Source organism: Nicotiana tabacum, chromosome 21, assembly GCF_000715075.1.
Source record: "Nicotiana tabacum cultivar K326 chromosome 21, ASM71507v2, whole genome shotgun sequence".
Taxonomy (NCBI): Eukaryota; Viridiplantae; Streptophyta; class Magnoliopsida; order Solanales; family Solanaceae; genus Nicotiana; species Nicotiana tabacum.
In genome coordinates, this window is record NC_134100.1 from 55847123 (window position 1) to 55962225 (window position 115103).

The following is a 115103-nucleotide window of genomic DNA, read 5'->3' on the forward strand; positions in this document are numbered from 1 at the left end:
TAATGCACTAAGGGTGGTGTCGTGCCATATTGTGAGTGTAATGCACGAAGGGTGATGCCGTGCCATATTGTGAGCGTTAATGCACGAAGGGTGATGCCGTGCAATTTTTTTTATTGTGCTTAATTGTTTCCACTGGTTAAAGGCATATTGACTGTTCTTGTTATCATTTCTGCTATATTTCTCGTATCTTGTATCCCCTTCAGCATGTCCCCCTCCCAATAGTACATGTTTAGATATTATTGTTGTTTTCTTGTACTTATATTGTTATCTGCAAAGGTTTATTATGTGGGTGTCTTGTCATAACCTCTTCACTACTTCATCGAGGTTAGGCTCGACACTTACGAGTATATGGGGTCGGTTGTACTCATACTACACTCTGCACTTCTTGTACAGATTTTTATACCGGTCCTAGCTGATCGTGAGGCTTAGTTAGACTTACTTATTGGAGACTCAAGGTAGATCTGTTGGCGTCCGCAAACCTTGGAGTCCCCTTCTATATCCCCTATTTTACTATTTCTTTTCAATCAGAACGGTTGTACTTCTTTCAGACTCTGTTTGGGAAAATCTTAGAAGCTCGTGAGTTGTGACTCCAGATCCGAATTTGTATTAGATATTATGGGCTTTATGTTATTCTGCATTTCAGTTTTAGCTTCTGTTTAGTTTAATTGATTTTGTTATTGAAATTGACTAAAATTGGTTTAAAGAATCCTCTAACACTGGCTTGCCTAACAAGTGAAATGTTAGGCGCCATCACTATCCCGAAGATGGGAGTTCCGGGTCATGACAAGTTGGTATCAGAGCACTAGGTTGCCCAGGTCTCACAAGTCACGAGCAAGCTTAGTAGAGTCTGGTGTATCGGTACGGAGACGTCTGTACTTATCTTCCAGAGGCTATGAAGTTTAGGAACAAATTTCACTTCAATTCTTCTCTGTCGTGCAATTTTGTTCTCTCATTGTTAATTGAACATTTCTGCTCTTATTCTCTCACAGCTGGCAAGAACACGTATCGCATCTTCAGCTGAGCGGCAGCCAGAGCCCCAGTGGCAGCTCCTACGAGGGGTAGAGATTGAGGTCAAGGCCGTACCAGAGGCCGAGGTAGAGGCAGAGATCAGCCCAGAGCTCGAGCAGCAGCACCAGCAGTGGAGCCTCAGGTAGAGTTTGACGAGTAGGTTTTAGGCTAGACTGTTCCTGTCAGACCAGCTCAGGTCCCGGAGGGGTTCATCGCCACCTAGTTCTTCAGGGTGCTTTGGTCCGTTTGGTGGGCCTTATGGAGAGTGTGGCCCAGACTGGCACATTTCCCATGGCACCAGCCGTCGCTCAGGCTGGGGGAGGAGCACAAATTCCTACTACTTCCGCTCCGGAGCAGATGGCTCCCCAGTATCAGACTCCAGCAGCTCAGCCAGTCAGAGTAGTCCAGCCGGTTGTTGCGGCACAGGCTGGTGATGGACCAACTATGTCTTCTGAGGGCTTATTGAGATTGGACAAGTTCACCAAGCTCTTTCCAATTCACTTCAGTGGTGCACCTTTGAGGACCCACAGGATTATCTTGATCACTGCCATGAGGTTCTACGGAACATAGGGATAGTTGAGACCAATGGGGTCGATTTTGCTGTGTTTCCGATGATGGGTTCTGCCAAGAGATGGTGGAAGGATTTTGTATTGACCAGACCAGCGGGGTCGCCTGCTCTTACTTGGGACCAGATCTCTCAGATATTTCTTGAGAAGTTCCTTCCTATCATACTGAGAGGATTTTTGCAGGCAGTTCGAGCGTCTCCAGTAGGCAATATGTCCGTCACTGGGTATGAGACCCATTTTGTATATCTGGCCCCTCATGCTATTCTTCTACTTCCTACCAATAGAGAGAGAGAGAGAGAGAGGAGGAGGAGGTTTATTGAGGGACTCACTCACCCTATCAGGCTACATATGGCCAACGAGACCGGAAGTGAGATTTCCTTTCAGGCGGCTACTAATATTGCGAGGAGGATCGAGATGGTTGTTGCATAGGGAGAAGGTCAGGGGTCTGACAAGAGGTCTCGTCATTCTGGTGGGTTCAATGGTTCCTTGTCTGGAGGCAGGGGTAATTTTGGTAGAGGCCATCCTCCTAGGCCGTTTCATTCAGCACTCCAGGCATCCCACGGTGCTTCAGGTGGTCGTGTCCCTTATATGCCTTATTCCGACCAGCTAGCCTATAGTGCGCCACCAACTCCTATTAGTGCACCTCCGCTCCAGAGTTTTCAGGGTGGTTACTCAGGTCGACAGGGTAAGTTTTAGGGTCAGCAGTCACAGTAGCCGAGGTCCTGTTATACTTGTGGTGATCCGAGGCACATTGCTAGATTTTGCCCTCGTGCATCGAGAAGTTCACAGCACCAGGGTTCTGGTGCCATGGTCCCGGCACCGGGTGCTTCACCACCTGCTCAGCCAGCCAGAGGTAGGGGTCAGGCAGCTAGAGGTGGAGGTCAGGCCGCTAGAGGTGGAGGCCAGCCAGTTAGGGCCAGTCCTAGAGATGTAGTTTAGAGATGTGGGGCCCAGCCCTGATGCTATGCTTTTCCAGCCAGGCATGAGGCTGAGTAATCTGACGCTGTTATCACAGGTACTATTTCAGTTTGCAGTAGAGATGCTTCAGTTCTATTTGATCCGAGTTCTACTTATTCCTACGTGTCATCCTATTTTTCTTCATATTTGGTAGTGCCTCGTGATTCTTTGACTGCTCCTGTGTATGTGTCCACACCTGTGGGAGATGCTATTGTTGTAGACCATATTTATCGTTCGTGTGTGGTCACTATTGGGAATCTTGAGACTAGTGTAGATCTTCTACTTCTCGATATTGTAGATTTCGATGTTATCTTGGGTATGGATTGGCTGTCACTTGTGAGGAATTAGAAAAATAAGAAAATTTGTTTGAAAAAATAAATGTAAAAAAAACAAAACTTTGAAGAGAGAGAAAAAAAAGAGATTGTTTATGTATTAGAAAGGAAAAAATTGATTTCTTGCTAGTGGTAGTTCTCATCGTGTTTGTGCTTAAAGAAATTGGGAGCTTGATGCTATTATGTGTGAAGGTTGGGGTTTGCTTCCACACAAGTGTGGGGTGAAATTGTTAATGTATGTGTATTAAAGTTCTTAGGGAGGTGTAGTCACTATATCCAAATGTATCCTACCCGACCCGCAACCTACATTACAACCAAAATAAAGTCTTACTTGATCTTTGACTGAATGAGCTCAATTAGTAGAGTATTACACTACGGGCAAGCATATGGTGCGTCTTCGGTGGCACATGAATTATGATTCCGAGAGTGAGTGAATTCTTTATGTCTTGAGTTCCTATTTTTCTTGAAATTTATTGTGTGTGAAATTACTCTCTATCTTTGGTGTGAGGACACATGACTTGCAAAGGAAAGGCAATGACTTTGACCTCTATGTTAGAGTAAATAAGCAGGTTGTGAAAAATGCGTGGTGCTTTTGAGTCGAGTTTTGAGGGTAGGATGTTATGATATGGTGCTTAGTCTTCTTTAAATATTCTTGGCATGATGCGTTAAGGAAGTTGTTCGATGAGAAGGTCATCTCTATGTGAAGTGTAGTTTGATTGCTCGAGGACAATCAATGGTTTAAGTGTGGGGTGTTGATGGTACGCCATAAACTCACGTTTTAGCCATATTTTGCACTCTAATTACTACACTTTACTGGTGTTTGAGCTTAAATGATAGTGATTTGCACTTATTACGTGTTTTATGCCTTGCAAAAAATGATTCCGGATTAAGAAGATAATTTGGAGCTTTGAAGTCTGAGTAGAAGTCCAAGGAATTAAACCGGGATCGCATTCGAGGATCGAGATCATATACACATGTAAAAGATAGAGGAAAAATGCTCAAGGCCATTTAAATGACCTATCATGGCATAATGGCCAAAATGGGGGACAAGGTGACAACAATATGTCACCAGATTCTATTTAGAAAACATTCCCAAGCGTGGTCTAATATGACAGTTGGCCCACGTGTCCAACAAAGGGATTTGCCTATTGAAGTTTGTTTAGGCAGAAACGCATGTCCTCTACTTTTGTCCATTGGCGCGGCGCATGGGATGTCGCTGGGCATGCTACGCCTGTGCAATTTTGTCAGAGTATTTTCCCACTTCGGCTCAGAGAGGCTAGTTTCATCCCGGCTTGTTCCTACTTGGTATAAATATACTAAGAACACGTTTTTGAAGGAAAATTCGACCTGGGAGAGTTTTCTAGAGCTACTATGGCGTGAAGACACAAGATTTCATCAATTCTCTTGCCAACAATCAGTGCAAAACGAGAGTTTGTATTGTAAAGTTGTCTTTGATATTTTCTATGTTCTTAAACTTATTTGTGATGTCTTTCTCCATATGTATGGAGTAGTTCTTCCCTAGGGTTTTGACGAATATGGTGTTTTCAGTGTTTTTTGTAGATTTAACTCTAGTTTAATTGCATGAATTTGTTAATGGTGCTTTGAATTGATTGCGATTTTTTTCACAAGTTTATTTAATAGAAAGAGGAATATTTTGGTGATTAATTTTGCATTATTTGGTTTGGTTTAATTTAGTGATTTTTCTAAGTAATCGATAGAGCTTTTTGAATTGTTGATTAAACCAAGTTAGGAGAATATTCGAAATATATTTTCCTAAAGACTAGCCCATTAACGTGTTCTTGCATATCTTCACAGTGCTTCATATTAGTTTATTTTGTTGAGTTCAGATTTAATCGAGAGAGTAATCTTGACCTTACGTTTAAGCTAATTATTGAGTGAATTTGTGAGAATCATCAAAACATTAGAAATTAATTTAAACAGAGTTAAATCCCGAATAATTATCTTACACCTCTCATTTAATGGCCCTTATTTCTCATATTATTTACAAACCGTTTTAGTTAATCTCTCATTCTCTGTGATTGGGTCTAATTAATAGTAGTCTTAATTTTGTAATTAATTGTAGTAGTAATCACTACAACTCAAGTGTTGATCCTCCTGAATAGCAATTAAGCTATAAATTACTCGAAAATTATTTAAATCCAATCCTTGTGAAAACGATATTTTTCTATACTATCTTTGATTAGCAACCATCAATTTTGTGTTGTGCTTTGCGCTCGTCAGCCACAGTTGATTACTTTGTGGGTGTTAGCAACATGATTCGAAGTCACAGTGAGAGAATAAGGCATTGGGTCTCCCTAAAAGCTATCATGGCTGAACGGCAGGGAAATTCTAAGGATTCCCTAGAAGTATTTCATCCAGCTGATAGGACTCGAGGGTATCCAACCATATGCACCATTACAAATTTTCAGGCAGCTTGGGTTGATTCAAGATGTACCTCTCTGGACGAGGACAACACTATATGAAGATGGGTACACTAGGCAGATCTCGATACCAAGGAAAAGGAGGCTTCAGAAGGAGTGGAACGATCTAATCACGATGCCAATGGTTCAGAATTTGTGGTGCACTCCAGAATACTATGTCTGGATTAATGAACAAGATGAACTAGCTCGACCAAGCAGGGAGAGAATAGCCTGGCTGGAAGATGCAGTGGAGGCCTTGCAAATCTATCATGTGATTTTTCGGCACTACCTCGTGACTACCTCCATGCACCGCCAAGTGGTCCCGAGGTCAATTGATCATATGCTGCCACCTCCCCAAGATGTCGATCGAGTAGTTGAGTGTATACAAATTGAGTCTAAGACAGAAGTAGAGGAAGACCAAGCGGAAGAGCCCGAGTTCAATGATGATGAAGAAGAATTTGAAGAAGACCCGGAAGAAGAAAAAGAGATGGGAAATGATTCTGGGGATGGTTGTTAGAAGCTGGTTGATTTCACCCCTTTTCCATCTTGTATATTTTATCTCAAACCCTTCCACTTCCCTAAAGGCAAGTTTTTTGAGCCCATGTAATCTTATGAATATTGAAAACAATGATGTAACCTTTGCTCCCACCTGTTACAATCCAAATATTATTTATGAAAACAAAGATTTTCTTCGGATTTGAATGTGTCGTATCTATTTGTTTGTCAAATATTCACGATTTAGGCCTACCTCCTACAAAGAGAGGTCCCTCGAATTTCAGGAAATGCGCTAGCTTGAATACGTGAACTAACTACTTTGTGCGCCTGTATTTGTGCAAACACTGAAACTCTCTGTCACGCCCCGAACCTAGGAGCGAGACAAGCACCCCGTGCCTCACCTAACCTGGCGTACCAAATTGCGACTAAGGGACTCTGAACACATAATGTCATACTTTGGCCATGGGGCCACCTTGCAAGACAATTTGCGAAGCAAAATATAAAACTGAATGGAAACTAGCACTAACTAAATATCAATATAAAGCTAGGCCGACAAGGCCGTCATAGCTACTACAGCTGACAAACCACCAATTTATACAAACCCAACATACAGCACTAACCAACAGGATATGCCTACAAGCCTCTACTGATAGATGTACTGTGATCGGAACAGGGCCCCGACCTACCCATAACATATATACAGATATACATAAGATGTACACAAAACTCTAGTCCTGGCAACTCCGAAAGACGTGGAGCTTACCGATCAGGCGGAACTCGGAAAACACCTACTGAGGAGGTCTACCCGTCTGTCTGTCTGAACCTGCACGCATGAAATGCAGCGCCCCCAAAAAGGGACGTCAGTACGAAATAATGTACCGAGTATGTAAGGCAATAAAATAACTGAAATCTGAAACTGAACTGATAATATGATAACTGAAATTAACTGGGAGTCAAAGATGATCTGGAGATATACTTACCTGCTGATACTGACTCAACTCCTTCAATATAGTAAGTAAAATAATTGTACGGCCTTATAAGGCTCGGTATATATAACTGCTCTGCCATAGTAGGCTCGCTTATAGGCGCTCGGCCATACTAGGCTATGTATCTCGACCATGCTGGGCTCGCTCATAGGCGCTCGGCCACAGTAGGCTCGGTATATAACTTTCCATCTGATCAGAGGTTGCCCAATAGGGGCCTGCCCATCGATTATAGCTCGATGGTAATGAAAATACTGTAATACTGTATATATAGGCTTGCTGCTCTCTTGACTGAAAGAAGACAATACTAAAATTGAATATAGAGTCTCGATAAGGAATAATATTGTAACTTATGAGACTAGAATAGTGTGAATAAATTCATGAATATGAACTTCTCTTTTGTCTCATTACTAACACATGTAGCTACGAGATCATGCCAAAATGAAGGAAGGCTTAGCCTTAACATACCTTATTACAATCTTTTCAATCACCAAGTTGAACTCACCTCTTCGCACCTTAATCTACAAGAATGATAATAATACTATCGTTAAGTTACGAAAGGTACAACTATCGCACAACGAACGACAAACCTATTTTGTATTAAAACGGGCAGCATCTCCCCTATAATATGCCCTTCCTCCAACTTCAAGATAACACCAACAATACAATGACAGAACAATAACAACATATATACATCATTTTCCAGCCCTATATACACCATCAAATACTACAAAACAGCCCAACACACCCCAATCTCTTCGTACACAAAACGACCACCGTAGTAGTGTCAAACGACCCGAAAATGTTATGACGAACGACCAGCCAACCACCCTACATTTATATGGTGTTTATAAACCCCCTTCCTCCTCCAAAACTCCACAAAATAGTAATAAAACACGCAGCCCAACAGCAACACAAAACAGTCCACAAAATAGTCCGCTACAAGTGAATAACTCGAACTCACGGCTTCCGATCACCATCCCGTGAGTTCTTACAAGTATAGAACGACTTACCATGAATTTACAGCAGAAAAAATGGATGAAAGAGAGCAGTAAACTCACCTTATTTGTTGGATAACTCAGCTCCTATCTTGGTTCTTCAAATTCTAAGTTTTACCTCCAATTGGAACTTGAAAGGGAGAGAAAATCAATTAGGGTTTGTGGGAAATTTTTGGGAGGATTCTTTGCAGAGCTTATGTCTGGTTATTATGCTCTATTTTAAGTCTAATATATGAAGAAAATAGGCCCTTAAAAGGCCTCTTTGGACGACCCGAAATGGCCCATTTTTGGGCTTTCATTTAAGCAAGTAGGTGACACACCTACTTGTCACCTAGCAGCTTGCGCAGTATCGCAAAAATGCACATATCTCTCTACTCCGATGTCGTATTGACAAATGGTTTAATGCGTTGGAAAATAGACTCATAGATCTTTAATTTGATGGGTGGAACACACCATAACTCTAAGTATATTGGGAGAAAATTGCAGTTACATTTGACCCAAAGTTTCAGTAAAACTTATGAATGTAACTTGTGATGACTTTCATCGACTTTTGTTCCACAACTCGCTTGACTTAAAAACATAACACACGGATGTAATACGACTAATATAAATCATAACATAATCTCTTTATCATGTTAATCACCCTAGTCTCACCCCAAAGGTACATGTTATAACATTCCCAACTTGTCGACTTTCGATGAAACATTGTTTTATTTAATTGCTTTAGCTTCTGAACTGTCCAACCCTCTTTGTACTTGTTGTTCATGATCTTCAATATTTGTAACCTCAGAGGTAACATGATTAACTTACTTTATATACTTTTAAATATTATCTCATTTTTTTTTGTCCTACATTAGTTTGCTTACGACGCATTTTTACATACGAAAATATAGGGTGTAACACTCTCTTATGTTCTTTTTATTTTATTTTCTTTTATTACTTTATTATTATTCCCCAAAAGAAGAAGTTGGTTTGTGTTGACCCAAAACTGGCGGAATTACCGTACAACTTGAGATCGAAGGGGAAGATGACTGCGACAGATAACCCGACCGAAGACGCTCTGATAATAGCTGATAGCCCGGGGCGATTGGGAGAGAAGGATGACACTCGGAATGACGAACATGTTGCTAGGATGGCCCAAGAGATGGAATCATTGAGGGAAGAAGTACAACACATTTAGGAATTGGCACATCTGGCCGTGATAACGCTCCCACAACCACCCCGTTTTCCTTCTCTAGATTTAATCCTGGACCACTTTGCTTCAACTACTCGCCAAGCAAACCCACTAAATCCTCCCACACACACCACTTATATACCAAATTACGTTCAAATACCTCAAAATCCAGCAGTTGCTACCAACAAACTTCATACCCTCCTCGTGATGGCGTCACCTTCACCACTAATCAAAACCAACACATACCCGTGGCACATACCGCTGCACACGAGCAATATATTCCTCCTATCTATGGCATTTCTGAACCCACCTTCACAGTGCCCGTCACGATCAAGCTGCCTTATGAAGTTGATCAATATTCCGAAATGGAAAGGAAAGCTAAGTATAAGGAGCAAGAGTCGCTATCCGAACAGTTGTGGGCATTGAGGAAACAAATGAAGAACCTTCAAGTCGCTCGAGGGGGCGAAAGTCTCGATTATGAGGATCTGTGTATACACAATGATGCGGACATGTCGACATGGCACAAGCCTCCGAAGTTTGATATCTTTGATGGGACATGTGATCCCCATGCACACTTAAGAGCCTACTGCGATAAGCTAGTTGGAGTAGGAAGAAACGAGAAGTTAAGAATGAAGTTATTCATAAGGAGTTTGACATGGGAGACACTTACTTGGTATACTCACCAAGATCCCACAAACTGGAGGGAATGGCAGGATATGACAGAAGATTTCATGAATCATTTTCGGTTAAACACATAAATTTCCCATGAATCATTATGCACCACACATAATGTATACGGGTCAGGCAGGAGATAGGAGCAACTCATGCTTATTGACGAGAAGAGAATGGACGCAGTATGCCATAGTCAGCTGTATCAAAATAGGATGGCCATTGCATTCAACAAAAGGGTAAAACCTTGCCAATTTATATCGGGGAAGTTGGTTTTGAAGAAAATATCCACTCATGAAGATGAAGCCAAAGGAAAGTTTGTACTCCATAACAAAAAAAAAATTATTTTTTTTTGTTGAAAAAGAAAGTACTATTTCTACAACATGAAAATAAATTACTCATTTTGTTGAAATGAAAGAAAATACTTTTTCTACATCATGAAAAGGAAATACTCATTTTGTTGAAATAAAAGAAAATACTTTTTCTATATCATGAAAAGAAAATATTATTTTTGTTGAAATAAAAGAAAATACTTTTTACTTCATTTTGTTTAAATAAAAAAAATACTTTTTACTACATCATTTTGTTGAAATGAAAGAAAAAATATTTTTTACATCATGAAAAGAAAGTATTTTTTTTGGTAAAATGAAAATAAACCTTTTTTATATAGTGAAAAGAAAATACTCATTTGTTGAAATGAAAAACAAACTCTATCTATAACATGAAAAGAAAGTATTGTTAATAATATTTCAATTTAGGGTGGGGGTGGGGTGGATTGATGTGGGGTGGGGTGTAGGGGTGGGTTAGTGGGGATGGGAAAAGGTTGGAAAACAGTGTTTGAAAATATTTTCCGTTCTCTTGATAGGGAAAATATTTTCCTCCAATTGGAGGAAAAAGAATTCATGAGGAAAATATTTTTCAAAACATTTAAGCCAACCAAACATGGAAAAATTGGAAAATATTTTTCGGAAAATGTTTTCCTTCATACCAATCACACCCTAAATCACTAACAATTTAATTCGTTGATTATTTTCTTTAGACTTTCGCTTAACTTATTTCATGTGACAGATATAAAATCCAGCCGCATGGTTTACACATGAAAACTTATAAGTTTTAACAAAGGTGTATCATCAATCTCCAGACCGAAATATGAATTCCATCAACTAACTATTATTTTGCCAGTATTTATTATTATTATTATTATTATTATCCAATGTATCACGCATATTGACCCATAGAATAGTCTTGCCTTTTAATAAATTCAAATAATAAAAAATACACATATTTAATAATAATTATATTAAAATTAAGAGTATAAGTATTTCAAATGAACTAGAAAATTTATTTTATTAAGTCAATATAAAATACTTACTTCTACTTGGTCCGTTCGATACATACAATAAGTACTTGCATAAGAAGTCGAAATTATATCATTCCCATAATCATGATAAACTATATTCAATCTTGTGTTATAATCATTTCGATAGCTTATCCAATTCCATCATTAGATTGTGAACATAATCTTTATAAGTTATAAGAATCGATAATTTAATCTTTCTTGTATAAGACAAACTCTATACATTAAATCATCTACTAAAGTAAAGGACACACATGAATACATCATCTATTTTAATATTTATAAAAATTAAATAAATCATTATTTTATAATAAATGCTATATCTAAACACATGGTTCATAGTTGTATATCCCAATAATCTCCCACTTAGACTTCTAACAATGTCAATTATTAGAATATATTATATCTAAATGCATAATTAATAGTATATACATGTCAACCCCAAATCCTACCAAAGCCATGACAGTGCTTAACACTACTTGCTAGGCAAGCTAACACTAAAATAATAGCAATAAACTCAAATAACATGATTAGATAGTCTCAATAGCTGAATAAACATAAATGGCAGAAGTCAATAACATTCATACAACTAAACCATTCGACGATCTGGTGTCACTGAGTAAATGAGCGCTACAAAATTTATAAATACATAGTCTGAAATACATAACTGTCTAAAAGATATAACAGTAATAGCATAAACAAAGGGGGGGAGGGACATCAAAGCATACGAACAGAATCAGCAACTACATCGAAATCTCCAAGAAAACTGGTACTGGTGCAACCCACTAACAACACATCAAATAAGGATATCAAGTACCAATAAACAAGAGACAAGGGATACATCCCGGTACCTGATAACACGTATGTATGCTAGAATCAACAATATCGCAGATAAATCAATAAGAATGTCATATCCGAACACATGTGTAGTGCTTGGCACAATTGTCCCCGGACCCTCACACTTAACAACAACAACACTCAGCACTGTATAGGTATCTGACACAAGTCCCTCACCCAAGCACCTATGTGACCCAGTTCCTGCGCCCATGGTTATTACCTAACTCCGGAAATGCAGGTCCTTGCCCAAGTGTTGATCGGATCTAAGTTTGTCACAACCCAAAACCCAACCAGTCGTGATAGAGCATAACATACTTGATAGGCAAGCCATACATAACAATAAAGAACCAAAATAGCGGAATTTACAGAAATAACACAAGTCTGGAACCTCACTATAACATAATAGTGCTAATACATGATAAATCCCCCAGAACTGGTAAATACAAAGTCACGAGCTCTAATACAGAAATACATATCCTAAATGACCAAATACAACACTGTATATAATAAAGACAACAGTATGTAAGAAAAAAGACGTCAAGACTGCGGTCGAGAGTGCAGTTCTACCTTGTCCCTCAATGATCAGCTCAACTACAAGCCTCAGCTACTGATGACTGGGTCCGACACCTGGATCTGCAGAATTAAGTGCAGAGTGTAGCATAAGTACAACCTACCCAATATACTCCACAAGTATCATAACTAACCTCGACGAGGTAAAATAAGTAGGAACTATAAATGATACGTGCTATAACTTGTACAGTTTCATAAACCGAACAAGTACGAAACAATAATGTGATCAAGCCATATAGAACATAAATCAACCATCTATGTGTGAAAAATTTCTCAAGTCCTCTGCTTAGTCAATGTTACAACATATAAAGATGGTATGCAATTAATTCAGGTAATTAACCACGGAAATTGCAAGTAAAGATGAAATGCAAAAACCAAACCAAACACTGGCCAGATTCCCCTCAATATTTCTATATCCGTATCAAACCACTGATAAGTTTTCTCAAATCCGCGTGTACACCATCAAGAGAGAAACATGAGAGGGTGACCCTAGGGGGGTGGATCCATATCCACACACATGCACGGCCAATTCAACGTGCTACCAGCCCGACATAGTCACATGCTCAAAATCAAAATTCGCCCGGCGTAGTCACAAACATTACTGTACAATCCACCTGGCATGGTCACAATCACAACAATACAATCCGCCCGGCGTGGTCACATGCATAACAACACAGTTCGCCCCGCGTGGTCACATGCATAACAGCACAATTCGCCCGGCGTATTCACAGGCATCCAGTCCAAACCATATCAAACGTAAGCAAATATACAAGAATACATGTATGTGATAAATGAATAACAAATTTCATGCTCCTGGACTGGTATCAATGACATGCTAAAGTGTAGGCATGTGTACAGTGTGCTATCATAGCTCAAATCAGAAATTTCAACACAGAAATAACAGTTATCAAGTTCATTCAGGGATTTAGCCTCTATGTAACCTCAAACATGGATCAAATAGTTCACAACAAGCTTATAATATGAGAAAACTTATAGCTTAAAGCTTGACAGTGAATTCTAGGCATATTATAGCCTAAGCTACCCCGAGCATGGATAAGTACCCTAATGCTCGCACATGGGTTCAAACCCCACATATGTGCGCACCCGTATCACCAATAACTCAGGCAACTAGTGACTCAATCAAGTTTAGGTAAGATACTTACCTCAAGCAAGCCAAATCACTCCTCTAAGATGCTTACCTCCGGACGATCCGAATCTAGTCAAAATAACATAATACCGTCAATAAAAGCCATATGAAGTGATTACAAATGATAAAGCTATGATCTTTAACTCAAGTCAAAAAAGTCAACCCAAAACGTCAACCACGAGTCCAACCATACTAATTTCGTCCATTTCCATCCACAAATCGACCCACAAATCACCAAATCTCACTCTCCAACCACCTGGTCTAAAATCGCCAAATTTCACTTCAAATTCACATTAACTAGGTTTTAAAATCAATAGGTAATTAATATCTAACATCAAAAGTGATTGAACTTCACTTACCTATTCAATTGTAGCAAAAACCCTCTCAACAATCGCCCTTAGCCGAGTTCCAAATCTCTCAAAATGAGAAAACACTCAAACCTTTCGAATATAAGAACCTGCCAGTGAACTCGCACCTGCGCTCCAAATTTTCACTTCTGCGGGACCGCTTCTACGGTCTAAATCACGCATCTGTACACTCATGGCAATGACAATCTTCCTTCACATCAGGAATACTGGAAGGACGAATGAAAGAAGGGTACTTACTAACAGCCCATGTACGAGGGTTAGCAGTAGGGAATTTCTCTTCAAGGTCCTTTGTGGTACTGAGTTTTCTTGGGATGATGGAACCCACAGTTGGAGGAACAGAGTCCTCGATTTTGTTCTTGTTCTCTGTAGAACCATCACGCTTAGAGGAAGAAGCCATTGAAAAAGAAGAAGGAAAATGTTTTGTGTTTGAAGAGAACTAGAGAAAGAATGGAAAACAAAGATGCAAATCAGGAGCTCGAGAAATTATGAAACACAAAGGAAAAGAATGTGGCGTATAAGTAAAATTTTGGCGGCTAAATTCATGGCCATGATTACCTCGATAATCGACAAAAGTTGTGCTAAATCATGGGATGATGCGTGTTCGGGGCATTAAATGCAGAGAGACGTGCGTCTAATCAACCGTTAGGAACTTTCAGAGGGAGTTATAGTAATTCCCGCCAAAAAAGTATTTCTACCAACTTCTCGATACCACAAAGTTATGTCACCAGAAAGCAGGGAGGCTATCTGTATAGGGTGAAATATGATATGACACTTGGTCGTCTAAAGGGGGGACACGTGGAACCCAAGATAGGGATGGCTGAAGACCGAACGCAGCCATTCCGCTTGTCACCGGAAAGGATAACGTTCATAAAGGTGCGTTAAATGCTCTATGTCCGGTAGCATTTAATAGGGAATATTCTGCAGCATTAAGACCAACGGTCCATTACAGAGAATTCGATATTTATGTTCACCGTTACGTCTTCATCAATGACTCTCATAATTGACATTAAAGGAGGGCACGATCCTAGGACCTCCTTTCCTAGACATAGCTATAAATAGTGAGCTTAGTTATCATTGTAAATGACACAAATTTTCTGGCAAAACTTATACTATATTCTATACGAAGCTTAATATAATCTTACTTTCTTACTTTTTGATCTCATCATTGCTGTGCCCGGAAACCTTATTCCCGGAACCGTCATCTTTGCTGTTTTGTCTATATTTCAAGGCTAAGTATTGTATATTTCTTCCATTATTGCATTATTTCAGGATCAAGTTAGTTCACTTGTCTAGAAACCACGCATAAATTCAACTGTACCTTTTTACAGGTAAATAATACCCTATTATGTAAATTTGAAAAATACTTTTTGATGAATTAGTAAAAGAATTGAATTGGATTATTTTGCTAATTAGTTAATTCAAAGGCTTAATTATTTCACACAAGAAAATACTTTATTCTCTTGTTGATTCGAATTGTTAATGGTAGCTCATGCCAAATTTCAAATATTCAGTAATTATTATTTTTTCCAATCATATTCTATTTTTAAATGGTAAATCAACGATCACTATTTCATTTTAGTGATTTTTGTGTTTAAAGAATCGTTAGTGTTATTAACTTTTCTCAACCACTATTCTCTCTCTCTAACTATTTTCTTACTTATTTGTTCGAATTATTAGCGTAGTTTCCAAATACTATAATGCAAAAATCGATAAAGAAAACAATATTGATTGAGTAGAAAAATAGTTCAATTATATTATGAAATTAATTATAGTTCATATATATAATGATATTAATTGTAGTTTTTGTTGGCTCGAAAATTGACTCGTGAATGATGAAATAGGCAAACTAATAATCATTAGATTAGAGTCAAATCACAAAATTTGAAAGCATATACGGTTACATATTGCAATTCTTTAAAAAGAAATCTTGTTTCTCTTCCTAAGAGTTAGCCCCTTTCTCATGTTCTTTCTCTTATTACTATCTTTTTAGTGATCATCAAGTTATAATAAATCTTAATTTATATTTAAATTCAATAGCTAAATTATTTCTTTAAAAAATAATTCTATGTTGGATATATTATATTTTCCTACAAGATAAAATTTAAATCACCGTTAATTTATTAAACTTTAGTTTAGTCATTTAAGATTCTATGTTGAAACATTTAAGATTTTAAAGTCTATTTTACAATATTTCACTTTTAACTTTTTTAGAAATTGACCTTTCGTTCAAAAACGATAAGACTCCATTTTCTTTTAGAAAAAAGTCACGTTGGAGTTAAGAAATGCCCAGGCAATCTAATTTTTCGAAAGGTAAAGGTCCTTATTTTTATTATGAAATATTAAAAGTTAATCCAAGAGAATTGTAAGTAATCGAGTAGAAATGTTAAAATGAGTTTATATAATGAAAATATTTAATTAAAAACTTCTTATATAGTTAAATAAGGAAAGAATTTATAACTAAAATTTTTGTTATTCTAAAGTCCTAAAAATATTAGGAATTTAATTCAAATGACAATTTTATTCAATATAAAATTTATTTTTAAAGGATAAAAAGATAAATAATATTTTTTTAATGGTATTCGTACTTTTAAAGTATAAATTATATTTAAGAGACTATTTAACCAATTCCCAAAGTTAAGGGATGATTGTTGTTATTTTCTCGGTGAAAAATGTGAAAGCACGGGTAGATTGCCCTGCGGATCTCAACTCTTTCTTTTCAAGGAATAGATTTGCTATACCACCGTGTGTTTGTGGTAAAGATTTTAAGACGGGAGGAGGGTTTAAGCCAAAAAGAGTTGGAAATGGAGTCGTCGTCTCCAACATTAGGGAAACGGAAACTAGAGGAAGAGCACGAAGCAGCAGCAGCGTCACAAGAATCTGCTTCGAAAAGGCGAAATTTGGCCGCGGCCAGAACCTGCGTGCACGAGGTAGCAGTTCCCAGTCATTACATTTCAACCAATGACGAATCACTTCACGGTACCCTCTCAAACCCCATCTATAACGGTCAAATGGCCAAAAATTACCCATTTAAGCTGGACCCATTTCAAGAAATCTCCGTAGCATGTTTAGAACGAAAGGAATCAGTCCTCGTATCAGCGCACACTTCCGCTGGTAAAACTGCAGTTGCAGAGTACGCAATCGCTATGTCTTTTAGGGATAAGCAGAGAGTAATTTACACTTCACCTTTAAAAGCTTTGAGCAATCAGAAATACAGAGAGCTGAGTCACGAGTTTTCTGACGTGGGTTTAATGACCGGTGACGTCACCCTCTCGCCGAATGCGAGTTGTTTGGTAATGACGACGGAGATTTTAAGGGGTATGCTTTATAGGGGTTCTGAGGTGTTGAAAGAAGTTGCTTGGGTTATATTTGATGAAATACATTACATGAAAGATCGCGAGAGAGGGGTAGTTTGGGAAGAGAGTATTATATTCTTGCCACCAGAAATTAAGATGGTGTTCCTTTCGGCTACCATGTCGAATGCCACAGAGTTTGCTGAATGGATTTGTAATATTCATAAGCAGCCTTGTCATGTGGTGTATACCGATTTTCGGCCTACACCTCTGCAGCATTATGTGTTCCCTATGGGTGGTTCTGGATTGTATCTTGTGGTTGATGATAATGAGCAGTTTAGGGAAGACAATTTCTTGAAATTACAAGATACTTTTACGAAGCAGAAACTGCGGGGGAGCGCCAATGGAAAGGCTAGTGGAAGAATTGGAAAAGGTGGCTCTGTTTCTGGTAGTGTGTCCGACATCTACAAAATTGTTAAGGTGTGCTGTGTATTCTCGTAAGATTAGCTAAAATAATACTCTCTCCGCTTCAATTTATGCATAATAGTTTGACTCAGTACATAAAGAGGGGCTTTTGAAACTTATAATCTTAAGCACGCTTTAACATTTGTGTGACTATAAAAACTTCTCATTGAGGGTAAAATCAATAGTTTATAGATAGATGCTTCCAAATATAGAAAATGTGTCCTTTTCGGCTAAGTTGCTCGGACTCTTCAGTTTTGGTGCCGCACCTGTGTCGACACGACGTGGGTGTGGGTGTGAGATCCGTACTAGATTTGGTCAATTGATTTTGGGTACTTTGACAGAAATTGACGGAGTAATTCGAGACAAATACAATGGTTTCTTAAATAAAAAAAGAATCTATGGTGGAATTATAATTAGGCATATTTTTATAAATCTATTTTTAGATATTTGAATTACTTTTAGCAGAATCACCGCACCCATATCCGTACCTGGATCCTACCCCTGAATCCTAAAATTTAGATCATGAAAGATCCGACCTCTAGATCCGCACCCGTATCGGATACCCGCACCCGAGTCCGAGCAACTTAGCTTTTCGGGACGGACTAATAAGCAAATAGTATCACATAAACTAAAAGGTTAATTTCTCAATGTTTCAGATGATCATGGAACGGAAGTTTCAGCCAGTCATTATATTCAGTTTTAGTAGAAGAGAATGTGAACAACATGCAATGTCTATGACCAAACTTGATTTTAATACTGAAGAAGAAAAGGAAGCTGTGGAGCAGGTATTCCGTAGTGCAGTGGCGTGCTTGAGTGAGGAAGACAGAAACTTGCCAGCAATTGAATTAATGTTGCCACTGCTTCAGCGTGGGATTGCTGTTCACCACTCTGGTTTGCTTCCTGTTATCAAGGAACTTGTCGAGCTTCTCTTCCAAGAAGGACTTATAAAGGCTCTTTTTGCCACAGAGACGGTAACCCCATTCCTTGCATATCTTATTAGCTTGTGTTAAATTTATCATTACAGGATGCTGATTATACTATTTCCCCATTGTTTTCCCTCCTAATAAATTTTTTAACAGTTTGCCATGGGACTAAACATGCCTGCAAAAACAGTAGTTTTTACCAGTGTAAAAAAATTTGATGGTGATAGCCATCGTTACATTGGATCTGGCGAATATATACAGGTGAGCACGAATTCCATATACACAACATTAGCAATAGTTTGTTTTCAGCTTTTGATTGTTATAATGTATCTCTCTTTCATGCAGATGAGTGGAAGAGCAGGACGTCGTGGCAAAGATGAACGTGGTATTTGCATTATCATGATTGATGAGCAGGTGAGTTAATAATAATCTTATCCTCTGAGCAAGCATCTTTTAAGTACCTGCTACTGTCTTCTTGAAATTTATGTCTATTTTCTTCCTACTTTTTTTGATAAATCAAAAGTATTTTCTTTGATTTCATACTAAGTTGGTGGCGGAATTGCATCTCACTCCTACAAATTACAACAAAGAATATTCTTTTTTTGATAAGTACAACAAATGACCCTTGATAGGAAGGTATGGATGTCGAGGATTAGGGTAGTAGAGTAGGTAGTCTAGAGTGTTCATAACAGTAGTATTGGCACGCAGTCTCGCTTTCTGTTGGTAGTAGGTTTTTATGTCTAACCGTTGTTTTCTTTCATTGTTGATCACCTTACTGGCTTGTTGTTTTTATTCTGCTTTTATATGGCTTTTTGGTACTGTCCCTTCTTGTCTATATTTTCATTAATGTGGTGCTTATGCTTTCCTGAGCCGAGGGTCTATTGGAAACAGCCTCTCTATCCTCACAAGGTAGGGGTAAGGTCTGCGTACACACTACCCTCCCCAGACCCCACGGTGTTTGATAACACTGGGTATGTTGTTGTTGTTGTTGTACAACAAAAATATCCTTTTTACACCAAAATACAGAAGGAAGAAAAGGGAGTTTTTGAATCTACCTTCACAATGGAGTTTCAACTGCTCAAACATTCTACTACTCCTTTCTCTCCAAATAAACTAGAAAGAGTGAGAAGCAGTCTTCCACGTTACTTTCCTTCTGGGATCCATCTTTCTCATTCTCCAGCTTGCATAACTTCTATCCTGAGTTCTAGATAGAATCCAGAGTATGTTAAACATGGAAATACTATAGTGGAGCTTCAGTCGATGACTCATCCCGCCAAGGTTGCTGCCTCGTTTAAGACTTTGTAATGATAGCAATGTTCATGAAATTTCCCGTGGGATCTGAAGTCCAATGTACAGAGAACTTGATCTCACTACATGTTTCCATATAATTATAGTGGTTCTATCTTGTGCATGTGTTGGACTTCTGCAGCCTAACATTCAGTCCTATAACGTTGCTGGTCTTATAACTGTGTGCCACTGGCCCTCAGGGATTTCTCGATTATCAGGGGAAAAAGAAGAAGTCTTCCAAATCATTTTCCATTGCTAAGATTTTTCAGGTACAGCGTGATGAAAAAGATTTGTCAAATAAAATTGCTTCAGTAAGGAATCTGTAAGCTGATTTTACTAAAAACACTCCATCCTTTTCCCCTATCCAGTATAGAGTATTTTCTACTAAGTTCTGAAGCTAGAAAGTATGTAACTCCTGCAGCAATTGAGTCATCCTTTCAGGCTCCCACTCCTAGTCGTTAAAGTTCTTCTGAAAGTCAAAACGTACCCTTGTTTTGGTCTATACTGTGGTATTATAGCTTGCTTGCTGCTAGTAAAGCAAAACAGATCTGGATATCTAAGGCAGGAGCCAATTCCTCTTTCCTCTTTTCACTTCCTACAGCTATAGTTAATTTGTGTTGCTTATTGCTGGGTACACCTATGCATGAGGCATACTTAACTATGTCTAGGACAGTCTTATGTGATGGTGTTAGCTCTATAGTGATAACTTACATATCGTGTGATGGTTTCAGATGGAGATGGATAACCTCAAGGACATGGTTTTGGGTAAACCAGCTCCGTTGGTCAGCACTTTTAGGCTGAGTTACTACACAATTTTGAATCTAATGAGCCGGAGTGAAGGTCAATTTACCGCTGAGCATGTTATCAAAAACTCATTTCACCAGTTTCAGTATGAAAAGGTTCGTTTTTAGAAAAACAGCATATTCTATGTCACTACTTTATATTCTATGATTGACAGTGACACTGTCTCTTTGTTAGGCTTTACCTGACATCGGGAAGAAGGTTTCCAAGTTGGAAGAAGAAGCTGCAACGCTTGATGCCTCAGGGGAGGTATAATGTTTGTTTTTCCTTTTACTCGAGAACATATAATTTTTTCTGCTCTAGATCCTAAAATAGCTTCTGTTCAACTTGTAGGCTGAGGTTGCAGGGTATCATAAACTAAAGCTTGAGATTGCCCAATTTGAGAAAAAGTTGATGGCTGAAATAACAAGGCCTGAAAGGGTTCTGTATTTTCTTCTTCCTGGTAGGCTGGTAAGTGGTTGTAGGCATCTCTACTATTCTGCTGACTTCCTACTTGACCTGGACATATGTCACTTGGCCCTTCTCTGACCCAATCTATGAGTGGTTGTCTTCCCTTTTCTTTTCTGGATAATTCATGCATTGGGTTGAACTTTGTTTAGTCTCTGGAAATATTTTTTTTGACATTGCTAATGCCTCCCCTTTGTTAGTGTACATGGACTTTCATCTACTGCCATATCCTATAAACTTTGAAATGAAATATGTAACAATGCTACTTACTATTGGTAGCCGGAACCGTTTGCATGGACGTATGCTTCCCCAATGGGAAATGAGCTGCAAGCCCCTTGTATTGCCTTTTTGCAACTGCAATGTAGACACATCTTAGAATTCTTTCTTCTTAAACTTTACTCGTGAATGTTAGATTCACATTTCTGGATTAATTGAACTTGAATAAGGAAATTATTAAAAATGAAGAAAGATTACTTGAGCTTATTTGAGATTTTCTTCCCCCTCCTTTCTTTCTTCTAGCTTTTCCTTTTAAATGTTGGAGTATTAACCTTTTTCAGCAACCTAGCTTGATTCTTTTCCAGTAGGTTCCAGTACATAAGAGTTCCAGTAACTTGGTTGTGCATTACTTAGTGAATGGTGTTTAGCACCACACATGAAATACATGAGTTGATTAATGATATTAGATTGAGAACACTAATTCTTCTGCCAGAAAAAGCAGAAACAAAAGGGATGGCCTAACAGTGGCAGAAATGACCAAGCCTCTTCCATCTCTTCTTCTTCCTAAATTTCCACCACACCACTCAAGAGCCAAGCCCCCCGCGACCAAACCCCAGTAACTTTCTCCGTCAACCGATACCTCACGCGCTCCCACGCGCCTCCCACGCGCCTGACTTTCCGGCGAGTCTCAGCCACGCGCCGGCGCGTGTGGCCTTTTCCGGCGACTTTTCAAAAAAACTTTCTTCAGACAACCTCTTCTCGAGGCATTTCCGAGCCATCCCGTACAAGTTTCACCAAATTCCGATGACTTTTTCTTTTTCCGGCCTTTAAACCCTAGTTCTTTTTCTCTTTCAGACAGTAGTGCGAGGAAACATTCCTCCCTTCTGTCTCCACCCACTGTGATTACTGTTATTCTAACAATTGAGGTTTTTCCGGCCAGTTTTTCTGTGGCAGCCGCACTTAGAATATGATGGATTATACAGAGAGAAACTCTTTTTTCTCTCTAGAATCCAGAAAAATGAAAAACATGTCGTTTATGAAAGCTGTCTCTTGGCCATCCCTAGAACTTGGGGGAAGATGCCATCGAAAGCACGACGTAGGACAGGAGCCGCACTTCACGCTGTCCGAGGAGCACACTCTCAGACGCAAGGGTTTCTTGGAATCTAGTCTCATTGGTTCTTTCTCCAAATGGGTTGGTTCTCCGGAGGCTGTTAGAAACTGGGCAGCAGAGGCATGGAACGTCAAGGACAGGCTGAAAATTTCGCAATTGGGGGACACTCAATATCTCTTTCGTTTTGTTGACAAGTCTCAAGCTTCGGAAATTCTTGTCAGAAGAAATAGGTGGTTCGATGGGAACTTTTTAAATCTAGACAGATGGGTGGAGCATGATGGGTGTCTTGACCCTCGCTTCACTGGCGAAACATTGGTGGTCAACATGGTGGGTCTCCCGGTGCATCTTTGGTGTCTTGACCTATTCAAGAAGATAGGGGAAATCTGTGGGGGTTTTATTGATGTCACTTGCAGTTTACACGATCTCTCGCGAGTGAGAATTGTGGTGAGGAAAGGGGGCAGAATCCCTGTCTCCACTGTGGTGGAAGATGGCTACTTGAGTTATAGGGTTTGGCTGAGCCCTGAATTTCTCCCTATCTTTATGCCTGTGATAGCGATAGAAGAAAAGGGAAGGTCAAACAGAAGAGAAGGGAGGGGAAATCAGTCTCTGAGGGGAGGGGAGGGTTCACCGGATCACTGGATTAAGCCGAAATCAGACGTAAGATCGAGAAGAGACGGGAGGTTTGAAATTGGGGGAGGAAGACAAAATCATAACAGGAGAAGACGTGAATAGGTCAGTGATGCGGGCGGGAAAGGCAAAATGGGACAGTCCGCTTCTACTTATCATAGGGCCGGGCATGCTTTCAGCAAGAATAGGCCTGGGCCTCCTCACATGGGCCCAGCAACTTTCCCCAATTCCATTAGAATTGATCCTAAGGGGCCCAGTTTATTTCAAGCTGCGCATGATAAGGCTTCTAAGCATATGGGAACATTGGTTCCTCCTTCCTCTGGCCATGGTGCTTCACACAGTGACATGTGCCCCTCTACGATGGCCGCCACTGCAGGGGCAAAACTGGCAGAGGATGGTGCTGTTAATCCACGACCCCCCACCTCTGTGGGTCCCGGTTCCATCAACCACTCAACTGCTCCTGGGCTTAGTTGTCCTGAGGACACACTCAAAGCTTCTTCTTTTTCTGGGGAGATTGGTGAGCATGTCCCAATTGATGTTAGTGTCAGACCAGTATCTTCAGTTAATATGCCACCAAGGGTTCCATGCTCTCTTCCGCCATGCTACCCTACTGATGGTTCTGGACATTCCTATAGCAGCGGGGTGTTATTTTCAGAGGTTGTTGACCCCCAAGGAAATGGTGAGACCATTTCGAAGGTTAAAACTCCTAGTGCTAGCAATGCTATGGTCTTGTATTCCTCTGGTAGTAGCAAGGAAAGGGCACATACAGAAGAAGCCTGCCCAATTTCGTCAAGGACCGGAGGAGGGGATATGTCTTTTTGGATGGAGGACAAACTCTTAAACTTTGGGAAGTTTCTAGGTGTATCTGTTACAGGGAAGGAAGATAGGGTGTTAGAACTGTTGAGGGAGATTGAGCAACAATCTCTTTACGATGGTGCAGGGAGGGAGTTGGGTAAAGGTGTTAAGCAAAATAACTTAGGGGATGTAGTGGTGTATCAGAGAAGGGGGCGAGGGTGTGACAAAGAGAAAGGGACCTCGGCTAGGGGAGGTGGGAAAATGGGGGATATTGTCGCTTATGGAAGTTAAGATCCTTTCATGGAATGTGAGGGGATGAATGACCCAAACAAAAGGGCCATCATCAAAGTGGGAGTTAGGGAGTAGGGTGCCAACCTAGTTTGTTTTCAGGAGACCAAAATGGAAGTTTTGTCGGATGCGATCGTGAGAAGTGTCTGGGGAGGTAGTTGGGTGAAATATGACTGGGTCCCAGCAGCGGGAAGTGCGGGGGGCATCCTACTTATGTGGAATGATAGAAGCTTGGAGGTAAAGGAGATTAGGAAGGGAGTTTTCTCTTTGGCAGCTCTCGTCAAAGATAGAGTAAGTGGGGGTGGAGTGGGGATTTGGGGGAGTGTATGGGCCGGTAGGGGAAGGGTCCAAGGTGTCTTTCTGGGAGGAACTGGCCAATATTATGGGGGAATGGGACATTCCATGGGTTCTAGGGGAAGACTTTAACACTATTAAATTCCCGGAGGAGAGATTAGGGTGTAGTGTGCTTTCGAGGGCCATGGAGGAGTTTTCTGACTTCATCAATGATCACCATCTCATTGACCTTCCTCTGTCAGGGGAAAGGTTTACTTGGGCCAGGGCGGAGGATTCCAACTCAAGGTCTAGAATTGATAGATTCCTGACATCTCCCTCCTGGGATGAGCTGGTGCCGAATGCGCTGCAGATTCCTTTACCTAGGTTGACTTCAGATCATTTGTCTATTTTGCTAGATGGATGCAGAGGGAGGGGGGTGCATGCTCCCTTCCGATTCGAAAACATGTGGTTGAAGGTGCCAGGATTCGGTGACAAGGTGAAAGAATGGTGGACAAGCTATGGGGTATCAGGGACACCTTCATACCGGCTTTCGAAGAAACTCAAATTGCTTAAGGGAGATATTATTAGGTGGAATAAGGAGGTTTTTGGGAGGGTAGAGGTTAAAATGAGGGAGCTTATGCATGAATTGAGGGATTTAGAAAGAGGGGAAGGGGCGAGGGAGTTAGACGAATCTGAGAAAGAGAGATTGGGGGAGGTTAAGAGTGAAATAGTCGAGTTAGCAATAGCTCAGGAGACTAGTTGGCGGCAAAAATCGAGGGCGCTCTGGCTAAAGGAGGGGGATTCTAATATCAAGTTTTTTCATAGGGTGGCGGTCGCAAATCGAAGGAGAAACTTCATAGAGTCCTTAGTTGTGGATGGGGTGAGGATTGAGGGAGAGGAGGAAGTAAAAGGGGTGATAGTGGGGTTTTATGAAAACTTATATAAAGAAGAAGTTAGTTGGAGGCCGACTTTGGGGGGAATAGAGTTCAACCATATAGGTGAGGGAGACAACGAGTGGCTAGAAAGGGTTTTCGAGGAGAAGGAGGTGCACGAGGCTGTGTCGTCTTGTGCTGGTGATAAGGCCCCCGGGCCTGATGGTTTCTCCTTGGCTTTCTTTCAGATCTTTTGGGACACCATCAAGGGAGAGTTGATGGAAGCCATTGAATACTTCCATGCGAATGGTGTTTTCGAGAGAAGTATCAATGCTTCCTTTATTACTATTGTGCCTAAGAAAGAAGGTGCATCTTGTATCAGAGATTACAGGCCTATTAGTCTCGTGGGAAGCATTTACAAGATTATTTCTAAAGTGCTTTCCAACAGACTTAAGAAGGTTCTTGACATGACTGTTTCGTCCTCCCAGAATGCGTTTGTGGAAGGTAGGCAGATCCTGGATGCTGCCTTGGTGGCAAATGAACTTGTAGACTCCAGAAGGAAGAATAGAGAACCCGGCTTACTATGCAAGTTAGATCTTGAGAAGGCTTTCGACCATGTCAATTGGGAGTTCCTGGACTTTATTATGATGCAGATGGGTTTTGGGGAAGGATGGAGGGGATGGATAAAGTTCTGCATTTCCTCAGTCAGATTCTCTGTCCTGGTTAATGGTAGCCCGTGTGGTTTCTTTGGCAGCTCCAGGGGTCTCAGGCAAGGTGGACCCCCTATCCCCCATGTTATTCATTCTAGTGATGGATGCTCTGAGCAAAATGATAGATCGTGCGGCGGGCGGATGCTTCTTGAGAGGATTCTCAGCTCCGATTGGGGTGCTCAGTGCCCGAAGAGTCTCACATTTGCTTTTTGCGGATGACACACTGGTTTTCTGTGATGCCGATATGGATCAGCTGACCTACCTGAAGCAGGTCCTGCAGTGGTTTCAGTTAGTATCAGGACTCAAAATCAACATCGGCAAGTGTGAGATTTTTCTGGTAGGTGAGGTTACTAATTTTGATGCCTTGTCTGGTGTTCTCAGATGCAAGGTGGGCTCCCTTCCCACTACTTACCTGGGCCTCCCTTTGGGCGCTTCATATAAGGATACTACGGTTTGGAATCCAGCGATCGAGCGGGTTGAAAAAAGATTAGCAGGGTGGCAGAAACGGTATTTGTCAAAAGGAGGTAAGGAAGTGCTTGTCAAAAGCACTTTATCGAGTATGCCAACCTATTACTTATCCCTGCTGCAAGCACCGGTGATTATCACAGAAAAACTGGAGAGACTTCAAAGGAACTTTCTATGGGATGCGGCGGATGGAACTAGAAAGTTTCATCTAGTGAATTGGCAAACAGTCACTTCCCCAAAGAAGTGGGGTGGACTTGGAGTGAAAGACCTTAGGGTATTTAACAGAGCTTTAATGGGAAAGTGGCTGTGGAGATTCAGGGTAGAAGAGCATGCTCTATGGAGGGAGGTCATAGTAGAAAAGTATGATTCAACGGGAGGGGGGTGGAGGACCAAGGTGATCACAACACCTTTCGGGTGTGGCATGTGGAGGAGTATCATGAAGAATTGGGAAGTATTCAGTGGCAACATCACTTACAGGGTGGGAGATGGAAGGAGAATCAGCTTTTGGAATCATAGGTGGTGTGGAGAGGACTCTTTGAGGGTCTCCTTCCCCCACGTCTTCAGAGTTTCAAACCAGAAGGAACTGATGGTCCAACAGATTCGCAAGGAGCATGAAGGGAGGGTAGTATGGGACCTCTCATTCAGGAGGAACATGCAAGATTGGGAGATTGCGGAGCTTCAAGTTTTGTTGGCACTGCTATACGGGCAAGACATGCTCCAGCCATCCTGCGACTCTTGGAGATGGGGCTTGCGTGGCGATGTTTTGTTCACCGTAAAGTCCTTTTACCAGAGTATGTTGGTGAGAGAGGAGACCACTTTTCCATACTCCTCGATCTGGATTCCTAGGGCGCCCACGAAGGTGTGCTTTTTTGCATGGCTAGCGGCAAGGGGAGTGATCTTGACTGCTGAAAATCTCCGAAAAGAGGGGAATTACACTTGTTAGTTGGTGCTACATGTGTAAAAGCTCAGGAGAAGAAGTTGATCACCTTATGTTGCATTGCCCTGTGTCCTCAGCTTTGTGGAGGGCAATCCTGAATCTCTTTGGTGTTCAATGGGTGATGCCAAGCACTGTAAAGGAAATGTTATATAGCTGGGGCGGTTTTCGTAGAAGAAAGCAAAAGGCATGGAAATTCGCTCCGTTAGCTCTCATGTGGGTAGTATGGGGGGAGAGAAATAGGAGAGCTTTTGAGGAGATTGAGTCTCCTTTTTCACATCTTAAGAATAGTCTTTTATCTTTGATCGCTTTTTGGTGCACTCACTTAGCCCCTACTTGTATAGAAGATTGGGCGTCCTTTGTAGAGAATCATGTTCTGATGTAAATTCTCTACGTCTTTGGTATACTTTGTGTACACGAGAGTTCTCTCCCTTTTGATTAATACAATTTACCTTATCAAAAAAAAGAATAAGGAAATTATTATAGAATGTTATATGTGATACATTAGGATATACTGTATTTAATTTTAGAACTACTTTATAACCCTTCTTGCATGCTGGTAATTAATCAAGTAGTAGGAAGTTCTCTTGATTCTTTTTTTCACATTTTCCTTTTCTTGGTCTAATTATAGCTCTCTTTCACCTGTCAAAACATGATTTGGGACATTAGGAGGGTAAAGTAGAAGTTCAGAACATGTTATGGGAGTTGGGACATTGAGTAGGTAAGGTTAAAAGTTTATAGCTTTAAATGGTGGGTCAATGTTGAATTGCAAGATGCTCTATATTTGATTATATCCGAGTCATACTGGGAAAGTGAAGTGCATAAGTAGACAGAGGAGTCCATTTCTCCTGATGAAATGTCATTGCTGCTAGTCTGTGTGCATTTCAAACATAGTAAAGATGGTGAATCACACGAAGGGGAACCGTCCATGCTAAAGTTGCTTCTATCGGGGAGTGGTTTCAATTGAATCCCCTTTGTTGGAATTTTTTTTACAAAAGGGCAAAAGCTAGTTTCTTTTTTGTTATATTTAAACTGTTGAATCCCCTTGACATAAGGGAAAGTTCTTGTAAAGCGGAAGAGGGGTTAAAGATATGCTTTAGGTCACAGGTTCATATCCCAGGTGTGACATTTTTGAATCCCTTTGTTTAAATTCTCACTCCGCCACTGACTTCTATGGTATTTTGTTCGTATTGCTGTTTGTATTGACTGGAAATTCATTCACCTAATACATTTTTTGGTAACTCCATTAGAGAGTTCATGTTTATCTTTTGCACGGACACTGAGCATTGCATTGTTAATGGCAGGTTAGGGTACGGGAAGGTGGAAAAGATTGGGGTTGGGGTGTTGTAGTCAATGTGGTGAAGAAGCCTCCAGCAGCATTGGGTTCTTTGCCTGCTGCCCTCTCTGCTTCACGTGGCACTGGCTATATTGTGGATACCTTACTTCATTGCTCGCTGGGTTCCAGTGAAAATGGTTCTCGACCCAAACCATGTCCCCCTCGTCCCGGGGAAAAGGGAGAAATGCATGTGGTGAGTACATAATACTGCTGTGTTGTAGTTTTCTAAAAGTCATATATTGCACACAAGTGAATTAGATCATGAGCAATAGTTGTATTCTTAAGTGTGTTTCTGGGACATGACACAACATTCCAATTTGTAGGTTCCTGTTCAGTTACCCTTAATTTCTTCTCTCAGCAAGCTTAGAATATCTGTTCCTTCTGATCTTCGACCTTTGGAAGCGAGGCAAAGTATTTTGCTTGCAGTACAGGAGCTTGAAAAACGTTTCCCCGAAGGCCTCCCAAAGCTTAACCCTGTAAAGGTATGAATTTTCAGTTGCTGGTTTCATTCTTGATTTGGAATTTTTCATTTTAAAAAGGATCAGGTCATTGATGAGTATACTCTCTTTTCTCGTTCCGGGATGTTTATCTGACTATAATAGCTATGGGTCAGAAACATTGCTAGTGATGTATTTGCAAAAACCGCAGGTCAAAAACCTGAAATACGTGTCGCTCATAGGGATATTTTTCTGACTGAAAGCTGTGTGTCAGGAACATTGCTAGTGATTTTTAAGCAAAACCTGCAGTCAAAAGCTGGAGATGAGCATCACTTATAGGAACTGTAGCTGACTGTAATGCAGTAGTAATTATGGCACGGGGTGTCTTAAGAAACAAGGAAGGCTCTATACGCTTTGTGTTGGTTTGTAGGGTTTGGTAATATCATATAGGTGCCTTTAGCAGTTAGTCAAAGTGAAAAGATGTCCTATGTTGGTGACTGATGCGCCCTGTGATTGTTGTTCAAGCTACCTACTTGTAAGGCATTTGTCAATTAATTCTCTCAGTTGATGCTTTTACGACTAGGCTGGATAGACACTAAAATAAAATCCTATAAATAATATTTCAGTGCAAAATGGGAGATATATACCACATAGATATATTAATTGATTTCTTCAAGTCCTTAAATGAGAGATAGGCCTGTATTCTTCTGCATCTTAACTACATACACCTTTGGTGCGTTTCTTTTTGTTTCTTTAGTAAGATACTAAAATTCATATCTTACTTATCCAAAAGGAAAAAGTCTCACAGCTGATGCCTCCTTAAAGCACAAAAAAGAAAACAAAATATGAAAATAAAAGATCACAGTTAAAAGAAAGAAAAGTGGTGGAAATTGTTTCTGTGGAATACTGGGTTGGTAATTGAGGATTTTTTTGATAGGTCCTTTTTGATACTTTCCTACCATTTCCAACTCTGAAGTTTGACTTGTTAATGAGCTTAGGCCAGCTGCATGACAGAAGAACTGCATGACAGAAGAAGACCTGGTAGAATGAGTGAAACAATTCCCACTCACCTGAAAGTTGAAGATTCCCTCAAATCTGATGCTAGGATACGGATCTGATGCTATCGCGACCATAACCCAGCTAGAACCTCCGGCGTACGACCACCCACGCGCCCTCACGCGCGGCCCAGTTCCGGCGACTTCTCAGCCACGCGCCGGCGCGTGAGGCAGATCCCGGCCAGATCTCACTTTTTCCCCTTCAGACAGCCTCATCGCGAGGCTGTTCCGAGCCTTCCAGTCCAAAAATATCCAAATTCCGACGACTTTTACTATTTTCCGCGAGGGGTGAGGCTTTCTCCGACCAGACCTCACTGCTTCTCCAGACAGCCTCTTCGCGAGGCTTTTCCGAGCCTTCCCATCCCAGTTCCTCCTAAATCAGAAGATTTTTTCTATTTTCCGGCGAAAAACTTCAGATTCAGGCGGCATTATATGAATTTTACGGCATCATGCAGCACCAGAGCTACGGATAGCATTTTGGGACAGTCGAATTTAGATATGATGGACTCTAGAGAGAGAAGCTCCTACTTCTCTCTAGAATCTAGAAAGCTGAAAAACATGTCTTTCATCAAAGCTGCCTCTTGGCCAGCCCTAAAACTTGGTGGAAGATGCCATCGAAAGCTCGATGTAGGGCAGGAGCCGCACTTCTCGCTGTCTTAGGAGCACACCCTCAGGCGCAAGGGTTTCTTGGAATCTTGTCTGATTGGGTCCTTCTCCAAATGGGTTGGTTCTCCAGAGGCTGTTAGGAACTGGGCAACAGAGGTATGGAACGTCAAGGACGGACTGAAAATATCGTAACTGGGGGACACACAATATCTCTTTCGATTTGTCGACGAGTCTCAAGCTTCAGAAATTCTTGTGAGAGGAAACAAGTGGTTTGATGGGAACTTCTTAAAGCTAGACAGATGTGTGGAGCACGATGGGTGTCTCGACCCTCGTTTCCCCGGCGAAACTTTGGTGGTCAACATGGTGGATCTCCCGGTGCATCTTTGGTGTCTTGACCTATTCAAGAAGATTGGGAAAATCTGTGGGGTTTTTATTGATGTCACTTGCAGCCTACACGATCTCTCGCGAGTGAGGATTGTGGTGAGGAAAGGGGGCAGAATCCCTGTCTCCACTGTGGTGGAAGATGGCTACTTGAGTTACGGAGTTTGGTTGAGCCCTGAATTTCGCCCTATATTTATGCCTGTGGTAGTGGCGGGAGAAAATGGAAGGTCAAATAGAAGGGAGGGGAGGACTCACCGGATCAGTGGACTAAGCCGGAATCAGACGATAGATCAAGAAGAGACGGGGGGTTTGAATTTGGGAGAAGAAGACAAAATTTTATTGGGAGGAAAAGACGTGAATGCCCTTGGGTTAGTGATGCGGGGTGGAAAGGCAGAATGGGCCGGTCCTCTTTTAACTATCATAGGGCCGGGCAAGATTTCAGCAAGTATAGGCCTAGGCCTCCACACATGGGCCCAACAACTTTTTCCAATTCTATTAGAATTGATCCCAAGTGGCCCAGATTATATCAAGTTGCGTTTGATAAGGCTCCTAAGCATATGAGAGCAATCGCTTCTTCTTCTTCTGCCAATGGTGCCTCACACAACGGTATTTCTTCACCAAGCACTAGTGACTTGCGCCCCTCTTCGGCCGCTGCTCCAGGGGCAGCACCGGCTAAAGCTGGTGGTGTTATTCCACGGCCTCCCGCCTCTGATGGACCTAGCTCCATCGCCCCCTCATCTCCCCCTGTGCTTAGCTGTGCCGAGGTTACAATACAAGCTCCTTCCTCTTCTGGGGAGATTGCTGCGCCTGCCCCAATTGATGTCAGTGGCGGGTCAGTAATACCAGTTAATATGCCGCCAAGGGCTCCATCACGACTCCCTGCCAGAGGCATTAATTTCAGAGGTTGGTGCCTCTCAAGGAAACGACGAGATCCTCCCGGCACCTAAAGTTCCTATTGCTAGCAATGCTATGGTCTTGTACTCCTCCGGTAGGGGCAAGGAAAGGGTACATACAGAAGACGCCTGTCCAATTTCGTCACGGATTGGAGAAGGGGATATGTCCTTCTGGATGGAGGATAAACTATTAAACTTTGGGAAGTTCTTAGGTGTTTCTTTTGAAGGGAAGGAAGATAGGGTGCTAGAACTGTTGAGGGAGATTGAGCAACAGTCTTTTTATGAAGGTGCAGGGAGGGAGTTGGGTAAAGGTGTTAAGCAAAATAATTTAGGGGATGTAGTGTGTACCAGAGAAGGGGCCGGGTGTGTGACAGGGAGAAAGGGACCTAGGCTGGGGGGTGGGGAAAAGGGGGCTATTGTTACTTATGCAAGTTAAGATTCTTTCATGGAATGTGAGGGGATGAATGACCCAAACAAAAGGGCCATCATCAAAGTGGGAGTTAGGGAGTGGGGTGCCAACCTAGTTTGTTTTCAGGAGACCAAAATGGAAGTTTTGTCGGATCAGATCGTGAGAAGTGTCTGAGGAGGTAGTTGGGTGAAATATGACTGGGTCCCAGCAGCGGGAAGTACCGGGGGCATTCTACTTATGTGGAATGATAAAGGAGATTAGGAAGGGAGTTTTCTCTTTGGCAGCTCTCGTCAAAGATAGAGTGAGTGGGGTGGAGTGGGGATTTGGGGGAGTGTATGGGCCGGTAGGGGAAGGGTCCAAGGTGTCTTTCTGGGAGGAACTGGCCAATATTATGGGGGAATGGGACATTCCATGGGTTCTAGGGGGAGACTTTAACACTATTAGATTCCCGGAGGAGAGATTAGGGTGTAGTGTGTTTTCGAGGGCCATGGAGGAGTTTTCTGACTTCATCAATGATCACCTTCTCATTGACCTTCCTCTGTCAGGGGAAAGGTTTACTTGGGCCAGGGCGGAGGAGTCCAACTCAAGGTCTAGAATTGATAGATTTCTGATATCGCCCTCCTGGGATGAGTTGCTGCTGAATGTGCTGCAGATTCCTTTACCTAGGCTGACTTCGGATCATTTGCCTATCTTGCTAGATGGATGCAAAGGGAGGGGGGTGCGTGCTCCTTTCCGATTCGAAAACATGTGGTTGAAAGTGCCAGGATTTGGTGACAAAGTGAAAGAATGGTGGACAAGCTACGGGGTATCAGGGTCACCTTCATTCCGTCTGTCGAAGAAACTCAAATTGCTTAAGGGAGATATTATTAGGTGGAATAAGGAGGTCTTCGGGAGGGTAGAGGTCAAAATGAGGGAACTTATGCATGAATTGGGGGAATTAGAGAGAGGGGAAGGGGTGAGGGAGCTAGATGAATATGAGAAAGCGAGATTGGGGGAGGTTAAGAGAGAAATAATCGAGTTAGCAATAGATCAAGAGACTAGTTGGCGGCAAAAATCGAGGGCGCTCTGGTTAAAGGAGGGGGATTCGAATACCAAATTTTTCCACAGGGTTGCAGTCGCAAATCGAAGGAGAAACTTCATAGAGTCCTTAACTGTGGACGGGGTGCGGATTGAGGAAGAGTAGGAGGTAAAATGGGCGATAGTGGGATTTTATGAGAACTTATACAAAGAGGAAGTTAGTTGGAGGCTTACTTTGGGGGGAATAGAGTTCAACCACATAGGGGAGGGAGACAGTGAGTGGCTAGAAAGGGCTTTCGAGAAGGAGGAGGTGCACGAGGCTGTGTCGAGTTGTGCTGGTGATAAGGCCCTCGGGCCTGATGATTTCTCCTTGGCCTTCTTCCAGCTCTGTTGGGACACCATTAAGGGGGAGTTGATGGAAGTCATTGAATACTTCCACGTGAATGGTATTTTCGAGAGAAGTATCAATGCTTCTTTTATTACTATTGTGCCTAAGAAAGAAGGCGCATCTTGTATCAGAGACTACAGGCCTATCAGTTTCGTGGGGAGCATTTACAAGATTATTTCTAAAGTGCTCTCCAACAGACTCAAGAAGGTTTTTGACATGTCTGTTTCGTCCTACAAGAATGCGTTTGTGGAAGGTAGGCAGATCCTGGATGCTGCTTTGGTGGCAAATGAACTTGTAGACTCCAGAAGGAAAAATAAAGAACCCGGCTTACTGTGCAAGTTGGACCTTGAGAAGGCTTTCGACCATGTCAATTGGGAGTTCCTGGATTTCATTATGATGCGGATGGGGTTTGGGGAAAGATGGAGGGGATGGATCAAATTCTGCATTTCCTCAGTCTGATTCTTTGTCCTGGTTAATGGTAGCCCGTGTGGTTTCTTTGGCAGCTCCAGGAGTCTCAGGCAAGATGACCCCCTATCCCCCATGCTATTCATTCTAGTGATGGATGCTCTGAGTAAAATGATGGATCATGCGGCGGGTGGAGGCTTCTTGAGAGGATTCTCAGCTCCGATCGAGGTGCTCAGTGCCCGAAGAGTCTCTCATTTGCTTTTTGCGGATGACACCCTGGTTTTCTGTGATGCCGATATGGATCAGTTGACCTGCCTGAAGCAGGTACTACAGTGGTTTCAGATAGTATCAGGACTCAAAATCTACCTCGACAAGTGTGAGATTTTCTCGGTGGGTGAGGTTGCTAACATTGATGCTTTGTCTCATGTTCTCAGATGCAAGTTGGGCTCTCTTCCCACTACTTACCTGGGTCTACCATTGGGCGCTTTGCATAAGGATACTACGGTTTGGAATCCAGTAATTGAAAGGGTTGAAAAAAGATTAACAGGCTGGCAGAAATGGTACTTGTCAAAAGGCGGTAAGGAAGTGCTTATCAAAAGCACTTTGTCGAGTATCCCTACCTATTACTTGTCCCCGTTGCAAGCTCCTGTGAGCATCACAGAAAAACTGGAGCGGCTTCAAAGGAATTTTCTTTGGGATGCGGCGGATGGAACTAGAAAGTTTCATCTAGTGAATTGGCAGACAATCACTTCCCCAAAGAAGTGAGGTGGACTTGGAGTAAAAGATCTTAGGGTATTCAACAGAGCTTTGCTGGGGAAGTGGCTGTGGAGATTCGGGGTAGAAGAACATGCTCTATGGAGGGAGGTCATAGTAGAAAAGTACGATTCCACGGGAGGGGGTTGGAGGACCAAGGCAATCACAACACCGTTCGGGTGTGGCATGTAGAGGAGCATCATGAAGAACTGGGAAGCTTTCTATGGCAACATCACTTACTGGGTGGGAGATGGAAGGAGAATCAACTTTTGGAATCACAGGTAGTATGGAGAGGATACTCTGAGGGTCTCTTTCCCCAACATCTTCAGAGTTTCAAACCAGAAGGAATTGATGGTCCAACAGATTCGCAAGGAGCATGAATTGGGGTAGTATGGGACCTCTCTTTTAGAAGGAATATGCAAGATTGGGAGATTGCGGAGCTCCAAAATTTGTTGGCACTGCTATACGGGCAAGACATGCCCCATCCATCTTGCGATTCTTGGAGATGGGGGTTGCGTGACGATGGTTTGTTCACCGTAAAGTCCTTTTACCAGAGTATGTTGGTGAGAGAGGAGACTACTTTTCCATACTCATCGATCTGGATTCCTAAGGCGCCCACGAAGGTGTGCTTTTTTGCATGGCTAGCAGCGAGGGGAGTGATCTTGACAGCTGAAAATCTGCGAAAGAGAGGAATTACACTTGTTAGTTGGTGCTACATGTGTAAAGGCTCAGGAGAAGAAGTTGATCATCTTCTGCTGCATTGCCCCGTGTCCTGGGGTTTGTGGAGGGCAATCCTGAATCTCTTTGGTGTTCAATGGGTGATGCCAAACACTGTAAAGGAAATGCTATATAGCTGGGTCGGTTTCCGTAGAAGAAGCAAGCAAAAAGTGTGGAAGTTCGCCCCGTTAGCTCTCATGTGGATAGTTTGGGGAGAGAGAAATAGGAGAGTTTTTGAGGGGATTGAGTCTCCTTTTTCACATCTTAAGAATAGTCTTTTATCTTTGATCGCTTTTTGGTCCACACATATAGAAGATTGGGCGTCTTTTGTAGAGAATCATGTTCTGATGTAAATTTTCTACTTTTTGGTATACTTCTTGTATGCGGGATTTTTTTCTCCCTTTTGATTAATACAATTTACCTTATCAAACAAAAAAAAAGAAAGAAAAATTACAGAAAAGAGTAAAGTGGGGAAGTAATATCTTAATAAGCTAAACGGACCATTGTTATCATTTTGTCTGATCTTGCTGCCGAGTTCATTGCCAATTTCCATATTACAGAGCTTCCGTAATATGTAGCTGAGAGAAAAATTACAGAAAAGAGTAAAGTGGGGAAAGTAATATCTTAATAAGCTAAACGGACCATTGTTATCATTTTGTCTGATCTTGTTGCTGAGTTCATTGCCAATTTCCATATAACAGAGCTTCCGTAATATGTAGCTGAGTAACAGTTCTTCTGTGATATGGGTAAAAATTTCTATATTTGTATATTACTTTGGTTGTCACGTAAGTTTAGCTTCACAAGAAGTAATAGTTTGTATTTGGTGGACAATTGGGAGAGAAAGAAACTCAAGATGCTTTGAAGATTTGGCCAACTCTGAACAAAGGATCAAGCTGAACTGTATATTTTTATTCTACTTTTGGTGTAAAGAAACCGTTGTACAAGATGTAGAGATCTCTAGTAGATCTCATTGGTTCCTTGTAGCTGTTACAAGATTGTTTTTGCAACTTTTTGGGTCTTGTAACACTGTTTTTACTCCTTAGCAGTCTTTGTGCTAAGGACTATCTTTTAATATAATGAAATCTGTTACCTTCTCCAAAAAAAAAAAAAAAATGAAGTAATAGTTTGTTCTCTTTTTGATATCTGTATGTATGGCCTTAGCACAGCCTTTGTGCTACAATTATATAATATGTTGCCATTCTCAGAGAAAAACAAGAAGTGATGGTTTGTTTCTTGTGTTAATCATTACTATGATGGAGTTTGCTGGTTATGAAATGATCCTTGCAAAACATTTTAGTATATCTTTTACTATATGTTTATTCTTCAACTTTGAGGCACTGATTAAAACAAGGGTTTGGTGCTTTCCTAATTCTTAAATTTGTAGGACATGGGCATTGAAGATCCTGAAGTTGTTGATATGGTAAACCAGATTGAAGAACTCGAGAAAAAGCTGTTTTCTCATCCACTTCATAAGGTATGACAAGAAATTTGGTATTGAATGATCTGTTAATTCAGTGATGAGACATTAAATCTATAAATCATGGTTTACTTACTGTCACTGCTTTTGCCATTTTCTGTTGCATACATGTGAGACAGTCACAAAATGAACACCAGCTTAAGTGTTTCCAGAGGAAGGCTGAAGTGAACCATGAAATTCAACAGCTCAAGTCAAAAATGCGTGATTCACAGGTAAATCTCCTATGTTGCTTGCTTGTCGACATTAAAGTAATTTTTTTCCTTTCTTTATTCTTTTATTTTTTTTCTCAATTTGGCTGGATCAAGTCTGATCCATTAGCCGGGTTTAAGTTCTTATCATTTAAAATTCTAACATTATCTATCTCATGGCACATAATTATTAGCTTTCATTCTTCTCTTGTTACAGTATTTAATTATTATTGCTTCTCTATTTTGCTTATCCATCTTTTATTAATATTTAGTTTTGAGATTTTTCCTATGTCTTCAACTTTTCTAGTAAGTGATCCTTAGGCCTCATTTGTTTGCACTTAATGGTGGTCTGAATCTTAATCATTCAGATCTCAGACATCAAGTGCGTTTGTTTTTAAAGTCTGAATTTTAATTATGCAGATCTTAATCATTAAGCATGTTTGTTTTTTTACTTCACAACCACTTAATGGGTCTGAATAGGTCTGTATGATTAAGATCCATAACAGAGACTCAATTTCATTAAGATACTATCATCCATATTCATTATTAATTGTCGCCACCGCCTACCATTATCAACTACCACCATGCTACCACCACCACCACCACCATACTCAACCACCATCACCACCATCATCCTCAATCATAGCCGCCACCATAATCGACTACCACTACCCGCCATCCGCACCACTTCCACAACCATCATTCTCAACCACAAACACGCATCCACCTCAACTACCACAACTAACCACCCCTTCACCATCAACAATCATAACTGGCACTACCCATCATTATAAACTACCACCACCCACCACCACCTTCCTCAATCACAACTACCACCGCCACCCGCCATTATTAACTATCACCACTTACCACCACCATCATCGATCATAATCGCCACCACTACTAATCACCACTAGCTACTACCCTGAACCACCACCATCAACCAAACCTACCACCAACCACCGCCTCTAGTCGACATTCACAAGTACCACCGTTAGCCATCACTACCAGCAACTACTATATTTTAAAAATATTATATATATTTTATTGATAGAATATTAGATTAATTAGTATTTCATTTGAATTTTATGTTTATTAATTTTCAAATAAAGATAAATTTTATACATTCAGATATTAAAAATCAAACAGTCTTAATCATTTAGTATTCAGATCTTAATACGCATCTTAATATTCAGATGTGTATTCAGATTTAGATGTCTTAATCTTAATACACATCTTGATATTCAGATGTGTATTCAGATTCAGACGTCTTAATCTTAGAAAAAATAAATGAGGCCTTAGAGTACTTAACAATTATAACTCTTTTTACTGAATTTTTGCTATTTTATTTACTTATAAGTTATAACAAAATATGGCAAAATTTTCAGCTTAAAAAATTTCGGGATGAACTTAGGAACCGCTCCCAAGTCCTAAAAAAGCTGGGTCACATTGATGCTGATGGTGTTGTGCAATTGAAGGGGCGGGCAGCCTGCTTGATAGACACTGGAGACGAACTTCTTGTGACTGAATTGATGTTTAATGGTAATATAATTGTTGTTCGGAAGCTTTGTGCAATTACTAGCTTCTTTGTTTAGGTGGAAACAAATAGCTTTCATTTTGAAAAATGAGAGCAGATGAAGGCTATGTTGTTTTGAACTTTGAATCTTAAAATGGAAACTGTATCAAATTAACCTGAGTGATTTGCATTTTTTATGGTTTATTGCATGGGCCTTAAACTTGATAGAACTGCTGAAGCTAAATAAAATATTTTACTCTCGTTTCTTGGATCATGTTGAAGATTTGTGTACAACTACGATGGGTTGTTCTGGAACTTAAACTTACAGATCTGCTGAAGTAAAAAAAAAAAGGTTTTATTCTTCTCGTATATTTCCTTGTAGCCCTATAGTATAGCCCAAAAACTACATACTTTTGCTAACTGGATTTTGAATACTCTGGTCACTGTAGCTTCACCTTAGGTAATCAGGCCCTTTTAATGTGGTTTAATTTCCAGTGAGACATGGGGCCAGGCGTTGGAATATCTTGTGGCATTCCTTTGGTGGTTAATCGCTGATATCTGGTGTTGTGAATGATTTTGTGGGCAGGTACATTCAATGATCTTAATCATCATCAAGTTGCGGCTCTTGCAAGTTGCTTTATCCCAGGCGACAGATCAACTGAACAAATACTTTTAAGAGATGAACTTGCAAAACCATTACGACAGCTACAAGATAGTGCAAGAAAAATAGCAGAGGTGAGTTGAAAGAGGAATATGACACCTTCTATATTTCCATGTCAGAAGCATGGATAACACCAAAACTTTGCAGATACAAAACGAATGCAAGTTGGAAATAAATGTCGATGAATATGTGGACGCAGCAGTTCGACCATTCTTAATGGATGTTATTTACTGTTGGTCAAAGGTGAGCAAAAAAGATATATGTTTCATGTTTATTTCCCAAAATGATTCATGCCCTTTTCCCAGCACGAGTATCAGATTTATCTTGTTGAATGCTGATACCATCATCTTGCTAGTCAAACTCTCAAGGCAGTTGGAGATTAAAGCCTGTTTGGCATTCTCTTCCATTCAAAGAATTTTGTCATTAATAGGACATCATCTTGCTGCACCATTGCCTTACAAGGTCCCTCGCACCCCTCCTTCCTTTATTGTTTGCTTGTCCTGATTGATAGGTACACCCTCGGTCTTATTTATGTGACGGTGTTTGATTGGGCACAGTGTTTAAGAAATTTAAGAAGACTTTTAACATGTAAACCAGATATATGAAGTACCAAAAGTTCTCCTTTTTATTTAAATGAGTGATGATGGGGGTTCCAATGTCACATCATTAAGGGTAAATGAGGATATACTAAAATTAAATAGTTTCCAAAAAGAGAAGGGTGTCAATCATTTTGGGACAGACAAAAAAGGAAACCATGTCACTTAAATTAGGACGAGGAAGTAATGCCAGTAAACTACCCAAAGACCCAGAAAGTTGGTTGTGGTTATGCTGTAAACATGGGATACTGTTGGTTGTGGTTATGCTGTTACTTCTTGTAGTATTCTTGATTTGTTCATCTTTTTGCTCAAGGTCCAAGATCATGATTTACATGGATCGAATCCCCTTCAGTCTTAGTACGTGATGGATACATCAGCTGTTCAATCTTCAAAGGGATCATTTTTTTTGCATCCGAGGTCCTTTGCTAAAAAAATGAAGGAGGTTGCTAATTACCTGAAATACCTTTAATAGAAACAAGAAGGCTTACTTTGAATCTTCCAAAGTTGACCTAGGTTCTTTCCCTGCCCCAATGAAAACCTAAAAGAAAAGAAAACACTGGAGATTTCATCTTGCTCTAACTTTTGTTAATGTGCATATACTTTCTCTTAGGGTGCATCTTTCGCGGAGGTTATACAAATGACGGACATCTTTGAAGGTAGTATCATACGGCTGGCTAGAAGGCTTGATGAATTTTTAAACCAGGTAACTGATTAGATCATCAGTTGTGTTTATGAATAATACGAGATATTAAGTATCATTGTTCATGGCCATCTACTTAGCGCATCAGGAGAGGACTCCCATTAATGAATTTTCTTTTGATTATACTTATTTGTTCAATAAGCTACAGTAAACAAGCATGTCAATGGTACCTGTAGATCTGCAATAGTAATATGAGTTTCCTGTCCCTTATACCTAACAGCTACTCCGCCTTATTAAATTATAAAGTCAAATTCTGAGACTTGTTTTCTTGGGACTTACAGTTGAAAGCTGCTGCACATGCCGTGGGAGAAACAGATTTAGAGAATAAATTTGGTGCAGCAAGTGACAGTCTTCGGCGAGGGATAATGTTTGCAAATTCTCTCTATCTATAAGAGTGGAGTATATTTTAGAAGTAGATCAGAGCTGGAAGTTCTCATTAGCTGTATATCAATGCTGTGTAGTTTCTCTCCCTCCCTGTTATGGGACTAGCTGACAGATTGTTCTTTTATTATTTTCCTATTTTTCAAAGAAATAGTTTCTTATTTCTAGTGATACCTTGTCTAGTTGAATGTTGCAAATCTATAAGCTTGCTGTCTCATTAAGATTGTAAGTGATACACTTTAGTGCCAGAAGGTACTTTTGGCTGGAGCTTCATTCTTTTTTTCGGAGATGTTGAAGATTAATATTGTTAATGGTGCCAAAATACAAGAGGAGTGGCAAAATATGTGAATTTCGACTTGAAGGATTATGGATCATCCAAATATGTTTTGATATTTTTGTGCCCTTTATCAAATAAATAATGCCTTTTGTGATTTTGGATTTTACTCCTCAGGTAACTGTAATATGTCCCAAAATTTTGAAAGAAAAATGCCTCGTAGGTTCTTGAGGAAACTACAGGAATAGCCACAAACAGATTAACAGTTAGCCATTAAGTCATTTTACCAAAAATAGCCACGAAAAGTTACAAATGATCTATAATATTAAAAAAAACTTAGGAAAAAAAAGGTTTTCTTAATGGATATGGTTGGTATTCGTTGAAAACATACAAACAAGGAATTTGAGATTGGAGGTGATTTGGACCGGGTTGAAGTCAAAATTTGTTATTAATGATGTACAACATTTAAAAAATTAGTCAATTTTATTTTTCAATGGGCATGGTCGGAATCCGTTGAAAACACTTAGATGAGGTAATATATAAAATTTGAGGAAGATTGGAGGTGATTTGAACTGGTTTGGAGTCAAATTCATAGTTAAAATTGAGTTTGAAAATTTCTCTACGACATATGTATCTCATACATAGGTATACATGGATACATAAGGAATATATATCGATACACATTTGATACATATCTAATACACAAACGATACATTGGAGATACACAGTGAGATATACATATTATCTTCTTCCATGTTCATCTTCTACCTCAAAGTTGACTCAAATTTCAGTTCAAACCACCTCAAATCTTTACCAAGTCGTCCTTAAATTGAGATTCAAACTCCTTGAGATGTACCCAATCTATTCCAACTCCTTGAGATGTACCCAATCTATTTCAACGCTCGCTCAAAATAAATTCCAATTTTAAAAACCCAAATTTTCAAATTGAAGCTTATGTGAGCTTCAACTAATTTCAACGGAGTCCAAAGCCCAACTAAGAACGGTTGTGATGATGAGGATCAAATGGTAGATAAATGAGACATATAGAGGCCCTTTTCTTTGTAAACACTAAACACCATTAAGTTAGACTATATCCTAACGCAATGCATACAATTCCACTCTTGATTTAGATAATTAATAATGGTAGTAACCTTTAAATCATTTTTAATCTAATATTCATATAATTATAACGTACATTGTAAAGAACAACAATAATTCTCACACGGTCCAAAGACCAGCTTTGTTATGAATGATTTGTAATCCCTTTTCTTTCTTTTTTTCTTTCTTTCTAAGAAGCGTACAAATAGCTAATTCGGTTATTATTGGTAGAATTTTATAGTAATTGACTAATATTAGTAATATTTTATGAATCAGCTAATATTAATAGCATTTATGCTCTTAAAGGCCCCTAGATTCTTTTCAAGGGAAATTGATCTTAGCTTGGATCACACACTATTTCTTAGGTTGGTGTATAAAAATAGTATTATTCAACTTATCTCGAAATACTTTTGGCATTTCTATGTAGTTCATTTTAGTAATTAATTTTATAAGAAACTTCAAACCAACCAACTTTGGATATATTAGTCATGTATGTACCTACAGTAAGTAGAGGCGGACTCAGGATTTTAACGTGAGACTTTAATGTTCAGGATACCAAGTTACTTATCATAATCATTTTCAAAGTTTTTCAAAGTATAGATACATACATATACTAGATTTCTATCGAAACTTACACATCCGGTGACCCCTCATTGTTACAAGTAGATCCGTCTGTAAGTAATGACTCGAAAAGAAAACACAAAGAAACTCCCGGCAAATAGGACTCTCCTCTCGCTCAGCGATTTCATTGGTAATGCAGCTGGTGTGGTGTTCTCGTCTTGCCTCCAACATGATCTTTTTCCATTCTCAAAAAAAAAAAAAAAAAAAAAAGGAAGGGAAGAAGAAGAAGAAGAATCTCACCAACTGAACATTCGTATGCCTCTAATTCTTTAACAAAATCTGTCCACTTGTAACACATTCTTATTACGTATATCCATGATGAAGCAGTATTGCAATGGGAAACTTTTGGAGTTTGATACCTTGGCAAACATGAAATGCTTTTGATTGGAATGTTTTCACATAAATCACATCTTTATATCCAGCTTGATATGGTAGTGTCAATTGCCAAATGAAGATTTAATTGTGTTTCACTGCATTCAACTTCTTGTTCGATTAAGCATGATGTTAAAGTGTTATCATATTTGAATCTTTAAATGGATTAAGAATAAGATACGAGGATATCTTTTCCTAAATAATCTACCGGTGCACTTTTGCTCGGAAGCCATTGTTCTCTCTATTTGCTTCAACAGAAGGGATCAGTGGACAAAATGAATGACCTAGTTGTTGCAGTTATGAAGTATGAATATTTACAAGGACTTCAGATTTGGAGAATTAAAACACTGATATTAGGATCATGTTATGCAGAAGCGAAAGACAAGTGAAACGGAACATATCATCAGGACTTGCAAGGAAAGAAAGAATAATGATTAATTTTTATAGATGAACTTGTCTATGGGTTTAAGAAAAATAAGAAGTCCTCTTCCTCTCAATAGGGGCAGGCTGAACAACATTCCATTCAGAGAGATTGCCTGCTCAAAACTGAACATAACCCATCTACTTATGACCAAATCTTATTGGGTTAGCTTTCCAAAAGCTGTATAAACAGTTTCCTTATTTATTAGTTTGAGTTGCGTACCATACAAGACTTACGCCACAGCAACACCAGTGGAAAACTGCATTGGACCAGAACAAGAGGAGGCAGAGTACTCGGGCGATTTCATGGCTCCAGAACCACACTTGTCTTTCTGCTCATCGATTGAGATTTGCTTGTAACGGCACTCTGAGCTACAAAATGCCTTCTCTCCTCTGCATGAGCATTACATAAGAAAAGAGGTGATCTCACCAAAGCTTCACAAGACAGGGACAACATAAGAAAAAAGATAAAATATATTTCTTTCCTTACAGCTTGTTTGGATCGTTGTTACTCATTGTATTATATTGTATTGTTATTGTTATCCCAAAACAATGTTTGTTTTGATTGTTTAGTTAAAATTAAAATTGGTTGTATTGTATTGTTAAATCCATTGTCCCGGAACAATGAAAAGTCCTTTTTTTTAAACAACTGATTTGATGTGGTGGGATTGTTTCCTATTTTTCTTTCCAATTATGCCCTAACTTATTACTCCACAATTCTATTTTACCCTTTACCTTTTTTTTATTTTAACTCCAAATCTCTAACCTAGAACCCACGTTCTCTTAGTCTCTTTTTTTCTGCCAACTCCAACATCAAAGGTAAAAAGAATAGATTTTGCCTTCTTCTTTTTTCTCTTAATTTGATTTTAACTCCAATTCTAATTATTTTAATCTCCAATTAGCTGCTACTATTGGTTGTTTTCAAGTGTGGCTGTTGTCAAGTGTACAAGTGTTATCTTCCCAACTCCCTGTTTCTTTATCATTGTTTTTTTTAAATGATAGTTAAACTTATTTTTCAGGTTTTTACTCTTGTTTTCACCTGGCAATTGAGTTAGAGTAATATTTTTTATGGTATAATTGCTAAGGATTTTATGGAATATGAATATTTCATTATGGATTATACGTCACGTTGTTAGAAAACTATTATGTTATGCACTTTAAGTTATTGATTATATGTCATATTGGGAAATATTACTTATGATCTAAATTCTGAATAGAGTGTACTAAACATTTTATTTTTTATTTATTATTATTATGATCTACTTATGAATGGAGTGTACTTATAATTCTTTTTAATATTATTAACTTGTTCCACTAATTTTGTTAGAATTTGCATGAATTTAATTGCTTAATCTATTTATAAGACATAATTGGTGATAGATTAGTAGAAATAGATTTTCTTAAATTATTTTTATGCGTAATTCTTGATAAACTTAATATTTAAAACAATTGAGGGTATTTTAGTAAACTTATCAGTTACAGTACAATCCGATACAATCAAACTAAATAACAAAATGTTATTTAACAACATCAAACAATACAATCTATCCAAATATCGTATTCATAAAACGATACGATATAATACAATACAATACATTATAAAACGATGGGTAACAATGATCCAAACAAAAGTGTTACTCTATATGTAATATTCATCAAATAGAAAATACACACCACCATGCGTAAACAAACAAGATATATTGCAGTACCCAGAGGAAACAACCGAAATCTAATGAACAAGTGAAAACCATGTGGTGCTTTCCTACCAAAAGCCCCCTTAAGCTTCAATATTACATCGGACAAATAAAGCTACCTGAATTATTTCCAGCTACGACAACTCAATAGCGCAGCAAGAAGATAAAAAGAGTCTAAGAATGTTCGGAATTAAACAGCACATAACTAGGAAATATTAATTGACAATGCAAAAAGCAAAAAAGAAATTAAAAATATCACCATTCTCGTAACAAACGCAATATCAACATCTGCCACAAGCCACACAAAGGCTAAATTTAGCTAAGTTGCTCGGGTACGGGTGTCCAATAAGGGTGCTGATCTAGAGGTCGGATCCAATTCAGGGGTATAAATATTCGGCTAAAATTAATTCAAATATCTAAAAATCGAGTTATAAAAATATGTCTACATTATGAGACATTATGTGAAATACTTACAAGGTATTCTGAGAAGGAGAAAATATTAATCAAGAGAATAATCCAAGAAGGAGATAAAAGGAAAAGGACTGACATAAAAGGTTTCCATTTTCTTCAACTTCACCCTAGTGTTTTTTTTATTTTTTATAATAACCGTGGTGTCTGGGGCACCTTGCGCGCACCTCGACTAATTCCACGGATACCTGCTATCTCCCACCAGCACCAGGTACCATGTAACTCTGTCCATTGGACAGATGGAAAGAAATCACCAGTGTTTTTCGTCTCCGCTGGGATTTGAACCTGAAATCTCATCTTCTCAACCCACTTCATTGACCACTAGGCCACACCCTTGGGTGCCTAGCTTTTGTTTTGATTTAAAAAATTATTATATTTGTCCCGAATTTCTCCGTCGATTTTGATCAAAGTACCCAAAATCGGTTGACTAGATTCAGTACGGGTCCCACACCCACGGCGTACCGAAAGTGAAGAGTCCGAGCAACTTAAAAATTTAGTGATGAGTTCTAAAATAAAGGAATACAACCTTCATGGGTCTCAAAACACATGATTAAGATTTACCTCAGAGAATTAGGTAATAACTCTGCAAATGTTTCCAAGAAAGCAAATTAAATATAAAATCATGTTTATATTAAAAGCTCCGAAGCACTTGCTTAGTTTGAGCTGTGAATATAACAAAGTGATACAAGCACAACATCAACAATTTACTTGAGTAGATTCTGAGTGAGAGAGAAATAAATGTGTAAATTAAGCACATTTTTTAATCTTAATCTTGTCAAAGAATTTATTCCCCTTCTTCAGGATATACACCGTACACGTATAAACTAGTAAAATATGAGAAGTATATGTCCAGAATTATTTTCAACTTGGAAGAAGATACCAATGGCCCAAGACTGATGATAATTATATAAAACAAGAATATAAAATAATGTAAGAACCAGAATGCAAAGGAGGAAAAACTATTATTTAAGGCTCCTAGATGACTGCACCCTATATGGTGAAGATTATGAATCAAATTAACATAGACAGAACGGCGCAAAAGAAGCTATGAGTAGAAGCTCAGAAATCTCTATTAACCTTAACTGTCACAAGATGTACAAATATAGGTAAACAGGTAGGCACCAAGTATACCCCCGTAATAGAAAGATATCTTCATTTGCATCCAACATGCACGCTAATGATATTTGGATCACCGTAAAGTTGCAATTGGCAATAAAACATTTTTAAAGATAATCCTACAATATAGAGTCGTGCCTACAAAGGTTCTATAGTGCATCCATTTAACTTCCAAGTTCTCCAAAATCACCTCAAGTTTTGATATCGTTTTCCTGCCTATGATCTTCAGTTGAAATGTTTATATCATGCATATGATCTTTCCCTGCCATCTTCTATGTAAAGAAAATGGAATATGGGACAACTCAAGCCAAAAAGGTTTGGTCACTAGGTGAGGATTGCCAAATACCATATAAGAAGACAACATCTCATTCCCTCAACTGGTGCGGAATACTTAAACCACCAGCACATAAAGGACTGGACATCTGGAACTTGGACAACATAAAGTGTGAACCCAACATTAGTAAACCAAGAATTCAGGTAGTCAAGATAAGTTTAAATTAAGTGTGAGAGGACTTATGAATGGTTCGGTCGGGCTGGCTTAGAACCTCCGAGTGCCTATCATATTCCTACTAGGGGAGGGGGTTGTGACATATACTCAACTCTAGAGTAACAAAGTGATTTTGTAAGAACATCTGCTAACTGATGTCACAATGCACCTCAATTCAGTCTTTAGTTGAATAAAATGACAATCTATTTCTATATGTTGTATTCTTTCGTGAAGCATTGATTCAAAGCAGTGTGTATTGTAGCTTGATTGTAACATATCAATTTCATTATGCATCTCCCCACACCTCAACTCTACCTTTGATATACCTTAGAATGTGAGTCACTACATTCAAATGAGTATTACGCCGAGTTTGGAGAAACTGGCTACCCAAATTGACAGTAAGCAAAATGTCAAATCGTGTTTAACTTGCCAAGCATTCTCTGACAACAACCTGAGCCCTTCAAAGGCTCCCCTTGTATAGGAACAATCTTAATGTTCAAGCCTATAAAAGTATCAATGGGTTTGCAACAAAATAAAGATAGAGCATTTACTACCTGACAAAGTTAGGAGTCATTTGGTTTAAAAGTAAGTTATGCAGGGATTAGTAATGCAACAATTGTGTATGTGGTGATTAATAATGAGCAATTTTTATGCGGTGATTGATAGCAAAGTTATTGTTACGCTGTGATTACTAATGATGAGATTGTTATATATGAATTAATGATTCTAAAAAGGCATTTTTGTCTTTAAATAGTTAATTTCTGCATTGCTAATACACATATTTTAATTCCACATTTTATCCCATATTAAATAAGAAATAGATTCCCACATATTTTAACAGAGATATTATTTAGTACGCCAACAAAACACCATGTTATATTACTGAAATTAATTATTCCTACACCGCAACCAAATAATGTACTATCTTATGCGAGTTTTTATGCTAGGATTAGTTATTCCCGTACTCAAACCAGACGAACTCTTATAGCATCTCTGTTTCAAACTCTCTAAACCCAAAGGGGCATAACAATTTCATCAACCAATACCGAGAAGATGGAAAACTTGGACATCCACAAATATCCGATCAGATTCACGTGGATACTCGATCGCAGCTTAAAGAACAGATGGATTGCATTAACATGTTCCCCTTTGCAGTATATGCTTCATGATAATTAGATTGAAAAAAAAAAAGTAAATGGCATAGGATATTCATGATTCTAACCCAGAACTTAGCCAACGAATATAAAAATAGAGAGGCCACATTCGAAGAAACAGTTATGTTTTAAGCTTCAGCAATATGAATTGAATGATCAGTCTCAGATCATAATTCTCGACCACCAATACACCAATACACCAATACAAGATCATTCAGATATTATTTTAACTGCAATTTGACACCAAAGGATAAAAGAATATGAATTGCATTTTGAAAGCAAATGAAAATACTATCCACATAAGGTAAAAAGCCAAATAAGACCAACATCATTACTGATAGGACTTGAGGATACTCCGATTGGGTTAAGCAAACTACTTCCCCGTGGTCTAGCTATTATATTGATAAATGGCCAAAAGTGCATGATTTTGAGCGTATTTTCATCTCATTTGTCGTGTGAGTTGCGAGAGATTATATGATATTTGAAGTGAACTATACTCATTACGTATTTCTTATTTGTAGGAGTGAGCTTGAATGATAATGGAGCAAAAGATATCAAATTATTGCAAAAAGGAGAAAAATGGAAGGATTGGGAGCTCATCTATTCTCGTGCGTGGCACGAAAACGGACGCGAAATGGAAGAATTTCAAAAGCTGAATCCGCGTCCATGGGCGCGCGACACGCGAAGGCGGACGTGGATTCCAGCTTCTCCCATCCGAAGTTGGATTGAAAAGTTCCGCCCCTCATCAACCCTAAGTGATATAAATACATCAAAGAACGAATTTATAAGGGTTACACAACATCTTTGAAGGCAAGAACAAGCAAGGAGCAAGACGGAAGATTCGGAAACGAGTTTTTATCTTTCTTCTTCCCTTTTTCTATTATTGGTGATGAATTCTTATATTGTAGTTGTGAAAACAATTATAAGTAGCTAAACTCTTTATTCTAGGGTTTGATGGAACCTCTTGGAGGATGAATTTTTGTTGCGTATAATAAGAGTTTGCCATTGGATTTTCTCTACTTGTTCAACTACGCGATTATTGTGGTTTATTGAAGGGCTCTCAATCGGCTATGCCTATTTAGTGTGTATTACTTGGAAAAGGATACATATTTAGGTAGTTGTTGAACAACATCACTCCTAACGTATATGGGGGATCAATACAGAGGGATTAAACTTTAAAGGTGGGATTAGGAATAATGAAACCTTGGTGTGAACTTAGTGAGCTGTAAACTAAAGCTAGCTAGCGTAGTTCGGAAGAATATGTCTAGTATATTATTGTAGTTGCTAGGAAGAGAGTTACGACACCTAAAGTGCACACGATCGGTAGAGAATATCTAAGCAAAGTTATAGGAGACATGGCGGGGAGGATTCCGACGAGAGGGGAAATCATAACCCTAGACCTTTCCAATCTTGTCTACAACATTTGCTTTATTAGTAATAAAATTACAGCTTTTTAATTACCTTGCTTTTAGTTAGTAAACACTCAACTCATTATTCAATATTTCTGAAAGTTGATTACTTGAATTCTTGCGAAACTAGCAGTTGTGATTAGTAGCTTAATTCCCTGTGGGATTCGACTCCGGACTTGTAAACCGGATTATATTTGCAACGACCACTTAGTCCTTTTTATAAGGCATAGTTGGGCGTGATCACATATTCATCGATAAAAAAATTATCAAATGAATTTCCATTACAATAGATACGATCGAAAAGGAAATAAAAGTTGTTATATGCTCTAAGGTTGACTTGAATATAGAGCTTTTTAACACAATTTTCAATTTAATCCGCAGTTAAAGCCTTTAAATCATAGATTCAAGAAAAGCAGCACAAATTGTATGACCAAACTCAATACAAGCTCAAACGCAAAATGAAGAGTTGGAAAGTGAACCTGTAAATGAAAATGTCCAACCCCTGAAGCTGCTTCTGACAAAAAGAGCAAGTATTGAGAAAATCCGCCGTCCTAAAAGCTTCATGCGGAGCAGAGGAGGCAGCAGCAGGTGCTTTTTTCTGATAGCCATTCCTTATGAATTGGTCATCAAAGTATTCCCTTTTCTTAACCAAATTGTTACCCTTATGAGAAATCACACAAGTGTACTCTTCACACATCTCCATTTCCTCCTTATTATTCGTAGGATTACAATTATTAACCAAAATCGGGATGGGGTTTGAGGTTAATCTAGGGGAAATAGCCAGAATTGCAGTTTTATTATTATTACTATTGTGATTATTATTGGACATGGCTGCAACAATTCCAAGCCCAACACCATTACCATTTGGGTCTTCAAACTTGTTAGGAGAGGATTTGGGCGAGTTAGTGTTGTTATCAGTGAGGGCAAAAACGGAAAGATTGATCGATATTTTTTTCTTCTTGTGACCCCTCACTTCAGCCATTTTCGGAACAAAGAGAGACTCCTTATAGGATCTCCCTCTGTTCCTTAATTTCAATTGAGGTTTTACAGATTGGAAAGAGAGAAGGCTTCTTGGGTTTAGAAAGAGAGAGAGATGGGTATGGATGAAAAGCACCAGTTTTCTTCCCTTTTGACACCTCTGGTTTTCATACATATGCCTTTATTAAGGGAAAATTACCCAAACTGTCACTTTACAAACTTTTCCAATCAAAAATAGCCCAAAATAAAATATCTACTAAAAAAGGCCCAAATGTTATTTTTGTCCAAATAGTTTCAATTAATGTCAGTTTTTGTATCCGTTATTTTTGTATACAGACACCGAATTTTCACTCTCTCTCTCTCCCTGTGCAATTTTTTGCTAAATTGAACCAAAATTGCTGAAATTGACGACAACACAAGATACATTTGAAGTTATTTTTGTCTGATTTCGGGTAATTTGGAGTAGAAAATCTCTTGTTTAGTATATTTTTTCGGATTGCATGTGTTTTTGGAGAAGCGATATTGCTTTTTTTAGGCTTTTGCGACTGAATTGTTTAGTTAGAGTTCATTGTAGGTATATGTTATAGATGATTTTGTTAGTTTTGTATCAATTTCTTCACAAATTTCTGTAACCGTTTGTTCGTATAAATATTTTTTTAAAATTTTTCTCATTCAACCTAATTTTAATTGTGAAACAGAGCAATATGACAAGACAAACTCGTTCGATGAATTTATCTCCTTATTCAAAGCCGGTTTCAATTGAGAAATCGAGCAACATGAGAAGAAAAACTAGGTTGATGAGTTTATCCCCTCATTCAACACCGATTTTAGTTGAGAAATCGATTGATGAACGAAATATGGGAAGACAAAATCGTTCTGACAGTGTTAAAGTGTTAGAATCTCGAAAGGATGTTGTTGAACAATCTGAGAAAAAGAAAAGCAAAAGGGTTAGAGTGGATGGTGTTGAAGGTAAGAGAAAACGTGTCGTGGAGGACGAAGTAAATTTGGGTGTCAAACCAAAAAAAAAAGTAAGGTTCAGAAGGTAAAAAAAATTAAAATTCATGACAAAGTTTGTAAGGTACATACAATTTCAGTTATATTTTTTTCTATTGTTGAATCTTCTTTTAAAATTGAATTTAGTTTGTATTTGTTTGTTGTTAATTTGTGTCATTTATTTGTAGCCTTGGAAGCTTTATATTCCAGTTGGTGAGCTTTTTCCTGTTACTCATTGGACATCATACACTAATGTAGACATCGTACCAACTTTACAATCAAAGTTGACTGCTGTCCACCTTCGGATGTTTTGGGAAAGTTGTTTTGGCTATTTCCTTGATTTTCCTCGAGTTGCTATCCAGGCACAACTGATTCTTTCTTTAATGTTTAGGGAGTTGATTCAAGATAAGCATGATTAATTTTATGTGAAATTGAATGACGAGTGTGTTTTACGTTTTGGTCTTCGGGAATTGGTGTTGTAAGTGGTTTAAACTGTTGTGGCAATGAACATATTGAGGGCAACTTCAATGGACCCACTAGGTTGGTGGATACTTATTTTTCTGGTTTTGAAGCGGTATCAAAGAAGTCGCTTATTGATTGTTTTGAGAAGAAGAAATGGCAGTCTGATGAAGACGCGACTAAGATTATAATTATTTATTTCATATACACATTTCTAATGTCCACTCAGGCTCAAAAGACATTTATAAGTAAATGTGATTTCCATCTTGTCGAGAGTGGTGAGTATGCGTCTTTTTTCTGGGGTAAGATTGCATTTCGAGCTTTAATGAAGTCGGCGAGGGACAAGTTGAGGGGAAAGTCTGAGTTTTATAGGATTTGTGGATTTCCTCTTGCACTACAGGTGTGGTTCTATGAATGTTGCACTGTAGTTGATAAAAAGTTTGATGTTCGCGTTGGAGCATACACCACACATATTGAATTGGGAAATGATAGACATGCCAACGCGTGAGGACTTCTCTACTGGTTTCTTCAACATCACAGGGAATAAGGTACCAGCTTTTATGTATTGATGGGTTATACATATATGATACACTATAATTCATTGTTATACATCAAATATGCAGTTTTTATACATCTTTGATACATCTAAGACTGAATCACTTTTTGTTAAATTTGCAATTTAAAAATATTTCTCCTACAACTGAAGAGCTAAGGAGATTTACTTTGCCTGTTGAAGTTAATGATGCGTATCAGAAATATTTGACATCACGTAACAGGGAAAAACTTCCTATTGATGATAGCGATGATTTTGTCACACCACCCCCGAAATAGATTAAAGAGCCTGTCTCACCAAAAAAGGCGCCGGGTATCCAACCTGTTGATTATGATCGTGAGTTGCAGAAGTTGAAAGCTGATGTTAAACAAGTTTGTATTGGTCTTTTATATTTGTTTTGAAAGTTTTATTAAAAATGTATATTCAACGTCTATTATTTTTCTTATTTGTTTCCTTTTGTCGCTCCATAAGCAGTTAAAGTCCTTCATGGAATATGTTTCTGATAAATTCAAGGAAGTCTTTGAGTTGATAAATTCCAAGGTATGTGTTTCTTTTCCATTGTGCATTTTCTTTTATTTTTTAGTTAATTTACTGTATCTTTTTTTTAAAAAAGAGCTTGGTGCAATCAAAGACAAATATGGTGCACATCCAGAGGAAGACACCAGTGGTCGTCAAGACAATAAGATTTTTTGAGGAATATGGAGTTTGGTGGCAATGAAGATGTTGACATGGATGGTTGTAAGATGTGTTTAGTTGTGCATTCTGCCATTTTCTCTTTTATTTTCTTTGTTGTTTTTGATAATTCGATTCTTTTTTTAAAAAAAAATAGGTCGGTGGAAGTGAAGGCAAAGATATTCCACATTCTCAAGGAGATACCATTGCGCATCATCATAAAAACTTTGTGCTCGATGAAGCAGATCAGTTAGGTGTCAATATCATGGAAGAACTTTCTAGTGGTGTCCCTATCATGTTCATTGCTAAAGTAACTTTCATACCAGATGTAGCGCATGCTGGCGCTATTGGTGAGACATCAGATGAGGCGGCAGTGGAGATGGAGGCAAAATCTGAGAAAGAAAAGGTTCTCGAATCTTAGACTAGCGTTGTTTGTGTGACTGCAAGTGTTGATAAGGCAGTAAGGGAGATAAAGGAACAATCTGAGAAAGAGGTTCCTGAATCTCAGATTGTTCTGTACTAGCCTGAATTACTTCCTGAAGTTTCGCCGCAAATAGAAAAAAGAAAGAGATGTCCTGCAAAAGCTATGCAGTCTCCGTTCATTACTGTATTTGATTCAGGATCCAGTAGTGATGTTGTTGCAGCGAAAGAAAAAAAGCAAATTTATGTTGTTAAGCATCCTTTTCAAAGAAAAATTGGAATTGACATTAACAACTCGTTGTTGAATGTATTTGCTGTATGGGTCAAAGAAGGGAAGTCGAGAAAGAAGTATGTTTTCAACTTCTGACTTTTGTTCAGTTTTATATTTTAATATATTGTCATTTGTAGCATTATTTTATATCAAATCACTGTATCTCTTTTGTGTATATCTGTTACCAGGAATGAAATTTACCCGAATCATATTAGTGAACTGAATCCTACTTATGATCAGGACTTGATTACCCCATTTGATGTAAAACTGGTTGAAGAATTGCCTCAACAAGTCGAAGCCTATGAATTTCTTTAAACATAATTTTTTTTTTTATATTCTACAGTTTGATAATTATTGTTATTTTTATTTTTGTAGTGATAGCGGCATCATTTGCCGAGTATTTTATTGAGGGCAAGACGCCTCCTAAAAAATTCAATGCCTATGCACACAGGCACAGATTTGGTGCTCTCTTGTGGGATTATGCTAGAAAGAAGATGGAACTGAACGTGCAAAGTGATGATGAGATTACTGGCCGACAAAATAAGTCGCGGAAGTGTAAGAAGTAGTTACCTTTGTCATTATTGTAGGATGAACTCAATAATTTCGTTTTGTATTGTGTTCTGTTATGTTTTCATTATTGTAAGACGAATCAAATTTGTTTGTGTTTGAATTTTATGAATACTTTTAAGATTTGTACAGAAAATGAGATGTCTACTCTGTTATAAAGGTTTAATGAGTTTTAGTGCAATATTGGAGTATTAAAGTTTAGTTTATTTTGGTGTTTTCTCCCTTGATTTTGTGTTGTGAATTCAAGATATGAAAAATATATACAGTAGTTTATGATAGATTATTTATTCCAGATACACACATGATACAGATATGATACACACATGATACATAGATAATACAGCTGTCTTGGGTTGCTGCACAGTTAATTTCTTCATAACTTCTGCAGTTTGTTTGTTTCCAAATATGTATTTGTACGACCCGACCGGCCGTTTTAAGTATTTTAGCCTCGATCCCCTAAATTATGCTTCCTCTATGCTATATTGTGGTTATGTAACTCGCCGGGGTGGTTGTTTTTGATTTCGGGTGAGTTTTGGAGTGAAATAAGATATATAGTCCCTAAGTTGGAAGGTTAAGTCGTAGGAGTTGATCATAGTTTGACTTGTGTGAAGATGAGTCCAGAATGGAGTTTTGACGGTTCCAATAGCTCTGTAGGGTAATTTTGGTATTAGGAGCGTATCCGGATGTTGATTTGGAGGTCCGTAGGTCGTTTCAGCGTAAATTGGTGAAAGTTGGAAAGTTGGAAGATTTTGGAAAGTTTGACCGGGAGTGGACTTTATTGATATCGGGGTTAGATTCCGATTTTAGAAGTTGAAATAGGTCCGTAATATCATTTATGACTTGTGTGTAAAATTTGGTGTCAGTCGGAGTTATTTTGGTATAAATCGGCGTTGGTTTCGAAATTCAGAAGTTCATAGTTGCTTAGGCTTGAATTTGGGTTGCAATTCATAGAATTTAAGTTGTTTGCTGTGATTTTTTGCCTCGAGTAGGTCTGTTATGTGTTTTGGAACTAGTTGGTATATTCGGACGGAGTCTTGGGAACCCCAGGTGTGAATCAGATTGAAATTGGATCATCCGTGAACTTGTTGGATTGCTTAAGGTGCCCAACTTCTAGTATTTTTGCACATGGGAAGGGAATGGTCGCAGGTTCGGGCTCGCAAAAGTGAGCCATTGGTCGCAGAAGCGGAAATGTCCTAGACCAGCTGGGATCGCAGGTGCGAGGTGTTGACCGCACTTGTGTGTCCGCAGGTGCGGAGAATGGTTGCAGATGTGGAGGAAGGTTGTTTGGCCGATCATCGCAGAAGCATAGAAGACTCCGCAGGAGTGCACTCGCAGGTGCGAAGCTTGTCCGCAAAAGTGGAACTTGTCTGAGTAAGTGGAATCCTCACCTGCGATGGAAATTTCATAGGTGCGGAGCCGCATATGCGGCAACAAGGTCACATGTGCGGTTGATAGGCTTACCTAGTTTTAGAGACTAGGTGTCGTCACGACTTCCTACAGAGGGAATTTGGGTTCGTGACAAGTTGGTATCAGAGCCCTAGGTTCATAGGTGTAATGAGTCACAAGCATATTTAGCAAAGTCTCGCGGATCGGTACAGAGACGTCTGTACTTATCTTCGGGAGGCTATGGAAATGCTAGGAAACGCTTCACTTCTTTGATTCCTTATCGTGCGAAATTGTTGACATCGTAATCCTAAACTTCTGTCTTTCTATTCTCTCACAGATGGTGAGGACACACACATTCGGGATCAGATGACCAGACACCTGCGCCCCCTGCTAGAGCCGCGAGAGGCCGGGGCTGGGGTAGAGGCCGAAGACATCTATGTGGTGCAGTTAGAGCACCTACACAAGCTGCTACAGAGGAGCCACCAGTAGCTCCAGCTGGAGAGCAGGCACCTGAGACCCCTGTTACTACCCCAGCACTTTAGGAGACTCTCGCCCAGTTTCTGAGCATGTTTCACACTTTAGCTCAGGCAGAGTTGATCCCACTTGCTCCTGCCACATCTCAGGGGGAGGAGCACAAACTCCCGCCTCCCGCACCCCAGAGCAGCGGGTTCAAGTTGACCAGGTCCTAAATACCAGTGCATCCGGTCGCCCCAGTTAAGCCCGAGGTTAGGGCAACAACTTCTAAGGGGGAGCAGCTCAGTCTCGAGAGGTACAAGAAGTACCACCCTCCTACTTTTAGCGGTTTGGCTTCAAAGGATGCCCAGGGTTTTCTTGAGGAGTGCCACCGTATCTTCCGTACTATTGGTATTGTGGAGTCTAGTGGGGTTGCTTTCACTACGTTCTAGCTTAATGGAGTACCTTATCAGTGGTGGCGGGCATATGTGTTGGGTAGTCCGGCCGAGGCAACTTCACTCACTTGGGCTCAATTCTCAGACATGTTCTTGAGGGAGTTTGTTCCCTAGAGACTCAAAAATGCATGGCGCGCAGAGTTTGAGCAGTTGCGCCAGGGTTCTATGACCATATCGGAGTATGCGGTACGATTCAGTGATTTGTCTAGGCATGCACCAGCCTTGGTTGCTACTGCTAGAGAGCGAGTCCGTCGATTTATTGAGGGCTCAACCCTGGTATCAGATTTAGCATGGCCCGGGAGCTAGAGATGGACATCGCATACTAGCAGGTAGTGGAGATCGCTAGGAGATTGGAGGGTATGTGGGCCCGTGAGAGAGAGGAGAGGGAGGCCAAGAGGCCTCGAAATTCTAGCACATATAGTGGTGCCCGTGCCCCAGTTGCAGCTCGTCATGGTAGGGGCTATGTGAGACGCCCTGTTCATTCAGCACTTCCAGCATCCAGCAGTATCCCGGCCACTCCTAGGCCCCATGCTTCCTATTATGTACCGCCATTGTCTACTGCACCTCCTACATGGGGTGCTTTTAGTGGTCAGTCCAGCCGATCAGGCTCGAGCCAGCCACAACAACCACGTCTTCCGAGAGCTTGTTTTGAGTGTGGTGACACTCGTCATATGGTAAAGGATTGTCCCAGGCTCAGGAGGGGTGCACCTCCACAGACTACTCAGGCTCCGCATATTCCACCGGGTCCTCAGACTTCTCAAACTATGGTTACCGCACCAGCTGCCACTCCATCTGCACAGCCAACTAGAGGTGGAGGTCAGGCAGGTAGAGGTCGCCCGAAAGGGGGAGTCCAGGCCAGATATTATGCTCTTCCTACTAGGACAGAGGCAGTTGCATCTGACTCAATCATCACAAGTATTGTTCCGGTTTGTCATAGGGATGCATCGGTCTTATTTGATCCAGGCTCCACTTATTCCTATGTGTCATCTTACTTTGCTCCATATTTGGGTGTATCCCATGATTCCTTGAGTTCTCCCGTCTATGTGTCCACACCTATGAGAGATTCCCTTGTTGTTGACTGTGTGTATCAGTCGTGTTTGGTTGTCCTTAGTGGTTTTAAGACCAGAGCAAATTTATTGTTGCTCAGTATGGTAGATTTTGATGTTATTTTGGGCATGGACTGGTTGTCACCCTATCATGCTATTCTTGACTGTCACGCCAAGACCGTGACACTGGCTATACTAGGTTTACCACGGTTAGAGTGGAGAGGTACTTTAGATTATGTTCCTAGTAGGGTTATCTCATTTCTAAAGGCTTAGCGGATGGTTGAGAAGGGGTGTGATGCGTATCTAGCATATGTGAGAGATGTCAGTGTTGATACTCCTACCGTTAGGTCAGTTCCGGTAGTGAAGGATTATCCAGATGTATTCCCGAAAAATCTTCCGGGCATGCCGCCCGACAGGGATATCGACTTTGGTATTGATTTGTTATCGGGCACTCAGCTCATTTCTATTCCTCCCTATCGTATGGCCCTACCAGAGTTGAAGGAGTTAAAGAAGCAGTTGCAGGAGTTGCTGGATAAGGGTTTCATTCGGCCCAGTGTATCACCTTGGGGTGCTACGGTCTTGTTTGTAAAGAAGAAGGATGGTTCTATGCGCATGTGCATTGATTATCGTCAGTTGAACAAGGTTACAATGAAGAACATGTATCCATTGCCACATATTGATGACCTATTTGATCAGCTACAGGGTTCCAGAGTGTTTTCCAAGATTGACTTGCGTTCAAGCTATCATCAGTTAAAGATTCGGGAGCCAGATATCCCGAAGACTGCCTTCAGGACTCGGTATGGTCGTTACGAGTTCCTTATGATGTCTTTTGGGCTGACCAATGCCCCAGCAACATTCATGCACTTGATGAACATTGTATTCCAGCCTTATCTCGACTCATTCATCATTGTGTTTATTGACGACATTTTGGTGTACTCCCGGAGCATGAGCAGCACTTGAGGACTGTTCTTCAGACCTTGAGAGAAAAGAAGTTATATGCAAAATTTTTAAAGTGTGAATTTTGGCTTGATTCGGTGGCATTTTTGGGTCATGTAGTGTTGAGTGAGGGGATCAAGTGGATCCGAAGAAGATTGAAGCAGTGCAGATTTGGCCCAGACCGTCTTCAGTTACGAAGATCTAGAGTTTTCTTGGTTGGCGGGGTATTACCGTCGATTTGTAGAGGGTTTCTCGTCTATTGCAGCACCTATGACCAGATTGACCCAGAAGGGTGCTCCGTTTAGTTGGACTGAGGAGTGTGAGGAGCGCTTTCAAAAGCTCAAGACAGCTTTGACTACAGCCCCAATGTTGGTGTTGCCTTCGAGTTTGGGGTCTTATACTGTGTACTGTGATGGGTCGCATATCGGTCTCGACGCGGTGTTGATGTAGGATGGTAGAGTGATTGCCTACACATCTAGACAACTGAAGGTGCATGAGAAGAACTATCCTATCCACGACCTTGAGTTAGCAGCTATTTTTCATGCCTTGAAGATCTGGCGGCACTATTTATACATTGTCCCTTGTAAGGTCTACACCGAACACCGAAGTCTACAACATCTGTTCAAATAGAGGGATATTAACTTGCGGCAGCGGAGGTGGTTAGAGTTGCTTAAGGACTATGATATCACCACTCTATATCATCCCGGGAAGGCCAATGTGGTGGCCGATGCCTTGAGTTGCAAGGCGGAGAGCTTGGGCAATTTAGCATATCTACTGGTGGCAGAGAGGCCATTAGCCTTGGATATTCAGGCCTTGGCCAACCAGTTTGTTAGATTGGATGTTTCGGAGCCGAGTCATGTTTTGGATTATGTGGTTTCTTGGTATTCTCTTTATGATCGTATCAGAGACCGTTAGTATGATGACCCCCATCTTCTTGTCCTCAAGGATACGGTTCAGCACGACGATGCCAAGGAGGTCACTATTGGGGATGATGGTGTGTTATGTATGCAGGGCAGGCTATGTGTGCCCAATGTAGATGGCTTGCGTGAGTTGATTCTCCAGGAGGCTCATAGTTCGCGATACTTTGTTCATCTGGTTACCGCCAAGATGTATCAAGACCTGAGGCAACACTATTGGTGGAGGAGGATGAAGAAGGATATAGTGGAATATGTAGCTTGGTGCCTAAACTGTCAGCAGGTGAAGTATGAACATCAGCGGCCTGGTGGGTTGCTTCAGAGATTAGAGATTCCAGAGTGGAAATGGGAGCGGATCACTATGGATTTCGTTGTTGGGCTCCCAAAGACTCGGAGGAAGTTCGATGCAGTATGGGTGATTGTGGATAGATTGACCAAGTCAGCTCATTTCATTCCAGTGTGGTGACTACTTATTCTTCAGAGTAGCTGGTTCAGGTTTATATTCGCGAGATTGTCAGGCTTCATGGCGTGTCGGTATCCATCATCTCTGACCGGGGTACACAGTTTACATCGCGGTTCTGGAGAGCTGTTCAACATGAGTTAGGCATGCGGGTGGAGTTGAGTACAACATTTCACCCTCAGATGAACGGAAAGCCCGAGCGCACTAGTCAGATATTGGAGGATATGCTTCGTGCGTGTGTGATGGAGCTTGGGGATTTTTGGGATCAGTTCTTGCCGTTTGCGGAGTTTGTCTACAACAACAGTTACCAGTCGAGCATTCATATGGCTCCGTATGAGGCTTTGTATGGTAGACTGTGTCGGTCTCTGGTGGGTTGGTTTGAGCCGGGTGAGGCTAGGCTATTGGGTACATAGTTGGTTCAGGATGCTTTGGAAAAGGTTAAATTGATTCAAAATCAACTTCGTACAGGCCAATCCAGACAGAAGAGTTATGCGGATCAGAAGGTTTGCAATGTTGCATTCATGGTTGGGGAGCGGGTCTTGCTCCGGGTCTCGCCCATGAAGGATGTTATGAGATTCGGGAAGAAGGGCAAGTTGATCCCTAGGTATATCGGACCTTTTGAGATTCTTGATAGGGTTGGAGAGGTGGATTACAGACTTGTACTACTACCCAATCTAGCTGCAGTTCATCTATTATTCCATGTTTCTATGCTTTGAAAGTATCACGACGATCCGTCTCATGCGTTGGATTTTAGCTCAGTCCAGTTGGACAAGGATTTATCTTATATTGAGGAGCCGATGGCCATTTTGGACAGGTAGGTTCGAAAGTTGTGGTCGAAGAATATTGCTTCAGTGAAGGTTCAGTGGAGGGATCATCCAGTCGAGGAGGCGAATTGGGAGACCGAGCATGATATGCGTAGCCGTTGTCCTCGTCTTTTCTCCACTTCAGGTATGTCTCTATACTCGTTCGAGGACGAACGTTTATTTTAAGAGGGGGAAGATGTAACGAGCCCACCGGTTATTTTGAGTATTTTAGCCCTGATTCCCTAAATTATGCTTCCTCTATGCTATATTGTGGTTATGTAACTCGCCGGGGTGGTTGGTTTTGGTTTTGGCTAAGTTTCGGAGTGAAATGGAACACATAGTCCCTAAGTTGGAAGGTTAAGTAGTAGGAGTTGACCGTAGTTTGACTTTTGTGAATATGACTCTAGAATAGAGTTTTGACAGTTCCAATAGCTCAGTAGGGTGATTTTGGTCTTAGGAGCGCGTCCGGATATTGATTTGGAGGTCCGTAGGTCGTTTTGGCATAAATTGGCGAAAGTTGGAAGATTTTAGAAAGTTTGACCGGGAGTGGACTTTATTGATATCGAGGTCAGATTCCAATTCCGGAAGTTGGAATAGGTCCGTAATATCATTTATGACTTGTGTGCAAAATTTGGTGTCAATCGAAGTTGTTTTGGTATGAATCGGCGTTGGTTTCAGAATTTGGAAGTTCATAGTTGCTTAGGCTTGAATTTGGGTTGCGCTTCATAGAATTTAAGTTGTTTTATGTGATTTTGGGCCTCGAGTATGTCCGTTATGCGTTTTGGAACTAGTTGGTATATTCGGACGGGGTCCCGGGGGGCCCGGGTGTGAATCGGATTGAAACCGGATCATCTGTGGACTTGTTGGATTGCTGAAGGTGCCCAGCTTATGGTGTTTTCGCACCTACGGAGGGAATGGCCGCAGGTGCGGGCTCACAAAAGCGAGCCACTGGTCGCAGAAGCGGAAATATCCTAGCCCTGTTGGGATCACAAGTGCGTAGAATGGTCGTAGATACGGAGGAAGGGTGTTTTGTCGATCATCGCAGAAGCGGAGAAGACTCCGCAGGAGCGCACTCACAGGTGCGAAGCTTGTCCGCAGAAGCAGAACTTGCCTGACTAAGTGGAATCTGCACCTGTGATGGAAATTCTGTAGGTGCGGAGCCGCAGATGCGGCAGCAAGATCGCAGGTGTGGTTTAACTGGCAGAAAAAGGGGAACTTTCGAGGGTTTTGATTCATATTTCATTTTGGGATTTTGGGAGCTCGGTGGGAGACGAAATTTTGAAGGATTTTCAGAGAAATTGTTGGGGTAAGAATTCTTAACTCGATTTTGGTTAGATTACACTAATCTATCATTGTTATTATCATGTAATTAAGGATTGGAGTTGGAAAAATTGGGAAAAAGTGGTAGAACTTCTTAGACTAAGTTTTTTAGGTTTTGAAAGGCAAAATGAGGTTGGATTTGGATAATTCTTATATGGTTGGACTCGATATCGAATGGGTGTTCGAATTTTATAATTTTGGTCAGGTCCCGAGGCACGGGCCCGGAATGACTTTTTAGGGCGATTTTTTAATTCTTTGCAAAGATCGTAATTTCATTGTTTAACTTAGTTTCCTATAGTTATATTTATAGTATGAAATTGCTTTGGCTAGATTCGAGCCGTTCGGAGTTGGAAAATCGAGGGTAAGGCCTTCTAGTTGATTGAATTAGCGTGGTTTGAGGTAAGTGACTTGTCTAACCTTGTGTGGGAGAAATTCCCTTTAGGATTTGTTATTGTTGTGATAATTGTGAGATGTGAAAGCCGTGTGCGCAAGGTAACGAGTGCATACACGGGATAAATGTGAAATTTCCGGTTTTTAGCTATGTAGTTTGCTTTCGTTCTTTAATTGAGTTACTTTAATATGTTATAGTCATCATGTTTAGTCTAATTTCACATGTCTACTTATTTTATCTCTTATTTGCAAATTGCCCAACATTTTTAGTTGAATTACTTGCTTTCTTTTATTTTGTATTCATTATTTAACTGTTGAATCCTTACTTGAAATTGCTATTCTTGGAATATCTTATCGTTGCTATTCTTGGAATATCTTACAGCATTAGTGAGCTGAGGTTGCTTTGGAGACTTCAAGGTACACCTGCCCGCGTCCGCAGGCCTCAGAGTCCACTTCTATCCTGTTGTTCCCTATTCCATTACACTATCTTAGACAGTGATGTATAGGATTGTTCAGAACTGTTATTTGAACTTGTGACTTATGCTTCACCAGGTTTTGGGAGTTGTACATTTTGAGTTACAGATTTTATTTATGCAATTGTTGAAGTTTTGAGATTTTTAAGTTGTTATTTTAATTTTTTTCCGCATGTTGATAGGCTTACCTAGTTTTAGATACTAGGTGCCGTCATGACTTCCTACGGAGGGAATTTGGGGTCGTGACAGTATTGATGAAGCCACACTCTTATTTGCAAATTTCTAAAACTATTTGCATAGTTTTCTAGCTGCTACAACTATTTTCCATTAGTTAGCTTTGTTATTACACAAATACAGACATGAGTAAGAGCTGATACATAGCGATACATAGGTATTACATAAGAGATACATAGATGATACAAATATGATACATAGCTGATACGACTTCTTTTTTAATCAAACAAATATATAATTTACCGATACACAAAGATACATAGGTGATACATAAGATATACAAATATGATACATAACTAATACTACTTCTTTTTTAATCAAACAGATGTATACTTCAAAAAATACACTTGCAACACGATTTTAAATGATAGATCAAATATTTATTTATATCTAAAATTCAAATGACATTCTGCATTGATATAGTTCTTGATATATTGAATTCTTCTAAATCTTTATGATATTCAGTAAAGTAAAATAACAAGTAATTCTAAGTTTGACATATTTCATCTTCTCTTTGGATTATTTCTACAAGTTTTCCTGTTGTGACCTTCTTCTCCACATGAAATCGACCTTTTTCATTCCCTTTTAGATACTGGCTTGCACCTCCCCTTCCTTGGCCTTCCTATTGATTTAGTCACATCTGGTGGCAAGACTTTTTCATCTAGAACTTCTGCAGAAATTTTCCATATGCTTTCATCAGGAACCAGATAAATTGGAATTTCATAGGTCTTCAATAGGTACTTCCTGGTGTAGTACATCGAGTAATACTCAATGTGATCAATGTATTTGTATTTTAATACTGCCCAAGCATGTGCACATGGTAGCTCATCCAACTGAAACCTTCTATAGCTGTAAGTTCAATCTTTTAGGAACACCATTCTCTGCTTACCCTTGTCAAGTACTGAATATAAGTAACTCGTCGAAGGGGTCACCTACAAAATTTATCAACTATCATTAGTGGTGATAAAGAATATGCCCTCAAAATACATATACTGGAGAGCCTACAAGATTCAAAAGAGCTTAATATCATGTCAAACCAACCAATATTTCAGTAGTGGGGTAGGCATAGATGCTACATTAAATTGAAAGCCTTATATACATGCTGGTAGTCGCCTAAAAGTTGAACAATTTGCTTACATAATGACTAATTTCTCGCATGCCCCAGAAGAAACAGAGAATGGAGGTAGACCAATCAGCTTTGAAAAGAAATAAAAAACCTGAAGCTTCGGTAACAGAGATAAGACTCTCCATTACTTGAACACTATAATATTGCTTTTGTGCGAACAATGAATATTAGAAAATATTAGCTTTAATCAATTTGCTCTCCCTGTGCCGCGCAGGTAGACACTGGTTTAACAGAATCACATAAAGGGTTTAAGATATAACATATATGTGAATTCGGCATGATTACATATTATATGCACAAGTATCTACAGATTCTAGTCATACCTTCATCCAATGTGACAATTCGAGATTGTCTATTAGCATTGTATCATATTTTTTCCCAAGATTAGTAAATAACTCTATTGCATTCTTTTGGTTTGTAACGTTCCATCGTTCGATCAATTGCCTTATGTACTCCAGCAAAGGCAGTACTGGGAGTTCCCTAGAAGCATTGAGCGTCGCATTGATCGACTCCACAATATTTGAAGTCATTGTCAATGTTCTGTTGACAGTGAAATGTGCTCTGGACCATCTTTCATACCCAACGTTGATTAAGTAATCTTTGACCCTCTTATTAATTCTCTCTACCTCTGCCATGTTGTAATCAAACTTCTCAACTGTGTATGCTTTGGCCATAGCAAAGAATATGTCTTTGAGCTACAAATGGTTCTTCTTGTAATTATTTTTTACATTATTCCATAGATGCCATATGCAGATACAGTGAGGTACTTGTGGACACAATGTTGCCGCCGCATTTGCAATGCCTTCGTACCTGTTCGAGACTATGCATATTCCCTCCCTTTCCCCAAATGCATCCTTGAACCTCGCGAAAAACCACTCCTAAGAAGCATTATTCTCTGAATCTACTATGGCATATGTGAGTGGTAGGATACTATCTAATAAATTGAATCATATAAACATATGTGAGTATATACATGAATAATATATATATTTTTACATTATTATTCTTATTTTTACCTGCTGGATCTTGTGTGGATGCTATCAATAATGTTCCTCTGTATGTCGATTTAATAAAAGTTTCATCTACAATAACAATCGATTTTCAATACTGCCATCCTTTTATAGACAGATATAGTACAACAGAAGCATACATGAACAAGCCTTCCTCTATTTTTTCAAACTTACCACCGACATAGGATTTGTAAGAACCAACATATAAAAGTAGCTTGACAGCTTTTCATATGATTCGCTTAGGTTCCCTCTCAGTAGTTGAACTATATATTCCTTCGATCTCTATGCTTGCATATATGTCATTTGAAGACCATACTGCTTGTTCATGTCTCCAATTATGTCATTAGGAGTGTATATTATTTTTGGGTCTTTATACTTATTTATCAGAAGACTGTCGATGAGTTTTGCAGTAGCTTGATGTTGTCCATAAGATCTGTCTTTCAGTGAGCATCAGTGCAGTTTGCTAAAATTTCTGACCTTGAAAAATTTTGCTTTTTTCAGGCTTGAAGACTTAAAACACCAATTGCAGTTGTTGTTGATGCATACTAGGCAGTACCTACGACAACGATATAAACTTTTCCATCAATAAATACAGCGACATGAAATACAATTCCCAAAAAGATATATTTGGTAACCTTTTTATATATAGCACATGAAAATTCATGCACTATACCTTAACGACACATTTGTCCGTTAAGGTATAGCGCATCAATTTCATGCGCTATACCTGATTTTCAAAAGGCGGTCAAAGTTTTGGTATAGCGCATATATTAGATGCGCTATACCTGAATGCGAAAAGACAGATAGGCATAGTACATCTAATATATGCGCAATACCTTTTTAAAATAGGCTAGCCTCCTTCTTTACGACAGAACTCAAAAAAAGGGTCCCCCTATTTTTAAAAGCTAAAAACTCCATTGGAGCCCACCCCTCCCCCGAAATCTTGTCCCGTGATTGTTTTAGCGATCTAACACTCGATTCAAGGCGTTGTCGTGTAGTGGAACTCTTTTATTTTTCGATTCGGTGGTCAAATATTCATTCTTTCTCCATTCAAAAAAATCAAAAAGAAGTATTCCGAATCAATTTTTTAGTGTAAGTCATGTATATAATTGAGTAATTAGTTGTTACTACTATATTTTATGCTTTTGTGATTGTTTTGTGAAATTTATTTTTTTGTTTTTTATCCGGATTAGTTTATTTCTGTGCAAACAATTATGAAAATTGTATATTGTTCCTTTGTTGAATAATCAGTGTTATATGTATACTATTTTTATAGTTGTACATATTATTATATGTTTACTGTGAATAATATGTGACTTTAGTATTATTTAGTACCCTTTAGCATTATATAGTGCCTTTTAGTGTTATATAGTGCCCGTTAATATAGTAGAACTGATAATAAATTTTAATTTATGTTAGTTGATGTTATTTATGGCCATTTAGAATAGTGTGCCTTTAGTGTTCTTTAGTATTATTTAGTGTAGAATAAAAATAACGTGTCCTCATTAACTAACTCGTTTAGAGTATTCAATTATGGATCAAATTTTAATCAATTATTAAGTGTATAGTAAATGTATTATTAGATAACAATAAAAAATTAGATATGAATCATAAAATAATTAGTTGGCAATAAGAGACGCTGCCGGACTTTTGTGTAAAATATAAAAATTAACATACAAATCATTATGAATGAAATAAATACTTAATAGTAAAGTTTTAAAAATAATATCAAATAGTAAAACAAATTAAGTATTTAGTATTATTTTAATCAGGAATAAGATTGTTAAAAAATTAACAGTACGTAAAAGAGATTGTGTCGTTTTTATTTGTTTAACAGTATTAAATTAAGACATAAATCGTTATGAACACAAAAAATTTTTAATAGTATTTTTTATATGAATAATTATTAAAAATATCTAGATTAGTTTAGAAAATTAAATATAAATTTTCTTATAACCCAAAAACATTTGAAAAAAAGTTGATAGTTCAAACAAAACCCTGCCAAATTTTAGTCGAATAATCTAAGAAACTAACATATAAATAAATATTTTATTTATCAACCTAAGTAATAATATAAAAAATTTATCGATTAAATATTAATATAAAAAATATCACAATATATTTAAAGATGTTAAACAATTAAAGAGAAAAATAATTTAATTAATATTATTCAATTTACAGACATCGTCATGAAGCTTCCCCTTGTGCATCCTGGACCTGTTGTTCGAGAGCTATTGTTGCTCCAAGGTGGCCATAGGTCTTCACACATATGGGATGGACAGTTGTTGTCCCAGACCTTCCACCCCAGACGTATAGACGATCTTTGGGAGTTCATTAGGGACTACCCACTTCATCCCCGTATAGTTACATGTCTTCAGTGGACGGGGTTTTACCGGATTATATAGATTGGTCGGTTGTAGTTCGACTGGCCCCTGATCACGTCTATGATAGAGTGGTGGAGATCGGAGACTCACACATTTTATCTACCTATCGGCGAGGCTACCATCATGCTACATGACGTGGAGGTTCTATTCGGGTTACCCGTTGATGGTATGGCTATCAGCTACCCATAAACTCTTAGGGATTATACGAGAGACGAGTGTCTACATATGTTGCAGAGAATCACCGGTTTCCAGCCTGCGAAGCCAACTGCTATGAGTGGTGCTAGTCGATTGCAGTTGTCGCCAGTTAGGCAGCATCTGGAGGTGCTGCACGCGGAGATCACGTATGACTCACCGGTAGAGGCTATTGAGCGACATACGAGGTTGTTGCTATTGATGATGTTTGGTGGTATTCTTTTCCTGAACACTTCGGGAAACCTTATTAGCTTGCGATTTTTGCATCATCTGGAGCGGCTATATGAGTTATCTACGTACAACTGTGGTGGAGCTGTTCTAGCCTACCTTTATAGGCAGCCGTGCCGGTCGTCCATGGGCACCATGAGAGATGTCGCTAGTTTTATTTCGCTTCTGCAGGTGATAACATTATCAAAGCTCAAGCTTCTATTCAACAACAGTCCCGGGGTTAAAGTATTGCAAAGCAGCCATGTACCTAGGTAGAGTGGCAAATGACTTATCCTAATTACCATAAACAATCTCAAACGCATGTTTACGCCCGAGAAATGCCTTTCTTTTGGTAATGGTATAGTCATATACCTGGTGGACATATGTTATACACTCTTTAATCTTGTACCTTCTGGACGATTCAATGTATGGAATCAAGACAAGGGAAATCAAGTCAACATTCAAGTTAAATCGATTCCTGTTGAATGTGTCCATATCACAAGTGTGGTTGCCAATGTATTTCCCCACCATCCACATATTTGTTTTTAACTTTCTCGCACGCAACATCCACTTATAACCTTGAAACCATTTACGACAAATAACCTTATATACTTGAGTAGATGACTCATGAACCTCGATCTCATGACAGTGTTTTATGCTGTAAATTTGCACCGCCCTACTAAGGCGCGCTTTATCAGAAAAAGTCATATTCATTGACAACTCCGTTGGTCTAGATTCATCCCACATTGCTGTACGAATGTCATCAAGATCCCTTATGAGGGCATCCACATCTGGCATACCGGGCAACTGATCAAGGTAGGGAATCTCCCTTGAATGAAAGGGCACATGGGACTCGTACACTCTGGGTCTAACAGTTGGTGGAGTCTGCATATATGGAGCATGCTCATTTGTGGCATCATGCTCCCTCGTCAAATCAGGTTGCTCATTCTCATTCTCATCAGTAAAGCGCGTTTCCTCATCATCATCGCCCTCATCAGGGAAGGGTGTATCATCTCAAGACTCATCAACATTGTTGTCATAATCACTATCATCTTCCTGACTCTGGGCATCTGCCAGATCCTGATTAAATATATCGTCTTCGGGTAACTGAGTAAGGACAAGACCATCATGTTGCTCATTTTCACTACAAAACCAATAAAATAATGAGTTTCTCAATGTCATCCCAATATTATATATTAACTTTATCTCTTAACTTACAATTCATAATCTCTTGATAGCCCATGATGCACATTATCGAGTTGTTGATGACTCGCGGATGGACCAACATGATCCAAACCACCAAATTTGGGCATATTCCAACTGTTGGTTGGTTCATAGCTTGTAAAATTCATATCTAGCCGGTACCCCCTTTGGAAGATATGAGTGTTAGTACGAATATGATACATAAAAAAATCATACTACAATAAGGAAAATTAAAATTTACCACTCGGCGTGTTAATTATGTAAACTTGGGGAGAAGTTATGTCCTCACTCCTCATTCGCCCGTGGAGATAAGTTTAGATTTGGCCAGACTCTTTCAAACGGAACCTGTTCGGACAAAACTGCTCCAAAAACACCACTAGATGATTGAAGGTTATCTCTATTTTGCGGAACCTCAATATTGCGGACGTCTTCAGACTTGACGTACATTTCCAACATTTTTATCACAAGAAGTTCCTGATGTTCATCCGCAGTCCTCAAAAAATCTTTCAGAGTTTCATCATTTTTTGATGTTAAACTCAACATAACAAGCAACCCTTTGCGGACTAAGAGAATATGGATATCTTTCGGTTACCTTAATATCACCCGAACGTTTACTCACACTCATTCTTTTACAAATCAAAGATACCAATCTATCGTACTCCAACGTGAATGGAAACTTAATAATACATTGTTGAGTTATTCTCCACGACAACCTCACCCCTCAATATAATGCAACCTCAATTTTTTGCTCTTTAAACATTATACAAAATGTAGAAAAAATTGAGTAAGCAAATATTTCGGAATGAGTAAGCAAAATACAAAGGATGCTGAAGAATGATTTTTTTGGAATGAAATTTTGAAAAAGGAATGCTGGTCCTTAAGTAAGCAAATATTCAGTGCGAGGGTACAATAATTGGTGGGTATAACACATTTATTATATGCGCTATAAGTATAGCACATGAATTACATGCGCTATACCCACCAATTATTGTGAGTCAGACAATTAATAGGTATAGCTGTATAGGATAAAATATGTTCATATTTAATGTTTGCATGAGAAAGCGACACGTGGAACCGAAGACAGAAGACAGTCAGGACCGAATGCAATGATCTCGCTTGTTATCAGAGAAAATGATATTCATAAAGCCGAAATAAATTCCTACCACCCGATAGCATTTAATGAAGAATATCATGTAGTATTAAGTAAACGGTCCTTTATAGAGAATAAGGCATTTACTGCCTACCGTTACACATTCTTCAATAGCCCTCATAATTTTCATTTAAGAGGGGCTTGATCTTAGGACCTTGTTACCTAGGTGCAACTATAAATAATGAGCTCTACCATCATTGTAGGAGGACGAATTTTCTGACAAGCATACACTTTATTCTATTCAAAGCTCAATAACATTTTACTTTCTTGCTTATTTACATTATTCTTACTGCCTCTGGAAGCTCTGTTCCCGGTTTCAAGATCTTTATTATCTTATCTCGATTTTAACGCTAAGTCTTACATTTTTGTCTAATTCATTTATCATTTTAGGATCAAATTGATTCACTTGTCTATAAACTACATATAAATTTAATTGTACTGTTTTACGGGTAAACAGTTTGGCGCCCACCGTGGGGCTTAGACAGTTGTGTAATTGAATTGATCCCTGCAGCTATTACTAACTTGTTTGATTCTTTGTTCTTAGAAAAAATCATTAAAAATGGCAGATAACGATGTGAACATCACATACAACGTTGAGGCCCAGGGAATCAGCCTCAGCACGAAGATTCCATCAGCAATACCCGCAACGAGGGGGATGAGGCCACGCCAGTTCATGGTGGACAGTATCCATGACATGTTCGAGAGGCAACTCCTAATGGTGCTGAAGACGAGCACGTCGTTGAAACAGTAAGGATCCTGAGGGAACAACAAAAGGCCATTATGGGCCATCTCTCGCGGTAGGATCATGTCATGACGAAATTAAGGCAGGCATTGTCAGGTGCTTTCAACAACGCGAATGGACGAGGTCCAGTTCCCCTCGGTGCTTCGGCAAATCAAACAATGCAAAGGGTCGATAACAACACCCTGAGGGGCAAAGCCGGTTTTGGTAGGGCCAGGGGGAAAGCTAGCGGTTCCGGCAACAATAATGAAAATAGTCCCTTTAAAACCAAAATCATGCGGTTTATGAGAGAAATAAATGCCTGAATGGATCAAATTTTGGGCGCACCACCAGTATTGAAAAGACCGGACTCGAAGAAGTACACCCAACTGCCGTTCAAACCAAGCGTGGCATCAGAGTTGATCCCAAAACGGTTCAAAATTCCAGATGCGCCAAAGTATGATGGGACTTCGGATCCTCAGGAGCATATCACCACTATACAACGACGGTGAAGGGGAACGATTTGGCTCTGCACGAGATCGAGTTGGTCTTATTGAAGAAATTCAGAGAGACCCTCACGAAGGGGGCCCTGACATGGTATTCACTCTTGCCCGAGCATTCCATAGATTCCTTTGAGATGCTCGCAGACTCTTTCATTAAGGCCCATGCCGGGGCTAGGAAGATATAGGCCCGAAAGGCCGACATATTCAGGATTGCACAAGGAGAGTCTGAATTGCTGCGGGAGTTCGTGACCCGATTCTAGAAGGAAATGATACTGCTACCGACCGTACCAGACAAATGGGCAGCTGAAGCATTCACTAAAGGTCTGAATCCGAGGAGTTTTGATGCTTCCCGAAAATTGAAGGAAAGTCTGCTCGAATTCCAGGCAACAACATGGGCTGATGTTCACAACCAGTATGAATCAAAGATAAGAATTGAGGATGATCAGCTCGGTTTCTCGACATCAACCAAGGGTCGAGACCGGGAGAAGAATAAAGAGAAGTCAATAGATGATTTCGACTGAGATCGACGGTCTTCAAGAGGTCAATTTCTTCCCTATGAACGGGCCGAAGGATGCGGTAAAGGTTTTCGGTTGACAGATAGATTTGCTACCAACAGGAGAACCGATCGCGGCCGGAATAATAGGTCATTGTAGGATAATGAGACATTGGGTTATCGAGATTCCTCCTATCCCAGGATTTCTGGGTACAACTTTAATGTCAGTGTGGTGGAGCTGGTGTCGGCTATAAAGAACATCAAAGAGGCACGGTTCCTGAAGCTAATGAGATCCAATCCCAGCCAAAAGGATCCTAATTTGTGGTGCGAATATCATGGGACCAATGGTCACCATACAGGGGACTGTCGGCATCTGCACGAAGAGGTGGCAACATTACTGAAAAACGGTCATCTCAGAGAGTTTTTAAGTGACCGGGCTAAAAACAACTATGGCCGCAATCGTGATAATGCAGAACCTTTAAAAGAAGGAGAAAATCCCCCGTGCTTGATAATCAACATGATTTTCGGGGGGAACAAGATTAATGGGGTGACATTCTCGACAGTGAAAAAGACGAAGGTGTCAGTGACCCACAGCAAGAGACTCCGGGAAGTCGCTGAGGACGACATTACTTTCATGGAGGAAGAAGCATATGGACTGCTGCTGCCGCACAATGATGCATTGGTAATCTCTTTAGATGTCTTAGATTTGAAAATTAAACGTGTTCTGGTAGACCCAGGAAGTTCGGCCAACATCATCCAATGGAGAGTGTTGGAGCAAGCCAAGCTCACCGGAAGCATCATTCTGACCACAAAACTCCTCGCCGGGTTCAACCTAGCAAGTGTGACAACCTGAGGAGAGATCCTGCTGCCCACGAATGCCGAGGGGGTGATGAAGACGACCCTTTTCGAAGTGGTGGATGGAGATATGGGCTATAATATTATCCTAGGGAGACCATGGTTGCACGAGATAAAGGTTGTGTCATCAACATATCACTAGTTGTTGAAATTCCCAACACCTTAGGGAATTAAACAAATAAAAGGCAACCAACTGGCAGCAAGGAAGATGAATGCAATATCCGTTTCTAATAGAAAAAGGAAGGAGCATGCAGCATAGCAATTACAGGAACCGACACCTGCTCCCAAGCCGAGCGAAGTCAACCTGGGGGAAGAGTCATCAGAATCCTATCAGGTACCAAGATATTTTCAGGTACCAAAGGAAATGGATGCAATAAAATCCAAGGCGGAATAACTTGAACAAGTTGCATTGTTAGAAAAATTCTTGGAGAGGAAGTTCCACTTGGGGACAAGACTATACCCCGAGCTCAAGTCTGGATTTATCAAATTCCTTAAATTTAATGTCGATGTTTTTGCATGGTCGCTTCCGGATATGACAGGTATCCCACCAGAAGTGACCGTGCATAAACTATTCCTAGATCCTAACATCCCTCCGGTAAGATAAAAGAAATGTCCTACTGCCGAGGTCAGGAATAAATTCGTCAAAGAAGAGGTAACTCGCTTGCTTGATATTGGTTAAATCTGAGAGGTAAAGTATCATGACTGGCTAGCTAACGTAGTAGTAGTTCCAAAGAAGAATAATAAGTTTTGCATATAGGTAGACTATAAGGATTTGAATAAGGCATGCCCAAAAGACTCGTTCCCATTGCCAAACATTGATCAAATGATTGATGCGACGACCGGGCACGAGTTAATGAGTTTCCTCGACGCTTACTCCGGGTACATCCAAATCAAGATGAACCCGGAGGATAAGGAAAAAACTTCGTTCGTAACGAACATTGGCACATATTGTTACAATGTGATGCCTTTCGGGCTAAAGAACGCCGGAGCCACTTATTAATGGCTCGTAAACAAAATGTTTGAAAATCAAATAGGGAAAACTATGAAAGTTTATATAGATAATATGCTGGTTAAGTCTTTGAACGCATGTGATCATCTTAAACACCAGCAAGAGATCTTTGACATATTAAGGAAGCACAACATGAAGCTTAACCCTAAAAAGTATGCATTCAGGCTCAGTTCCGATAAGTTCCTGGGATTCCTTGTGTCGCAAAGGGGGATTGAGGTTAACCCCGATAATATTAAAGCCATCAAAGACATCCCGAACCAGCTATCAAGCATAAAAGAGGTTCAAAGGCTGACGGGGAGACTCGCCACTGTGAGCATATTCATTTCCCGATCTTCGAAAAAATGCCATCATTTCTTTGCACTCCTCAAAAAGAAGAACAACTTTGAATGGACGCTGGAGTGTCAGCATGCTCGGTTGTAGCAAAGCGAGCAAGAATTAGTGACCCGTAGCTAGGAGGTTACCCCGTTAAGGGCACAATTTGAAGAAACTAAGGCTACATGGGTTGAAGTCCATAATGCCGTTCTTGCTGCAACTAATTGCGAGGCTACTTCCGCTGAAAGGTTGAGAAATTTGGAGGCAGCCTTAAACTCCAAAACTGAAGAAGTTACTGATGTCGAGGCAAAGTGTGCCCGGTTGGAGGAGAAGCATAAGAGGACCATCGAGCATAATAGAATTTTCAGCTCCACTATCCGCGACCTTGATGTCAGCCTCCAGTAAGTTAGATTCACATGAGATAACCTTTCAACCGAGGTTGACCGGCTTAAAGAAGAACTTCAGCGCCGAGAGGCTTCCCTCGTTGTTGAAAAAATATGCTATGTACAACATGAGGAGAAAAACCTTGGAAGAGGCCAATGCGGGTGTCATTGACTTTGATGCCGAAATCGCTAAGGCCTATGAGTTGGATTCAATTGCCAAAAGGGGTCTTCTGGCCCGACCTGATGCTATCGACTCTTTTGGTTCCGGTTCTGAGTTCTCGGGAACTGAAGAAGAACCGGAAGGTGATGATGCTAAAGGCTAAAATGATAAAGGCCAAGGTATTGAGCTGGCAGCGGATCCTCCCACTTCCTCTGGGGGTGCAAATGCTTCTCTTCCTCTGAGTTTCGGAGATGCAGTAGATTAGATTTTTTTCCCTTTCTTTCTAATTTTTTTTGTAGTTGTGCTGTTTGGCACGTTTATTGTGAATAGAAGCACTTTTTAGTTCAAATATCGTGCGAGTTTTTCTCTTTGCATACTTTTCGCTTAAGTATTTGTGCAAGTTTTGCTCTTTGCGTCCTTTTTGTTTAAGTATTCTCGTAAGTTTTTTGCGCCGAGATATACAAGGCTTCGGTTGTATTTTTCCCCGGTAGTATTTGGATTCGGGGAATAGGTTCTTCCGAAATCAACCCTTTAATGTGAGGGTTTCATAAGAGATGGCCCTCTTATGTTTACGGTGCTCTTGAAGAGGACGTTTCATGTTCATTATGGCACTAGCATTTGAAGTACTTGTTTAACTTTCAAATGATAAAATCAATTCATCGTTCAGACAAGAAACAAAATAGAAATAAAAGGACTTTACTTTATTCCTTCCATTTTCAAAAGTACATAAGCATTTTTTATGCTAAAAAGAAATTGCCATTTCTTGTGGCTAACTTGTACGACTTGTTTCTACGTGGCCGGTCGCGCAGTCCCCGGTCCCGATGATACAACTAAGTTTTCGGGTTTCGTATTCCGATCGATGTGACAATTATTATTTCTATATCCTCATATCAACCCCCCTCCCCCCTCCCGTGTTCGAATGTGAAGAATGCAAATTTGAACATTGGAAGCTTTACATCTTCATGGATTCCACTAGTGAATTGCTAGATAATCTTCAGTTCGATAGCAAACTTCACTTCCCCTTAGGAATTTATGCTATAGAGCCAAACATTATCTAACAGTCCCCAGTGGCTTGCACTTGCGAATGGTCGGGTAATCTTTGCTCGATAGCAAACTTTACTTTTCGGTGGGAACTTTGCTACCGAGCAAAAGACTATCTAACTGCTTCATAGTGATTCTTTGCTTGCATGCCTTGTCATTATTTCTGCTGCTGAAGCTTCCTTCGTAGTATGATTTCTATTGCTACCTCGTTAAAAACCTTGCCAGAAAAACCTAATTGGGACAAAAATTGGATGAAGAGAAAAAGATTGCAGCATATATTTTCAGTATAGGCGAAGTTCATCAGCAATTGTATCTCTTGGGGTGTGCCACATTCCAGTTGCTTGGCAACTTTTTTCCATCTTGATTTTCTAACTCGTATGACCCTTTTCCGGTGACAGCTAAAACCCGACAGGGGCCTTCCCATGTTGGACTCGGCTTCCCCGCATTGAGCTCCCGGGTGTTCCGAGTTACTTTCCTTAAAACCAAGTCTCCAATAATGGAAATTGGCTCTTCGATTGTAATGTCTTTCTATTCTATGCTTTTGGGTTATCATCCTTATATGCGCCAAGTCCCTGCGTTCATCGAGCAACTCCAAATTGACCAACATTGCTTCATTGTTTGTTTCTTCATTTGCCCGGAAATATCTTAGGGTAGGCTCTCCTACTTAGACCAGGATCAGGGCTTCTGCTCCATACACAAGAGAGAAAAGAGTCTCCCTTATGCTTGATTTGGCCATTGTTCGGTACACCTACAGTACTCCTGGCAGCTCTTCGGGCCATTTACCTTTAGTTGCTTTCAATCTCTTCTTGAGATTTTGTATAATCACCTTGTTTGTTGATTCTGCTTGACGGTTTGCAATCGGATGATAAGGTGATGATGTGATCCTTTTGATTTTCAAATCTTCAAGGAACTTTGTGACCTTTGTGCCTATAAATTGTGGTCCGTTGTCGCAGGCTATCTCTTTTGATATCCCAAATCTGCAAATTATATTTTCCTACAAGAAATCTACCACTTCACGTTCGCCAATCTTCTGATAAGGAGGTGCTTCGACCCACTTAGAAAAATAGCCAGTTAAAATCAAAAGAAATCATACCTTATCGGGGGCCGGTGGTAGTGGTCCGACAATATCCATCCCCCACTTCATGAATGGCCATGGTAACAAAACTAAATGCAGCGGCTCTGCCGATTGATGTACCAACAGTGCGTAGCGTTGACATTTATCACACTTTTGAACATAAGCTTTGGCGTCTTGTTCCATCCGGGGCCAGTAGTATCCTGCCCTAATTAATTTTAACACCAAGGAATCCGCGCCTGAGTGATTTTCGTAGATCTCTTCGTGGATATCTCGCATAACATAATTAGCTTTGGAGGCTCCCAAACATCGGGCCAACGGGCCTTGGAAAGATCTTCTATACAATTGACCACCCTTGAAGCTGTATCGAGCTGCTTTAGTGCGCAGCACCCGAGATGCCTTAGGATCTTCAGGGAATTTTTTGTGCTTGAGATAGCAATGATCTCGTTTCTCCAGCCCCAGACCAAATTGGTCGTATTTACCACGTAATAGCTATCCGCGTTCAATACCGAATGTGTAAGATGTACGACCGTACTAGAGTCTGATCCCTTCATATCTGTGGATGATCCAAGATTGTCTAGCGCATCTGCTTCCACATTCTCCTCCCTCAGGATATGCATAATTGACCATTCCTAGAACCGAGCGAGCATAGCCTGGACTTTCATTACGTATTGCTGCATGCGTTCCTCTTTAGCTTCGAAGATCCCGTAGACTTGATTTACCACCATTTGATAGTCACATTTGATTTCTATGACCTCAGAGTCCAGTCCCCGGGCCAATTCCAGCCCTTCAATCAAAGCTTCATACTCTGCTTCATTGTTAGTCAGAGGAACAACTCTTATGGCCTGCCTTAGGGTTTCTCCCGAGGGCGTGGTTAACACTATGCCGAGCCGGGACCCCTTCACATTGGAATCTCCGTCTATGAACAAGGTCCAAACTCCTGATGTTGATTCTGACACCATTACTGCTTCTTTAGTAGCCAAAGGTAAAAGTACCGGACTGAAATTGGCCACAAAGTCGGCTAAAACTTGTGACTTAATCGCAGTCCTTGGTTTATATTCTATGTCAAATTCACTCATTTAGTTGGCCCACTTGGCCAGCCTACCTGAGAGTTCATGTTTATGAAGAATATTCCGCAGGGTAAAAGTGGTCACCACAACTATCGGGTGACATTGAAAATAAATACTTAGCTTTTGAGCAACGACTACGAGGGCTAAGGCTAATTTTTTCAGATATGGGCAGCGAGTTTCTGCTCTCGTCAAAATTTTACTTACATAATAAATAGGAGATTGCGTACCTTCGCCCTCTCAGACTAAAACAACACTTCCGCTACCTCCGAGACCACTAAGTAAATCAGTAGTTGATCACCTTCCTCCGGTTTTAACAATAACAGAGGACTTGACAAATATCTTTTAAGATCCTTCAAAGAAGGCATCGTCCTTGGTTGGTGTAACTAGCTCAACAGATTGAGCATTCTGTTGAGCTGATGAAGGTCGTCGTCTTCTATGTAGAGAAGCCTCCTCATCACTGGCTTCCCCATCATCGTCAATCACCACGGTTTCAGGAACTGGCTCGGGCACGACACTCATCTCCACGACATTCGAGGATAGCTCAGACGCTGCATTCTGCCTTTTTGTTCTTTCCCCCGACCGCGGAGGAGCGTCGTCTTTTTGGTTGCTTGTTATCCTGCCGGGGGACTCAGAGAAGAAGCACTTGCGCTGGAAGAAGGACCGACTACACCTGTCCGAGTGAAAGCCTCCTGCAGCAACCTCGCCGCATCAGCAAGATCAGCAAAAACGTCTTCCTCGGGGACAACAACTGAACCCTGAGGTATACCTGAATTCAACAAGAGAAAGAGGTTAATCAAATTTCTTATACGAAAGGAAAAAACAAGATGAGTTCAACTTACCATGATTTTTGGCCTTCCACCCATATTTAAGGGCTAGTTCTTTCCACGTACGGGTCTCGAGCGTAGTAACGTCCAAAATATTTTGGATCCACTAGTCCAAGTCTTCAACCCTCGGTGGAACCCACTGAGTTGCTGAAACAAGTGAAAGAAGAGGAATCAGTAACAACACGGGGTGATCTTTAACTACAAGAAGAGACAAGAGATGAACTTACGAGTATGGTTCCACAATTCCGGAAAGGATGAAGCCGTGGCCGAAATGATGTCCCTGGTGGAAACTTCAATGAACCGTTCCATCCATCCACGGTCGTTGTCATCATCCATGCTAGCTAGCTGAGCATGGTGGCCACTTTTGCTCAAATTTATCATTCCCCCGCGAAAATTATTTGGGGAATAAAGGTTCATTAATCGAGCTAGGGTTAGCTCTTCTCTCGTTTCCCGGCACAGACGCCGATGACAAGCGAATGTCCTCCACACAGAAGGACTTACTTGTGCTAGGCATACCTGGTAACGGATGATGAACTCCACAATAACGGAGTCAAGCTCCCCACTCAAAGAGAATGGCCCCAAAGTGAAGGGATACATGTAAAAATATGTGAAACCCTTCTTGGGTAAGGTTATCCGCTCCGCCAAATCAGGAGCGATAATGTCTAAATCATGGCAATGACAGTCGTTCTTCACGGCAGAAATACTGGAAGGACAGATAAAAGAAGGGTACACGCCAACAGCCCACGTACGAGGGTTAGCGGAAGGATACTTCTCTTCGAAATCTTTAGTTGTGACAAGACTTCTTGGGATGATGGTGCTCACCGTAGGAGGAGTAGCACCATCAGCTTTACCTTTCTTCTTTGAGGAACTAGGGTTTTTGGAAGAAAAAGCCATTTTTATTAGAAGGAAGGAAAAGGTTTTCTCTGAAGAAGAAGGTTAGAGAAAATTGAAGACAAATGCAAAGTGAGTAAAGAGAGTTTGAGAAAGTTTGGAAAATTATGAAGTGTAAATGAAGAAGTTTGATGCGTATAAGTAAATGAATATGCGGCTAAAATCGTGGTCATAATTACCTCGATAACCGGCAAAAGTGGTGCTGAATCATGGGATGATGCGTGTTTGGAGCATTAAATGCGGAGAGACGTGCGTCTAATCAACCGCCAGATGGGGGTCAGAGAATTTTCCGCCGAAAAAGGTATCTCTACCAACTTTTCGATAACACAAAGTTATGCCACCGGAAAGCAGGGGGGACTATCTGTATAGGATAAAATATGTTCATATTTAATGTTCGCATGAGTAAGCGACACGTGGAGCCAAAGACAGAAGACAGTCGGACCCGAAGGCTTTGATTTCGCTTGTTATCGGAGAGATTGATATTCATAAAGGCGAAATAAATGCCTACCACCCGGTAGCATTTAATGAAGAATATTCTGTAGTATTAACATGATCCGTTACAGAGAATAAGGCATTTACTGCTGTCACGACCCAACTGGAGGGTCATGACTAGCACCCGGACCATACTTGCCGAGCACCAACGTACATTTTATCTAACCTTCCTTATTATCTTTAAGGGTCGACAAGATCAATATAAATAGTAGACATGGATCATGAACATCCAACAATGAAAGATAATGTCATGAACATACATAACATGGGACGACAAGACTGTCAAGAAACTATATATAAGGTACGAGCTATCATGATGCCATGAAAGACTATACAACAAAAATTAGCTGAAAAGGCATTCTAAACCATACATAAGTCGACACCTGTCTATGAGCCTCTAAAAGAACATAAGTGCTACAACATTGCCGGAACAGGGCCCCGACATACCCATAAGGTCTATAACAAAAATGCATACCAAGACCACGGCAAGTCCGGAGAAGGGATCTCGCCAATAACCGCTGAACTGGACAGCCTACTGTGGTGAGGGAGCTACGTCTACCTGTCTATCAGGACCTGCAGCACGACATGCAGCGTCCACAAATAAAAAGGACGTCAGTACGAATAAAGTACTGAGTATGTGAGGCAAGAAAGCATAAGTAAGAACAGTAATGTAAACATGGATAGAGAATATACAACCTGTGACATCTGGGTACCTCTGAGGGCTACTGACATGAAATACATGATACATATATATATATACACATAAACTTTTAAAACATACGCCTTTGTGGGCATCACCATCATCATATCGTACCCGGCCATAATAGGCTCGGTAAAACGTACCCGGCCATCATAGGGCTCGGTAGAATCGTACCCGGCCACGTGGAGCTCGGTAAAATCCAACTGATCAGTGGTTGCACAATAGGTGCCGTACCCGGCCGACTATAGCGCGGCTCGGTAGAGTAAAATAGATACATATATATGATGCATGCTGGACTCATTGGAATCACATTTTGAACCTTTCGGAGTGACATAAGGTTGGTATCCTTCGTACACATTATTAGGATTAACTCTTCATCAAGAATCTTATAAGAATCAGGAACTACCAACAACATTGATAATATAAGAATAAGAGAAGTAACATCAATATCAATCGTTTCGTAAGAAGGGCAGCAATGTAAGTACTGCTAGCTTCTAAGAGTAGAGTATCTTTGGGAGCTCATTCATTACATTATGTACAATCGGAGTCGTGAAAAAGAATGAAGGGGATAGCCTCACATACCTTGTATATACTGCCCAACCTCAAGCTATGCAAATATCACGACTCCTTAGTCTACAATAAGACAAATGACACTATCATTATCGTTTAAGCGTCGTAACTATTATGTATCGACCACATCCTATTTTACGATGAAACGGACAACACCTCCCCTATTTATATGACTTCCCACAAGTCAATACAATCACCAAACAGCCCAAACAACATCATTAATAATCATATTGAGCCTCCAAAACAGTCCACCAACCAACAACATTACTACCAAGCTTTTCGATATATATTTCACAAGTTCTACCTTCAACGACTTAGCTGCAACTTGGATAATCTTAAATATATATAGAGTAAGAGGTTCCTTACCTTTAAACATAAAGAACAACTCCAATTTGACCTTAATTTTCCACGAAATATCCCTTCAATTCTGCCACAAGAACAAGGAAGCGAAACTAGCAATTAATTCGGGTTTTTCGGCACTAGAATTACTTTAGAAGACTTGAAATTACCTAGGGTTGATATTAAAAACTTGAAGGTGTATTTACAGGACATAAAACACTTAAAACAACCTCCCACACGAGCTGGAACAACACAAAAATCAGCAACAACAAGAAGAACAAGAAACTTACTAGCGCCACGGGATTCCCGATATTTGATTTGTGTTGTTTGCCCTTTGTTTGGGTCTTGGATCATGAGAGAACCTTGAGAGACTGTTTTTAGGGTTATAAGGTCTGAATATACTGAAAAATAATGACTTAAAACGGGGTTGAGGTATCTTATGTATGTCCATATGTCTTAAACCGCCTTTGTGGGCCCCATAGAGAGCAGCTTGGCGCACTCTCGCGAAAACGCGAATATCTCTCTATTCCGAGATCGTATCAACGAACGGTTTAATGCGTTGGAAACTAGACTCATAGATCTTCAATTTGATAGGTAGATCACCCCATAATTCCAAGCATATTGGGAGAAAAATACAGTAACATTTGACCTAAAGTTTAAGTAAAATTATAAACCTAAGTTGCGACAACTTTTATCGACTTTTATTTCATAACTCGCTTGACTTCAAGACTTATGATGCGGATATTATATGATTCAAATACATTAAAACAAGACCTCTTGGGACAGTTAATCACCTCTAGTGTTATCCGAAAATACGGGTTACAACATCCTTGATTCGTTTAACTTCTAATATTTGTTAACCACTCTTATACACCCTTGTATCGTTTAAGACCAATAGGATTAACTTCTTATCATCTCAAAGATAATCTCTTCTTGGATTTACATCAACTAACTTACGACGTGATCTATGGTATGCGAATTTGGTTTGTAACACCCTCTCCCCCTTAGGAACATTCGTCCTCGAATGTAAGGGTTTATGGGGTGTCTAACTCATCGTGGATTCCGACGGAGATTTCCGGCTGAGTTTCCCCCATAAAATGGACACTAGCCAAACTTGCAAGTAGTTAAACCCAACCTATGGCCTTACAAGACTATACAAAGCATTATGGATATGTACATTATCTGCATATCACCATTTTGTATTAAAAAAAGAGTATTCACAAGCTATTGCTTACCTCATAGAGCCGTTTCACCTTATAATGCGTCCTTCTTTCCCCCGGCATCCTCGTTATCTTCACTCTGGAATAGGTAAGGGTATTTAGACTTCATCTCCTCTTCTGCTTCCCATGTCATTTCTTCTATATTCTTGTTCCTCCATAATACTTTCACGGAAGCTACATCCTTTGTTCTCAGCTTGCGGACTTGTCGATCTAATATAGCCACTGGCACTTCATCATATGATAGATCCTTTGTAACTTGTACATCTTTGATAGGGACGACCCGAGAAGGGTCTCCAATACATTTCCTCAACATAGATACATGGAATACCGGGTGGACAAATTCCAATTCAGATGGCAATTCTAACTCGTAAGCAACCTGTCCAATTCGTCGAAGAATTTTGTACGGCCCAATATACCGCGGACTCAACTTACCCTTCTTCCCAAAACGCATAACACCCTTCATCGGCGAGATCTTCAGGAAAACCCAATCACCAACCTCAAATTCCAGATCACGACGTCGGACGTCGGAATAAGACTTTTGCCTGCTTTGTGCCGTCCTCAGTCTCTCTTGTATCACTTTCACCTTCTCAATGGCTTGGTGAATCAAATCTGGCCCATATAATTCTGTCTCACCGACTTCGAACCATCCAACTGGTGATCTACATCTCCTCCCGTACAGTGCCTCATACGGGGCCATTTTAATACTGGAATGGTAGCTATTATTGTAGGCAAATTCTATAAGTGCCAGATGGTCATCCCAATTCCCCTTGAAATCTAGAACACATGCTCGTAGCATATCTTCAAGCGTCTGGATGGTACGTTCAGCCTGTCCGTCAGTCTGCGGATGGAATGCAGTGCTGAGATTTACTTGTGTGCCTAAACCCTTCTGAAAAGACCTCCAAAAGTTAGCCGTAAATTGAGCTCCTCGGTCTGATATAATAGATACCGGCACACCATGAAGCCTAACAATCTCCTTGATATACAACTTCGCATAATCTTCAGCCGTGTAAGTTGTCTTAACTGGCAGAAAATGGGCAGATTTTGTAAGTCGATCAACTATCACCCAGATGGAGTCAAACTTATGATAAGAGCGAGGTAATCCAATAATAAAGTCCATATTAATCACCTCCCATTTCCAGGTCGGAATCTCTATATTCTGAATCAATCCACTAGGTTTCTAATGCTCGATCTTTACTTGTTGACAATTAGGACACTGGGCTACAAATTCTGCAATAGACTTCTTCATGTTATCCCACCAATACTGCTCCTTAACGTCATGATACATCTTTGTCGAGCCAGGATGGATAGAATATCAGGACTGGTGAATCTCAATCATAATCTTCTCTCGCAACCCTGCCACACTAGGTACACATAATCGACCCTGGTATCTCAGTGTCCCATCTCCTCCGATCTTGAAAGCTGTAATCTTACACTGCTGAATTCCCTCTCTCAATCTTACTAAGGTAGGATCTTCATATTGCCGTGCTTTTACCTCGGCTACCAAAGATGATTCTGCTGTATTCTGTACAGTAACACCTCCGTCATCAGAGTCCAACAATCTGATTCTCATATTGGCCAGCTGGTGAAGCTCTTTGGTCAACCCTTGTCTACCTGCCTCAATATGTATTAAGCTTCCCATTGACTTACGGCTGAGAGCGTCTGCCACAACATTAGCTTTACCGGGATGGTACAATATCTCGACATCGTAGTCTTTCAGTAATTCAAGCCACCTACGATGCCTCAAATTCAACTCCTTCTGCTTGAAGATGTATTGTAAACTCTTGTGATCTGTGTAGATGTCAACATGGACGCCGTATAAGTAGTGCCGCCATATCTTCAAAGCATAAATTACTGCAACCAATTCCAAATCATGAGTCGGGTAATTCTTTTCATGCTTCTTCAATTGTCTTGATGCATAAGCAATCACCTTCCCACGTTGCATCAATACGCACCCCAAACCTATACCTGAGGCATCACAATATACCACATAACCTTCTGTTCCTTCTGGGAGAGTGAGCACTGGCGCGGATGTCAATCGATTCTTTAGCTCCTGAAAACTATGTTCACAAGCATCAGACCACTGGAACTTGGTAGCTTTCTGTGTTAACTTAGTCAATGGTGCTGATATAGAGGAAAACCCTTCTACAAACCGCCTATAATATCCTGCTAGCCCCAGGAAGCTGCGGACTTCTAACGGTGTTGTAGGTCTCGGCCAATTCTTCACTGCATCGATCTTCTGAGTGTCGACACTAATACCCTCATCAGATATCACATGGCCAAGGAATGCTACTGAGTTCAGCCAGAATTCACATTTAGAGAGCTTAGCATATAACTTATGATCCTGAAGGGTCTGTAATACTATCCGCAAGTGGCCCGCATGTTCCGCCTCCGAACGAGAATACACCAGAATGTCATCAATGAATACGATCACGAACACATCAAGATAGGGCCTGAATACACTATTCATGAGATCCATAAAAGCTGCTGGGGCATTTGTTAGCCCGAACGACATCACCAAGAACTCAAAATGCCCATATCTTGTCCGGAAGGCCGTCTTTGGAATATCCTTCTCCTTAACCCTCACCTGATGATACCCTGAACGCAAGTCAATCTTGGAGAAATACTTGGCACCCTGGAGTTGGTCAAACAGGTCATCAATTCTTGGAAGTGGATACTTTTTCTTTATTGTAAACTTATTCAACTGTCGATAATCGATACACATCCTTAACGACCCATCTTTCTTCCGCACGAACAAGACTGGCGCACTCCAAGGTGAAGTGCTAGGCCTAATGAAACCCTTATCCAGCAAGTCCTTCAACTGTGCCTTCAACTCTCGCAACTCTGCCGGGGCCATCCTGTATGGAGGGATAGAGATCGGTTGAGTGTCAGGCAATGCATCAATGCTAAACTCAATCTCCCTTTCAGGAGGAAGGCCTGGGAGTTCATCTGGGAAAACATCTGGAAATTCATTGACCACGGGGATTAATTGTAGAGTAGGCGGCTTCGCCTCCGCATCCCTAACGCGAACAAGATGATAAATGTAACCTTTTGAGATCATCTTCCTTGCCTTAAGATAGGAAATAAACCTACCTTTCGGCGTAGCAATGTTCCCCTTCCATTCAGTGGCGGGTTCACAAGGAAACTGAAACCTAACCATCTTCGTACGATAGTCAACATTTGCATAGCATGAGGCCAACCAGTCCATTCCCATTATCACATCAAAATCAACCATTTCTAACTCAAATAAATTTGCCGAGGTTTGACGACTAAAAATCATCACAGTGCAACCTTTATAAACCCTTCTAGCAATCACAGAATCTCCTATCGGAGTGGATACCGCAAGTGGTTTACTTATCAATTCAGGTTCAATGCCAAACTTATTAGCGACAAAGGGTGTAACATATGATAAGGTAGATCCTGGATCAATTCGCACATATACATCATAAGAAAACACAGACAATATACCTGTAACAACATCCGGAGATGACTCGAGATCTTGTCGACCTATTAGAGCATAGGTTCGATTTTGAGCACCACTCGAACTCGGCACTGAACCTCTACCTCTACCACGACCTGTCGACTGTTGAAAACCTTGTGCTGGAGGTCGAACTGATGAGGAAGAACCAGACACAGATCCAGTCGATTGAGCCATACCACCACCTCCTCTGTTAGGACAATCCCGCATCATATGGCCATGCTGTCCGCAAGAATAGCACGCATCGGAACCTCGACGACACAGTCCAAAGTGGGCCTTGCCGCACTGATCACAACGAGGTGTTGGGGGTCTCGTCTGACTAGTATCTCTATGAAATTGTGAGCCTGATGCCCTCGAACTCTGACCTGAACCAGAATAGGTAAATCGATCATACCGAGGCCTCTGAAACTGTGGAGGAGCACTAGCTACAGGTGGCGCCGAACTCCTCGAAGATTGGGGCCTGATACTGCCTCTGAACTCATCAGAATACCCTGCAAATCTTGCCCTCTTATGCTGGCCCCTATCCTGCTCCCTATCTGCCCTTTGCTGGCGCTTACGATCCTCTAGGGTCTGGGCATAAGCCTGAATACGGGAAATATCCATGCCCTCTACCAAGGAGGCTGTTGTGCACTCATTTATCAGATGTGGTCCCAACCCGTTCACGAACAGATGCACCCTATCACTCATCTCTGACACCATATGGGGAGCATACCTTGCTAAAGAATCAAACTGTATACTATACTCTCGTACACTCATATTACCCTGTCGAAGGTTCAAGAACTTATCAGCTCTAGCTCGTCGTATCTCAACTGGCAAGTAGTGACGAAGAAAGGCCTAAGAAAATTCCTTCCACACGGCTGGAGGAGCGTTCGGACCCCTAGATCTCTCCCAACTATCATACCAGAAAACCGCTAAATCCCGTAACCGATAAGAAGCCAACTCTACTGCCTCCGTATCACTAGCATGCATAACCCGCAATGTACGATGAATCTGATCAATAAATATTTGTGGGTCCTCCTTGGGGTCTGATCCGGTAAACACTGGAGGGTCTAGATTAATAAAATCACGAACTCTCGCACTAACCGGTTTATCAGCAGCACCGGTATTCTGCCTCTGAGCCTGAGCAGCTACCAAGCTAGTCAACAATTGCACCGCACTGCGCATATCATGGTCTGTAGTGTCAGACGGAGGAACTGGATGTACTGGGTGCCTCCTAATATCCTCGGGAGGAGACAGAGAGGTATGAGATGGCATCTCACTCTGAGCCTCACTTTGGCCTGCTCTGGCTGGAGGCACCTGAATGTTACCCTCTCCCACAGCTGTATCAAGCCGTTTACTAATCGCTTGCTTCCTAGTCGAAGGCATCGTTGAAAGAAAACAAGGTGAATATTAGATATGAACACTTACTACTCAACTCTACGCACGATCTAGATTCAGGAAGAAGGTAACAACCCTAGATGTCACGTAGCCTCCTGATTATAAATGTGGTGCGCTACACATCCATAATCAAAACTCTACTAGACACGGCTCATAGACAACCCCTAGGACAGACTTGCTCTGATACCAAGTTTGTCACGACCCAACTGGAGGGTCATGACTAGCACCCGGACCATACTTGCCGAGCACCAACGTACATTTTATCTAACCTTCCTTATTATCTTTAAGGGTCGACAAGATCAATATAAATAGTAGACATGGATCATGAACATCCAACAATGAAAGATAATGTCATGAACATACATAACATGGGACGACAAGACTGTCAAGAAACTATATATAAGGTACGAGCTATCATGATGCCATGAAAGACTATACAACAAAAATTAGCTGAAAAGGCATTCTAAACCATACATAAGTCGACACCTGTCTATGAGCCTCTAAAAGAACATAAGTGCTACAACATTGCCGGAACAGGGCCCCGACATACCCATAAGGTCTATAACAAAAATGCATACCAAGACCACGGCAAGTCCGGAGAAGGGATCTCGCCAATAACCGCTGAACTGGACAGCCTACTGTGGTGGGGGAGCTACGTCTACCTGTCTATCAGGACCTGCAACACGACATGCAGCGTCCACAAATAAAAAGGACGTCAGTACGAATAAAGTACTGAGTATGTGAGGCAAGAAAGCATAAGTAAGAACAGTAATGTAAACATGGATAGAGAATATACAACCTGTGACATCTGGGTACCTCTGAGGGCTACTGACATGAAATACATGATACATATATATATATACATAAACTTTTAAAACATACGCCTTTGTGGGCATCACCATCATCATATCGTACCCGGCCATAATAGGCTCGGTAAAACGTACCCGGCCATCATAGGGCTCGGTAGAATCGTACCCGGCCACGTGAAGCTCGGTAAAACCCAACTGATCAGTGGTTGCACAATAGGTGCCGTACCCGGCCGACTATAGCGCGGCTCGGTAGAGTAAAATAGATACATATATATGATGCATGCTGGACTCATTGGAATCACATTTTGAACCTTTCGGAGTGACATAAGGTTGGTATCCTTCGTACACATTATTAAGATTAACTCTTCATCAAGAATCTTATAAGAATCAGGAACTACCAACAACATTGATAATATAAGAATAAGAGAAGTAACATCAATATCAATCGTTTCGTAAGAAGGGCAGCAATGTAAGTACTGCTAGCTTCTAAGAGTAGAGTATCTTTGGGAGCTCATTCATTACATTATGTACAATCGGAGTCGTGCAAAAGAATGAAGGGGATAGCCTCACATACCTTGTATATACTGCCCAACCTCAAGCTATGCAAATATCACGACTCCTTAGTCTACAATAAGACAAATGACACTATCATTATCGTTTAAGCGTCGTAACTATTATGTATCGACCACATCCTATTTTACGATGAAACGGACAACACCTCCCCTATTTATATGACTTCCCACAAGTCAATACAATCACCAAACAGCCCAAACAACATCATTAATAATCATATTGAGCCTCCAAAACAGTCCACCAACCAACAACATTACTACCAAGCTTTTCGATATATATTTCACAAGTTCTACCTTCAACGACTTAGCTGCAACTTGGATAATCTTAAATATATATAGAGTAAGAGGTTCCTTACCTTTAAACATAAAGAACAACTCCAATTTGACCTTAATTTTCCACGAAATATCCCTTCAATTCTGCCACAAGAACAAGGAAGCGAAACTAGCAATTAATTCGGGTTTTTCGGCACTAGAATTACTTTAGAAGACTTGAAATTACCTAGGGTTGATATTAAAAACTTGAAGGTGTATTTACAGGACATAAAACACTTAAAACAACCTCCCACACGAGCTGGAACAACACAAAAATCAGCAACAACAAGAAGAACAAGAAACTTACTAGCGCCACGGGATTCCCGATATTTGATTTGTGTTGTTTGCCCTTTGTTTGGGTCTTGGATCATGAGAGAACCTTGAGAGACTGTTTTTAGGGTTATAAGGTCTGAATATACTGAAAAATAATGACTTAAAACGGGGTTGAGGTATCTTATGTATGTCCATATGTCTTAAACCGCCTTTGTGGGCCCCATAGAGAGCAGCTTGGCGCACTCTCGCGAAAACGCGAATATCTCTCTATTCCGAGATCGTATCAACGAACGGTTTAATGCGTTGGAAACTAGACTCATAGATCTTCAATTTGATAGGTAGATCACCCCATAATTCCAAGCACATTGGGAGAAAAATACAGTAACATTTGACCTAAAGTTTAAGTAAAATTATAAACCTAAGTTGCGACAACTTTTATCGACTTTTATTTCATAACTCGCTTGACTTCAAGACTTATGATGCGGATATTATATGATTCAAATACATTAAAACAAGACCTCTTGGGACAGTTAATCACCTCTAGTATTATCCGAAAATACGGGTTACAACATCCTTGATTCGTTTAACTTCTAATATTTGTTAACCACTCTTATACACCCTTGTATCGTTTAAGACCAATAGGATTAACTTCTTATCATCTCAAAGATAATCTCTTCTTGGATTTACATCGACTAACTTACGACGTGATCTATGGTATGCGAATTTGGTTTGTAACAATTATTCAATCCAAAAATTCTTCAATGGCCCTCATAATTGTCATTTAAGAGGGTCTTGATCCTAGGACCTTGTTCCCTAGGTGCAATTATAAATAATGAGCTCTACCATCATTGTAGGGTGACGAATTTTCTGACAAGCATACACTTTATTCTATTCAAAGCTCAATAATATTTTACTTTCTTGTTTATTTATATTGTTCTTACTGCCTCCGAAAGCTCTCTTCCCGGGCTCAAGATCTCTATTATCTTATCTCAATTTTAACGCTAAGTCTTATATTTTTGTCTAATTCATTTATCATTTTAGGATCAAATCGATTCACTTGTCTATAAACTACGTATAAATTCAACTGTACCGTTTTACGAGTAAACAATGGCACATGAAATTGATGTGCTATACCTTAACAGACGAACGTGCTGTTAAGGTATAGGGCATGAATTTCATGCGCAACATATAAAAAGGTCACCGAATATTTTTTTTTTATCTATTTTGTTACTTTAAACAAAAAGACATCATTTTGGTTCCGAACTCGTTTACGTCATACCAACCCCCTCCCTTGAGTATCGAATTTTTTTAATTTTAAAATAATAATAATAATAATAATAACAACAACAACTTTGAATTAGCTTTTTAAGTTTAACTAAGCCTAAATTTCACTTTTTTACTTTGTAACCGAGTCAGGTTCAAGTCTCACTGCCTACAAGTGAGAGGGCCACGCATGAGAGGGTATTATCTAATACCTACATTGAATGAATACTAATCCCTGAGGGTGTCCATGATACCGTATGGCACGGTTTTTAAAACCTTCAGTACAATAATTTGTATTCGATTTTTAAAACACAATATCATTACCATACCCAATTAATTTGGTATGGTTCGGTATTTATAAGTTTGGTTTTGGCAATATATTATACGATAAATTGGTAACTGTGGTTGTTCAATTTAGACTAAAATCAATTGAGCCAAAAAAGGCATTACTACATGACTTTGCTTGCCTGGTTGCTGTATCTAGGCCTTCGTGCAATTTTGCAATAAAAAGCCAAAACTGTCTATGGACAAATAATTGGAAATGCGAGGTAAAAATATACTATGTCCAAACATATAATTCCAAATAGAAACAATCACATCATTTGTACTTGAATGTTCTACTAGATTAAATATTATCTGAATCTTTATTCAATTATATGTAAGATTGAAAGATAACAGTCAACATCAAATATGGTTAAACCATATTTTCAAAGCCGAAGAATACATACATACATACATACATACATACATACATACATACATACATATATATATATATATATATATATATATATATATATATATATATATATATATATATATATATATATATATAAAGTGTACATGTAATTAGCTTGTTTTTATGGTATTTGATATTTTAATTTTTTTATTTATAAATATCGAATACCGTATCGAATAGCAAGGTTTTTTCTAAAATTCATATCGAATACCAAAATATCGATACAAAATTTTTATAATTTTTATGGCGATACGATACTTCGGTATTTACCAAAGTATGGGCAGCCCTAACTAATCCTTGATAAATAAAGGGAGAAAATGTGTGAATCTGTCAAACTAATCCCTAATTGTCAGTCACACACTTTATGTTTTGGGGGAGGCCTAGTGTGTTAGGGGCATAGCTCTTTGAAATTGGACATGACATGACTGGCAAGGATTTGGCATGATGGACTTGTCATTAGCATATGTGCGGGTGAAATAAACATGTGGGACAAAAGGGTCGCAAGTGCAAAGCCAAGGTGTGTCGGATGACACCAAAGCATGAAGTTGGATGCGTGCAAGTATGAGCCCAAGTTCTTGAGGGAGGAAAGACGTACTTAGCAAGGGCTTGACAAGGCAGTGTGTGCAAGTGAAGGCGCCATGGCATGGCATAGGTGCCAGACATCATTGACATAGGCACTCTAGCGTGTGACATGTGCCAAGGTAGGGCTAAGCTATGACAAATCAAGGCGAGCTAATAGAAAAGGCTAAGGAAAGCTAAGGCAAGGCTAGCTGAGGCAAAAAATAGGCAATATCATGGATGAAACAAGAGTTGGCACAATGCAAGTTGAACCTCGACCAAGGCAGGTGCGAGGGTATTGGAGATGGCATGTGCGAGAAATCATGAACTATGGGCGTGCGAGCATGGAATTGGCGGAAGGCAGTGTCAAGATGTCAAGGTTGGGCGCAAAGTAGCCTTGGGTGCACAACAGTTGAGCAACATACGCACGTGGAAGTGGTCGGGCAATTTCTTTTATTTTGTAACTGCTTGTAGCCATTGTGTTATATTTGTAGCCTTGTAATTCGTGGGAGGAATGACCTATGTAGTATAGGCCAAGGTCTTGAGGGAGGTAATACATACTTGGCAAGGTCTTGACAAGACAATATGGGCAAGTGAAGGCATCATGGCATGGCATCGGTGCCAGACATCATTAACATAGGACCTCTACCGTGTGACAGGTGCCAAGGTCGGGCTAAGCTATGACAAATCAAGGCGAGCAGATGGAAAAGGCTAAGCAAAGCTAAGGCAAGGCTGGCTGAGAAAAAAAAAGGCAATATCACGGGTGAAACAAGAGTTAGCATAATGCAAGCTAAAACTCGGTCAAGGCAGGTGCAAGGGGTACTGGCGATGGCATGTGCAGAAAATCATGGACTATGGGCGTGCGATCATGAAATTGGTAGCCGAAAGTATCAAGATGCCAAGGCTGCGTGAAAAGCCAACCTTGGGCGCACAACAGTTGATCACCGCACACACACATGCAGCGCACATGGGAGCAGTTGTGCAATTATTTTTATTTTGTAACTGCTTGTAACCATTGCGTTATCTTTGTAGCCTTGTAATTCATGGGAAGAATGGCCTAAGTAGTTAGGGGTATGAATTAAATGTTAGAAACTAATTAGCCTTTAGCCTGACAAGTAGCATAAGTTGTAGACGACATGTGTTCTTGTACCATCAAGTGCTAAAGGTTGTCACATGTGCAATAAAGGTATGCCCTTGGACATAGTCAGATTTGTACGGGAAGTTCGTTAGAAAATTTCATAAAAATGAAGCTAGTATGTGAGGGTTTCTAACAATTGTTCGTAAGGAGCTAGGGCTTGGCTTGGGCGAGTCTTAGTGTTGGCTTAGAATGACTTTTGTTCTTTGCCAAGTATGTGGTCATGAGCAAGTGAGAATTTTTTTGTATATTTTAAAATTAATACAAAGGTTTGGATTTTCTCGTATTTGCTTTATGTTTTATTAATTCGGTGCCTAAAACTAAGTTAAATTTAGAAGCACTAAAATTTCGCTAATGTTAGGGAAGGCTTTGCCGCATGAAGGTGAACCTCGGCCTTAGAAAGATTAACCCTATGACAACTAGGATTAAAGCATAGTGGTTACTGTAGCATACGAGAAAAATGGTTGGTGGAATGAAGGGTGGAGCAGTTGGAGGCGCTCATCGGGCAAGTGCATGAGTCGGTGAGTTGATCTTTGTCTTTGCAAGAATGGCACGTCTAGAGGCATATTATGCTCTCAAAATGCTGCTAATGAGTAAAATGAGTCCATACGCAAGGACAAGGAAGATCTGCATTTAGAGGTGCTCCTACTTCTAATTGCTTTAAGTGTTACTGTCTCTAAAGGTGAGGATCGTACCAAAGTGAAGATTCCTAAATCGGGTGAGTTGGTATTTGTATTTATGAGAATGGCACATGTAGAGGTAGATTACACTGAGTCTCAAAATGATGACAAGGCAGAAATTGAGTCGATACGCAAGAAGGAGGAAGATTTGCATTTAGAGGTGCTCATACTTCAAACGGCTTTAAGTGCTATTGCCCCTAGAGGTAAGTATTATGCCAAAGTGAAGATCGATGAACCAAAGGCTTATGGTGGCGCGATGAGTGCCAAGGATTTGAAAATTTTCCTTTGGAATATATAGTAGTATTTCCATTCTTCTCATGTGCTAGTCGAAGAAAAGGTGACCATCACAACTATGTACAACTATGTACTTGAACAATGATGCAAAGGTGCAGTGGTGGACACAGGTTCAAAAGTGGAAAGTACTAGCTTGTACAAGATTGAAACTTTAGATGTGTTAAAGAAGGAATTGATGGGACAGTTCTTTACAAGAAATTCGTCTTGAATTGCTAGAGAATGGCTGCGACATTTGAAATAAAGCAGCACAATGAGGGATTATGTCAAGGACTTAAGTTCATTGATTATGAACATGAGCAACATGGCAGAGGAGGACAAGTTGTACTATTTCATGAGTGGCTTGTAGAGTTGAGTGCAATTAGAGTTGAGAAGGCAGAATGTTCAAAGCCTCTCTAGTGCTATTGCAGCGACAAACGCGTTTGGTGACTTCAATTTGGATGATGACCCTATTAAATCTTCACATTCAAAGTCAAATGGAAGGAAGGAAAAAGGGACGGAATAGAACGAAACTGGGGAGACCCATGATACCGAAGAGGAAGTAAGCAGAGACTTCCAATACATATCACATTTGAAGAAGGAATGCTCGGTGAAGGAACAAGTGAATGCACTGATGGCTGCAGAAAGGTAAATACAATGGTGGCAGATGTAGAAAGAGACCAAGGGGCAATGCTTTTCAACTCCTTATGACTCAAAACTAAGTTGGTCTCGAAATTGGACATAGCATGACTGTGGCAAGGATTTGACATGATAGCCTTGTCATTGGCTAATATGTAGATGAATCGACATGCAGGACAATATGGGTGGTATTGTCAGTGGCATCAATTAGTTGCAAGGCCAAGATGTGTCGGATGACACCAAGGCATGATGTTTGTTGCGTGAAAGTATGGGCCAAGTCTTAAGAGAGGCAAGACGTACTTGGCAAGCGCTTTACAAGGCAGTGTAGGCAAGTGAAAGCATCATGGCATGGCATGGGCGCGCGTACACTAGCATGTGGCAAGTGCCAAGGTCATTCTAAGATATAACAAATCAAGACGGTCTGGACAAAGGCTAATAAAGCTAAGACAAGGCTAGCTAAGGCAAAAGATAGTCAATGTCATGAGTAAAATAAGAGTTGGCACAATGCAAACTGAAACTCGGCCAAGGAAGGTGCGAGAGGCATTGGCGATGGACGTGTACGGTAAAGTCATAGACTACGAGCGTACAAGAATAGAATCGGGGGGAGGGAATGTCAAGATGCCAAGGTTGGTCTCAAAGGCTGCCTTGGGCACACAACGACTAGGCAACACATGCACATGCAACACACATGGGAGCGGTTGGGCGGTTTTTAAAATTTTGTAGCATCTTGTAATTGTGTTTGCATTATCTTTGCAGCCTTATAATTCGTGGGAAGAATGACCTAAGTATTTGGGATGTCAACTAAATGTTAGGAACTAATTATCCTTGAGCCCAACAAGTGGCATAGCTATAGAATACATGTGTTCTTGAGTTGTCAAGTGTCAATGACTATCACATGTGCTACAAATGTGTACCTCTAGACTTAGTTAGATATGTATAAGAAATTTGTCAGGAAATTTTATAGAATGGGAGCTAGAAAGAAACGTGAGGGTTTCTAATGAGTGTTCCTAAAGAGATAGGGCTTGGCTTAGGCGAGTCTTAATGTTGACCTAATACGACTTGTGTTCTTTGCCAAGTAGAATGAGTTATGATCGATCTGTGGTCATGAGCAAGTGAGAATCCCTTTATATATTTAATATTAATGCAAATGTTAGAATTTTTTCGTATTCATTTTATATTTTTTAAATACACCTAAAACTAAGATAAAGCCAAAGACGCTAAGTTTTGGCTAAATGTTGAAAAAGGCTGAGTTTAGTTGGGACTTGACGACTGCAGGAAAGTGAACCACGGTCTTAGAAAGATCACCCATGTGGAACCTAGAACCCTTGAACTACTTTAAACTTCTAAGTGGTATTAATACCACCTTTTTGGCCATCTTAAATGGAAAGTGTTTTGCACTTCGAAGAAGTGAGTGAGAAGCCTAAAATTTAATCAAATAATAAATTATTTTTTATTTGTTTTATTAAAATAAATTCCCTTTTATTTTTATTTTCCTCCTTTTTTTTGTTTTTGTTTTTTTCCTTTTCCTTCTTATTTCTTTTAACATCCCTGCTCCTCCACCACTTTCACACTAGACTCTAATAAGTTGAAGAAAATTTCAATCAGATTCAACTGGAAAGTGAAAAACCATGGTGAGTAAAACTTCCTTTTTTCCTTTCTTAATCTCCAACTTTATGCAGTATAAAATTTTTGACTTCTTTCCACAACATGTAGTCCTTCTGAAGGGATCTTCTATCTATCCCACCGCCGAGGTCTTACACGACCCGAAAGTGTCTCAACAACGGATTAAAGAATCCTTTGACCGGAAGAGGGCTTGTGCTGCCGCTCTTGCTTCCAGTGAAGGTGCATATTCCTTGACTCCTTAGCCCAAGGGGAAAAAACTAAAAAGAAAACATACCTCCAAGGCCGAGGCTCAGGAGAAGCCTCTAGTCATAGAAGAAATCCCGGTAGGATCGACCACAATGGTCCTTGATGAAGAAGAAATCAAGGACGATGATGAAGCAATTTCTCTTCAAAGAAGAAGAAAATGAAGAACTCTTTACTGAGTTCAACTTGGTTGAGAACGCTGAATCCCGCTTCTAGGCTCCAGTTGCTTCTTCTGGTCAAAAGGGTTCCACTTCTGATGCTCCTCTACCTTCTAGTTCAACACCAGCTCCTGTATTACCAGTTTCTGCCTTGCCACTGGTCCCAACTGAATAAGAGTAAAATGTGCATCCCAACCGAACAAGAGGAAAATATGTGTTCCCCACGATCACCTGAATAAGGGAACATAGAAAATGCCTATCCGGCATCCATCCGCAACCCTAACGGTAAACATAGTGTTACCTTTTCAGTTTTGGATGAATTCCACTTGCTTTCCAAGTCAGTGTGAGTGCCCAACTATTTGAAGCCTTTGGCTTCAGATAAAGACTGGAGAAAAATGGATGCTCTTTCTGCTGAATGTTTGATTAATAACATCATGCATCTTACTGCTCAGGTATCATCTTATTCTTATCTTTTTCTTTTACACTTGTTAACCATTGTCTTCAATAACATTAATATTTGACTTTACAGGCTAACCTCCTAACCTCAGAGGGCTTACAGAAGATGATCCTAGACAAAGAGGCACTTGCTTCCGAGCGGGATCAAATTGGTGCTGAACGGGACCGACTCGCTGAGTGCCTCTCGGATTTAGAGGCAAGGCTTGCTCAGATAGGTGAACTTCAAGCCCGATTGGAGGAAATTGAACAAGAAAATATGACCCATAGCCAAGAAGCCACTCAGTTGCATGCTGAGCTTGCTGAGTTGCAGGACATTGTGACTTCGGCAGTGGAACGCGAGTCTGCTTCCATAGAAAAATCAACAACCTGGAAGCAAGCTTATGTTCCAAAATAGAGAAAGCTACTGCGGCCAAGGAGAAGAGGGAAGAATGGATGAAAGGCTCAAAAGGGTCATGGAACAAAACCGCGAATATACGAAGACCAATACTGACCTTTGCCAGACTTATGGTATCTTGAAGGTTGATAATGATTAGATGCAATATAAAATCCAAAAGCTCCAAGTCAAACTTCAGATCAAGAGGATTCTTTCTTGATTGAGAAAACTCATACAGTTTATCACATGAGGAGGAAAACTTTCGAGGATGCTAGAGAAGGTATTTCAAATATAGACGACTGCATTACTGAGGCCCTTAATTTGGAAAAAACTTCCTTCGAGAATATTCCTGCCCGGCGCACTGCTTCAAGCTCCTCGAGCACTTGTTCTGGGTACTCAGAAATCTAGGGGGAAGCTGAAGAAGGAGAAGATAAGGATGGAGGTGCTAAACCTGATGCTGACCAACCTTCATCCCCGAAAGATGCAACGGGGACTTCTCATCCTCCGGACTCTGTTATTAAAGAAAACTAATGTATTTTCTTTCCTTTTTGTAATTATGTCAGAATGTTTGTTGAGTTCAACATTTTTGAAATAAAGAAGATCTTTTACTTAGCTATTGTGCAAAAGACATCTTTTTATTTTTCCATTGATAAAGTTTTGGAATTTTTACATCCGATTAACTTTAATATCAGGCATTCATACTTACGGGTTTTACCCTTTAATTATGAGGGTTTCATAAGAGAGGGGCCTTATATTTATGTTGTTCTTGAAGAGGACATCTCTGTTTATTCCAGCACTTGCATTTGAAGTTTAAGTAGCATTCAAATGAAAAAGACCAATATTGTATCATTTGGACAAGAAATAAGATAAAAACAAAAGGATTTTAATTTATTCTTTTCGTTTCCAAAAGTACATTTACATGAGCAAAAATATATACATTCGCTTAATTAACTAAAGCCGCCAATACATCTGGCTAACTTGTACTACTTATTTCTACGGGGCTGATCATTTAGTCCTCGGTCCTTACTCGAGGCCTTTCAAAGCAACTGATCTTTTAAACTTTTAAGTTCAAGATAAAATCCCGGTTCTAGCAGTCCCTGGTTTCATTGACGCTTTTAGTATTATAATATACAATAATTTCCCCAGTGTTTGGATGCAAAGCATGAGAATTCAAAAACTGGAGTTCTTGCTGTTATCAACGATCCTTCTTCAGAGTATGTTTTACGTTGCTGCCTCATTAAAAACCTTGCCAGAAAAATCTATTTGGGACAAAAACAGGACAAAGTAGAAAAGGGTGCAGTGCATACCTTCAGTATCATCAAGGATCTTCAATAGTAATACCTTTTGAGGTGAGTTACATTCCAATTTCTCGGTAATTTCACTCCATCTTGATTTTTCAGTTGATATGACCCTTTACCGTTTATAGCTGAAATCTCGTAAGGTCCTTCCCAGGTTGGTTCCAACTTTTCAGCATTGACTTCTCAGGTATTATGAGTTACCTTCCATAAACCAAGTATCCAACTTTGAAATAACGAAGATTTTCTCTACGATTATAGTATCGTTCCCTCCTTTGCTTTTGTGCCACCATTCTTACATAAGCTAAGTTCTGACGCTCCTCGAGTAAGTCCAACTTAATCAACATTGATTCATCATTCTCCTGCTCGTTTGCTCGGGAATACCTCATGGTCGGTTCCCCAATCTCCACTAAAATCAGAGCTTCCACACCGTACACAAGGAAAAAAGGAATTTCTCTTGTGCTCGACTTTGCCATTGTTCGATATGCCCATAATATTCTCGATAGCTCTTCCAGCCATCTACCTTTAGTATCCTCTAATTTTTTTTGAGGTTTTGAATTATCACTTTGTTGGTTGACTCACCTTGACCGTTAGTACTTGGGTGGTATGGGGAGGATTTGATCCTTTTAATCTTCAATCCCTCTAGGAATTTTGTAATCTTTAGAACCTATAAATTATGGCCCATTGTCACAAGCAATTTTTTTGGTACTCCAAACCGACAAATGATATGATCCCAAATGAAATCAACACTTCTCGCTCTCCAATTTTCTTGAAAGCACCTGCTTCAACCCACTTAGTGAAATAATCAGTCAAAACTAAAAAGAATTTTACTTGCCCGGGCCTTTGAGGCAAAGGAACGACTATATCCATCTCCCATTTCATGAGTGGCCACGATGACAACACTAAATACAAAAGCTCCACCGGCTGATGCACCAATTGAGTATGATGTTGGCACTTATCACATTTTTGTACAAACGCCTTTGCATCTTGTTCCAGCCAATAATAACCAGCCCTTATTAATTTGAGCACCAATGAATCCGCACCAGAGTGATTTTCATAAACTCCTTCGTGAACTTCTCTCATCATATAATCAGCCTCTGATGTTCCTAAACACCGAGCCAACAGGCTGTGAAAAGACCTTCGGTTCAATTGTCCATCAATGAGATAATACCAGACAACCTTTGTTCGTAATGCCCGGGAGGCTTTAGAATTTTCAGAAAACTTTTCATGCCTTAAATATTCTATAAACTCGTTTCTCCAATCCTAGATTAGGTTGGTTGAGTTAACTTTGCAGTAGCCATCCACGTCTAGGACTGAATGCAATAGTTAAACAACTGCACTAGAATCAACTCCTTTCATTTCTCTGGACAAACCTAAATTGGCCAACACGACAGTCTCCAAATTTCTTTCTCTTGGGATATGGATCACCGACCACTCCGTGAACCGGGAGAGTAAAACTTGATCTTTATTCAAGTACTGCTGCATGCACACTTCTTTGGCATCAAAGATTCCATATATTTACCACCAGCTGGGAGGCGCACTTTACATCAATCACCTTAGAGCCTAGTCCTCGAGCTAATTCAAGTCCTGCAACCATAGACTCATACTCGACTTCATTGTTAGTCAATGAAACAGTTTTAATGTCTTGTCTCAGGGTTTCTTCCGAGGAGTGATTAGTACTATCCCGAGACTAAAACCTTTTATGTTGGGGGCTTCATCCGTAAGCAAGATCCATACACCGAAAATAGTTTTCGATACCAGAACTGCTTCTTTAGCAGCTAAAGGTATCATTCCCGGACTAAAACCAGCCACAAAGTCAGCCAAAACTTGTGACTTAATTGCAGTCTGAGGTTTATATTCAAATCAAATCCACTAATTTCAACTTCCCATTTAGCCAATCGACCTGATAATTCAGGTTTATGAAGGCCATTCCTCAAGGAAAAAGTTGTCATAATAACTATTGGATGATAATGAAAGTAGGGTCTAAGCTTTCGAGAGGCGACTACAAGAGCTAAAGCCAACTTTTTAGGTATGGATAACGTGTTTCTGTACGTTATAGTATTTTACTAACATAATATATAGGGAATTACGTACCTTCTTCCTCTTGGACTAGGAATTCACTCACCACAACCTCCGATACCGCTAAATAAATTAATAATTATTCCCTCTCCTTTGGTTTAGACATTAACGAAGGACTGGACAAATACCTCTTCAAATCTTTCAACGCTTGCTGGCATTTTGTAGTGCACGAGAAGTCATTCTTCTTCTTCAATAGTGAAAAGAAACTGTGACATTTCTCCGATGACCTCGATATGAATTTGCTAAGGGCTGCCAACCTGCCGGTTAACCTTTTCACCTCCTTTACACTTTTCAGTTGGTTAGGGATATCTTCTATGACCTTAATTTTGTCAGGGTTTACTTCAATTCTTCTTTGAGAAACCAAGAAGCCAAGAAATTTCCTGGACCCAACTCGAAAAATTCACTTTTCCGGATTGAGATTTATGTTGTACTTCCTCAAGATGTCGATTGTTTCTTGCAAGTGGGTCAAATGATCCCCTGCACTAAGAGACTTAACCAACATATTGTCAATATAAACTTCTATGGTTTTACCAATTTGACGTTCAAATATCTTATTAACGAGCCTCTAATAAGTGGCTCCGACATTTTTAAGCCCAAAAGGCATCACATTATAGCAATATGTGCCAAAATTTGTGATAAATGAGATTTTTTTTATAGATCCTCTGGGTGCATCCTAATTTGATTATACCCAAAGTAAGCATCTAGAAAACTCATCAACTCATGCCCATCCATATCATCAATCATTTGGTGGATATTTTGGCAATGGAAAAGAATCCTTCGAGCAAACCTTATTTAGATCTTTATAGTTTAAGCACATTCTAAGCTTATTATTCTTTTTTTGTATAACTACTACAATAGTTAACCAATCAGGATAACTTACATCACAAATTGAACCTATATTTAGTAACCTGGTTATCTCTTCTTTAACAAACTTGTTCTTGACCTCGGCTATCGATCATTTTTTCTGCTTTATCAGAGGAAAATTAGCGTCCAAACTTAACTTGTGGACAGTCACTTCCAGTGGAATACCTGTCATGTCTGAATGAGACCATGCAAAACAATCAATGTTAGTTTTAAGAAATTCAATAATTCTAAACCTGAGTTCTGGGCTCAACCCCGTTCCTGTAAACCTTCATTTCCAGGAACTGTGCGATTAAAGCGATTTGTTCAAGCTCTTCTATGGTTGACTTTGTTGCATCCACTTCTTCCGGTACCTGGAAAGACCTGGACACCTGGTAAACATCCGATGTTTCTTCCTCTCCATTGTCCTCTACTGGTACTGGAACAGAAGTTGACACTGGTTCCTGTAGTTGCTATTTGCTAATTTCCTCTGCCTTGCTTCTAGATAAGGTGACTGCATTCATTTCCCGTGCATCAGGTTGATCACCCCTAATCTGCGTGATCCCATCCGGTGTTGGGAACTTTAGAAATTGATGATATGTTGATGGCACAACTTTCATTTCGTGGATCCATGGCCTACCAAGAATCACATTGTAGTCCATATCGCCATCCACAACTTCGAACAAGGTGAATTTCGTCACCCCTTCGGCATAGGTAGGTAACACAATCTCCCCTTTGGTTGTTACACTTGTTAAGTTAAACCTAGCCAAAAGCTTTGTCTCCAGAACTATGTTTCTGATTAGTTTTACTTGTTCCAAAACCCTTAATTGGATGATACTGACTGAACTATCGGGATCAACCAACACAAGTTTAATTTTAAAATCTAAAACATTAAGAGATATTACCAGAGCATCATTGTGCGGTAAAATAAGACCGTCCGCATCTTCCTCCGTGAAGGTGATTTTGTCATCTTCAGAAGCTTCCTGGATTTTCTTGCCATGAGCGACTGATATCTTCATCTTTTTAGCTATCGAAAAAGTCACCCCATTTACTTCAACCCCACCAAAAATCATGTTAATCGTTAGGCGGGAAGACCATATGTTTGGTTTTTTTGGTTTCATTACATCTCGACTCCTCCCATAGTTGTTCTTAGCTAGGTCACTTAAAATTCTCTTAGATGACCATTTTTCAATAGTATTGCAACCTCTTCACGAAGATTCCGGCAGTCCCCAGTCCTAAGACCATGTATTCCGTGGAATTCATACTACAAATTAGGATGCCTTTGATTGAGAACTGATCGAATTGGTTTTGAGAGCCTTGCCTCCTTGATATTTCTCATAGACGAAACCAACTCTACCAAACTCATGTTGAAATTGTAATCTGATAACTGGAATATCCTAAATCCGAGACCCCAATGGTTTCTTATCCTGCAAAGTCCTATTCTGACCACAATCCGTCCTTCTATCCAGTTTAAATCTTTTTAGTGACTAAAAACCTTTTACTCCATGCCTATCAGATTTTTCATTTGATAAATAAGGTTAGAAATGACTCCTGGGATGATCTCCGAACTTTTCCTGATTTCGATCACGTCTACGACCCTTGGATGACACCGAAAAACTCAATTGATCATCTTCAATTCTGATTTTCGATTCATAACTATTATGGACATTAGCCCATGTGGTTTCCTAAAATTCCAACAGGCTCTCCTTCAACTTCCTCGAGGTATCAAAGCTTAAAGGATTGAGGCCTTTGGTGAATGCCTTTGCTGCCCATTCATCCGGTACTGTCAATAATGGCTTCCTTTCCTTTTGGAATCGGATCACAAATTCTCGAAGCAATTGTAATTCTCCTTGAGAGATTTTGAATATATCTGACTTTCTGGCTTGGACTTTCCTTGCCTCAGCATGAGCCTTTATGAAAGAATTTGCAAGCACTTTAAAAGAATCAATTGAATGTTCAGGTAAAAGAAAATACCACGTTAAAGCTCCCTTCGTTAGGGTTTTGCCAAATTTCTTTGGCAAAACATATTCGATCTCATGTGGAGCCAAATCATTTCCCTTTACATCCGTAGTGTAAGTTGTGATGTGCTCCTATGGACCGAAGTTCCATCATATTTTGGAATATCCAGTATCTTGAACCTCTTTGGGATTAACTCTGGGGCTGCACTTGGTTTGAACGGTAGATGAGTATACTTCTTTAAATCTAGGCCCTTCAATACCAGAGGTGCCCCCGAATCTGATCCATCTGAGTGTGGAATTCTTTAGCGTTTTGATCCATCCGATAATTCATTTCTCTCATGAACCTCATGAGTTTGATTTTAAAATGATCATATGTGTTGTTATCATTCCTAGATCCACTGCCTGCACCACCTTCTTGATTATCATTAAATCCAAACACCTCTCTCGAAGCGATGTTTCCAATTCCTTATGTTGCCTGATTTGCTGGCACGCTGGGAGGGGCTCGAACTCCTCCATTTGAATTATTCGAGGCAACAGATAGTGCTTGATGGAGCTCAATCATTATCGGGTCCTATTGTCACGCCCCAAACCTGAAGGGACGTGGCCGGCACCCGGTACCATACTCGACCCGAGCGTACCACTCTGTAATTGTGAACTCTAGAGGAATAACCCTCAACCTAGGCCGATGAGGCCATATTCTGAATCATCTGAAAATATCGTCTGTCTCATCTAAGGGGTAAATATCGTCTGCCGCCGTGAACATCTACTGTTATACAAACTATACAGGACTTGTCTACAAGCCTCTAGAGATAGTTGAACTGTATCATGGTCGGGACAAGGCCTCGACCTACCCATCAAACCTGTATATATAAAACAGACTCCAAGGTCTAGACCTAGTAACTCCGGGGAAGTGGAGCTTACCAACCAAGCTGATATTTGGCTCTGTCTACTAGGAAGGTCTATCCAGCTGTCTATCAGGACCTGCATGCATGAAATATAGCGTCCCCAGCAAAGGGAGGTCAGTACAAATAATGTACTGAGTATGTAAGGCAACATAATAACTGAAAGCTGAAACTGAACTGATGATATAATAACTGAATGTAACTGGGAGTCAAAAATAATCTCAAGATATGCTTACCTATTGATACTGACTCAACTCTCTCCATATAGTATGTAAAATAGTTGTCCGGCCCTATAAGGCTCGGTATGTGTAACTGCCATGCCGTAGTAGGCTCGCTCATAGGCGCTCGGCCATACTAGGCTCTGTATCTTGGCCATTCTGGGCTCGCTCATAGGCGCTCGGCCACAGTAGGCTCGGTATATAACTTACCATCTGATCAAGAGGTTGCCCAATAGGGGCCTGCCCACCGATTATAGCTCGATGGTGGTAAAAAATACTGTAACACTGTATATATATATACTCTCTGCTCTCTTAGCTGAAATAAGACAATACTAAACTGAATATGAAGTCCCGATAAGGGAGAATACTGTAACTTCTGAGACTAGGATAATGTGAATAAATTCAGGAATACGAACTTCTCTTTATGCCTCGTTATCAAACTCATGTAGTTACGAGATCATGCCAAAATGAAGAAAGGTTTAGCCTTAACATACATTATCACAATCTTTCCAATCACCAACTTGAACCCGCCTCTTCTCACCTTAATCTACAACAACAATAATAATACTATCATTAAGTTACGAAAGGTACAACTAACGCACAACGAACGACAAGCTTATTTTGTATTAAAACGGACAACATCTCCCCTATAATCCTTACTTCCTCCAAATTCAAGATAACACCACAACACCAAAAACAACAATAACAACATATGTACATTAGTTTCCAACCTTATGCATACCACACAATACTACAAAACAGCCCAACACACCCCAATCTCTTCATACACAAAACGACCACCGTAGTAGTGTCAACAACCCAAAATTGTTACGATGAACGACCAGCCCAACATCCTGAATTTATGTGGTGTTCCTCCATACCCTTACTCCTCCAAAACTCTCACAAAACAGTAGTAAAACACGCTGCCCAACAGCACCACAAAATAGTCCATAAAACAGTCCAAAAACAGTCCGCTACAAGTGAATAACTCAAACTCACGGCTTCCGATCACCGTCCCGTGAGTTCTTACAAATATAGAATGACTTATTATGCATATACAGCAGAAAGAAATGGATGAAAGAGATCAGTAAACTTACCTTATTTGTTGGATAACTCGGCTCCTATCTTGGTTCTTCAAACTCTAGGCTTTACCTCCAATTAGAACTTGAAAGGGAGAGAAAATCAATTGGGCTTTGTGGTAAATATTTGGGAGGATTTTTGCAGAGATTAAGTCTGGTTATTTTCCCCTATTATCAGCCTAATATATGAAGGGGATATGCCTTTAAAATGGCCTCTCTGAATGACCCGAACTGGCCCATTTTTGGATGACCCGAAGAGGCCCATTTTTGGATTTTCGTTTAAGCAAGTAGGTGATAGTCTGCGCAGTCTCGGAAAAACTCCCATATCTCTCTACTCCGATGTTGTATTGACAAACGGTTTAATGAGTTGGAATATAGACTCATAGATATTTCATTTGATGGGCGGAACACCCCCTAACTCTATGTATATTGGGAGAAAATGTCAGTTACATTGGACCCAAAGTTTCAGTAAAACTTATGAATGTAACTTGTGATGACTTTCATCGACTTTTGTTCCACCACTCGCTTGACTTCAAAATATAATACACGAATATCATACGACTAAAATAACTCATAACATAACCTCCTTATCATGTTAAACACCTTGGTCTCACTCTAAAAGTACATGCTATAACATTCCCAAATTTTCGATTTTCGACGAAACATTATGTTTTTCAATTCCTTTAGCTTTTGAACCTTCTAACCATCTTTGTACTTGTTGTTCATGATCTTCAATATTTGTAACCTCTGAGGTAACATAATTAACTTACTTTGTAAAATTTTAAAATATGATTTCATTTCTGAGCTTAAATCAATTGACTTACGACGTACTCGTACGTACGAAAACATGGGTTGTAACATCATTTCCCCCTTTAGAACATTCGTCCTCGAATGTTGACTGGTGCACTTCTCTGTCTCATAACCTATAGCTCTCATAAATAATTTATTACTAGCCTTTCCATCTAGGCAACTGTTCTATAAATAAATCCATAGGCCTCTTTCTGACACCACGACTTATGGTCTGAATCCTTCCAACCTCGTAATTATTGTGACCTTCTGTCATGCATCCTGTACGACTTTGTCCTTGTATGTGAGCCTATGCGACTCTTCTGTTCCTTTTCCTCCAGCTTTTAGCCAATCTCTAGGCCTCACTTTGGGAACATATATAGAACTATGACAAGTTGTTCCTCCGGTGTATATAGGTGTAGTAAAGTTCTTCGCTCGGTAATTTGTCAAACTTACGACTGTTGCGATATCTTGTTTCGTAGCCATGTAAATATATCCTTATGGATTTACTACATCTAGGTAGGTTATACTACACTATCACACTTACTTTAGTTTATTATTGCCGAGGTTTGCTACCTAACTCCATGTTACCTCTCGCTTCTTATCCTATATGTATAAATCTAAGTCCTTTAGTTCTTTCTCATTACTGTTCATCTTAAAAATGAAGGCCTGATATCATCTCATACTTTGGAACTTTTATCTGCCTATTGTTGATTCACCTTAATATGGATCTATAATCTACCATTGATAACTTGAAACCTCTTACGTAATACATTGTCCTTAGGGATCACGTCTCATCAGGAAACATCTGAAGTTATTTTCTTGATCTATCTAGGGACGATACTATACTTCAATAACTGTATTTCATCGCATCCCAACGTGATTCCTCTTATGAGGGGTATACTAATCTCATGCAATTCATGAGATCCCTTCTCTTTGAATCATTAACCAATCAATGGCCTTAACGTTATCCTCTTATCTATCACAATTACACCATTATTCTACTACCAGGACAACATTTTATCTCTTCAAATTGCTCATAGTCTTAGTCTCCTCTGAGTTCATTCAGGCTATACTGAGTTTTCTTTTTATAACTTATGGAAACCATCAGCTCTCTTGTTTTTATGGGCTTAATTTTGAGGCCTTACCTATTCTCGTCACCTTCTCAATAATCTTGTTGCTCTACCATACTTTAGCTTGCGACCTACATATATCTATTTATAGTACTCATCTAGCACCATACATTTCCTTATGTTATTCAGGAACTTCAAGCGGGACATCAAATTGTCTCTAACTCTTCTTTACTCTCTTAACTAGACCTCTCGGTACTTGGAAACTATAGGCTAGAAGATATGTCTCTGACAACACCACTATCATTTGTGGGTACTGAATCATGGCGCTTCTAGCCCGCGATCTGATGTATGGACTATTCACAACCTTCTACATTTGAGCATTTTGTACCTTCTTAATCTTTACCTTACTTAGCTTTTAATCTCGCATTGTATCTTCTGTCTCTTTCATAACCTCCCTTCCACATAGGTAGAATTCACTTCCACCTCTTGAAGCTCTACTATAAACTTGCACCTCTAGTGCGTACACAATCTGGTGGGAGCTTCATACTTACTCCTTATGAGGCTGGTACTTTTTTTTCTAGCTTTATTGTAGAGCCGTTATATAATATGGCTGTTGTACTATCTTTCTTGTACCTCTAATGTTAAGAGTGATTTTGCAATGTTCAGACTCCTAATTCACTTACCTGATGTAACTCGTTAGTTTCCTCTTCTCTCCCAGCCTTTAAGTAGGCTTAAGCTATCTTCCGATCTGTTGCTCAGGGTATTATTACTTTCTCCTTTGGTGGACGCCATGGAATATCCATAATATAATCTTCTAACAATTCAAGCCTTTGTCTGTGAGGTGGACTCAATTCTTTTTGTTTTAACTTTATACCGACGTCTCCTATAGCTGTAGGAATGTCAATATATATGCTGCATGGATAATACTCTGAAATGTTAAGTGCGGTCATAGCATAACTAACTCTGGGTCATTAATTTAATAATTCCTTTTGTGCCTTCTCAGTTTTCTTTAAAAGTGCACAATTACTTCTCCTGGTCGTTCTACCACTTATTGCATGAATACTTGGCTTATCCTAGTGCCAACACCTATTGGAATTTCGTGCAATTCATATGATCTCAAATATTTCTTTTGATTTTTACTTTCCGTTCATTAGCCACGATAGGTGCCACTTTCTTATGGAGTGTATACAATATTGTAGTGAGACTGTTGTTACAAGATCATTTCTTCTTTAGGTCACTATGCTTATGTTGAAGCTTTCTTCCTTATTTCTTTAGCTAGTCTTTCGTTGTAGCACCTAGGGAAGACCCTCTGACTCTTGTAGAGCTGGGAGCTTTTTACATCGTATACCCGACGAAAGATTTTATGCACTGACTCGCCAATAATTATCCTTAGTTACTTATCTCTGCGCCCTTATGCTCGCATGGTTACTTCTGCACTCGAATTTTTATTATCTCCTCAGTGGCACTCTCTCTTTTATTTTCATAACACTTATACGGTACCTTTTACTGCCCAAATCCTATCAGAATATTCCTCAAGGATTACGATATCGTATCTACGAGATCGAATTTCCTATGTTGGGTTTCACTTTATTTATCTTGCATGGTCTACTGATTTATCTAAGACCTCTTGTCTAGCCATGACTAGGCTCTTACTGAATTCCTGAATGAACTTCTAACTACTCATCAGTCCATACTCATATTTACCTTCTGGGTAACCACTCTTGGGTTATGTCTTCTACCTTAACTTAACTTTTGCACTGACTCCTAATGTATCAAGTGTTCATTCGCTCTTATTTATCAATAACATTTGGTGTGGGAACCCTTACTGCCTCCCCTCGTCGTCGTGCTTGCATAATGTTCTGGACTCGTATCATGTCTGTAGGATCTGAATAAATGCAATATCATTCCTTTCACCATTTACTACATTCTTCCTTTACTATTCCATAGTTACCTGAACCACTTAACTCTGACTTAATACCATATTACACCATCTTCCCCCCTTTAGGGGAGTATTAACATGTAATGCTATGAAGACTTACTTATAAATATTTTACCTCTTCATCTTCAACGTCTTTTCACGTCTTTATTGACTCTTACTTGCCTTGCAGTAACCTTTATGTATCAAGGATAATTGAATATCTTACACACGACGGTATCAGATACCTAGTGTAGTTGGAACACTTAGTCCCTTAAGATTAACTTTGCTCAATGTTCTTGCTTTAGGGAAGCGTCTTCCTGAGTGACCTTTAAAGGTTATTCTTCTGTTGTCGATTGTATTATTGCTGGAATGCGATATTTGAAATTCTCTTGATGTCAACTATCATCACCTCATTTGATCCCTAATTGATGTTCAGTTTATCTTGTTCACTAGCCCATGCTAATTTCTATTACTCCGGGGGTCTAAATTGTTTTGTCTTGGTAATCATGTTGGACGCACCAACTCATTTCTCGAAATGAGAATATGACTTTTGGCCTATACTCTTTTATTGTCTCAAGACCTGTCACCTCTTGTTTTTTTTTTCTTTTTCCCACTTGACTATAGACTCTGTCATCATATCATATTTTGATTTACCGTTATCACCCATTTATCACATCTTACTCATAATACTTCATTTCTCTCTTCTTATTCTCCTGCTAATACTGTTGTTTATCGCATTATTATGAAAACTTCAACAAAATATTATTTCACTTTTAGCTCCCCTGGCTCAATCCACCATTTCGGATTACTCTAACCCAAGTTGGATCTTGATATCCCATCCTTCTCTTAAACAATATATGTTAGCTCCCATAGGGCATAACTGAGATGGGTGTGGCCAATTGTACATACTTCTATTTCTGTTGAAGGTAGCTTAGAATCCTTTTATTTCTCTGCCTGACGTGGAAATTCGGACAATCTTCATTAACTAGGTACCTTGTACCCTTCTTCACCTTGCTTCTGTTACCTGTTGAAACTTATACTTTTACCTTCTGATACTCCCATGGCCTGCTATTCACGGGGTATGTTAGATATTCCCGTCTTAGGGTTAATAGGAAATTCACACATATGGTAAGCAGGATCTAATAGGGTCTCAAACAGGGCCACGTAGTCAAGAATTCTCTCTCTACTAATGCTTTTACCTGTTGTTGTATTAGACCTTTAGCTAGCTATAATTATTCTAATTGAAAGCATCGCTATATCATTAGCAAACATAAGCTTTGGCTCGAACTCTTATGACTCAGCTCTATAGCACGATTTGGATTTGAATGAAGGGTAACAGACTCCTAAATGCCTTGTAGCCTCCTGCTTATAAGTGTGGTGCACAACACACCCATAAACAAGACTCTACTAGACACGGCTTGTAGACTCCCTAGGATAGAACTGCTCTGATACCAAGTTTGTCACGCCCCAAACCTGAAGGGACGTGGCCGGCACCCGGTACCATACTTGGCCCGAGCGTACCACTCTGTAACTGTGAACTCTAGAGGAATAACCCTCAACCTAGGCCGATGAGGCCATATTCTGAATCATCTGAAAATATCGTCTGTCTTATCTAAGGGGTAAACATACCCGAAAACTCTGATATATATATATATATATCTATCTATATAAATGTACAGACTGACGAGGCCGCCGTGAACATCTACTGTTATACAAACTATACAGGACTTGTCTACAAGCCTCTAGAGATAGTTGAACTGTATCATGGTCGGGACAGGGCCTCGACCTACCCATCAAACCTGTATATATAAAACAGACTCCAAGGTCTAGACCTGGTAACTCCGGGGAAGTGGAGCTTACCAACCAAGCTGATATTTGGCTCTGTCTACTGGGAAGGTCTATCCAGCTGTCTATCAGGACCTGCAGGCATGAAATGCAGCATCCCCAGCAAAGAGATGTCAGTACAAATAATGTACTGAGTATGTAAGGCAACAGAATAACTGAAAGCTGAAACTGAACTGATGATATAATAACTGAATGTAACTGGGAGTCAAAAATAATCTCAAGATATGCTTACCTGTTGATACTGACTCAACTCTCTCCATATAGTATGTAAAATAGTTGTCCGGCCCTATAAGGCTCGGTATGTGTAACTGCCCTGCCGTAGTAGGCTCGCTCATAGGCGCTCGGCCATACTAGGCTCTGTATCTCGGCCATTCTGGGCTCGCTCATAGGCGCTCGGCCACAGTAGGCTCGGTATATAACTTACCATCTGATCAGAGGTTGCCCAATAGGGGCCTGCCCACCGATTATAGCTCGATGGTGGTAAAAATACTGTAACACTGTATATATATACACTCTATGCTCTATTGGCTAAAATAGTGGTAAAAATTACTGTAACACTGTATATATATATATATACTCTCTGCTCTCTTAGCTGAAATAAGACAATATTAAACTGAATATGAAGTCCCGATAAGGGAGAATACTGTAACTTCTGAGACTAGGATAATGTGAATAAATTCAGGAATACGGACTTCTCTTTATGCCTCGTTATCAAACTCATGTAGTTACGAGATCATGCCAAAATGAAGAAAGGTTTTGCCTTAACATACCTTATCAAAATCTTTCCAATCACCAACTTGAACTTGCCTCTTCTCACTTTAATCTACAACAACGATAATAATACTATCATTAAGTTACGAAAGGTACAACTAACGCACAATGAACGACAAGCTTATTTTGTATTAAAACGGACAGCATCTCCCCTATAATCCTTACTTCCTCCAAATTCAAGATAACACCACAACACCAAAAACAACAATAACAACATATGTACATTAGTTTCCAACCTTATGCATACCACACAATACTACAAAATAGCCCAACACACCCCAATCTCTTCATACACAAAACGACCACCGTAGTAGTGTCAACAACCCGAAATTGTTATGATGAACGACCAGCCCAACATCCTAAATTTATGTGGTGTTTCTCCACACCCTTCCTCCTCTAAAACTCTCACAAAACAGTAGTAAAACACTCTGCCCAACAGCACCACAAAACAGTCCATAAAACAGTCCACAAAATAGTCCGCTATAAGTGAATAACTCAAACTCACGGCTTCCGATCACCGTCCCGTGAGTTCTTACAAATATAAAACGACTTACTATGCATATATAGCAGAAAAAAATAGATGAAAGAGATCAGTAAACTTACCTTATTTTTTGGATAACTCGGCTCCTATCTTGGTTCTTCAAACTCTAGGCTTTACCTCCAATTAGAACTTGAAAGGGAGAGAAAATTAATTGGGGTTTGTGGAAAATGTTTGGGAGGATTTTTGCAGAGATTAAGTCTGGTTATTTTTCCCTATTATCAACCTAATATATGGAGGGGATAGGCCTTTAAAATGGCCTCTCTGAATGACCCGAACTGGCCCATTTTTGGACGACCCAAAGAGGTCCATTTTTGGATTTTCATTTAAGCAAGTAGGTGACAGTCTGCGCAGTCTCGGAAAAACTCCCATATCTCTCTACTCCGATATCGTATTGACAAACGGTTTAATGCGTTGGAATATAGACTCATAGATATTTTATTTTTTGGGTGGAACACCCCATAACTCTACGTATATTGGGAGAAAATGTCAGTTACATTGGACCCAAAGTTTCAGTAAAACTTATGAACGTAACTTGTGATGATTTTCATCGACTTTTGTTCCACCACTCGCTTGACTTCAAAATATAACACACGAATATCATACGACTAAAATAACTCATAACATAACCTCCTTATCATGTTAAACACCCTAGTCTCACTCCAAAAGTACATGCTATAACATTCCCAAGTTTTCGATTTTCGACGAAATATTATGTTTTTCAA

At 40.0% G+C, this 115103-nt stretch overlaps 4 protein-coding genes across 7 annotated transcripts; 1 reads left to right on the plus strand and 3 right to left on the minus strand.

Moving 5' to 3' along the window:
- Window positions 1-16504: 16504 nt before the first annotated feature.
- LOC107812229 (DExH-box ATP-dependent RNA helicase DExH10) lies at window positions 16505-41693 on the plus strand. 4 transcript variants are annotated; one of them, XR_012704524.1, is made up of 17 exons: window positions 16505-17651; window positions 18293-18607; window positions 18716-18820; window positions 18905-18973; window positions 20578-20745; window positions 20825-20896; window positions 20981-21097; window positions 28690-28914; window positions 29045-29203; window positions 37167-37256; window positions 37379-37471; window positions 38836-38989; window positions 39550-39698; window positions 39772-39867; window positions 40534-40733; window positions 40831-40923; window positions 41202-41693. XR_012704524.1 is itself a non-coding variant. In XM_016637280.2 (16 exons), exons 1-16 carry the CDS (start codon window positions 16683-16685, stop codon window positions 41310-41312), a joined length of 2985 nt encoding a protein of 994 aa, XP_016492766.1. In that variant the 5' UTR covers window positions 16505-16682; the 3' UTR covers window positions 41313-41693. The 4 variants fall into 4 exon arrangements, 1 of the variants encoding a protein (XP_016492766.1); XR_001654089.2 differs by lacking the exon at window positions 41202-41693 and having other exon boundaries at window positions 40534-40662; XM_016637280.2 differs by lacking the exon at window positions 40534-40733.
- Window positions 41694-44088: 2395 nt separating this feature from the next.
- On the minus strand, window positions 44089-51556 carry LOC107812231 (FCS-Like Zinc finger 14). The gene is made up of 2 exons (XM_016637281.2): window positions 50894-51556; window positions 44089-44479 (listed from the first exon to the last, which is right to left on the minus strand). Exons 1-2 carry the CDS (start codon window positions 51394-51396, stop codon window positions 44320-44322), a joined length of 663 nt encoding a protein of 220 aa, XP_016492767.1. The 5' UTR covers window positions 51397-51556; the 3' UTR covers window positions 44089-44319.
- Window positions 51557-64772: 13216 nt separating this feature from the next.
- Window positions 64773-65997, minus strand: LOC107812228 (uncharacterized). The gene is made up of 3 exons (XM_075241823.1): window positions 65647-65997; window positions 65087-65129; window positions 64773-64996 (listed from the first exon to the last, which is right to left on the minus strand). Exons 1-3 carry the CDS (start codon window positions 65995-65997, stop codon window positions 64773-64775), a joined length of 618 nt encoding a protein of 205 aa, XP_075097924.1.
- A 37766-nt stretch (window positions 65998-103763) lies between these two features.
- LOC142175242 (uncharacterized) lies at window positions 103764-104363 on the minus strand. The gene has a single exon (XM_075241824.1). The coding sequence runs from the start codon at window positions 104361-104363 to the stop codon at window positions 103764-103766; it is 600 nt and encodes a 199-aa protein (XP_075097925.1).
- Between the last annotated feature and the right edge of the window lie 10740 nt (window positions 104364-115103).

Coding starts and splice junctions, on each gene's coding strand:
- LOC107812229 (XM_016637280.2), top strand. CDS start 16,683: ATGGAGTCGTCGTCTCCAACATTAGGGAAACGGAAACTAGAGGAAGAG. Junction 39,868..40,830: donor TTATTTACTGTTGGTCAAAG/GTGAGCAAAAAA, acceptor ACTTTCTCTTAG/GGTGCATCTTTCGCGGAGGT. Junction 40,924..41,201: donor TTGATGAATTTTTAAACCAG/GTAACTGATTAG, acceptor TGGGACTTACAG/TTGAAAGCTGCTGCACATGC.
- LOC107812231 (XM_016637281.2), bottom strand. CDS start 51,396: ATGGCTGAAGTGAGGGGTCACAAGAAGAAAAAAATATCGATCAATCTT. Junction 44,480..50,893: donor TTGGACATTTTCATTTACAG/GTTCACTTTCCA, acceptor ATGCTCATGCAG/AGGAGAGAAGGCATTTTGTA.
- LOC107812228 (XM_075241823.1), bottom strand. CDS start 65,997: ATGGCCAAAGCATACACAGTTGAGAAGTTTGATTACAACATGGCAGAG. Junction 65,130..65,646: donor AATTGTCACATTGGATGAAG/GTATGACTAGAA, acceptor TAAATTTTGTAG/GTGACCCCTTCGACGAGTTA. Junction 64,997..65,086: donor ATATTCAGTACTTGACAAGG/GTAAGCAGAGAA, acceptor ATGCTTGGGCAG/TATTAAAATACAAATACATT.
- LOC142175242 (XM_075241824.1), bottom strand. CDS start 104,363: ATGATTTTTGGTGGGGTTGAAGTAAATGGGGTGACTTTTTCGATAGCT.